The sequence below is a fragment of the Oncorhynchus clarkii genome, chromosome 27 (assembly GCF_045791955.1).
Source record: "Oncorhynchus clarkii lewisi isolate Uvic-CL-2024 chromosome 27, UVic_Ocla_1.0, whole genome shotgun sequence".
Lineage (NCBI taxonomy): Eukaryota > Metazoa > Chordata > Actinopteri > Salmoniformes > Salmonidae > Oncorhynchus > Oncorhynchus clarkii.
The window spans coordinates 7,764,459-7,908,637 of NC_092173.1; the positions used below are offsets into that span (position 1 = coordinate 7,764,459).

Genomic DNA, 144,179 nt, shown 5'->3' on the forward strand with positions numbered 1-144,179 from the left:
TTACTGTAACACAAGAGACGTCATTGCATGGTGCTTAGCACCATCATCCACTAGTGTTTAGTCCAAATAACCGACAGACTGTGGACAGTTTGTCATGGAACCTGTGGCACTGGTAACATGTGTAGATATGATTCAATTCATAATTTTAACATATTGGAAATATACACTGACTGTATAAAACATGAGTAAAATTCCATGACAGAGTGACCAGGTGAATCCAGGTGAATGCTATTGTCCCTTATTGAGGTCACCTGCTAAATCCACTTCAATCATTGTATATGAAGTGGTGGAGACAGGTGGTGGAGGATTTTTAACCATTGAGACAATTGAGACATGGATTGTGTAAGTGTGCCATTCAGAGGTTGAATGGGAAAGACAACATATTTAAGTGCCTTTGAGTGGGGTATAGTAGATGCTAGGCGCACCGATTTGAGTGTGGGCTGTTGAGTGTAGGTTTTAAGCACAACAGTTTCCCGTGTGTATCAAAAATGGTCTACCTCCCAAAGGACATCCAGCCAACTTTACACAAATGTGGGAAGCACTGGAGTGAATAAGTGCGAGCATCCACGCACCAACGAATTGAGGCTGTTCTGACGGCAAAACAGGGTGCCTCTGAATATTAGGAAGGTGTTCCTAATGTTTTGTAGGCTCAGTGTATATAATTCATTTTGAAGTACAAATATGGATGTACCAAAGTCAGATTGCCTCCAAATATGTTGTTTGCACACTGCTTTCTGACCCTGGACATCAAAATAAGAGTATTTGCAGGAAAATGGAGAGATGGTACGGCCATTTGTGGTCTACAGCTTTCTTCAGAGAGACCCTCACAACCATGACAAATAATAATATGATATCCCTGGGTTTGACTCTGTTCACTATGGGGTAGGTGATTTTTACTACTCGGGAATGGTCTGTAAAACAATTGTTTAGTAAGAGAGACTGGGCAACGGACACCTGCAGTCCAAATTTGAGCACTGACCTCTTCATCCCAATCCACAGGTCCAAAACATTTGTACTGAATGCTTTCTCTGAGCCCCCGGACCAATAACATGATTATCCGTCTTATCTCCACCGTCACCAATGTCCCCATCTTAAACAGGGTACCAAGAGCGTCCGGCTTCCCTGTCGAGCCTTGACAGAAGAGGCGTTACTACGAAGACAAAGTGGGTCTGGTGGAAGTAGTTCCCGATGCCCTCATCAAGGTGTCTTCCAGCTGGCTCGCCTCCGAGTCGCCCAGCAAACGGCATGTTACGAATCCCCTTTGGCCCGGCAGTCTAGGGGGGGGGTGTGGTACCCGTAACATAACTCATGCAAATAATAACAGTGAAAAAGTAACAGTGAGAACAGAAACCACAGACAACTAAATTACCGTCAAACACTTATGGTTTAATTTTAAACACACGGTAAAGGGGGGCGGGAAAAGGGGCTGAGCTGGAACCAAGGAAAGAAACAAATATCCAAAAACACCCCTAAGCTAGACTAGCCTACTTCAATACAGCTAACTAACCAAAAATACAGCGGGTGGTCCGCCCAGTTCTAACTAGGGTATTTAGACAAAGTATTCCTACGGGTAGTGTATGCCCATGGGCAATTTGTCTTGGTACCCCCTTTTCCCACCATCAAACAAACAGTCAATCACCATAATAAAACAATACTCACAGGATTCCGGACAAATGTGACATGTATGAACAAAAAACAAAAGAGAGCTCAATCCAACAGAGCGAGAGAGACACAGAGAGATCGAACTCCAGGGAAAACAACTGATTGGGTTTTTAAACCAAGGGAAAGGATGTGATAGGGTAAGAGAAAAGGAGCAGGTGTCTTCTGATTGGGGAATGATGATTGCCACCTGTGAAGGGAGAAGGAGAGAAAATAAAAACACACAGGATACACACAGGATACCTGTATCCATAATACTGCACTAATATGGCCAGATTCCTGCACTCAACGACTGTGTACGGTAACATGCACCAGACCAAGTATCTCCTCCTTCATGACCCATGATCATCGTCCCTGTGGACAACAACACCTGAGGGGAGCTCCTGAGCACTCTGGAGGTGATATACGGAAACAAGGTCAACTTCTACTTTGATAACAATGTTTTCCCCATCCAGGAGACTGATGAAAGCAGCATGTACAACCTGTCAGTGGGCCACCATCCCCAACGTTAACTTTCTCCAGCATGTCCTGTAAGAGCCCATCCTCAAGTCCCACTACACAACAGGGAATCTAATCACCAACCCAATTACTTTTTGAGATCTCAGTGCATGGCGTGGAGAGGCAGAATGTCTGGACTTTAGAGGTGACCTCCCATCTCGGCAAGCTTCCATCCTCCGGTGGGAGAACGCCAAGCTGAAGATCAGTGACTTGGTCAAGGATGAGGGACTGTCTAAACTCTACATCTAATCATTGTTTCTCTTCAGTTGAGTTCTTCATTTAGGTGTTTTAAGCAGAATCGTTGTTTAAAACTGATTCATTGCATGATATTTTGAGTGATAAATAGTCCAAACCTCATTGTGGAACGTGACTGGTAGCAACTAGACATTTCTTATGATACGCCATTCACCACAGAAAAATGTACCGTCATAGGATGTGCTTCTTATCAGGAAAGAAGCATAATGCTATTGTGAATAGGAAAATGCTTTGATCTAGTCATGAAGCTGCACGAGGCAGTTGTACTGGTGTCACATTTGTCAGAGGCATGAGATGTTGAATGAAACATTTTCAGACGCCTGCTGTGACTTACCTTACTGAATATTTTTGATGTGATGTTTTGTCTATCTTGTTGGTAATAAAGAAGTTAGACAAAACTTGTACATTATGAGAAACTCCTTTCTGGTACTTACCTCAAATAATTTAGCACAATTGCCAACTACTTGGTACCAAATGGTACATAGTGACACTTGTGTCAATGAATCTCAAATAAAACCAACATGTAATTATTATGCAGTTCTTAGAAACAACTTGTTCAAATGGTGATCTAACTATGGTAAATACTGGGCTGTAAAATAAAGGGTTATCAAAGGTTATCACCTTTGTTTAACACAGCATTGAATGCAGTGGATCACGGCGTATATAACGTTTTGTCTCCAAAGCCCCATATACTACCCACCATTGCGACCTATACGCTCTCGTTGGCTGGCCCTCGCTTCATACTCGTCGCCAAACCCACTGGCTTCATGTCATCTATAAGACCCTGCTAGGTAAAGTCCCCCCTTATCTCAGCTCGCTGGTCACCATAGCATCACCCACCTGTAGCACGCGCTCCAGCAGGTATATCTCTCTGGTCACCCCCAAAACCAATTATTTCTTTGGCCGCCTCTCCTTCCAGTTTTCTGCTGCCAATGACTGGAACGAACTACAAAAATCTCTGAAACTGTAAACACTTATCTCCCTCACTAGCTTTAAGCACCAACTGTCAGAGCAGCTCACAGATTACTGCACCTGTACATAGCCCACCTATAATTTAGCTCAAACAACTACCTCTTTCCCTACTGTATTTATTTTTCTCCTTTGCACCCCATTATTTTTATTTCTACTTTGCACATTCTTCCACTGCAAATCTACCATTCCAGTGTTTTACTTGCTATATTGTATTTACTTTGCCACCATGGCCTTTTTTTGCCTTTATCTCCCTTATCTCACCTCATTTGCTCACATCGTATATAGACTTGTTTATACTGTATTATTGACTGTATGTTTGTTTTACTCCATGTGTAACTCTGTGTCGTTGTATGTGTCAAACTGCTTTGCTTTATCTTGGCCAGGTTGCAATTGTAAATGAGAACTTGTTCTCAACTTGCCTACCTGGTGAAATAAAGGTGAAATAAATGTAAAAAATAACTGAAAAACAAAATCTCTGTTGTTACAGACATGATTCAGCAGATTCACAGTTTCTTCATATAAATAATCACCATCTAATTATTTTCCCATGTGATGTTGTTCTAAATGATATATAACCATAATGAATCATTTAGACTGTATGAGTTTTTAGATCACATTTTCTCTTGTAAGAAACATTGCAGCGATGTTCTTTTGAGTTTGCATTCCATTATTAAGGAAACGGCTATACAAATATTATATGTACATGTAATATCATTCAGGGGCTTGGGAGAACATACTCTTAACTGTGAATCTGGAGATACATTGTCTTGCAATATTGGGCATCACTTGTCGTTTTAGAAACCTATCGATGACACTGAAAGAAAAAAACATGATGGATAAATTATCTTTGGTTGTCTACGGAGAGTTTCTGTAGACAGACATGTAGAGAATAATATTTTTCGGAGAAGTAAAACCACACTTTTCTTCCATAATGTCACTACCTAATCAGACTACCTACAGCCATCTTTATGAGGCATAACTGATCTCATTTTACACCTTGAAATGAGTGGTTGAATGGCAAAGTAAACATACTTCCAAATAATATTTTTGTATGGAGATCCCCTGACATATGTAGATGAGTCTTTCTCAGAACATGGTCAGAAACCCATTTAGTAGTAGTAGTAGATTTGATTATTTTCTCTCATTCATGGATTAAATTGTACACCAATTTGCAATCATGGATTATTATTAAGTATAACACAATGCAAAAAGATACAATATATACGAAACAATAATACTCCAACAACAATGTTTGGGTCGCAGCAGAAAAGCCCAGTGCCTGACAAGTATATGGCAAAGTATAATGTGTAGGCCTAATGTTCCACCTGTACCTTTAGATCAAGCCAGAATGAACGGCGGGCAGATGGCGAATAGTCCATTTCAGTTGCTATAGGCCTATCAGGTATGAAAATAATACATTGGTATTACAATGTAATCCTTTTCAATTGTATTATATTCTATCATATTATGTTCTGTGAATCTTTGAGCATTTTCCAGCTATCAATGAAGTGCAGAAGGCGCATAGTTTTCTGTAAACGTGAACGAGGCCACTGTCCAATGTAATCTAGGTTTCGATACAAAGGACTATTTAGGCTACTTAGATTGACATTTTTATTATTTTATGAAGCCATTTGCTTTACATGCGTGCTCCTTTTATTGATTGCCACTTTTATCCAAGCATTTTCATAATTTGACCACCCGTCTTGCGATAGGTTATCATATTCAGGTTACGTTAGCGATTTATGACTGATCCAATTATTTGGAGGAAACTCAACCATGTTTGTATTCACTTTTTTTTAATTTGGTGCTGTTTAGGTCCATGCTAAATGTGATTTACAATACAAGATTTCAATAATATAAAGACAACATCCATGGTAAAGAACAACCCTGTCCAGAACTGTTTGGATAATGCGTTGTGTCATTCTGAGATGCACTTTGTAGCCTACTCTGGAACTCAACTTGTTTTGGTTTTTACTGTGTGCATTAAGGCCTTACGTGGCATTTATACTTATACTGTGAAATAATTGTATTTTGTACATACATCCAGATATTTTTTTTTGTATGGCCGTGGACAGGTTGAGGTTATCGGGACTACAGCCTATTACGGCCAGTCTTACATCGTTGGATAACAAAAGTAGGCTGTAATGATCCGTTTAAAACTAAAACTGTGCGGTTTTCTGTCAATTTATACAGCTTGTGTCATAACGGAAGGTCCACGACAGGTTGAATGAATTTGCATTCAGGGATGGACCATGGCATCTGGGCACAATGCGGACGCAGTGGCAGATAAGATACACATTTTATTACCATGTGTAGACACAACACGTCTTGATCCGATAGCAATCCACGATGACAACCACATGTTAATGCAAAGTGTAAATCATGGCTTCTGTTATCTGATTGTGCCATGTGACAGAGTAGGACGCATCTGGTTTGGAATGCCGACTCTCAAGAGTTGGATCAAGATTGACAGGAACATCTGTCAAATACATCTGCTAATGTCAAGATAAACAGGATTTATCATATCATCCTAACTTGGGGCAGAGAGGGAAAAGGGCTAAGGTGTTAATCTTACATAGATACAACCTAACCATAGACCATGAAAGCTTATTTCCTGTTGGATCAACAGAAATCAAAGTTTGAGTGTGTGTTAGTGATATTGGACCTGAGACATATTCAGCTTCATAAGTAAAATTTTAAAAAGCCATAAAAAATGTGCACCCCAGTTTCAATTTATTTATCAGGCTGTAGAGAGCATAAGAGGATCCATGTTATCAAGTTTCTGTATATCAATTTAAAAAATGTGCATCCCAGTTTCAATTTATTTATCAGGCTGTAGAGAGCACAAGAGGATCCATGTTATTACGTTTCTGTATATCAATTATTCATAAAAGCAATTGAAGCATGGCAACGCAACACCATTTTAGCATGATATTTCTAGTAACAAGCCTACATTTCAAATGAAAGTTAGTAATTATAACATCTAAACCTCTGTATATTTTTTTCCTGTTCCCTTTTCCAGTTTGAACATGAATATCAATTACAGTGTCATATGCTCATGTTTTTTTTGTCAAGCTTATTTAAAAAAGCATCAGCTGTAATGTAAGATTTCTTAATGACTTTGTTACATGACAGAAAGCCTTTATTTTGGGCTTCAGTTTGTGTCACCAAGACGTCAGACATGTACAACATTTTTCTCCTTCCTATTTACAAACACATCCACAAATCTGTTTAAATACATCATCCTATGAATGAGGATAGAGTGCTTTTTTTGTGTTCACTGGACGGCACAGGCAAATTATGCTAAAGCCTTTCAGCCAACGTAAGTGTGTAACGCAAGAACGCAGTGAGTCAAAATGGCTTCCCTGCGTAGTTGTGACACCTTACAAATTTTAGGCTGCCAATTCTGCAATGCAATCCTGCAGGACAGCCAATTTGCGTAGCTAATTGCGTTGCATACTTGCATAGGCTATACATTTGCCTTAACTCTGCTTCCATCCTTGGCTCAGTCAAAGCTTTGGAGATTGAGGGCCCAAGCTAGATTTGCTAATATACAACCATATGTTCACAAATGCTTAGAAAACATAATTGACTAAATTACAGTATACAAAACATGACAAGCCAGTCAATAATTGTTTTTAGACAATTACATTAAAAAAACTATACAAAAAGACAAGTCAAACCCTACTGTTACAGTTGTGCTGTGAGACTTGGCAATGCTGATTCCACAAAGCCATGTGTGTGTTTTTATTTATCTGTGCAAGTGTCCCGCACCTCCGCAGCGAATGGTTGGGAGAGGTGATGTTCAGTGAACAGTCTCATCTTTCCATAGAGAGGTAGTGTCTTGTCAGATGAAACGCTCCTGGTCAGCTCGTGGTCTTACCCGACCAGGTGATAGGTCAACCAGTACATGAATATGGGCTGGGCGGCTGCGATGGACATGGTCAGGTACATCCTCAGCTGGTTCCTGGCCCCGTGGATCAACACGCCTTGGGCTGCTGCCTCAGACAGGAGCTTTAGTCTCAATGTGCGGATCTGAAGAGAGGACCAAGGGAGGGAGCAAAAATGTAGCTTGTAAACCTGAGTGCAGTAGTCAAGGCACTGGCAGGAGTAAATTAGATTCTAAAGTTAGCTCTTCCTGCTACTCACCATGAAGATGAAGATGGATATACAGCACCACAGCAGCGTTAGGTAATAACCCGTTCGACCAAATAGTAACCCTGCCACGACCCCTACAATCATCCTGCACACACAAGGGAATCCGTCACAATTCATTCGAGTAGTCTGTGTCATCATGTCTATACAACTTTTTGTTTTTGTTTTTAAATCAGACGACATCAAAGTTGAAAGACAGGAAAATCCAGAACCACAAAGTCATACTAATCATGTCAGAGAGCGAGAGACCATCCGTACCCCACATATTTGTATCCGGAGAAGGCCACAAGGTCGATGGTGGTGAGGTCTGTGTTGACTGTGACCAGGTAGAGACTGAGGAGGACAGCCAGCACCTCCATGATGAGCCACACCAGGGCCGAGCTGGCCTGCATGCCCAGGATCTCAGGGGTAAACCTAGAGACAGACGGGAGGTTGAGATAGATACAAGTTTCAGGATACTATTTATACAGAAAACTGGGTAGAAAGTTGCAAAAAAGTGAGTGGAAGTGGACCACCTTTACCTGTTCTGTGTTCCAAGTGCTAACCCAGACACCAGGATGTATGTGATGAAACCCATTGCTGCAAAACAACATAAAAAAAAAACAATAGGCTAGTTGTGAGTCTTATTAGTTTGGTTCAGTCAGGGTGGTAGACCTGACCAAATCTCCTTTACCTGGTATGTACAAGTCAGGAGCGTTGATATCAAAGCGTGGAGCCACTGGGGTGTCCTGTTGGTAGCTCACTTCCCAGTTCTAAAACAAAAAACAAACAAAAACATACATCTTCTTTAGTCACCCAATCAATGAGTGTCATCCTAGGGCGTAAGTTCAGTATCAGCTTGGTAGCTCGGAGTCTGGACATGGACACAAGCAATATGAACAGATGGCGACCAGATCTTACCTGGTGCATGTAAGGGAAGACGAGCAGTCCGAGTTTCTTGCCCACGTAAACAGTGTCCACAGCAAAGTAATACTTCAGTTTGGAGATGGGGAGGAAACGATCCAGCTGTAGATTAAATGGAGCAAAACCAAGATGATTTAGCCTTTCTTAATGTTGCTACTTACTAACTGGTACCACAACTATTTACCATCAGTACCATGAGTCTTACATTTTTGTCTACCAAGTCTTTGCCCTGGCTGGCCAGGCTGCTTCCGTACGCCATGGCCAAGTTGGACACGGGGTCTGAGAGGAGGGTCTGGCCGGGGTAGCCCATCGCCCCAACACCCTGGCCCGGGAACCCAGTGGGCTCCACCCCCGGCGCTGCGCTGGTGTCGTCAAACAGCTGGCTGGGATCTGTTCTGTCCTTTGACGTGTTCCTCATCCTCAATTTGGGATCTATTACACAAGAGGAGGACGAAACCACATTCTGGTCAGTGGAATACAGACTGCAAGTACTGCGCAACACATGCATGCATCGTTAATAGCTGTGATGTTATGTGAAGTTGTAAGGTGACAAACATGGCAATCTTCCATTTGAAGGACCAACATTTTTTTTGCTGCAAAAGAAGGAGCTATGCAGTGCACTTTGACACGTAGCAGCAAATAGCCTGGCCGAATCAGACAGTGCCAATAATGGGGTCTCTTCACTCCATGTGTAAGACAAACCCTGCTCTCAGTCATAAATTCTGGGTGTGTTTTATCCCCTGAGGGCAGAATGGTCCCATCATCACACACTAAGCAGAAGGACATCCTTACGTCACCCCAGCCTCTTCCTATCAATTTATGCTTTGTCCTTCTTTCACAGACATTCATTGGCCTGCACTGTAGACTAATCGTATTATTAATGCTTAACAACAGGATCCCTTGAGATTAGGAACCTCCATCTCAAGGAGAGATATCTGGCTAGAAGTCAGCCAGAACAAGTAGGCTCTATTTCAAAATGGACCAAAGAAACATTCAAACAAGGACACATTTATAGATCTTCGCTTGTGGTCTACTGTCGAGCTGGGTCGATAAACCCGAAAATTAGAGAAACTTAACCAAACCAAGAATTTATCGAGGACATTTTACTGATATCGATAATAATGATAATTAGCTTTGTGATGTTTAATGAAATAACTCTGCTAATATGGGCTATTGCTAACTGGGCAAATGGTACAATATTACAAGTAGTAGTAGTAGTTTTAAAGGGTCATATAAAAAAACTGGTGCACACTAATGTCAAAGTTATCATTCAATTCATCATTATCGTGACAATTGAGTCAATTTACAGTGATAATCACCCAGCTCTAGTCTACTGTGTCAAAAAAGCCTATAGGCCTAAATAATTAAATACAATGTTGGTTATGCAGCAGAAGCACATCTCTTAATATCTGTAATTCTATTTCTGACATTTTCATGGGTAAGCCAATTGTTTCCTATCCTTTACAAAATCAGTAAGTTTACCATGGTGCTCTTAGCCCTTCTCATGACTCCAATTACATTCCATTACAGTGGAGCCAATCCTCGTCCCATTTTGCCTTGTGAGTAAAATGGCCCGGCGCGCCGACGCTGGCCAAATTGCGCCGTCTAAACTCAAATACGGCTCACTTGCGATATGGTTTTGGAAACAGTTGGAACTTAACTTTCATATAAGCGAGAAAATAATTGTTCAAATACAAAAGATACACTTGCTGTACACAGTTTAGGAGAGGAAATGTGAAATGGAATTGTCCAGTGGAAATGTGAGAGGATGTGTCGTAGCCGAGGCGGTGTGTGAAAACACCTGGGTGCAACTTTGCTAAACTGTGCACAGTAAGTGTATATTATTTGAAAGATTCTTTCTCTCATATGAAAGTTAAGTTCCAAAGGTTTCCAAAACCGTATTGCTAGCAAGGATTAATAAAGTTTCAAAAAGTTTATGAAATGTGTATTTATTGCAGATTTCAAAAGTGCTATGTGTTCTTTTCTGCAAAATCCTCTAGAGGGCCGAATTTGAAAAAAACTATACCGGATACCAAACGATACCACGGCAAAAATAAATAAAAAGTGGGGAGGAGGATTGCGATTTCCCCTAGTATATTTATTTTTGGTCTCAAAATCACACTTTTTTTAAACAGAAAAACAACAAAACTGGATGTTCTAAGTCCACAACAATGCTTAAACACTTTAGAGGACAATTGTTTTGAAAATTATATATTTTTTGTGTAGTCACCCTTTAATTCAGGTGCGCGCCAGTCAGTTGTGTTTGGCTAGCCGTGTTTCTGTAGCGCACATGTGATGGGAGTTTTCAAAACAAATGACCTTTTATTTGCTTTTCCATCTACCCGAAAACAGTTAGCACACAGGCTCATCTCGTTGTGTATTCTACATCACGATAAAAAAAATTGGGCATACTACAAATTATATTTCATGCGAAGTTGTCCAATAAGACCTCATTGAGTTGTTTGGCGGTCATATTGGAAAAAGGCTTCTGTGGGTGTAATGCGTGAATTCTGTGATGGCCCTGTATCTACAAATATTTTTAAACCCCTGTTCTAGCTGTGTGTGTGCAATTTGGTGCCTTTATCACCAAAGTCACAATCAATAAACACAGCTGCCCCATTACATGGAATGTTATATCTATGCTTCCAACATTCTAATGCCAATGGCACAATATACAAAACTAGTTATAGCTGGTGCTTTTAAAAGGTTGGTTATATTGTATATCACTTGAAAAGGTAATTTCATGACCTTTCAGAACCACTTGTCAAACAAAGTTTAAAATGTATCAGGGTTTCCTTTTTAAAGCAATTTATACAGGCAATTCTAAAACGTACCCTTAGAGGTCAAAGTTACGTTGGCCTGAACATTCCCGAAAATGTCTGATGGATAGCTGTGAATCTATGCTTTCCAATGATGTATGATTAAAGGGTATAAGTGAACAACAACTTGCTGTATATTGACATTGTTTGTCATAGGGTAAAATCCCTATGGGAAAATTGAATGGGATGGGAGTGATGAAAGAGAGTGATAACACACAGAAGGCTACCATTGCTGCGCTGCTCTCACATTTTCCAACTCTAGGGACATAAGACCTTAAAAAAAAAAAATCACTAAGAGTGTCGGCCCAAGTGAGCCTAACCGACCCCCCTGGCTCATGGCTACCTTGGATTTTTGAGAGATTGGGGGCTCTATCATAGAGCATATACCCATTCATTTATATTGCATCAAACAACTTCCTATATATAGTATTATAGAGCAGAATGAATCACCAACTCAGTCAATAGTACTAACTAGGTTTGTTATGGAGCCGTCCAGGAAGTCAGCCACCAGGTCCTACAAATCCCAAGTTCAATTGCACAAGATGCTGCCAAATTGGGACACCCAGTAGTAGGCCATTGTTGGGCTTACCACAGCGGTGCCAGTTATTTTAGCAAGTACAATGCCTTCAGAAAGTATCCACATGGTGATTTTAAAACAGTTATAGAGCTTAATGGGTATGATATGAGAACTGAGGATGGACCAAAAACATTGTATTTAATCCACAATACTAATCTAAATGACAGTGTAAAAAGAAGGAAGCCTGTACAGAATAAAATATTTCAAAACATGCATCCTGTTGACAACAAGCCACTTAAGTAATACTACTAAAAAATGTTGCAAAGAAAAATTTACTTTTTGTCCTGAATACAAAGGTGTTATGATTGGTGCAAATCCAAAACAACATCAATTACTGAGTACCGCTTCATATTTTCAAGCATGGTGGTGGCTGCATCAGGTTATTGGTATTACGGCTTTACTTGGCTAATCGTGACCTAGCGACTCCTTGTGGTGGGCCGGGTGCCTGCAAGCTGACACTGGTCGCCAGTTGAACAGTGTTTCCTCCAACACATTGGTGCGACTGGCTTCCGGGTTAAGCTGGCAGGTGTTAAGGCGCGCGGTTAGGTGGGTAATATTTCAGAGGACGCATGACTCCACCTTTGCCTCTCCTGAGACCGTTGGGGAGTTGCAGCGAAGAGACAAGATGGAAATTGGGGAGAAAAAAGGGGGGTAAAAAAATTAAGAAATAAATATTAAAAAGTAACAGAATACAGCTATAAACAGTCAAAATCCCAGAGGAAAACCTGGTTGTGTCTGCTTTCCAACAAACACTTGGAGACAAATTCACAGGACAACAACCTAAAACACAAGGCCAAACCTACACTGGAGATGTTTACCAAGACACCATTGAATGTTCCGGAGTGGCCTAGTTACAGTTTTGACTTAAATCGGCTTGAAAATCTATGGCAAGACTTGAAAATGTCTGTCTAGCAATAATCAACAAGCAACTTGACAGAGCTTGAAGAATTTAAAAAAGAATAATGGGCAAATATTGTACAATCCAGATGTGAAAAGCTCAAAGATTTACCCCATAAGACTCACAGCTGTAATCACCACCAAATGTGCTTTTACAAAGTATTGACTCAGGGGTGTGAATACTTAATGTAAATTAAATATTTCTGTACTTAATTTCCAGAGTGGCGCAGCTTTCTAAGGCAATGCATCTCAGTGCCATATATATACAGTACCGGTCAAATGTTTTAGAACACCTACTCATTCAAGGGTTTGTCTTTGTTTTTACTATTTTCTACATTGTAGAATAATAGTGAAGACATCAAAACTATGAAATAACACATATGGAATCATGTAGTGACCAACAAAAAAGTGTTAAACAAATCCAAATATATTTTATATTTGAGTTTCTTCAAAATAGCCACCCTGTGCCTTCATGACAACTTTTGACAGAGATAGAGAGAGATAATTCAGGATGTAACACAAAATGTGGAACAAGTCAAGGGGTGCTAAATTACAAAAAAATGTAATGTATGAATACTTCCTGACGGTGGCTACTGTAGTTCTGTTTTGGGAACAAGTTCTGATTGGACACTGGGCGGAGACCAACAAGAACCTAACGTTAGCTAACATAACCAGAGGCACAGTTCCATGACCCGATTTAGAAGCAATGCAATGCGGGCAGTACGTAAAGGCTTGATAAAAGAAAGAGCGAATAGCGCGACCTTCTAACGTAAACCTGAATAATGTAGCCCGAAACTGATCAGACATGTTTCAGGTTCTCTGTCTACATAGAATATGAAAACCTATCTGGTGATATTATCTAATGTGGCTAACCACGAGCAAGCTAGCTAACTTAGTCTTGTGCAACATGGTGTCAGCTAGCTATATTAGCAAGACATTTGCTGTTATGATTGATAACACACAAGATATGACAAAAAAAATTGCCAGGTAGTTAGGTTAGTTTTGGTTTGAAGAGCAGACATGTAGTGGGTTCGCTTACTAGCTAGTTATTAGCATGCCGGTTAACTAGCTAGCATACGTTAGCTTGATTTCTCGGTCAAAAAGCAAGACATCTTACCAATCCTTTGACCAAGTAACTTACACTGTGTGAACCCACTTTGGGTTGCTGTGTAATCCATGTCCATCAATTATTACAGGTAATTTGGGATATCGTCTCTAAAAACGCTGATATGAAACCATTCAATACGCGTCTACAAAATTGGTACACAGCCACACCCATGTGTCAACTGGCCAATGATAGTATCATACAACAAAAAAAAAAAGACAAAGGCGTTCCTGGTAAAATGGGGACCAATCGAAATAATCCACTATAATTATTTACTTACGCAGGGAGGGCAACTCCATGAAATCTTTTTTCGGTGTTAGTTACAGTACATAACACTATGTTAACTTTAGTACTTTACACCACTGATTTTCACCTATATTTTTGGCACATTACTACATCTCCTGCACAGTAATGTGCAGCTGTATTGCATCCTTAGCAGGAATATTTAGATTCCAAACAGGTTCTGATATAGAGTGGGAAAGTGAATCTGTTTCTAATGAGCAATGGCGTTGTAATGTCTTGCGCGTTCAAATAAGGTTCAAATGAGGTATCCGGCACGTTTTCAATTTAAGTCAACATTTTCTATTACTGCTCAGTTGAATTTACTTCACATTTAGGTAGCCAATGTAATGGTTTGTTTGCCAGTGCACGTCTAGATAGCACAACCTGAATTATGCCTACAACAGTGAAGTTTCAGTCCGCTAGGTGCATCTCTACAGCATGGACATATCTCTGGACATCCCCATGCGAACATCCCCATGCATGCGCCTTATAAAAATATGACGTTCAATATTGCACCATCCCATTCTCTGGGCTCTGTCTGCAATCATAACCAGTAGTATCTACCAGGAATAATGAAACATAGAATAATAATAGATGTTTGGTGAGTATTTGAAACATGTATGACCACTGGAGTCTTTGCCACTCAAAATAGATTCATTTCCTCACTCAAAATCTGCCAACGCATATTCAGTATGTCATCCATTGTCATTTGTCTGAGTTACAACAGGAACTAAATCAAAGAGAATAGAACAGTCTTAACCATTTGTTTATGTAAATCTAAATTCTCCAAAGTTCTTTTAGCCTACCATTTTAATAATTCAATGTTTAATTTAGGCCAATCCAAATAACTAAAAATAGGCCTTCACCTTGTAGGAATTGCAAATTAGGTTTTCATTTTGGGTACTGGTGTCTTGCCGAATACTTTTACAACTCTATTTGTGTTTAATAACTGTTGTGAACGGATCTGCTTGTCCGAAGCACCCTAACACAGGCGGGAGGCATAAAATGAATAGACCAGAGGCAGTGGTTGTGGTTCCTTTTCTTTTGTATCGTTTACTACATGGGTCTTCTTTCACCCGACAAATTAACTCCAGTACAGGGAACATCCAACGCTGAAAACACCAGTGTAATGAAACAAATAAAAATGAACTAAGCTGTTGACCAAAATGCCAGTGGCCAAAAAGGGAACTCAACAAACGGCTACTCCTGTCTTAGACTGTCGTCTACACATAAGTTGCAGGGGGAACGCTTCTCTCTACCTAAAGCCTGCCTAGGTTAGCGGAGAGACAGGGTGGCCAGTCGCAGAAGCGTCCTCTGAGGTAGGCAAAATAACTAAATAAACGACATCCCCACCTATATAGAGAAAGACACAAAGCAATTAGTGGGCCCAGCTGTGTACTAATTGGCATTTCCAATAAATACCTATCCCCTGAGGAGGGTGCTGTCATTTCATCTTCCTCCGCCTGGTCACTGAACTCTCACACTGTTTTTACTATAGGGATCCCCTTAAAAAGAGACCCTAGCTTATAGGCCTCTAAATATAGCTTCGAAATACATTTGAAACAAAATAGTTGATGAAGCACGTGCAGTGGCTGATAGGGAAAACATATCTTGCAATAAGAATAGGCTATCTGGCAGAGTTACTCCACATCAAGAATTCCATTTGGCGAAAGGCTCGGCATGTGCATACTCAGCCTGACTGGCTCTCGTTCAGGCAAATTAGAAATAAGTGCACTCAGGCTATGCGGAAGGCTAAAGTGAGTTACTTTAAGACCTGGATAATAAACCCTCCTCCTCACAGCTGCCACATGTCCCTTAATGTTGATGATGTGGTTGTTACTGACAAGGAACGCATGGCTGAGCTCTTTAATCACCACTTAATTAATTCAGTCATATTTGAGTCAACCATGCCTCCTTGCCCATCCAACCTTTCCTCATCTCCCAGCCCTTCTAATGTGACTTGCCCCGATGCTCCTCTCTCTTTTCCCCCTGCCCCACTACAAAGTTTCTCCCTGCAGACGGTCACTGAGTTTGAGATGCTAAAGGAGCTCCTTAAACTTCACCCCAAAAAAACATCTGGTTCAGATGGTTTAGATCCTTTCTTCTTTAAGGTTGCAGCCCCTATCATCGCCGAGCTTATCTCTGACCTTTTTAACCTCTCTCTCTTCTCTGCGGAGGTTCCCATTGCTTGGAAGGCAGCCACGGTGCGTCCTTTATTTAAAGGAGGAGATCAAGCTGATCCTAAATGTTAGAAGCTAATTTTATATTTTGCCCTGATTACCAAAAGTGTTGGAAAAACTTGTCAATACTCAACTGATTGGCTTTCTTGATGTCTGTAGTATTCTCTCCGGTATGCAATCTGGTTTCCGCTCAGGTTATGGATGTGTCACTGAAACCTTAAAGGTCCTAAATGATGCCACCATTGCCCTTGATTCTAAGCAATGTTGTGCTGCTATTTTTATTGACTTGGCTGCCAGGTTGTGTTGCTACTGAGTTGTTGTCATGTGTTGCTACCATGCTGTATTGTCATGTCTTGCTGCCATGCTGTGTTATTGTCTTAGGTCTCTCTTTATGTAGTGTTGTGGGGTCTCTTGTCGTGATGTGTTTTGTCCTATATTTAAAAAATGTATCCCAGCCCCCGTCCCCGCAGGAGGCCTTTTGCCTTTTGCTAATCCGTCATTGTAAATAAGAATTTGTTATTAACTGACTTGCCTAGTTAAATAATGGTTTAAAAAATGTAAATAAAGTCTTCATCCTTCTCACACAAGTAATTTGCAGAAGGCCCAAGACTATACTCCGCCATCTATTGGTATATCATCGCTATTAAATGCAGTTCTAAAACAAGCTCTAGACTTTTATTTTGGAAATTAAACCGGAAGCTGCAGAGCAACTCTAACGTCTGGGCTAGAGTTGCTTGATTTACGAACTAACTTTGACTAGCTACGTTCGGTTCATGTCCTTTGCAGATTTTTTATTTATTTATTTATTTTATTTCACCTTTATTTAACCAGGTAGGCAAGTTGAGAACAAGTTCTCATTTACTATTGCGACCTGGCCAAGATAAAGCAAAGCAGTTCGAAACATACAACAACACAGAGTTACACATGGGGTAAAACAAACATACAGTCAATAATACAGGAGAAAAATAAGTCTATATACAATGTGAGCAAGTGAGGTGAGATAAGGGAGGTAAAGGCAAAAAAAGGCCATGGTGGCGAAGTAAATACAATATCGCAAGTAAAACACTGGAATGGTTGATTTGCAGTGGAAGAATGTGCAAAGATAGAAATAATGGGGTGCAAAGGAGCAAAATAAATAAATACAGGGAAAGAGGTAGTTGTTTGGGTTAAATTATAGATGGGCTATGTACAGGTGCAGTAATCTGTGAGCTGCTCTGACAGCTGGTGCTTAAAGCTAGTGAGGGAGATAAGTGTTTACAGTTTCAGAGATTTTTGTAGTTTGTTCCAGTCATTGGCAGCAGAGAACTGGAAGGAGAGGCGGCCAAAGGAAGAATTTGGTTTTGGGGGTGACCAGAGATATACCTGCTGGAGCGCGTGCTACAAGTGGGTGCTGCTATGGTGCCCAGCGAGCTGAGATAAGGGGGGACTTTACCTAGCAGGGTCTTGTAGATGACCTGGAGCCAGTGGGTTTGGCGACGAGTATGAAGCGAGGGTCAGCCAACGAGAGCGTACAGGTCGCAGTGGTGGGTAGTGTATGGGGCTTTGGTGACAAAACGGATGGCACTGTGATAGACTGCATCCAAATGATTGATTAGGGTATTGGAGGCTATTTTGTAAATGACATCGCCGAAGTCGAGGATTGGTAGGATGGTCAGTTTTACAAGGGTATGTTTGGCAGCATGAGTGAAAGATGCTTTTTTTGCGAAATAGGAAGCCAATTCTAGATTTAATTTAGGATTGGAGATGTTTGATGTGAGTGGAAGAAGAGTTTACAGTCTAACCAGACACCTAGGTATTTGAAGTTGTCCACATATTCTAAGTCAGAGCCGTCCAGAGTAGTGATGTTGGACAGGCGGGCAGGTGCAGGCAGTGATCAGTTGAAGAGCATGCATTTAGTTTTACTTGTATTTAAGAGCAATTGGAGGCCACGGAAGGAGAGTTGTATGGCATTGAAGCTCGCTGATGCCACATTACTGACGAAAGTTTGTACATATAAAAAAATATCTGTAACCGAGTAAAGGGAGACGTAAAATAATAATTTAAAGTGTAAATGTTAATTCATAGTCGTAACATATGTTTACAGATCTAATTTAAAGTTTACCTTTCATGTTTCAAGCATGGCTTTTCTTACCATCCTAACCATTTACGTATGGATTTTCTTACGATCCTAATGATACCTCAACCTTTTGGCAGCTATCTCCTTCCATACTCATAGTTCCCAGTGGGAAATTATACTTGAATGACCTTCCAAATAGGTATTACAAGCAGTGGTGGAAAAAGTACCCAATTGTCATACATGAGTACAAGAGCAGCTCCCTTAATAGAAAATGACTGAAGTAAAGGTAAAAGTCACCCAGTAAAACACTACTTGAGTAAAAGTCTGACAGTATTTGGTTTTAAACATACTTAAGTATCAAAAGTAAATATAATTGCTAAAAAAAAAAGGGAGTTATTCATAATAAAGGTTACGTGGAGAAAATCGGACCTCTCTGAAATGAAAAGGGGTGGCCCTCCCTTATTTACCTAAACCCTCTCTGAACGCTTTAAAAAATAACAAGTGACCCTCCCCTATACCCAAAATAATCATTAAAACATGTGAATAGGAGAGAACATGTCTACCATTTACCATAACTTCTTGGACATACCAGAGCCTTGGATATGCAGTTTTAGAAACTGTTCTTTGTCCTGTAAGCATTACATGGGAATTTTGATAGTGCACAGGACTCCGAGCCAAACGGTTGTGTATCTGCAGACCACTATGGACGAGAGTAGCGGTGGAAAGATCTCCTATATAGTCAAAGCAAAAATAGCCTTTTATAAACATTTCATGCAAATCTACGCAATTTGACATATTAACAGATGATTTTTTTAAATACCACACAAGTTACTGAATCTACAGGCTAAGAATGGACAGAGAGATAGGCATGTGTTCCTCTTATCATATGTCTCCAATGACATATCAATGTGTCTTGTTTGCAACGAACCTGTTTGCAAATAATAAAATCTGAGACATTATTAGGAATCTGAGCACGGTACTGTACTTTCAAATATAAGGCCTACCTTTCCCCCCCCAGACAGAGTAGGCCTACCTTTCCACCCCAGACAGAGTAGGCCTACCAACGCAGAAAAATGTAAGCTTTAAATGCTGGCTACTCTTCTTCCGTGGCTTAACCCAACGAGAGAAGGTCACAAGTGTTTCCCTAAAAGCTGTCTGGGTTTAAACATCTATTGTACGGAAAGTGAATAGCTTAATCAAGTGATATTGACAGAATTCGATTATTTCCCAAGCAGAGTACATTTCTTGTCTCCTCGGGTATAGAAGGTTGTAGCTCAGCCTCTGAATAACAACGATATTACAGCTTGTTCCTAGCATAAAGCATCGCTGACCAAAGCGCTGTTATAGATCACTTTATATAATCGGCCTCAGGATGGAATATCCATTGCAGCGTGTAATGCAGCCTAGTTTTATTTACACCATCTCAGCAGCCATCTTAGAAATATAACTTTGCTCTGTGCTTCTCCGAGCATGCACTTCGTAGCTTATACGCTATGGATAATTTGATTGAGACCACACTAAATAGCCTATAGGGACACTTGATATTGCGCGCCAAGCAGACAATCAGAGATGAGGGGCGGCATCGGGCACACACAAATCTATAGCCTTATAAGCAACTCATTCTAAAACAGTGAGAAATATAGACATTTAGTCAATTAAAAATGACATGACCCTCCCCTGGACTAGATTTTTAAAAACGAAATAAACCCCTTGACTGAAATTGATAAAGCATGACCCTCCACCATTTTCATTCAGCTACCCATTATGTAAATTCCGATCTATCCCTCAGTATCAAAAGTAAAAGTTTAAATCATTTCTAATTCCTTATTTTAAGCAAAACAGGCAGCACCATTTTCTTGTTATTTTTTATTTAAGGAAAGCCAGAAGCACAGTTCAACTCTCAGACATAATTAACAAATGTGTTTAGTGAGTCTGCAAGATCAGAGGCAGTAGGGATGACCATGGATGTTCTCTGTTTAGTGAGTCCTCCAGATCAGAGGCAGTAGGGATGACCATGGATGTTCTCTTAATAAGGGCTTGAATTAGATTATTTTCTGTCCTGCTAAGCACTATAAATATTAATGTCAAGTACAGATAGACAAAAAACAATAATAAACACCAGTCTCAACAGTCAACAGTGAAGAGGCGACTTCGGGATGCTGGCCTTCTAGGCAGAGTTGCAAAGAAAAAGCCATATCTCAGACTGGCCAATAAAAATAAAAGATTAATATGGGAAAAAGAACACAGATACCGGACAGAGCAACTCTGCCTAGAAGGCCAGCATCCTGGAGTCGCCTCTTCACTGTTGACATTGAGACTGGTGTTTTGCGGGTACTATTTAATGAAGCTGCCAGTTGAGAACTTGTGAAGCATCTGTTTCTCAAACTATACATTCTAATGTACTTGTCCTCTTGCTCAGTTGTGAACCGGGGCCTCCCACTCCTCTTTCTATTCGGGTTAGAGCCAGTTTGCGTTGTTCTTTGAAGAGAGTAGTACACAGCGCTGTACGAGATCTTCAGTTTCTCGCATGGGATAGCCTTCATTTCTCAGAACAAGACAAGACTGACGAGTTTCAGAAGAAAGTTCTTTGTTTTCAGCTGTGCTAACATAATTGCAAAAGGGTTTTCTAATGATCAATTAGCCTTTTAAAATTATAAACTTGGATTAGCTAACACAACGTGCCATTGGAACACAGGAGTGATGTTTGCTGATAATGGGCCTCTGAACGCCTATGTAGATATTCCATAAAAGATTTGCCGTTTCCAGCTTCAATAGTAATTTACAACATTAACAATGTCTACACTGTATTTCTGATCAATTTGATGTTATTTTAAAGGACAAAAAAAAATAGCTTTTCTTTCAAAAACAAGGACATTTCTAAGTGACCCCAAACTTTTGAACAGTAGTATAGCTAGTTTGACCATGTGTCAATGTTAAGCAAGCTAGCTAACTTTATTATTAGCAATGTTAGCTAGATTATCAAGCTAGCTAACATCTCATTGGTTGAATAATTGTTCAGACTTCAAAGACACATTAACACATTCATGTTGTATTTATGACTTCCCAATTTCCCATGAGCCCATGAAACCACCCTCTCCTTTAGGGTCCTTCACGCGCTAGTTGGAACTAGGAAACTCGGAAATGCCCAACTTGCTAAATGGTTGAACGCAGCTTGGCTCGTGTATAACTACAACCTATTGGCAAGTCGGACATTTCTGAGTTTCCTAGTTCTGACTAGCACGTGAACCCAGCATTAGTCCTCTGGATAACAGTGTAGTTTTATCTGGTTCTCCATGGGTGATGCTTGAGTAGAAATGAGGAGCAGGAATGAAATTTAAATCTCAGTTTATTAATCTCAAAGGCACCCTGTACCTTGAAAACAGTTTACAAATATAATCTGTCAAATTATACAATAATAAAGCACACAATGTCCAGCATTTTCCTCACTTATATCATCATTATTATTTTGACTGATATCACTTTTTTTGTATTAAAAAGAAAAAGAAAACATATATATAGATGTGATTATCAATTTATACAATGTAAAAAATAACAAGGTTTTCAACAACATGTATGCCTTTTTTTCCCCAGCAGAGGGCAATATTGTAAAGTGATATACATTTTTCTGGCAGGGAGGCAAGTGAAGGGAAGGAAAGGGTTGCTGCCTCTGAAGTGAAGTATCAGAAAGTCTAGTCTACAATCAACAATTGTTGTTAATCATCATGAATTCGTGTGTGTGTTTACATGAGTATGTGTGGGGGAGTAGAGGGGGGAGATGTGTCTGACCACAGTTGAAGCACAGTACATAGAGGACGTTTCTGTTCAAGCACAGGAGAGTAGTAATGATCCTTTGAGGACATCCTTTGGCTCATTATTTATCCTCGTCGTGGTGGTAGCCACACACCACCCCCACATCCTCATCGTGTGCACAATTGTGCTTGCCCACCTTTGCCCGTTTGCAGTCCAGTAACGTCCTCTCTGTGCCCTCACACTCCACATCATCTAGCAGGATATTGCCACTGCCACCCCCCAGCTCTGCCCGTTTAGCCACACGCAGGGCTACAGGGAAGCCTAGTTGCTGGCAGACCACCGTAGCTGCTTTACTATTAAACAAGTCATCACATACTGTGCCCCACTCCCCCCGTATGTAAATCTCCACCCGCCCACGGTCCGACAGCTGCTCTGCACTGATCAGCCGCACCGACCCAGCCCGATGCTTCCGGCGCCGCTGCTTCCCGGGTTTGGAACCCCGGTTCTTCTTGTTGACCCGGTTCCCTGTGGAATGTTCTATCTTGTCACTCTGGCCTTTCAGGAACTTGTCCTGGGCCTTTGAGAGAGTGAAGTTAGGCCTCTGGGTGGTGTGCTTTGTTGCAGCTGTCCAGTACGTAGGCCTTGGTGTTGTCTGGGGCCGATTGGTCGTAACTCCTAGTGGAAAGGGTCTGACTGTGGCGTGTGGTTGCGGTCGGGTCAAGGGTCGTGCTGTTGGTGGAGAGGGCCTTCTGGCTCCAGTTGTCAACAGTGGTCGGGGCTTCGGGGTAACAGTGGGCCTGGTGTAGGACAACGACGGTCTCTGCCGGGAAGGAGTGGTGGCATGACCTGGCCTGGCCGTCATTACCTGCCTCCATGAGATGGTCAGTGCAGGTGTAGCGGTACCAGTAGTCCTCTGCTGCATTGAGGTGGGATTGGAAGGTGTTGTTACAGGTTTAACAGTAGCTCGTGTTGTTAGAGGTTCAACTGTAGCCCTTATCGTTGCAGGTTTAGCAGTAGCCTTCAGGGTTGCAGTTGGAGGTGTGTAGGTAGGTCTCGTCGTCATGGAGCGCATGGTGGTCGGAGGAGTACGGAGCGTGGTGGTAGCTGTTGTTCTCGCAGTAATAGTGGGCGCAGCGGTGGTCGTCGGCTTCTTGTCAATGACAAACTCTGTAGAGAGGAAGTCAAGCGAAAGAAACAGCCCTTTAGAGCACTCCAACTGACTGAGATGTGTTGCGCTGTGACTCATGATGGCCTGCAAAGGAACTCGTGTTTGTTTGTGGTGTCACTTACCCTCTTTCGGGTGGAAGTGAATCAGCTTGCCTTTAATCTTGACAAGAGTTGGCTTGAAGCTGCACTTGCCTGGAGGTGCTCTCCTAGATGGTGAGAGAAATCCATCAAACAATCCATTGATTTTAATGCTGCCCATGACAGCTCTATCTCCTACTAATACAGTATAGAGTAATTTGAATCATACATTATAATAACCACATGGAGAACAGTTCTATCATTGATAAGCACATTATATTCAGTAAATTGCCGTTAGGGTAAAAGATTTAGCAGATATTCCCTTAGCGTGACACAGAGCGATTACATTAGCTGATTACATAGTTAAAGTAAGAGATATACTAAACAAACACAGGGGGATTGAAGACCACATCAATAATTGGATGGACAATAAACATTAGTATATCTGGAAAAGGTATGTCTGTTTTGGGAATCTGCCATTAATCCGAGATAGGGATGAATTCCCAGAGCCCCCTGGCTGTTGGGACACTGTGACCCTTGTTTAATACCTGGATGGATCCACTATCTTATAGATCACCCCCGCTCTGGCAGACGCACTGGGAGCTCCCGTTGCCAGGATGTACAGCTCCCCTAGAAACAAGAGGAAAAAAGGATCTAAGACCCAGCACAAAGATATGCAACACTTTCAAAGTGAAATCAAGACAGCCCGTTTCTTTTGAACCCCTTCCCACTCTACTCAAATCAGCTTTGAAGTCAAGTATTCTGAAAAAGTTTGCTTGTTGAGACTTATTTGAAGCTAAAGAGCATGCACTAAGTGGCACACCACTGGGTTTGAACTGGGTGTGTTATTTCTTTATTTCTGTTCGAAAGCAGCAGAGGCTCATCATGAAATAACTCAGAGAAGCAGACAATTTTCCATGGTTGTCTTGGGTGACTGAATTCACAAGCAGCATGCATCCCCTAATGGCCTTTTCATGTACGGATCAGTACGAACAAAACACAAAAAAGACAGAAAAACATGCAAAGCTAGTTGTCAAAGTTACCTGCCTCATCTTCAGCAAAGGAAATTATGTATTTGTAATAGCTGTTGATAAGTTTGGGGAATCGGCACGTCTGGTCTTTTCCCATACAGATCTCCTTGTACTCCCACTTCCCAGTGCTTTGGTTCTCCTTCAGTGACATCAGGCGCCTAGGCACACAAGGAGTCACTCAGATTGTGCATGTGTCAAGTGAGTTTTAGGGCATTTGAAACATTTGTCAATGATCTTTCAATATTAAGAACATTTGTGTATCAACTTTTTTTCAAGGCATGACAATCTATGAAACATTTTGTGCATTTTAATCAGTATAACGTTGTATTAACACACACCCACTCATGAAATCCCCGAATATGTAGAGGCCATTGAGATTAGGCATCTGGCAGCCGCGGTATATGTAGCCTCCAGTGACCGACTTCCCCAGTTTGTGGGGGTAAGCAAAAATAGGCAGGATGTCATCTGAGGAGAAAATATTTTTACACTGCTTAAGGGATTTAATACATATCTGAATCTCTTCACCAAAAAATGAATTGATTCTTCATAGAGAATCAGCCTGCCACCTCTACCAAGTTCTGTTGGAGGAATAGCCTACTCACCAAGAGAGGAGTTGTGACACAGCCTGTTGTCATAGCAAGAGAAGCCCTCCTTGGCTCTCCAGCCATAGTTGCCACCCTTGACGATGAGGTCCACCTCTTCAAACTTATTCTGTCCCACGTCCCCGCAGAACAGTCGGCCACGGCCCTGCCCGGTGATGAGGTCGCCCCGGTCGATGGAGCAGCGCCACATGTTACGCACCCCGTAGGCGTAGATTTCAGGCAGCGAGCCCTTCTCCCCCAGGAAAGGATTGTCCGATGGGATGCTGTAGGGTTCCACGTCATCGTTGTTGTCCACATCGAGACGCAGCACCTTGCCCAACAGAGTGGACCTACACACACATGGGTTTATCTGAGTTGTACTCATAGGAAAATGTCTGAGTATTTAGTGTGGGCTTCTGTCATTGTTTTTCATTTGTGTATGTGTATCCAACCTGGTCTCAGAACGTTTTGTATTATTCTGTACGTAAATCTGAGACACTCCTTTTAGTATGATATGTTCCAAATTACAATTGGTATTATATGTTACGACTTTGCAAAATGTACAATATGTTAGGAATTTGCTAAATATACGACATACAAATTCTAGCTAGGTGGCAAGGTGGCTAACGTTATATAGGCTAGGGGTTAGGGTTAAGTTTAGGAGTTAGGTTAACGGGTTAACGTTAGGGTTAGCTAACGTGCTAAGTAGTTGCAAAACAGTGAAGTAGTAAGTAGTTGAAAAGTTTCTAATTAGCCAAAATGCTAAAGTTATCCGTGATGAGATTCGAACTTGCAACGTATGGGTTGCTAAACATTGGTCATAACAACTGTAACGTGTCATGCTAATTTGAGTGTCCTTGATTTACTTTTACTATGATACGAGACCAGGCTGGTGTGTCACAACAGTCATCAAAGACATTTATGATTAATGAAAGTTATAGATGCACAAAGATCATGCCCCCAAAAGCATTTTTTAGGAGGAATGATATTTATGCCTCTGTGACTTTCTCTCACTCATCATTATTCACGATTCATTCATGATTATCTGTAATCATGGTAACATCCACATTAATGTAGAACTGTTCAGAAGCATATTTTATTCCTATTTACAATAAAACGGACTCTAATGACATAATACATTATTTACCATTAATTTCTACTAGGCACAGCATAATCCGAAACACAACCAATGCAAACTGCAAATGCCTCCAACAAGTTTGTAGGGTCACAAGCTTGATACAGTCATTGCGTGCTAAGAATATGGGACCAAATACTAAATATTTGACTACATTTAATACACTATAAGTGAATTTGTCCAAATACTTATGACACCTTCAAATGGGGGGATTAGATACACAAAATGCTTTCACTTCTAAACGATAAAACAGATATGTATGAAAATACCCTCAAATAAAAAAGTTGACATTCTGTACTGTCACCTGATATAAAACATTTGATCTCAAATCCAAAATGCTGAAGTATAGAGCCAAATTAATTGTTTTAGCTTCACTGTCCAAATAAATACATAGGGGATTCTCTCTCTCTCTCTCTCTCTCTCTCTCTCTCTCTCTCTCTCTCTCTCTCTCTCTCTCTCTCTCTCTCTCTCTCTCTCTCTCTCTCTCTCTCTCTCTCTCTCTCTCTCTCTCTCTCTCTCTCTCTCTCTCTCTCTCTCTCTCTCTCTCTCTCTCTCTCTCTCTCTCTCTCTCTCTCTCTCTCTCTCTCTCTCTCTCTCTCTCTCTCTCTCTCTCTCTCTCTCTCTCTCTCTCTCTCTCTCTCATACTATTATACGGCCCACAGCATCTTGTGTAAATATTAGCCTTGGCAGGTCCCAAAACCCTCATATCCCTGGCCTTCCACTCATTGGCTGTCAAGAAACCCTCTGCTCATCTTTCTTCTCCTGGGATGAGCTGAAAGGGATGTTTTCACCAAATGCAACTCAGTACAATGCCTTTACCGTAAGTACCGCCCCCGAGATAAAGCTGTGATGTATAGAACCCCCTATTTCGGCATGCATAAATTCTGCTATCCACTAGAGCTACCCAACTATGAACTAGACATAATCCTCTTCTGAGAATAACGCATAACAAGGTTGATTTAGAGCACCTGCTCTTACTCATGCCACTGTTGAAATTAGGAGGATGCGCTCATTGTTGTGGCTGGAATAGAATGAATGGAACGGAGTCAGTCACGTGTTTTCCATATTTTTGGGAGTCGTTTGATACCGTTCCATTTATTTCATTCCAGCCATTACAATGAGCCTGTCTTCCTATAGCTCCTCCCACCAGCCTCCTTTTACATCTACATCGTAATATTCTGAACAGAATAGCAGATATTCTACCTCCGTTCGGGTCTTTAAAAGGAGTGTCAAACGTCCATTCAAGCTCAACTATGCGAGATTGTAGTGATTATCACATGGTAAGAAAATGCCGGACATCGCCCGACAACATTCTCCATAAATATTTAGCCTGACACAGCAGGTCCAGACTCTGGCCACTGACCAAAGCGCTGTGGGGGTGGCACTCACAACCTGACTGGTACTGCTATGCCCTGTCCTTGCCCATGGTTCAAAATAAAGTGCATTCTAAGACACAGACTGTCCAGAGCTCAGTGATGTTTTTCCTCAAAGAAGGATTTAGAGTTTCTCATAACATCACTGTGTGTACAATTCTGTCACGGTGTTATAACTATAGAGGCAGGTCACTTTCAGCAAAATGTTTTGGGCTGCCTTTGAGTCCTTTCTGAATGGCCCTGTGACACTATGTAGATTCTGGGCACTGCCAACCCCTGCCCTGGCCCCTGCCAGGAGAAAGCTAAACATACCCTGCCAAAGCTAATATTGTGAACAACTGTACTGTCTGTCTACATGAATGTACACATAGCCTTGAACTGAGTGTTTGTCATGTCAAATGCTCAGGGGTTGAGGTCATAGATGGCGATTTCTCTCCCAATGTTACCAAAGCATTGGCGCCATTGACAAGTAAGGTCATAAAATCGCACTTTCATGAATAGCTGCTGAGTGGCATTGCTGAAGGTCCTGTGTAAAGTTAATTGCGCTTCAATCCATACATTTGTCACTCTCTCAATGTTGAGAGCTTGTCAATTTCTAGTCAAAGTTTTTAGTAAAAGATTATTCTACCCTCCGGTGTCAATTCATCTTCTGGAATATTAAACTTGTTTATGACAAGTTGACAACAACTCAGACACAAATTTAATCTAAACGTGTATTAGTCAACCATGAATATAATAATTACTAGACATTTACCAGGGCAACAGGATTTTCCATTCTTTAAAAATAGAATCATGTATCACTATGTTACCATATGAGAACATCACATAATTTGGCAATTGAGTAATACAGTTTACAAACACACTAATAGACTAATTGTGCCCTGTGGTCCCCTTTACTGTAGCTTATATTTACATCAACAAAGATGTCACGCTATAGGTTAAACTTTTTGAACTCCTATTTTCCAGATTAAAAAAAAAAGTTAAATGACTGTAAATAAGTATACCATGAAGAGCCAGATGTATCACATTAAGCGTTTCACTCCCTCACTACTCCCTCTCCGGCGCTCGAGGTCGGCAGTCTGCTGATTATTACGCACACCTGTCACCATCGTCAAGCGCACCAGCGCCTCATCAGACTCACCTGGACTCCATCACCTTCCTGATTACCTTCCCAATATCTGTCACTCCCTTTGGTTCTTTCCCTAGGTGCTATTGTTTCTGTTCCAGTGTTCATTTTGTACGCCACCTGTGTTTCTTGGTTTTGTTCTATGTTCATTTAGTTATTAAATACACTCCCCTGAAATTGCTTCCTGAATCCCAGCGTACACATTGCAATAATACTCCGACACCACAGTTTAGGTGTCATTTGTTGAACTATATCTTCAACTTTAAGAATGTAGGTCTCTGAAGCAAACATATCATTCTGACCTTCAAAAAACATCAGCATGGGGTGAAGGCTAGATATACACTGAATAACTAAATGTCACCCCTTAATTTGTTTCCCCTGAATGAGTTTTGAAATGTACAGAGCACGGGGACTCACTTATTCTGGGAGTTCCCAAACTCGCCAAAGGGATCCCCTGCTCTTCCCCCATCGCCGATGAAGACGTAGAGGTAGCCATCGTGCCCGAAGAGAAGCTGGCCCCCGTTGTGGTTCGAGGCAGGTTCCACCACTTCCAAAATAGTTCTACAAAAGAAAACCACGCATGACCAAACATCACTAAATTCTAAATCTGAAAGGATGATTGTAGTTGCAGATCTTTATTTCAAATCTGCTGATTTGTATTGTTTCAAAATGTCAAATACATGCATGTGAATGGAGCCCATGTCACCACAGGTTCTGATTCAGTCCATGTCATTTGGTGATACTTCTCTTACCTCTCTGAGGAGTGATCTAGTTGGTTCATATCGTCAGCGGACAGTGTGAACTCACTAATGCGGATCCTCTCCTCCTTCTTCACAGACACAGAGTAGTAGACATAGGCCTTCTGCACCAGCGTGAAGCGCGGGTGGAGGGCCATGCAGAGGAAGCCTCTCTCATCCCCTGCCCAGGGAGAGGTGAGCACTGCCTTAGTTAGGTTGAGGAAGGGCCGGTCAATACGGGAGCCGTTGGGCAGGTACGTCCACACGTAGCCCAGCTGCTCTGCCACAAAGAAGCGGTGGGTCCCGTCGTCGGCGTGGACCATGGCCACCGGGTTCCTCAGACTGTTGGCCACCTCCTGCAGGCACAGTTGGAGACAGCCCTCGGGGTCCGCCCGAACATCTCCCAGGTTGGCGTTGAGCTTGTCGTCGGAGAGCACGTTAGGGTAACAGTACTCCCTGTCTTTGAGCTCCAGGAAGTTACAGAACTTATTGCGGTCCTCCTCTATACCCACCGTGGCGTTGTTGTCGGTGAGCAGGCTAATGGTGTAGCGGCACTGGTGCCAGAACTCAGAGCAGTAGTCTCCGCACAGGCCTGGCAGCTCCCTCATGGGTGTGTTGGCGTCCTCAGCATCGTACAGGTGGGCAGAGTAGGGAGAGCACTCCTGCGAGGATGAGGAAAGCTTGTTTGAAAAGTTGCAGAAGTATTGGTGCTCGGACTACACACGCTTATGAGCAAAACTCAGTAGATCTACCTTGTCGGCTGATAACTTTCATAATGAGCTACCACTTAAACTGTAGGCTATAGCAGCTTTGTGTAATCTCAAATTGAAACTTCAAAAGCATAGTCTACATGTTAATGCTATGTCATGTCTGTTCATGATACTGCGCAGCTATTTTCATGATGAACTCTCCCTAGGCTTGTAAACGTTTGAAATTCAGCATGTCCTCTTTTCCTCCCAGTACTCACCAGACCAGCTGGTAATGACTATTCTGGCTATAAATAAGGCCTGTTTAAATGCATCTTGGAACATCCAATCCCCTATTAAGTCAAAGCCACACAATTACACCCATTTTGACACTGGTAATCCGTTGGGACAATGATGCAAAACATATAAACCACTGTAACAGCTGGTACTGAAAGAAACAATTCTGTTACAAAAACGGATTGAATAATATAATGATTCCAAGTCTTAAGCAAAAGTGGCATGATGTGTTCTGGAGTTCTGCTGAGTATTTTTTCATTTCTTTCCATTTAAATCTGGGATATGCTCTCCCAAAAGGTGCCATCAAATAAACGGAGGCATCAAAAACTCTACATCAAAGTGTTTAACATCAACAACACTTGGCCAACTCAGGGTTTAAATCTGTTGCTGGCCGTAGATTGCAGGGTGGATTATGCAAATCACATGATTCCCAGGCAGTGACGTAAAAAGTGGACAATCTGGAGGTGCTATGTGTTACACACAGCCACATGTCTGAATAGGGGGTACAGTATAAAACTAGTAGGTAAGAACTGGCAAATGTGGGCATATAGCTGCTAAAAGGAACATAAATAAAAGCATGTATGAAATGCCTTAATTTTAAACAAAATGTAAGATATGTCAGGTCATGGCACATTGTGAGACCCATTTCTTAAGGTACTGTATCTGTATCTGTACCAACAGATGCATATCTGTAGTCCAAGTCATGTGAAATGCAGAGATTAGGCCTCCCGGGTGGCGCAGTGGTTGTCACGTTCTTTCAAAATCGAACCCAGAAGCAGACCAGAACAAGGAGAGTAGGGAGAAGATGAGTATTTATTTACAAGTGAATGTGAATGGGTAGATATATCCAGGTGGCGTAGCGGGCAGCGGTGGCGAGTTGATGGGAGTAAATAGGTGGATCCAATGGGGTAGCGGAATCCTTCGACGACCAGGCGGGAATGGGGTAAATGATCCGGGTGAGTAACTGAAGACAGAACAAACGGAGGTAAGTTTAAGGCAAGCAATACGTAAAAAACAACAAAACAAATTCTATCCAACTTGAGGCTGATACTATGGCACAACATACTGTTCATGGCTAACGATCCGGCAGGGAATGGATGTCAGGTCCGGGCTTATGAAGAGGAGAGATGATGATCAGGACCAGGTGTGCAGATAGCTGATGGGATACAGGTGCGGGTAATCAGAACTCCCAACTGGCTACATTGCCCGGCAACCAGACAAGGTGCGTTCCAGGACGCCGGAAAAAACACTCCAGGACAGAACACAGGCAAAAACCAGACTCAGGAAATGGGATTCGTGACAATACGAACGCCACCGGGCGGACTACCCGGAGCGCCAGGGTGGAGGCGGTAAAAATCACGAAGCAGGTCATCGTCAAGGATCTGACATCTGGGATGTACTCTTGTACTCTTACTCTTAGTGTAGCAGGCAACTTGAGTCGGACCACAACAGGATTAATGATCTTCTCCACTACAAACGGACCAATGAACTTCGGTGACAGTTTCCTCGACTCAGTCCGTAGAGGAAGATCCCGTGTAGCCAACCAAACCCTATCTCCGATGGTATAAGCGGGGGCAGGAATACGGCGACGATTTGCCTGGATCTGATACCGGTCAGAAACCTTAAGGAGGGCCTTCCTGGCCCGATGCCAGGTGCGGTGGCAACGACGAATGTGGGTCTGGACAGAAGGAACCGAGAGATCCCGCTCCTGAGAAGGAAACAAGGGAGGTTGGTAACCGTACAGGCACTGGAAGGGAGACATCCCAGTGGCAGATGAAGGGAGAGTATTATGAGCATACTCGACCCAGGGTAATTGAGAGGACCAAGAGGTGGGATCAGAGGAAACAAGACAGCGCAGCGTGGACTCCATCTTCTGGTTGGAACTCTCCGCCTGACCATTAGATTGGGGGTGAAATCCAGATGTGAGACTGACTGTAGCTCCACGGTCAGAAACAATGTCACAGGGCAACCCGTGGACCCTGAACACCTCCCTAACCAGGATCTCGGACGTCTCAGTGGCAGAAGGCAGCTTGGAGAGGGGAACAAAGTGGGCAAACTTGCTGAATCTATCCACAATGGTCAGAATAACCGTGTTACCAACAGAAGAGGGCAACCCTGTGACAAAATCCAGGGCCAGATGCGACCAAGGTCGCCGGGGAATAGGTAGGGGGTGAAGAAGCCCAGAGCTGGCCCGATTGGTACTCTTATTCTGCGCACAAACAGGACAAGCGGCAACAAACCTCCGGGTATCTTCTCCCATGGCAGGCCACCAAAATCGTCTGCGCAGTAGCGCCATAGTCCGAGCAACACTAGGGTGACAAGCTATCTTGCTGGCGTGGGACCACGAACGAACCGACTCAGGCACGATCAACCGACCGGGTGGACCGTTACCGGGCCCGGGCTGTGTCCGAAGAGCCGCCATCACCTCCTCCTCAATCCTCCATGTAACGGCTCCCACGACAACGTTCTGGGGAAGAATCGTCTCAGTCTTGGCCCCACTCTCCTCCGTCTTGGAGAACATCCGGGACAGGGCCTCCGCCTTCCTGTTCTTCGACCCAGGTCGGAACGTCAGGGAAAAATTGAAGCGTCCAAAAAACAGACGGGAGTTGAGACGTTTAGCCGATTGCACGTAGCCAGATTCTTGTGGTCAGTCCAGACCACAAACGGTTGCTCCGCTCCCTCCAACCAGTGACGCCACTCCTCCAAGGCAAGCTTCACAGCGAGAAGCTCCCGGTTACCCACATCGTAGTTTCTTTCAGCTGGAGAAAGACGACAAGAGTAGAAGGCGCAGGGATGGAGTTTACCGTCAGTGGAGCTACGCTGGGACAGGATGGCGCCCACCCCCACATCAGACGCATCCACCTCCACAACGAACTGACGGGAAGTGTCAGGTTGAGAGAGAATCGGGGCGTTGGTGAATCGGCTCTTCAAATCTAGAAATGCTCGGTCTGCCTCAGGAGACCAACAGAACTTTCTGGTGCAAGACGTCAGTACAGTTAAAGGGGCGGCCACCCGGCTGTAATCACGGATAAACCTCCGATAAAAATTTGCAAACCCCAGGAATCTCTGGAGCTGCAATCTCGTACCGGGCTGGACCCAATCCCAACCGCCCGAACCTTCTCTTGGTCCATCTTGATCTCTCCCCTGGAGATGATGTAACCGAGGAAGGACGTCGTGTGGGCGTGAAAATCACACTTCTCAGCCTTCACAAACAGACGGTTCTCCAATAACCGCTGCAGGACCTGCTTGACATGTTGAACGTGGCTAGAAAGCTCCTTCGAGAAGATGAGGATAGTGGTTAAGGGCGCTGTACTGCAGCGCTAGCTGTGCCACCAGAGAGCCTGGGTTCGCGCCAGGATTTCATGTAATGGACAATACAATTTTTTTTTTCAAAATTGGTGAAGTGAAATGAAAAAAAATTATATAAAGAAAAGAATGGAAAAGTGGTGCGTGCATATGTATTCATCTCCTTTGCTATGAAGACGCTAAATAAGATCTGGTGCAACCAATTACCTTCAGAAGTCACATAATTAGTTAAATAAAGTTCACCTGTGTGCAATCTAAGTGTCACATGATCTGTCAAATGATCTCAGTATATACAGTATACACCTGTTCTGAAAGGCCTGAGTCTGCAACACACTAAGCAAGCGGCACCACGAAGACCAAGGAGCGCTTCAAACAGGTCAGGGACAAAGTTGTGGAGAAGTATAGATCAGGTTTGGGTTACAAAAAAATATCTGAAACTTTGAACATCCCACGGAGCACCATTAAATCAATTATTAAAACATTTAAAGAATATGGCACCACAACAAACATGCCAAGAGAAGGCCGCCCACCAAAACTCAGGGACCAGGCAAGGAGGGCATTAATCAAAGAGGCAACAAAGAGACCAGAGAAAACACTGAAGGAGCTTCAAAGCTCCACAGTGGAAATTGGAGTATCTGTCCATAGGACCACTTTGAGACGTACACTCCACAGAGCTGGGCTTTACAGAAGAGTGTCCATAAAAAAAGCCATTGCTTAATTAAAGAAACCAAAAATATGGAAGAAGGTACTCAGATCAGATGAGAATAAAACAAGATTTTTGGCCATCAAGGAAAATGCTATGTCTGGCGCAAACCCAACACCTGAAGCATGGTGGTGGCAGCATCATGCTGTGGGTATGTCTTTCATCGGCAGGGACTGGGAAACTGGTCGGAATTGAAGGAATGATGGTTGGCGCTAAATATTGAGAAAATCTTGAGGGAAACCTGTTTCAGTCTTCCAGAGATTTGAGACTGGGACAGAAGTTCACCTTCCAGCAGGACAATGATCCTAAGCATACTGCTAAAGCAACACTTGAGTGGTTTAAGGGGAAACATTTAAATGTCTTGGAATGGCCTAGTCAAAGCCCAGAACTAAATCCAATTGAAAATCTGTGGCGTGACTTAAAGAATGCTGTACACCAGCGGAACCCATCCAACTTGGAGGAGCTAGAGCATTTTTACCTTGAAGAATGGGCATAAATCCCAGTGGCTAGATGTGTCAAGCTTATAGAGACATACCCCAAGATACTTGCAGCTGTAATTGCTGAAAAACGTGGCTCTACAAAGTATTGATTTTGGGTGGGGGGGGGGGGGGGGTGAATAGTCATGCTAGCTTTCTGTTTTATTTTGTTGTCTTATTTCTTGTTTGTTTCGCAATAAAAAATATTTTGCATTTTCAAAGTGGTAGGCATGTTGTGTAAATCAAATGACACAAAACCCCCAAAAATCAATTTTAATTCCAGGTTGTAAGGCAACAAAATAGGAAAAATGCCAAGGGGATGAATACTTTTGCAAGCCACTGTATGTTACAAATTGTACATTTTATCGTAGAAACAACCCTAGACTAGCACTACCACACGCACACCCACAAACACTGTGAGAGTAAAGAAGGACAGTAGTAAAACGGTTAAGTACATGATGCAGGGTGAGCTGGTAGGGTTAAAGCTGTGTGTGCTGGTTTCCTTTCCTCCATGAGTCACCAAAGTCAACATAAATACACTCAAAGAAACCTCTAAAACGGCCCTCCTTCCAAAAGGGGTGGGCAGTAATGAGAGAGTGCACATGTGCCACATCGTATAGGACAACCCTTCAACGTTCCACGTTGCCACGATCACTGTAAATGTGAGACTTCTCAGCTTCCAAAGTTGGGAAGGAGGTATCGGATAGGCTGTATTTATTTAAATGGTTGACGTCAATGTTACTAATTGTTTTGTAACCCAATAGTCAGCCTTAATCCTACCACAAGTAGACGGTATAGTTCCTTCAACTACTTCAGCTGGATTCAACTCCTCACCTCCCTCTCCCTCCTGCCCTCCCTCTCCCTCCTGCCCTCCCTCCCTATCCCAGTGGAAATATGATACTGTATATCCTGTTCAGTGACCAGAGAGGAAATCGATGTTTGGCTGGTGGTCAGTGGGCCTCTTGACAGATCACAAGCATCCCTCTGTATCTATGATAACTGTCTGGACAAAGAGCATGATTGAGCAGAGTTTACCCTGGCTAAGTGGCCTTGGGCATTGGGTCTCCAGCCACTGACCACACTGCCTGTACCTTAGCATGGTTGATATGAGAGCAGAGCACAATAGCTAATTTCCACTGGATCCAAAACCAAACAAAGCTGAGGACACGTTCACGTGGTCTGCAATTCTCTTCATTGGAGAGGAGAACAAATATATTCCATCCAGTAGTGATGTTGTGGTACTGTGGTTCAGGCCCCAAAATCCATCACTGGTAACAGTACTGTCGTATCTCATGGTTGAACAGACACGTCAACGCCTTACATAATCCCTCCAACTGTAATTTGTTCCAATCTACAGCGTGCACATTTGGAAAGGCCTGGGGTATGTAATTATCATGATGTTCACATACATTTCAATAATGAAGGGGGTGTCAATGTGTAAAAATTGGAATTAAATATAGTTTCATGAAATATGATAGATTAATCTGTATAAAATGTTTTATATCCTGTGATGAAATATAATTTTATTACAAGTGAAATTTAAAAAAAAAAACATGCGTGAAGATAATCCATTCTACAAATGCACTCTTAGAAAAAAAAGGTATTGTCTTTTTGTGGAAAGTTTTAGATAAGGAGGCATTAGCTAACATCCGGCAGACTTCAATTTACCTGACAGAGGATGGTGCGTATGTATTTCGCACAGGTCATGTAACCCGAGTAGTCAAAATAGTCCATGATCTTGTAGAAGTTTTGGGAGATCTTGTCATCTTTCTCCAGGTCACAGCAACCAAACTTGGCGTACTCCTTACAGAAGACCAGAGGCTCCCGTGGCTGGAAGGGGGGCTTGTAATCCAGGCACTGGGGATGGGTGTTCCCATGTTGGGGTGCGTGTAGGACCAGTAGGACCAACAGCCAACGGGACAGCAGCTCAACTCCCTTTACACTTACCCTGCTCATTGCAATAGTAGTTTACCCTGCCACCTGTAGAGCTAAGTAATGGAGAGACGCAAAATTCCAAAAGGTCTGTGTGTAGTGGTGATTCTGTCCCTTCCCCCGGTGCCTGACTGTTGGAGAGCCTTCCTATGTTTGCTCTGGACATGTGCTCTTTCGCGGGACAAAAACGAACGGTGGCGGAGAGCAACAGGCCCTTTCATTCAGCAGTCCGCCCTGGCCAGCCACGATGCTTCCACTCTCCACTCAGAACCTATTCCCTCCCTCCTTCTGCTCCCTCCTCCCCTTACTCTCCCTCTCTCCTCCTCTCCCTCGCTCTCTGTCTGTCCTCCACAGACACATGGCATTCTTTCCCATTGCGGCCTGTCTATATCACCCTGCTTTAGCTCTCCTCCCCCCTCTACATACTCAGCCTTTTCTCTACTTCACACACACCTCCCTACCCTGCCTCATACAGATTCACTGAATGACTCAGGACATGTGCTGAATGAAGAGAGCAATGGATCCTCCACACACCGCAAACAATGGTATAGCCTATAAGAAACTGTATGTATATGAAGGATTACATATGGATAATGCTCATGTGTTTAATACAGGCTACTGCTGTTATTCACCAAGCATTTGTAAACCACTTGGTGATATGAAATTGGTTTAAAACCAGTAGACATCAACTAAAAAATCTGTTCTAAAGTGAATTGAGTCTAACGATAAAAGGCGAGACAGCCTTTGAATTGGCTTGCTGCTGAATGTTGTGTCCTAGACCTACAGGGTATACAAATACCAAAGACATATGTCTTTCATTTGGACTCAGCCACCTCCCTCCCATGTACTTGGCTTCAGGTCTGACATATTTGCACAGCACATCTTAATTTCTCTGGTAACATCATAGGAACTGTTTCTATTTTCTCTTGCAATGACATTTTTTGAACGTGTGGATTTTAAACCATCTGTCTCCGACAAAATAAATACAGCCCGCTATTATTAGAGGAAAGGCTGGATAAAAAGCCCATTAATCAAATATTGGTTTTTCAAACCGGTATCTTTTTTCATTTCTTTTCCACTCAGACCTTTTCAGACCTTGCATGGCTGTTCGTGTGTTCAGTGCTTTATTGAGGTGAAACGGCTGTGAGTCAGAGTGAGTCATAGAGAGTTTATCTGCTTTCTGGGAATTGTACTGCCTCATATCAGTAAGCCAAGTCTCTTAAACACTTGAGATAGACAGAATTAAGACGTAGATTGGGTCATGACTTTTTGGAAAGGCTATCGATTTTTTTTTTTCTTCAGAAATATTACGATAGGTTAGTAGTCTGTAGGGTGTAGTTTGTCTTACTGTACCATTTGGAAATACTGCCATTGGCAAGTGGTGCAGTCTATTCCTGCATGTACAATGATAAAACTGAATTTCAAAGAAAGTGTTAAATAATACAGAATGCTATACTTTGGGGGAGGGAGAGAAAAAAAAGCAATGTCTCATCTGAATGAAAGAAGCCTGGTGTTTGAAGGTCAGTAAATCAAATCAAGAGTGTGCAAAGCCTGTCATCAAGACAAAGGGTGGCTACTTTGAAGAATCTCAAATATAAAAAAAAGGTTTTGATTTGTTTCAAACTTTTTGTGTTACTACATGATTCCTTATGTGTTATTTCATAGTTTTGATGTCTTCACTGTTATTCTACAATAAAGAAAAACCCTTGAATGAGTAGGTGTGTCCAAACTTTTGACTGGAAAAAGTATGTGAATCCTTTAGAATGACCTGGATTTCTGCATAAAATGGTCATCAAATTTGATCTGATCTTCATCTAATTCACAACAATAGACAAACACAGTCTATAAACATTCACAGTGTAGGGTGCAAAAGTATGTGAACCCTTGGATTTAATAACTGATTTGGCAGCAATAACCTCAACCAAACGTTTTTGGTAGTTGAGGATCAGACCTGCACAACGGTCAGGGGGAATTTTGGACCATTCCTCTTTCCATTCCTCACACCAGCAATATTCTGGTGTGAACCGCTCTCGAGGTCATGCCACAGCATCTCAATCGGGTTGAGGTCAGGACTCTGACTGGGCCACTCCAGAAGGCGTATTTTCTTCTGTTGAAGACATTCTGTTGTTGATTTACTACTGTGTTTTGGGTGTTTGTACTGTTGCATCACCCAACTTCTTTTGAGTTTCAATTGGCGGACAGATAGCTTTACATTCTCCTGCAAAAGGTCTTCACCAACATGGGAATTCATTTTTTCATCAATGATTAGAAATGCTGCAAATGGTGAAACAATTAAGTACAATGTATATTATTAAGTGGGATGTACAAATGTGCAATGAAGGCAAACGGCAAGTACAGATGGCAAGTGAAGGCAAATTGAAAGTGCAAGGAGGCATGCAACTGAAATACAGGGATAGCAGCAATGAGGTTACAGAGGTAGACATCTATGTGTACAACTGAATAATGTCTAATCAGACTTTGCAAAACAATATCAGAGTCCAGTAGTACCGTGAAGAGTGCAAAGTGAGTAATGCAACAAGAAGTCATTAGCCTTGGGGTTCACATACTTTTTCCAACCTACACTATGAATGTTTAAAGTATGTATTCAATATAGACAAGAAAAATACAATAATTTGTGTGTTATTAGTTTAAGCACACTGTGTCTATTGTAGTGATTTAGAGGAAGATCAGCCCACATTGTTTGACCAATTTATGCAGAAATCCAGATAATTCCAAAGGGTTCACATACTTTTTCTTGCAACTGTGTGTGTTTATTTTTACTATTGTCTACATTGTAGAATAATAGTGAAGACATCAAAACTATGAAATAACACATATGGAATCATGTAGTAACCAAAAAAGTGTTAAATCAAAATATATTTAATATTTGAGATTCTTCAAATAGCCAACCTTTGCCTCGATGACAGCTTTGCACACTCTTGGCATTCTCTCAATCAGCTTCACCTGGAATATTTTTCCAACAGTCTTGAAGGAGTTCCCACATATGCTGAGCACTTATTGGCTGCTTTTCCTTCACTCTGCGGTCCGACTCATCCTAAACCATTTGAATTTGGTTGAGGTCGGGGGATTGTGGAGGCCAGGTGATCTGATCACTCTCCTTCTTGGTAAAATAGCCCTTACACAGCCTGGAGGTGTGTTGGGTCATTGTCTTGTCCCACTAAGCCCAAAACAGATGGAATGGTGCATCGCTGCAGAATGTTGTGGTAGCCATGCTGGTTAAGTGTGCCTTGAATTCTAAATGAATCACAGACAGTGTCACCAGCAAAGCACCCCGACTCCATAACACTTCCTCCTCCATTCTTTACGGTGGGAAATATACATGCAGAGATCATCAGTTCACCCACAACGCGTCTCACAAAGACATGGCGGTTGGAACAAAAAATCTCCAATTAGGACTCCAGAACAAAGGATAAATTCAAATCAAATCGTTTATTTTTCACGTGCGCTGAATACAACAGGTGTAGACCTTACAGCGAAATGCTTTATTACAGGCTCTAACCAATTGTGGAAAAAAGGAATTAGGTGAACAATAGGTAAGTAAAGAAATAAAAACAACAGTAAAATACAGTGAAAAATACCAGTAGTGAGGCTATAAGTAGTGAGGCTATAAGTAGTGAGGCTACATACAGACACCGGTTAGTCAGGCTGATTGAGGTAGTATGTACATGTAGATATGGTTAAAGTGACTATGCATATATGATCCACAGAGAGTAGCAGAAGCATAAAAGAGGGGTTGGTGGGTGTTGGGTGGCAGGACACAATGCAGATAGCCCGGTTAGCCAATGTGCGGGAGCATTAGTTGGTCGGGTAAATTGAGGTAGTATGTACATGAATGTATAGTTAAAGTGACTATGCATGTGTGATAAACAGAGAGTAGCAGCAGTGTAAAAGAGGGGTTGGGGGCACACAATGCAGATAGTTTGGGTAGCCATTTGATTACCTGTTCAGGAGTCTTACAGCTTGGGGGTAAAAACTGTTGAGAAGCCTTTTTGTCCTAGACTTGGCACTCCGGTACCGCTTGCCATGCAGTAGTAGAGAGAACAGTCTATGACTGGGGTGGCTGGGGTCTTTGACAATTTTTAGGGCCTTCCTCTGACACCACCTGGTGTAGAGGTCCTGGATGGCAGGCAACTTAGCCCCAGTGATGTACTGGGCCGTACGCACTACCCTCTGTTGTGCCTTGCGGTCGGAGGCCAAGCAATTGCCGTACCAGGCAGTGATTACAACAAGTCAGGATGCTCTCGATGTTGCAGCTGTAGAACCTTTTGAGGATCTCAGGACCCATGCCAAATCTTTTTAGTTTCCTGAGAGGGATAGGCTTTGTCGGGCCCTCTTCACGACCGTCTTGGTGTGTTTGGACCATTCTAGTTTGTTGTTGATGTGGACACCAAGGAACTTGAAGCTCTCAACCTGCTCCACTACAGCCCCGTCGATGAGAATGGGGGCGTACTCGGTCCTCCTTTTCCTGTAGTCCACAATCATCTCCTTAGTCTTGGTCACGTTGAGGGATAGGTTGTTATTCTGGCACCAGTCATGACAGGTCTCTGACCTCCTCCCTATAGGCTGTCTTGTCGTTGTCGGTGATCAGGCCTACCACTGTTGTGTCATCTGCAAACTTAATGATGGTGTTGGAGTCATGCCTAGCCATGCAGTCGTGGGTAAACAGGGAGTACAGGAGGGGACTGAGCACGCACCCCTGGGGGGCTCCAGTGTTGAGGATCAGTGTGGCAGATGTGTTGCTACCTACCCTCACCACCTGGGTGCGGCCCATCAAGAAGTCCAGGATCCAGTTGTAGAGGGAAGTGTTTAGTCCTAGGATCCTTAGCTCAGTGATGAGCTTTGAGGGTAATATGGTGTTGAACGCTGAGCTGTAGTCAATGAATAGCATTCTCACATAAGTGTTCCTTTTGTCCAGGCGGGAAAGGGCAGTGTGGAGTGCAATAGAGATTGCATCATCTGTGGATCTGTTTGGACGGTATGCAAATTGGAGTGGGTCTAGGGTTTCTGGGATAATGGTGTTGATGTGAGCCAAGACCAGCCTGTCAAAGCACTTCATGACTACAGACGTGAGTGCTATGGGTCGGTAGTCATTTAGGCAGGTTGCCTTTGTGTTCTTGGGCACAGTGACTATGGTGGTCTGCTTGAAACATTTTGGTATTACAAATTCAATCAGGGACATGTTGAAAATGTCAGTGAAGACACCTGCCAGTTGGTCAGCACGTGCCCAGAGCACACGTCCTGGTAATCCGTCTGGCCCCACAGCCTTGTGTATGTTGACCTGTTTAAAGGTCTTACTCACGTCGGCTACGGAGAGTAGTCCGGAACAGCTGATGCTCTCATGCATGCCTCAGTGTTGCTTGCCTCGAAGCGAGCATAGAAGTGATTTAGCTCGTCTGGTAGGCTCGTGTCACTGGGCAGCTTTCGGCTGGGATTCCCTTTGTAGTCTGTAATAGTTAGCGAAGCCCTGATTTAATCTTAGCCCTGTATTGACGCTTTACCTGTTTAATGGTTCGTCGTTGGGCATAGCAGGATTTCTTGTAAGCTTCCGGGTTAAAGTCCCGCACCTTGAAAGTGGCAGCTCAGTGCAACTGTTGCCGGTAATCCATGGCTTCTGGTTGGGGTATGTACGTACAGTCACTGTGGGGACAATGTCCTCGATGCACTTATTGATAAAGCCAGTGACTGATGTGGTGTACTCCTCAATGCCATCGGAAGAATCCCGGAACATGTTCCAGTCTGTGATAGCAAAACAGTCCTGTAGTTTAGCATCTGCTTCATCTGACCACTTTTTTATAGACCGAGTAACTGATGCTTCCTGCTTAATTTTTTCCTTGAAAGCAGGAGTCAGGAGGATAGAGTTGTGGTCAGATTTACCAAATGGGAGAACTTTGTACGTGTCTCTGTGTGTGGAGTACAGGTGATCTAGAATTTTTTTCTCCCTCTGGTTGCACATTTAACATGTTGATAGAAATTGGGTAGAACTGATTTAAGTTTCCCTGCATTAAAGTCTCCGGCTACTAGTAGCGCTGCCTCTGGGTGAGTGGTTTCCTGTTTGCTTATTTCCTTATACAGCTGACTGAGTGCGGTCTTATACAGCTGAAAACTCTCTAGGCAAGTAGTGTGGCCTGTAATTTATCACAATATACTCTACTTCAGGCGAGCAAAATGTAGAGATTTCGTGCACCAGCTGCTGTTTACAAATATGCACAGACCCCCCCCCCCCCCCCCCCCCCCCCCCCCCTCGTCTTACCGGACGGAGTGTGCTGTTCTATCTTGCTGGTGCAGCCTATATCCTGCTAGCTGAATATCCATGTCGTCATTCAGCCACGATTCTGTGAGACATAGGATATTACAGTTTTTGATGTCCCGTTGGTAGGATATTCGAGATCGTCTAATTTATTGTCCAATGATTGCACGTTGACGAGTAATATTGACGGTAACAGCAGCTTTCCCATTTGCCTTCTGAAGGTCCTCACGAGGCATCCCGCTCTGTGTCCTCTATACCCGCGTCTCCCCCTCTTGCAAATAACGGGGATGTTGGCCCTTTCGGGTGTTTGGAAAATGTCCTGTGCTTCCTGCTTGTTGAAGAAAAACTCTTTGTCTAATCCGAGGTGAGTGATCGCTGTCCTGATATCCCGAAGCTCTTTTTGCCGTAAGATACGGTTGTAGAAACATTATGTACAAAATAAATGACAACGCCCACATAATAGCACAAAAAAAACACATAATAGCACAATTGGTTGGGCGCCCGTAAAACTGCTGCCATTTCTTCCGGTGCCATTTTAAGGTGTAGACCTTACAGTGAAATGTTTACTTACAGGCCCTAACCAACAGTGCACATTTTAAGTAAAATATAGGTATTAGGTGAACAATAGATAAGTAAAGAAAAAAAACAACTGTAAAAAGACAGTGAAAATAACAGTAGCGAGGCTATATACAGTAGCGAGGCTATAACAGTAGTGAGGCTATATACAGGCACCGGTTAGTCAGGCTAATTGAGGCAATATGTACATGTTGGTATAGTGACTTTGCATATATGATAAACAGAGAGGAGCAGCAGCATAAAAGAGGGGTTGGCGGGTGGGGGGTGGCGGGACACAATGCAGATAGTCCAGGTAGCCAATTTGCAGGGGCACCGGTTAGTCAGGATAATTGAGGTAATATGTACATTAATGTATAGTTAAAGTGACTACGCAAAGATAATAAACAGAGAGTAGCAGCAGTGTAAAAGAGGGGTTGGCCAGTCTGAGATATGGCTTTTTCTTCGCAACTCTGCCTAGAAGGCTAGCATCCAGTGGTCGCCTCTTCACTGTTGAAGTTGAGACTGGAGTTTTGCCGGTACTATTTAATGAAGCTGCCAGTTGTTTCTGGCCATTTTGAGCTTGTAATCGAACCCACAAATGCTGATGCTCCAGATACTCAACTAGTCTAAAGGTCAGTTATTTTGCTCCTTTAATCACACAACAGTTTTCAGCTGTGCTAACATAATTGCAAAAGGGTTTTCTAATGATCAATTAGCCTTTTAAAATGATCGACTTGGATTAGCAAAGACAACGTGCCATTGGAACACAGGAGTGATGGTTGTTGATAAAGGTCCTCTGTACGCCTATGTAGATATTCCATAAAAAGTCTGCTGTTTCAAGGTCTACACTGTATTTCTGATCAATGTGATGTTATTGTAATGGACAAAAAGTAGCTTTTCTTTAAAAAACAAGGACATTTCTAAGTGACCCCAAATTCTTGAACGGTAGTGTGTGAATATATATATATATATATATATATACAGGTTTTCATCAAGGATCTCTCTGTACTTTGCTCCGTTAATCTTTCCCTCGAAAGATGTCTCCCAGTCCCTGCTTCTGAAAAGCATCCCCACATCATGATGCTGCCACCACCATGCTTCACCATAGTGATGGTGCCAGGTTTCCTCCAACGTGACGCTTGGCTTTCAGGCCAAAGAGTTCAATCTTGGTTTCATGAGACCAGATAATCTTGTTCCTCATGGTCTGAGAGTCCTTTAGGTGCCTTTTGACAAACTCCAAGCAAGCTGTCATGTGCCTTTTACTGAGGAGTGGCTTCTGTCTGGCCACTCTACCATAAAGGCCTGTTTGGTGAAGTGCTGCAGAGATGGTTGTCCTTCTGGAAGGTTCTCCCATCTCCACAGAAAAACTCTGGCGCTCTGTCAGCGTCACCATCGGGTTCTTGGTCACCTCCCTGACCAAGGCCCTTCACCCCTGATTGCTCAGTTTGCAGCTCTGGAAAGAGTCTTGGTGGTTCCAAACTACTTTCATTTAAGTTTTATGGAGGCCACTGTGTTCTTCGGGAACTTCAATACTGCATAATTCTTTGGGTACCCTTCCACAGATCTGTGCCTCGACATATTCCTTTCTCGGAGCTCTACAGACAATGTGGCAAAGCAATTTACTTTTTGTCCTGAATACAAAAGCATTATGTTTGGGCCAAATCCAATACCACATATTATTGAGTACCACTCCATATTTTCAATCATAGTGGTGGCTGCATCATGTTATGGGTGTGCTTGTAATCGTTAAGGACTGGGGAGTTTTTCAGGATAGGCACAGGCACAGGCAAAATCCAATAGGAAAACCTGGTTCAGTTTGCTTTCCACCAGACACTGGGAGATTCATTCACCTTTTAGCAGGACAGTAACCTAAAACGCAAGACCAAATCTAGACTGGAGTTGCTTACCAAGTAGACAGTGAATGTTCCTGGGTGGCAGAGTTATAGTTTTGACTTAAATCTGCTTGAAAATATGGCAAGACCTGAAAATCGTTGTCTAGCAATTATCAACAAGCAATTTAACAGAGCTTGAATAATTTTTATACAAATAAGGGGCAAATATTTGTAATCAAATAAGGGGAAAATGTTGCACCATCTAGGTGTGGAAAGCTCTTAGAGACTTACCCAGAAAGACTCACAGCTGTAATCGCTGCCAATAAATTCACTAATATTTCTGAAAACATGTTTTCACTTTGTCATTATGAGGTATGTGCGTGTAGATGGATGAGGAAATCAATCTACGAAATCAATTTTGAATTTTCTGAAGGCAGCAGTCACTAAGGTGCAGGGTAGAAGAAACGGGTGATAGCCAGCTAATAGGTCCTTGATGATCTTCTTGGCCTGCCTGTGACACCGGGTGCTGTAGATGTCCTGGAGGGCAGATACAACTACAGCCAATGTATGTTATGTGATAGATAACCTGTGAGTCCAATCTAAGGTTGATAACTTATAAACACATCTTGGATCTAAGTTTACCCCGTAGTAATTCAACATAAACTTGCTATACTTCTTTCTCTGGAAACTGTGGTATATTGTAAGTGTTTTGTGTAGTGTAAGTGTTTTGTACTGAGTGTACAAAACATTAAAAACAGCTGCTCTTTCCATGACATAGACCAGGTGAATGCTATGATCCATTTTTGATGTCACTTGTTAAATCCATTTCAATCAGTGTAGATTGAAGGGGAGGAGACAGTTTAAAGAAGGATTTTTAAGCCTTGAGATAGTTGGGACATGGATTGTGTGTGTAACATTGAGGGTGAATGGGCAAGACAAAATATTTAAGTGCCTTTGAACGGGATATGGTAGTAGATGCCAGGCGACAGGTTTGTGTCAAGAACTGCAACACTGCTGGGTTTTTCACGCTCAACAGTTTCCTGTGTGTGTCAAGAATGGTCCACCAACCAAAGGACATCCAGACAACTTGACACAACTGTGGGAAGCATTGGAGTCAACATGAGCCAGCATCCCTGTGGGACGCTTTTGACACCTTGTAGAGTCCATGCCCTGATGAACTGAGGCTGTTCTGAGGGCAAAAGGCGGTACAACTCAATATTAGGAAGGTGCCCCTAATGTTTTGTACACTCAGTGTATATCTTGCTAACGCCAGTTCCCACTCGCCCTCTTTCTCTCCTTGCCTGCCTGCCTCAGATTACCATCTCAGGGTTGAGTATCCATTAACTTCGGAGACAACGCTGGAGCAGTGCATTTCATGCTCTGACGCTTCCCTCTATCTCCAACCTAAGAGCCAGACAGGGTGAGTCAAGGAGTGGGAGAGGGTGCATTCGGATCGCCCAGGAAAGTGATGAGCGTCTGGGGTCGTTCAGGGGTAACCAGTATACCATGCTGCTCTTTCAGAATGATACACAGCCAAATCCACCCTTTAGTTTAGCATCACTAAGCATAATTTCTTATGTGATATGTTGGTTTTATAAACAGTGACTGCTTGATTGTTATGCAATTCCATCATTTGAACAAAAGTGGTGAAAAAGGGTATGAGATGACTGTATTATGCTTTAGAGTCCCCACACTTCTCTATACCAATTCCCTCTCGTGAACACGCCTCTCCGATGGCCTCCCAGGCACCATCCCACTTCTGACATCAATGTAGCGAATTCAGGGGTACCTCCGACAGGGGTTCAAACCTGGCTCTAGCGATTGTACACTTTAGCCACATGTGGTTTTACTGTGTTTGTGTAGCATTCCAGATAATCTGACCTGAAAATCAAGGCATCTTTCAGTGTTAAAATCAATAAAGGATTGATATTTCATTGTGGACCAGTGGAGACTGTATTGAGGAAGTGGAGGATAGCACCCTATTCTCAGTAAATTGCTGTGACATCATTGGGATGGCAGCAAATTAACATGTTTTGTTAAGCTTTAGAATGCCCAGTGGGCTAACAGAGAGGGGTACTCCCAATGTGTGTGTATTCTCTCCCCAAAGACACATATGTGGCATGGCTACAGATGGCTTATCATGGATTGCCTGGAGCCCAAACATCCTGAACTGTACAAAACACACCCAGTGTGTCTTACGTATACACATCAACTGCCCACCGTACTATAAAACGATCCAAGCATGCATTTAAAATGTAATATACACTCTGTACTTTCTTACTACCTATCAAAACGTTAACAAATAATTGCAGCCTTTATCTTAAAGATTTTACTGGTTTTCCACAGCGGACTGACAGTCAGGCTGACACCAATACGTTTGGTATTAATATTCCTAATTCCTATGTAAGCCAATTTCCTGACATATTATGTAATACATCAGCCAAGTAAAGTTAGTTCCCACAATCCAAGGTTGTTCCAGCTCTAAAACGTCAGGTGGATTAGTGCTTTTACCTCGTGGTTCACCCCAGTTGCTCTCAGATAAAAACATTTTTTTTTAAATGCTTAAATGTCCCTCAAAAAGCCCAGGATATAAGCTTCAGTCAAATTGCTACTGACACTAATTGATTCTCATTTTAATTGTAAATATGAGAGATAGAAGAGCCACATACAGCTGAAGTCAGAAGTTTACATACACTTAGGTTGGAGTCATTAAAACTAGTTTTTCAACCACTCCACAAATTTCTTGTTAATAAACTACAGTTTTGGCAAGTTGGTTAGAACATCTTCTTTGTGCGTGACACAAGTAATTTTTCCAACAATTGTTTACAGACAGAGTGAATTATAAGTGAAATAATCTATCACAATTCCAGTGGGTCAGAAGTTTACATACACTAAGTTGACTTTCCTTTAAACAGCTTGGAAAATATGTCATGGCTTTAGAAGCTTCGGATAGGCTAATTGACATCATTTGAGTCAATTGGAGGTATACCTGTGGATGTATTTCAAGGCCTACCTTCAAACTCAGTGCCTCTTTGCTTGACATCATGGGAAAAGCAAAAGAAATCAGCCAAGACTGCAGGAAGAAAATGGTAGAACTCCACAAGTCTGGTTCATCCTTGGGAGCAATTTCCAAACGCCTAAAGGTACCACGTTCATCTGTACAAGCAATAGTACCCAAGTATAAACACCATGGGACCACGCAGCCGTCATACCGCTCAGGAAGGAGATGCCTTCTGTCTCCTAGAGATGAACGTACTTTGGTGGGAAAAGTGCAAATCCATCCCAGAACAACAGCAAAGGACCTTGTGAAGATGCTGGAGGAAACAGGTACAAAAGTATCTATATCCACAGTAAAACGAGTCCTATATCGACATAACCTGAAAGGCCGCTCAGCAAGGAAGAAGCCACTGCTCCAAAACCGCCATAAAAAAGGCCAGACTACGGTTTGCAAATGCACATGGGGACAAAGATCAGACTTTTTGGAGAAATGTCCTCTGGTCTGATGAAACAAAAATATAACTGTTTGGCCATAATGACCATCATTATGTTTGGAGGAAAAAGGGGGATGCTTGCAAGCTGAGCACCATCCCAACCGTGAAGCACGGGGGTGGCAGCATCATGTTGTGGGGGTGCATTGCTGCAGAAGGGACTGGTGCACTTAACAAAATAGATGGCATCACGAGGTAAGACATTTTTGTGGATATATTGAAGCAACATCTCAAGACATCAGTTAAAGCTTGGTCGCAAATGGGTCTTCCAAATGGACAATGGCCCCAAGCATACTTCCAAAGTTGTGGCAAAATGGCTTAAGGACAACAAAGTCAAGGTATTGGAGTAGTCATCAAAAAGCCCTGACCTCAATCCCATAGAAAATGTGTAGGCAGAACTGAAAAAGCATGTTCGAGCAAGGAGGCCTACAAACCTGACTCAGTTACACCAGCTCTGTCAGGAGGAATGGGCCAAAATTCACCCAACTTATTGTGGGAAGCTTGTGGAAGTCTACCGAAACTTTTGACCCAAGTTAAACAATTTAAAGGAAATGCTACCAAATACTAATTGAGTGTATGTAAACTTCTGACCCACTGGGAATGTGATAAAGCAAATAAAAGCTGAAATAAATAATTCTCTCTACTATTATTCTGACGTTTCACATTATTAAAATAAAGTGGTGATCTTAACTGACCTAAGTCAAGAAATTTTTACCAGGATTAAATGTCAGGAATTGTGAAAAACTGAGTTTAAATGTATTTGGCTAAGGTGTATGTAAACTTCCGACTTCAACTGTAAATGTTGTATTACAGTATAATAGTCCAATTTGAGTCTATCTTCTTGCAAGGGGCATTGTCTCTAGAAGGCCACATGAGTGTGGCTGTGCAGGGACATTTGTTCAAAGGATGAAATTAGTCCACTGCAGATTCAACCCCATATGAGCAGGACACTGACAGATTTGTGATAGCACAATATTATTCATTCACATGCAAATGAGGAATAACCTGACAGGACGACCCATCATTTTCACATTCTTATCACTTTAATTGAATTAAACAGGATGGTAAAACATGAGGTTAACAGACGACATAGATTTTATTATGTAGGTAAAAACATGTTTACTTCTAAGCTTTTCTGTTCACTTGCAAGAGTGTGTAAAAAAAATGCATCAAGACTTTGGCAGCGATGTTTCTGCACTGACAATTGCTAAAACATTGGAAATATGTACATGATCAATAAAAAGTTGACAAAAAAATATTCCACATTTAGTTCTACATATTTCTCCATGTACCAAGTAATGAATCCTCCAATCAATATTCCATAATGTCATGATTATTACATGATTTATTCCTTACTGGAACGCAGCTTGCAGAGTTGTCGACTAACAATATGTCGGGACGGAAGTAAACACAATACATGCAAGCAAGCTCAGTAAGCTCATACTAAATCAAAATATCACAACAGAAATTCGAAAAGACAAGAAAATTATCCTGGTTCGAACTGTCATCTAAGTGTCTAAGTGTTTTGCATATTAAGACGTCTTTGCAATGAGCATGCACACGCGGCCTGGATGTTGGGACTACTGGTAGTGAGGAGCAAATGAACAACAGAGCTGGTCTAATTTACTGACGCGTACACATCCATTATCCTTATACGGTATTGAATCCTGGCACCTGTAATGCAAGCCACGTTTCACAATGCGTGTGCGCGCAGGTTTTGGTTCATCTAGCATGGGAACAAAATAATAATGAGCCTCAAATATCATGTTAAAAATATAAATGGTGTCAATAACACCCCCCTCGTGTTTATACTGTACACTGCAACCATGCTTATACACATACTGAAATTAAAAGAAAACCCCCAAATGTTAGATTTCCTGTTTTTTTTAAAGATATCTTTTCAAAGTAGGTCATACATTTATGGAAAGTCAAGACAAGTCAAGACCCCCTCTAGAAATGTAATTTAAAACAGTTGCAGTGACATGACTCTGTGCAGTATTTTGTATGAAGTAATTGTTATAGAAAGCTTTTGTGAATTAGCATTGTGAATTAATTGAACTAATACAGCTCCTGTATTTAGCCAACAGCCTTTCTGTTAATCAGTATTTCATAGCAGTAACCCTGACACCCACAGGGAGGTATCAGAACGTACAACACTGCAACTGGATGCACAGAAATGTAGAATCCAAGTCTTCAGAGTCAAGGAAGTCGATAAATATCCATCCATTCATTGCAATGAGTATGTGAATCGCTGTCAGAAATCCATTTCAAAACAAAGACATACAGGGTTCCAGGAGGATGGACATAGTGTGGTTTCACTTTCTAGGTCCTTTGAGTGTCATGAGTCACAGCACATTCCAAATCAAGTTAACTACAAGTAACCTTGAATACGATATGGTATCATTTGTTGAAGTCATAAATATGATGTCTGTTACTGTCACCTCTCAAGTCCCACCTATACACAATATTCCCCCCAGCCTCCATGTAGTCTTTATGGGTTTCCTCTGGGTGCTTTAATAAAGTCACAGTCCCTAGCCAACCATACTGTCTCTGCTGTACTCAGGATATAGGAAGTCAGCTTTAATTAGCATATATATTCCTGGAGGCCGAGGAAGGATGGAAAATTCCTGGGAGTCTGCAGAGACAAACACAAAACGAGCCATCGGGTTAGGGGAGCCGCTGTGAATCAGCAGAGAAGGGACATGATGTCCGGCAGCATTAAAGTCAAGAAGCGTTCTCATATCTCCGACTTAACAAACATGCAGCAAAGCCTTGTTGGGTAATGCAACACTCTGCAGAGGAAGAGAGCTGGGAAGCTTAGTGTCTGATGAGGACCCAGAGCCAGAGAACACCACAAAAAGTGAGGTGATCTATGGATGGGTGTTCCCGTGGCAACAACATATAGAAACACCCACTGAAGTCTGACTATATTTTCATTACCCCGCTAGGTCATTGGTCAATTTATACATGGGTATATCGTGATATGTGAAATGTTGGATTCAAAAGCATTTAAAAATTTACAAATTGTTAGGATTCTTATGAATTATAGAGCTCCCAAGTTAGTTTGGGGGAGCATATTTACGCAAAAGTCTAGGGCTATACCTCAGCATGTTTGAGTGTGAGTGAATAACTACAGTATGACATTCAGCAATACAGTGCTTATTAATTCAAGCTAAATTATAACTAGTATAATTGGATCGAATATTAGCCTCAGGGCTCTATTCAATCTTTATTGCAGAAGTGCAGAGTTACATCGGGATTGACATGTAAAGGCAATGTTCCCACGTTAGTGGAGACTGCATTCTTGGTAAACTCTACATTATGTCAGCTCAATTACCTTTACATTTCTATCACACAATCTGTAATGTTTCACCGATACAGACTGAATAGATGAAGCGATAGACTGAACAGAATCCAAAACTGAAGCTTGCCTAATCTAGCGCAACATTAAATGGCCCCTATAAATGTTATAATTTGCTAACTATAACTATGATGAGAAAATGGTGTAAAACATTTACAATGTATTGAAAGATAAGAACAAAATACAAACCCTGAGAGCACATAATGACATCATAGCATTGGCATCACAACCATGTTATAGAAAGGTACATTTACATTGTGTGTGTGTGTGTGTGTGTGTGTGTTCGCTTATATACCCAGCTGCTCCTTGCTCTTACAGTTCTCCTCTCGTAGGAGTGACTTGTCCATTTCACCCAGCAACGACCGGACTATTTCTTGTTGCCTGGGAAGGAAGAGGCATGTGGGCATGAGGTGCCCTGCCTCGGGTCAGAGGCCAGTGCCAATGCAGAAAGCACGGTCTGGTGCTCTGCATGGATGGAAGGAGAGAGAACATAGGGGAAAGGAGAAGGAGGATGGAATGCTCTATGGGGTGTGATTAAGCAGACTTCAGTCCCCTCTGGGCCTAGGGAGGGAGGAAGTCAAACGTGGTGAAATGCATCTGTTGGTGGAGGGAGCACTCCATGGCCACGTCTCCCCCATTAAACAGCTGTAACTGGCAGGGTCTCCATGAGTATTGCCATAGTAGTACTTCTATATAAATGCGACATTTATCATGCCATACGGTAGAGGAGACATGATCGCAAGTCGACACACGCTCTCAGTTAACACAGTGAAGAGACTCGTCCATTAGAACAAATAAGGAAATGACATGCTTAAATGGAATGTTTCAACTCAATATGTAGTGTAGACTTAGTAAGACTGAAGTAATGTTGACTTATAGAAATAAAGAAACACGGTACATCAAACAAATATGATTATGAATGAAGCATCACTCCAAGTTACCCAATACTAAAAAATAACTATTCCCTTTAACAGGCAGATGCATAATGTATAGCGCAACAATTCCCTTTTTTACATGGAGGCGGTAATTAAAAACAAATCTTAAACAGTAAGGGGCAGTTTCTCGGACACAGATTAAGCCTAGTCCTGGAATAAAACAGTACGCTCAATAGAGAATCTCCATATAATTGATTTATTTTTGTCCAGGATTAGCCTTATTAATCTGTGTCGGGTGAAACGCGCGCCTAAGTGACATTGCAAACTGGTTCACACGGTACCTGAGCTTGAGGCTGTGATGACCTTTTGTGGTGTGTAGGAGGAACATCATCCATGGTGGTCAAGGGGCGTCCATGGTCAATAAGCAGTTGACGGGTAGGAGTTGTGTTAGTCAGTTCAGGCACATAATTCGAGCCGTAGACAGTGGGCAACTGAGCCTTAACCAGTCCCATGTCAAAGCACACAGCCGATACAAGAATATAAGAAATTCCTATTATAGCTAACTGGGATTCCTCACCTAGTCCATATGAATTTGGCTTCAGAATAGTTACAGTATTAAGGTAACTACATATAGTGGGGATGTATAATTCTAACTTGTTAGCGTCATCTTGAGTTATCGCCAGCAGTTACTTATGAAGACCCCATTCAGTGCGATTGTTGTTGTTTATTTTAACAGACAACAGATTAATGTCCCCACATGTTTCTGGCTAAGCTCTCTAAGGACCCTGAAAAGGAACGCTCAGAGATGCCATGATGAATCGGTCTCTTGTTTTCATTAACTCTACTGTACAGTGAGATCCGGGCAATTAGCTGTGTGAAGTGAAGGCTCAGCCAGACCTTTGATCCTAAATCTCTCCATTTTCAAACTTTTTATTCCACTTCGTTGGTTTCAATAAAAAAATAATGGAATTCTCCATTCAACTTCAAAAAAAGTTTTGTATTTCAAAGAGACGACATGGAAGTTGGCTGTTAAAAATCAATTCCCATGCAGCCACTCCTCTTCGCCGCTCCTCTCTCCTTCCCCTTTCTCTCTGTCAATGAGTGCTGATTAAATGAGGAAGTCACACTCGAAAAATGCACTTGAAGCACTATCTTTGTTCAGAGCAGCTGAGTGCAGCAGGGATCAGCTCTGTTCTGATCACCACAGCGCAACGGGAGGTCAGTGTTCGCTTTAGGAAAGAGAGAGAGAGAGAGAGAGAGAGGCATTACATCTCATTAAAGCCCTGCTGTTTGACAAGTCTGTGGCCCGACTCCACTGGGTGCATGGGAGACAGCACAGCACAGAACTACTGGGGCTGCTGCCACCTACACACACTAGTCTACTGAGAGACATTCTGAGGCGAATGTGAGATTCTGACTGCCTGGCACAGCAACTAAAAAATTAGCGTTAACAGCAATGGGGTTTCTTATGACGAGAGAACTCATTTGACTGCTAGCTCAACAGCGTGAGGCTGTTGTAGCAGTGGTCTGGTAATGGTGGGCGGCTCAATGATTTAGTGATTTCAGATAATGTCAGCAGGGGTGGTATAACATCTGATTTGTGCTGACAACTTCATTCACTCATTTGGCTTGTGGGCGATACTGTGTTTCTATACATTTGCCTCACTCATAAACATTAGCCACTGCTATCCCACTGACGGCAAATCAACATCTATTCCATGTTGGTTCAACGTCGTTTCATTGAAATGACATGGAAACAACATTGATTCAACCAGTGTGTGCCCAATAGGATGCCTTCACTGCATAGTTAAACTGGCACAGGTCTACAGCCACTGCAGAACAATGCAGTTAAAATGGAAGAAAACTCCCCACTTTATTGCGTTTTTATAAAGTGCTTGGGGAGATTTCTATCACTGACAGGCTGATGAGGACAGGACAGAGCAGTAATGGTAGTGCAGCGGTGTAGCAGTCACAGGAAAGAACAGCAGGTACTGGGGGCACTGCCAAGCCTGCCCTGGGCCCCTCCGCTGTCCCTTCTGCCCCACTACCAGCCACCATCTGTCACATATCTCTCCACTGGTCTCCGAGACGATGGCCAGCCACAACGAGAACTGCTGATTATTTATTTCACCCCTTATTTAACCAGGTTAGTCTCGTGGAGATAAAAAAAAAGTACATTTTTCAAGAGAGAACTGGACCAAGACAGCAGCATCAACACATCCATTCCAGACAAACAGTCACATGACATCAACAAGACAAAGATATATGGTGTGGTGCTCTGTTCAGGTTCACAGGCAGAGGGGATCTCACAGCTGTACACTTCCATAATCCTTTAGGCTGACCTCTGGTGGTAAGCAGAAGGGAGGCTCACTCAGCTGCTTTATGTATTGCCCACTTCCTTAACTAATTTACCATGTTCATTATAAAAAGGCACAGCCCACATCTGCTCACTTCACCGTTTCTCATGAATGTATTTTTTTACAGTGTGAGACATAGGCTTAAGGTAAGATACAGTATGGTAACTACGGAGGATTGTTTCTCTCATTCCTAGTCCTAGAGAACATCAGTTAAGCCAGTCCCTATATTTACACTATCATATTCAGTTGACCCTCAGAACGGGGCCTTGGCTTTAATATTATGGATGGACACTTACAAAAGTAAAATTAATACAGGGAATAGGTTAAAGTGGAGGAAAGACGGGTCAAGGGGGATGTTTCGGCTGTGTGCTTGCAACTAACGGGTCTTAGAAGGCACAGGCGCAAACCACTGCTACCACTACTATGTTGCCGATGGTTGCAATGACGGCCACCCAAAGCCAGATGGCGTCGCTGGAGTACTTGCCCTCCTCTTCCGCCTCGGTCGGCCGGGAGAAGTTGGCGTTGAGGTTGGAGGTGGAGGTCTGGAGGGACGTGTTGCCATTGTACGGGGAATCCATGAAGGCCCCACTCACAGCCGGAAAATGCTGAGGGACAAAAGAAAAGAGGAGAGATGAAAAGATGACTTGGATCAAGGCCAGCATAATAGCATATCAGAGAGAGCCCATTATTTACAGCAGCTCTGTAACCCTGTGTCCAAAAAAAGCATCTGGAGGGTAACAGGTATCATAAGGTTGATAAAATGGTCCAGTACTCAGTTATTGAAGTACTGAACACTAAATGTGTTTTAAAGGGTATAATAGCGAGACACATCAGTGTGACATGTAGACACTTGGGAACATCCCACGTATAATGTGAACTGTATGATGTGAACAGAAATACCCTCAGTGCTGTGAACAAGAACAATCAAGAGCATCTGGTTCGTCACTCTTGGGGTTTCTACCCTGTGTCCTATTCTAACGATCACAGCTGCATGACCTATATTATCCAACACAGTCAGTCATTGTCTCCCTCTCCCCTATGGGACTCACCAGTGTTTGTATATAAGCTTTACTCAAATAATTTACTGAGTCAAACTATACTACTCAAAATTAAAACCCATTAAAAGTTTAAAGGTGCAGTTTCATGGCCATAAATAATAAAATAAGAATATTTTTGCTGTGGCTTTGTTGATGTGATTCTTGCAAATGTGCAGCTTAGAACTAGCTAAATAACTTTCTGTTGTTACCCTACATGACCAAAAGTATATGGACACCTGCTCGTCAAACATCTCATTCCAAAATCATGGGCATTAATATGGAGTTGGTCTCCCCTTCGCTGCTATAACAGCCTCCACTGTTCTAGGAAGGCTTTCCACTAGCTGTTGGAACATTGCTGGACCTGCTTCCATTCAGCCACAAGAGCATTAGTGATGTCAGGTTGTTGGGCGATTCGGTGTTCCAATTCATCCCAAAGGTGTTTGATGGGGTTGAGGTCAGGGCTCTGTGCAGGCCAGTCAAATTCTTCCACACCGATCTCGACAAAACATGTCTTTATGGATCTCGCTTTGTGCACGGGGGAATTGCCACGCTGAAACAGGAAAGTGCCTTCCCCAAAATGTTACCGCAAAGTTGGAAGCACAGAATCATCTAGAATGTAATTGTATGCTGTAGCATTAAGATTTCCCTTCACTGGAACTAGCCTGAACCATGAACAACAGCCCCAGACCATTATTCCTCCTACACCAAACTTTACAGTTGGCACTATGCATTAGGGCATGTAGCATTTTCCTGGCATCCGCCAAACCCAGATACGTCCATCGGACTGCCAGATGGTGAAGCGTGGTTCAACACTCCAGAGAACGTATTTCCACTGCTCCAGAGCCAATGGCAGAGAACTTTAGACCACCCCAGCCGACGCTTGACATTGTGCATGGTGACCTTAGCCTTGTGTGTGGCTACTCGGCCATGGAAACCCATTTCATGATGCTCCTGACGGACAGTTCTTGTGCTGACGTTGCTTCCAGAGGCAGTTTGGAACTTGGTAGTGAGTGTTGCAACTGAGGACAGACGATGTTTGCGCGCTACACGCTTCAGCAATCGTTGGTCTCGTTCTGTGAGCTTGTGTGGCTCACCACTTTGCGTCTGAGCCATTCTTGCTCCTAGACATTTTCACTTCACAATAACAGCATTTACAGTTGACCGGGCCAGCTCTAGCAGGGCAGAAATTTGACGAACTGACTTGTTGGAAAGGTGGCATCCTATGACGATGCAAGTCGCTAAGCTCTTCAGTTTGGCCATTATTCTGCCAGTGTTAGGCTATGGAGATTGCATGGCTGTGTTCTCGAGTTTATGCACCTGACAGCAATGAGTGTGGCTGAAATAGCCAAATCCACTCATTTGAAGGGGTGTCCACATACTTTTGCATATATAGTGCATTTGGAGGATTGTTTGGAGGACACGGCCAGGTTTGTTTTCACTCCACGTACTTATTGGTGTTTTCTGTCTTCTTCACCCCTCTTCACCTTGCCTAGCTTAAAACGCACATCCATTTATCAGCTAAGTCTGAGTTGGCCCACCCTGCTCTAACATATGGCAGGACCAGCCAGACGGGACAACTGCACCCTGTGATGGCCCAATCATTTAGCTGTTCCCTGTCCCCGCGCCTCATTGCACCGCCGGTCTAGATGGAGACATACTCGATCCATCAGGAAGGGACAGGTTCATCATTCTCTTCCTCCCATCTGCTACTGATAAGAAGTGAGAGGAACCAGGAGGAACCACCGTCTAGCTCCACTACACCTCCTATCAGGAAGAGTGATCAGGGAGAACTTGGGTGTCAAACAAAGTTTCAATTGATCAGCAATTAAAGTTGTGTAGTGTTGTCAAACTGTCAGAAACCGTATCAGGGAAGCTCATCTGCGTGCTGGTCATCGTCACCAGGGTCTTGACCGGACTGCAGTTTGGTAACCAACTACAGTGGGCAAATGCTCACCTTGGATGGCCACTGGCACACTGCAGAAGTGTGATCTTCACAGATGAATGTCAGTTTCAACTGTACCGGGCAGATGGCAGAGAGGATGTGTGGCGTCGCGTCGTGTGGTTTGCTGATGTTAATGTTGTGAACAAAGTGGCCCATGGTGGCGGTGGGGTTATGGTACGGGCAGACATAAGTTACGGACAATGAACACAACTGCATTTTATCGATGGCAATTTGAATGCACAGAGATACCGTGACGAGATCCTGAGGCCCATTGTCGTGCCATTCATCCGCCGCCATCACCTCATCTTTCAGCATGATAACGCACAGCCCCGTGTCGCAAGGACCTGTACACAATTCCTGGAAGTTGAAAATGACCCCGATCTTCCATGGCCTGCATACTCACCAGACATGTCACCCATTGAGCAAGTTTGGGAAATTGTTGCCTTGTTACATTCATATTTTTGTTCAGTGTTATCATGTCGATTTATAACAGCTGGACATCGTGGTTCAAGTGTTTCCATGACCTATTTAGGCAAATTGCCCGTTAATACATTTGCGACTGCCAGTATGCCGTCCCACCTATCTGTTTAATGTCTCAGATATGCATGGATAGAATGCAATAACTGACACATATTCTAATCATTTGCATGTGCCAACGCATCACCACATCATATCGCCTAGGTTAGCCCGTACCATGGTGAAACTTTCACGCCGGTAGATCTGAAATAATTGGATGGTGAAACTTGCCAGCCAACCAGAAAATCAAGGCGAAGAAATTCAGGCATTCTTGAACAGACAGGACAATCCTTGTATTGCAAAGATTTTCTATTTTATAGTTAAACATTTTTGTTTTGCAAGCAGTAGGCATTTAGAATTAAATGTCAAGTGGAGCTTATACAGTAATTACTTGATGACCTGCCCCATGTTGTGCCTTCTAAAGTATTCGGCAAGCGTAATTCATTTCCATCATCATTTGTCGCAATAAAGACAGTTAGGCAAAACAAATACGCCCATGTCAAACAGATACAAATGTTGTCGATCTATAGAAAGGGTATCCTATATCCGACCGTTTCCAATACACGTAGCAATAAACCTGGGTTTTGTCGAACAAACATGGGTTAATGGAAAACTGCCCAATGTGTCTCAATATTGAGGATGTGTCTGAGGCCCTGAGCTACTATGAAATACCTCAGAGACACGGGCCCGGTGAGGGAATGAGACAAATTACTTTGATTGGCTCACAATGAGCTCCGCCTTTCCCTGGAGGCCAATGAGAAACCCATTGAAACAGACAGAAGGAAGCAGCAAATTAAGACTTGAGGTTCATCGATAGCGACCGCTGTTAGGAGTTGTAATTAATACTCTCTAACAAGGCAATGGGAAAAGAGCCAAGCATTCACTGGCAGGCAAGGGAGCCTAACTGACAGGCTTCTGTTTCCTGTCACCGCACGAGAGGAGAACCCAGCTAAATAACAACCATGTCTTTGATTATGTCATCACCGTTTTATTTCAGTGTGCTATTAAACCCCGGGAGGACCACGCCGGGTGTAAAAGCCACCAGAGAAGTGTGGTGTCATGACAGGGATGATAAATGTTGAAGTAAATAGCATACAGGCCCCGTGGCTGTGTTGTTTAGCATGACGATCACACACACATCAACTGGCCAGCTGCCTCCAGCTTTGAGTTATTGTTTTTTCCTTTCTCCAAATACTGTTCACCAGACAAATGATTACAGTTGGTGGTGTCAGGTGTTTAACTGTGCTGAAATGTGTGCCAAAAGCGTGTTCCACTGAGGTGATTTAAAAAAAATAATAAGAACTTTCCACTGAAACGTATATCACAGTCAACAAACATCTGGGTCCCAAATAAAGCTCTGGTTGTACTCCACAACATGCAGACCCCCTATATAGAATAGGACACTGGATATTCATAGCAACTAATTTCAGCAAAGTTAATAACCAGCTTCGGTACCAGGGAGAGTTCTGAAGGTGTCAATCCAACCATGCATGTGCTAGCCTAGTGGTTAGAGCATTGGACTTGTAACCGAAAGGTTGCAAGTTCAAATCCCCGAGCTGACAAGGTACAAAATCTGTCGTTCTGCCCCTGAACAGGCAGTTAACCCACTGTTCCTAGGCCGTCATTGAAAATAAGAATTTGTTCTTAACTGACTTGCCTAGTAAAATAAAGGTAAAATAAAAAAAATAAAAATAAAATATGTGGATTTACCAATCACCATGCATACCACGAAGATCCTAAAGACCTTACACTTCCGCCCACTCCTCAACTTAGTTTAAAAGCAACCAGAGGTGATGTGCCCTGCCGCGTTTGGATGGAAGAGTTGTCTGCGGACGTTGTCACTGAAGTGGGGTCAGGGTGCGAGTTCACCGGTCAATTAGCGAAAGTTCTAAACATGGGCTTTTCTTGCAGTGGAATATTATTTGTATTATGGAAGATAATATCCAAGACCATATCCACAATTCAATATCCAGATGGTTTAGATATCAATCTTCTGACAGAGAATTGAAAACATCAACTCACATGGTCACACAGAGGAGGCCTGCGTGAAGGATGACGGAACATATCTATAAAACATCACAAACGTCATAGGTATTCACGTATGCATAGCAAGCACTTAAGTGATCTCTTACCACAGAGGTTCATCATCTGTCTCCATTCAAGTGTTGTGCTCCAGATAGGGATGACAGGGAGGAAGAACTAAAAATGCAATGTATGAAGGAGAAAGGAGAAGTTTGCTTTTTTTACAACCAAATGTATGTTTTATCACGAGCGATACCTCTCCGTCCAGTCTACAGGTAACTGCCAAAATAAAAGGAAACAATTGAGTAAATGAGGTGTCCAGACACTTTTTGTTGTTGTTGTTGCTTTCACTTGTTTGTGAGGAACTAACAAGCGATGAATTTCCTAATGAACGAAAAAAATAAAATCTGGGATTTAAAACAAATATATATCTCCATAAACCTCCATAAAGAATGGCCTTTTAAGAGATCTTAGTGGTTGTAGTTCCCTTTTTGTTTTCGTAGTAAAGACTGAGCCCGAAATAACTATACGTGGTTGTAGTTGAACTATCGATCTATCCTCATTATTACGTATTGTATCGCAACATCAATGAGTAAGACAGCTAGCAGTTGTGACCTATTGGTCTTGTTTGTTTACATTTTGTATGCAAAGTCATGCTTCTAATTCCAAACATTTTAAGACATAACGATGTGTCAGAATAATTCAGAGAATAATATGTCAAGGTCAACACACAATCCCTGGTCTAATGATTCATTTACCACGTATTCACTCTCACTGGAGAGAAACGACTGACATAAATGGGAACGTTGTCAACCCAGCGAAAAATGAAAGTGATAGTTATATCAGCCTACATGTTAATACCACCATGTAAAGTCCGTCATGAGAGTCAGGTCATTAGTCTACAAGCTTAGAAGGCTAAAAGCCTAGGTCATTTAACCATGCACCATTAACTTGCCAAATGCATTTAACAATTCACAATTGACATGCATCAATCGTACTTTGTTTAGCATGTCCCAAACATGCTCTGCCCACGTGTTCTTTCTTCAATGTGCATTACAATCACTATTACAATCACTAGGCAGAGTGATTGGAAGCGCAAGAGCCGCTTCAAGTGAAACTACACTGTGAACCACGTACACCACACTGTCAGCAAAACAAGCAAAGTATAAAGTTGAGTTGTGTAGAGGATGCAGGGACAGCGAAAGACAAAGTCTAGGGTCGACCCAGGGGAACGGGTGATGGGGACGACACAATATTTGAGGAGGGGGGAGAGTGGGAAAAAGAAGAGAGCAGGAGTACCTACTGTAGGCTGTTTCAGCAGACTTCTCTACCACTTGCTGTATCACGGGAGGGCTGCGCTGCGAGTGCTGATTCACCACAGAGAGGAGGATTTAAAAAGAGAGCGCTGGACTCAGACAGCACTGAGCAGTGATTGGACCAGTGCAGAGAGACTCATGACTGTGTGTGTGTGTGTGTGTGCGTGCATATGAGGGAGGGGCAAAGGGAGCAGAGGAACAGAGGGGAGTCTATAATTTAGCAGTAGGATTTCAGTAAACAGATTAAGGTCAGTCTACAATGATGATTTACGTTTAGAGCTAACTCTTTGGGAATCTAAAGCCCAAAACAGACAAAAGTCCACCTGGTCCCTGTCCGAATCCTGGATCTGCCGATCTGACGTCACCATTTCCCCCAGCCGCCCCCCTTTGCAAATAATATCATTATTCCACTAATGTATAAAGCCTTGCAAAGACAGTTGACACGATAGACTCCTGACATGCACAATGGACATCCTGACATGCAAATTGCTGTGGGCTTTGGCTCTGATGGACAAATAAGGTGAAACTCTGTTCCATTCAGAGAAGGGTGATCTTATGCACTATTACTTAGTTGAGAGGAGATGGAGTCACATGAAAAGAGCCTGTGGTGATCTTTCATCAACCTGAGCCCTCGGAGCCAATACCAGAGAAATGACTGTGAACCGGGGATAAAGGGAGATCATCTTGGAGAAAGTGTGGGGTCATACTAATCAGAAATGGGCAGTATTTATGTTGTTGTATTTGAAGTACGTATTTAAATAACTTGAGTATTTTGTCAATTGTATTTCACTGGCGTGAACTACAGTCCAATGTATTTTGTAACAAGATACTCTAGAGAACTGTATTTTGTATTTTCAAAATACAAAATACTTTTCAACAGTCCTGATAGAAAATGATATAGGGCCTATTTCTAAAATAAGTTGATATTTAAAAAAAACATTGGTGTTCACACATGTATTTGTTCAATTTACAACTGCACGGGATATTTTACTTAAATAGTCCATTCTTTTTTTGGGACTACTTTAAAGTGTATTTTCTGTATTTTAAAAATGTATTTAGTCATTTATTTGCATACATTTTGATGTATCTTTTCCCATCTCCAGTCATTCAAACGTGGTCTTGTTTGGGGGTGGAGCTAATTAGAATAATAATACCATGTGGTCATTTTTAGATTTAGGTCATTTTGCATCCAGAGCAACTTAGTCAGTGCATTCAACTAGTAGATAAACAACCACATCACAGTCATAGCAAGTCACACATTTTTTGTTACCATTGCTGTTGTTCAGGTTAAGGGGGGAAATTGCTCATGTATTTTGAAAATACAAGATACCGTACTTATCTTTAATTTAAATACAATACTTTGCAAAAGTATTTTGTATTTTATTTTTGATACATTAGGCTGTGTTGTAATTGCATTTAGTAAATATCTGACACTCATATTTAGTCAGCGTCGTGTTTAAAAGAGGGAGAGAGAAGAAAAAAAACTATTAAAAGATGAGAGAAAGGAAAATAAGGAATTGGTATATGTAACCAGCAGGGTGTTGCGCCTGCATTAACATGAATTATGAATGCCGTCACAAAAGAAGCTAAAATATTCAAGGTACCAATTATGTAATGACATTCTCCGCTGGGAAACAACGGACCAACTCTCTCCCTACTGTCACATGTTAACAGCGTCATCACAGCTCCTTCTACCTCTGTCATACATGTATGAGAGGGGCAGGTGTTAAAAATACATTGACATCCACAAAAACAAGCCCACTTTGCCACAGTACAGAGAAAGCCCTTTTACACAGAGCCGACATTTTACAGTGCAATTAGCCATCTCTAAAGTGCTGTTGTGTAGATGAAATTGCACTCTCTGCTGGCTTGTCTCCACAGCCCCTTCTGAGAAGAGAGGGGGGGGGGGGGGGGAGGCTGCAGAGCAAGCAGATGTTTCTCCCCTCTGTAACATCTGTCTGAGCGATAGGTAATCAGTTGCAGAACTTTACTGTTTGTCCCATTTTAGTAGTACACCTCAAAACAAGGTGGTGGAATCATTTAAGAGGTAAGAGCATCGGTAAGAGAAAAGGCATCATGGTCTACAATGGAGTCTTGGGCATACTTATTGTTAAATAAGGAAATGAGGAATATAAATATTGTATGTTTCATGCAGCTTCAGCTAAAAAGAGATGAGCCCTGGGGGCGAATGTGTGGTGTTCCGTAGTCTTACCTGTCAACGTGACAGAAAGCATAGACAAAACAAACAACGAAAAGCGCTGACCCAGTTTCCCACAGATATATTACCCCAAATGAAAAGTGTAAAGTACTGACACTGATGAATTTCCGACACGGATCTAAACAGATTTTTTTGGGGGGATTATAACCGTGCATCTAAACGTCCTTGAGGGTGAAAGGTCGTCTTCATGAGGTGACAGACACAACAATGGACTTTTCTAAATCACACCAGTCTTTCCCTCCACTTAAAGTCCAATCTCACTGATTTCGCATGTCAATGTCTCTCTGTGTATCCTACTCTTGTACTGAGCCATATCATCCTCAATATGTTCTCAGAACATTGACAAAAAACGTACAGGAAATAAAATGGACGTGTGTCCTCTTTTATTGATGAGCCCCTAACCAGTTGAAGGGAAATGCACTCTGAACATGACAAGTGGCTGGATTTGGCCTGGAGCGAGGGTAGAAAGGATGGGGAACACAGTGCTTACGGTCTGACTTGTTTTACCCCTCTTCTAAAAACTCACTGTGCTCTAGAGTGGACTTCAACTGCACACCCATACACACACACGCGCACACGCACACGCACACATGCACACACACTCACAGTCAGTGGTGTAATGTACTTAAGTAAAAATACTTTAAAGTATTACTTAAATTATTTTTTAGGGTATTTGGGGTACAGACTTTTGCTCAAGTAGTAGTTAACTTGGTTACTTTCACTTATACTGGAGTCATTTTCTATTAAGATGTCTTTACTTTTACTCAAGTACGACAACTGGGTACTTATTCAACCACTGCTCAAAGTACTCTCTCTTACACACACAAACACCGGTCTTTCCACTCATTTGATCATGCTTGCCCTGAAAATAGTCTATTCGGCTCAATTTGCTCTGTTGAACTGACATGTTAGCACTGTTAAGCTTTTCTACACATGCATGTTCATCATGCTTGAGAAAACTACTGAGCTGAGAACATTGCATGAAACATATTTGTATACGTGTATACATTTAATTGGTGGGCGATAAGGCTGCTACAAAAGCATTGTTTTGAGTTTAAATGTTTTTTTTTTTACGGAACATTACAGCATTAAAACTAAGTCTCAAATGTTCTGAACATGTAGTCAGAGCAAGACACATATTTTACAGCATTTTTCTTTCACAGCTTTAGCAAAAGCCAAATAAGCCAAACTAATATTACAGACAATCCATCAAAGGGCCCATGTTTGTATTTCTGGTCAGGTGGCATTATGTGTTCAAAAGGAGGATGTGATGATGTCCAATGTTTGTTCCATGTGATGGTGGATAACCATGGTGATTATCCTGTATTAAATTAGCTCTCCTTGATTATTGCTGTGTATTTAAACCTATGGTCTGTATTAAGCACTGGTGTAGAACGTCCACAGGCATTCTGAGGGCATTAGATTCCCCTAATTCAACCTCATCTTTTCAAGGCCTGAATAGCTCCCAAATCTGATCTCTTCCCAGTGAACGGCACAAAGCGCTGTGTCCATTACGCCACCGTTGTCAGATTATGTGATGTATGTGTGGGTGGATGATCCCTTTCTTCCGTGAGAGAATTATTAACACAAGGGTTTGTCATCTCCTCAAACAGGACTCTGGGTTGTATAAGCAACATCATATGCTCCTCTGTGTTATCCCCTATTAATTGGACAGGTTTGTCATGCTATCAACCCTGATAACATGAGAGAGTGCATGCTCCAGTACCCGCAAAACACCAGTCTCAACATCAACAGCAAAGAGGCGACTCCGGAATGCTGGCCTTTTAGGAAGTGTTCCTCTGTCAGGTGTCTGTTTTCTTTTGCCAATCTCAATATTTTATTTTTATTGGCCAGTCTGAGATATGGCTTTTTCTTCACAACTCTGCCTAGAAGGCCAGCATCCCGGAGTCGCCTCTTCACTGTTGACCTTGAGACTGGTGTTTTGCGGGTACAATTTAATGAAGCTGCCAATTGAGGACTTGTGAGGCATCTGTTTCTCAAACTAGATACTAATGTACTTGTCCTCTTGCTCAGTTGTGCAATGGGGCCTCCCACTCCTCTTTCTATTCTGGTTAGAGCCAGTTTGCGCTGTTTTGTGAAGGGAGTAGTACACAGTATTGTACAAGATCTTCAGTTTCTTGTCAATTTCTCGCATGGAATAGCCTTCATTTCTCAGAACAAGAATAGACTGACAAATTTCAGAAGAAAATTCTTTGTTTCTGGCTATTTTGAGCCTGTAATCGAACCCACAAATGCTGATGCTCCAGACACTCAACTAGTCTAAAGAAAGCCAATTTTATTGCTTCTTTAATTAGAACAGTTTTCAGCTGTGCTAACATAATTGCAAAAGGGTTTTCTAATCATCAATTAGCCTTTTAAAATTATAAACTTGGATTAGCTAAAACAACATGCCATTGGAACACAGGAGTGGTGGATGCTGATAATGGTCCTCTGTACGCCTATGTAGATATTCCATAAAAAGTCTGCCGTTTCCAGCTACAATAGTCATTTACAACATGAACAATGTCTACACTGTATTTTTGATCAATTTTATGTTATTTTTAATGGATTAAAAAAATGACATTTCTAAGTGACCCCAAACTTTTGAACGGTAGAGTACATGAAAAAAAGTCAATTGTGTGCACTACGTCATTACGTACTGTTTTTAACCGCAACAAGTACATTGGGTGGGGAAAACAACACTGGTGGGGATATTTGCATATTCTCTTCATTCGATTTTTCGCATGAAAATCTGTTGCCAATTGGACGGGAATCTAGCTACTGACTCCTCAGATACAGCTGCAAATTGGTATTGGACTGAAAGAGCGGCATAAGTCGTCGTACTCCCCGGACACTTGAAAGGAACGGGACATCAAAAAGCGAATGCAGCGTTGACAGAGACAGGTTAGTTAATAAATGTAAACCAATCCATACATTTTAAATGAAGTACTGAATTTGGAAAAGTTGACACTTGTTCCACTAGCTTTTAGTTTGTGTGTTTCTTTCTTTTTTTGTATTACTTTTGAGATTCGACAATGTTCAAGACTGTTTGTTTATTGGGCAGAATAACTTATTGTCTCCTATAATTTAACAGGCTCTGGCCAGTCGGTCAATTGAACTCTCTTGCTGAAGAGAAGCACCGATTTGCGGGGGCTACTGAAGACATGATGTCTGATGTGGAGACAGACCCGGAAATACTTTGTCAGAACGAAAACCGTCCACATCCTCTGCAGCCCTACCCAGAACATCTGATTGTGCAATAGACCACAGACAATCACCAGCAAAGTTCCTCAGTGTCCACATCATTAAGGAATTAACATGGTCCTCACACACCCAAACAGTTATGAAGAGGGCACAACAGCACCTCCTCCTCAGGAGGCTGAAAATATTTGGCATGGGCCCACAGATCTTCAAAGTTCTACAGCTACGCCAGAGCTAGAGCCTCTTGACTGGCTGCATCACATCTTGGTACGGCAACTGCACCCGACCACAAGGTGCTACAGAGGGTGATAAGTATAGCCTAGTACATCACTGGGGCCGAGCTCCCTGCCATCCAGGACCTCTATACCAGACAGTGTCAGAGGAAGAACCCCCGAAAATGTTCAGACTCCAGCCACCCAAGCCATAGACTGTTCTCTCTGCTACTGCACAGCAAGCGGTACCAGTGCACCAAGTCTGGAGCTAACAGCACCCTGAACAGCTTCTACCCCCAAGCCATAAGACCACTTGACAAGACGGCTGGACACATTGGCAGTCAGGATCTCTAGTCTCCACCAAGTGTTGCTAACAACCCATGGTTCCCCTTATCGAACTGTCCTAAGATCTTCCGACTGGCATGGAAGTGGGCGGTTAGACTCTTCAGAGTTGTAGTCCAGTGTAGCTCAGTTGGTAGAGCAGTAATTGGTGGAGCGGTTCCCGAAAAGCGACCTGGGACCTGGCTTTGGTCCTGTACGCTCTATGTGAGCCTCTGTTTGAACCATTGGAGATTGTGGACCTGCATGTTCTTTCCAAGAAGACTGCTCTGCTCATGGCCTTGCCGTTGAACAAGCGTGTTGGGGATCGCCACATGCCATCAGTCCAGCCTTCCTGTTTGGAGTTCACACCTGGCAACTCCAAAGTGATGTTATATCCTAATGCTGCTTTTGCTCCCAAGGTTATGCCTATGTTTTAAGGCGTCAGCATGCTTCAGTTTGGCTGTGGCCCAACCAAACTAGGCTAGGTGAAACAAACGAGTGGGCTCGCATACTCCCTTAAAAAGACTGTTTAAAAAAAACTAGAAAAGCACCAATAGTACGGTTTGTTCATTTTGAGACGCCATAGCCAGTATACACTTATCCTCAACACAGTCAGAATTAATCTAAGATGATAAGAAATCTGTCATTCATTTTGAAGTTTTTGCCGAGGAGATCTAGGCAATTGTACATCTAAGATTTTTGCTGCAGTATTTCTTAATGAAAAAATGTGCTTATAAATGAGTTGTCTCTTGTTGAATGACAGACTTTATTGAAGAATCCCTACTGTTTACCAATCACCGACAAAAGGGCTTAGACTTTGGCTACCAACTTTAGCTTGTCTCAAGAAAACGTTGTGTGCCCGAATGGCCCAAAAAAACTTAACAAAGTCCAAAAGGAACAAAGACATCGCAAAATGTTGTCATAATATATGCATGAACTCTTCTGAACCGTATCGGCTGGGAAGCATGCGTGCTCTTTTACAGGTCCCTGGCTTGAGTTGTTCCCTTTCTCACACCCTTCGTTTGCTTCCAGTGAACAACAGAGGTTGCATGGCCTGTGTCCAGTGCGCCCTTTACACACGTATATGGATATCTGCGTTTGTGACCAGATTTTTGTCTCTTTAGTAATCCACCTCGGGATAGGGTGCTTTCTAAGCAGCATCTTTCTCATTGGATTGATCTCCCTGGAATATGACAGCAAAGGACACGGGTTGCTTAGTGGTGAGTGTGCTCACTCCACTAGAGGTGTTGCGACTTCTTGGCATTGTTCAGTGGCATGATCATTTGGTGATATCTGCGCTGCAGCGAGTTGGGGTTCCCCCCACATACTTTTATGAGGTTTTATCACTTGGATGTACCTGCTCCCAGTGTGGCTCAGTGTTCTTATGGCTGGGTCCGGGAGTGTGTTAGGCAGCGTTGCGATTGCATATTTATCTGGGTTACAACAGTTCCCTGTGGGTTTGTGCCTTGGGGTGTGCCAGGGCATAATGTGTGTATTATCAGGGCTACCACAGTTTCCTGTGGGTTTGAGCCTTGGGCTGCCGTGGCAGAGCGCGAGTACACAGTTTCCAGGTTACTGCAGGTTTCCTGTGGGTTTGAGCCTCGGGCTGCCGTGCACTTTACCAAGAGTTCTGTTATTTCAGGCTTGCAAGGTAAGTATTGTTCTTGGAACCATGGGTTCTATTGGCAGCATGTCAGTGCACATAGCCATGTTGCAGCAGGTTCTGGTTCCCTATATGGGGATCTGATAGTTCAGGCTTCTTGGGTAATTATTAGGGAAAAAGGTGGCTTCTGTAACCACTTTTTTGGAGCTGGTGGAACCTGTGTGTGCATGGGTTGCTGTGGGCCTCCTAGTTTGGTACTCTCTGAGCCGGCATGACGCGGGATTGTATATCCCCATAGTATGTTATACCGAGTGACCAACTGAAAGGGCACATACAGTTATGAATATAACTACTGTTCCCTGAAGGGGGGAACGAGGTTTAACATATTTTGGCCCAGCGCCGCCAAGGGGTTTGGCTAGAAAGACGGGACATCCGAGGACGGCCTTGGGGGGGTGAATATGATTGGTTGTTGTCTCATCATAGTATGTTATACCCCGTTCCCTACTTCATAACTGTAAATTTCCTTCAGATAGATTACCCAAGATTACAATGTAAAGCACAATACTTACTGACACTGATCTAAACTGATTTGGGGGGATTATAACTATCCACCTAATCGTCCCTGAGGGTGAAAGTTTGTCTTCATGAGGTGACAGAGAGACACCAATGGGCTTTTCTACATCACACCAGTCTCGCTATCCACTTAAAGTCCAATCTCACTGATTTGAAATGTCAATCTATTTCTCGTGTCGTGTGTAGCCTACTCTTGTAGTGTGCAATGTCCTCAATTTGTTTCTATTACATTCATTGACAAAAACTTACAGGAAATAAAATGGAGGGAAAAGGGAAATGCACTCCAAACTTGACTGGATTGAAGTCCACTGTGCTCTACAGTGAACTTCAACAGCACACCCATACATACACACACACTCCTCTCTAACACATGTCCTGAGTGGCACAGCGGTCTAAGGCACTGCATCTGGTGAGTCCGTGGATAATATACAAGTTTTAGACATTTTTCAATGTAATAAGTCATCTGACCATTTTATCCACTACAAATTCACTATTGACATTAAAATCTCAGATAACAAATATAAAAATGTTGTGTGATTTGTTAGATAAATACTTTTGGGAGGAATAATCTTTTGATTGCCGTAAGCGGTTTACTTTTCGTTATCATTCAAATTGGAAACGGCCTTGGTTCAGCTCCCAGAAAACAAAAGACATGAACGTAGTAATGCTCTCTCCCTAAATCTATTAGCATAGGAACATTTGAGTCATTTTGCATGAGATTAGCTTGAGGAAACAGTTAAAGTGCAACCAATTATGTCTTCTATGGAGACTGATGTCATTGTCAAAATCGACCATGAAGAATAACTTATTTTTTAAAAGTATGATATTACCACAAGTGGACATTTACACTGTTAATGTGGGCACTAAACATTTCTATGATCTTGTAAGCCACCCCCTGATGAATTTGTGATAAGTGTTATGACTAACTCAAGAGTGCAGGTTACATGTTCCATTAGCATAACACTAGTCTAGTTCAACCATTCTGTATCCCAATCCTTCTCAGCTGCAATGTGACTCATTTTGTTACATTATTAAAGCTTTGTCACCCTCTCCAACCCCAGTCCCCCACCCTCTCAATATGCCTCCCATCCAAAAGCCCATGGAGCATAGAGGAATTACAGTCTGGACAGCGGATGTCTATGGTAAAAAAAAAAACAGGGACGTCTGGTCCAATGCTTGTAAGCCACAATCCTTTACTCTCCATCTGCTGTGATGGCCAGAGGACTGAGAACTAAGGACAGAGACAGATGAAGCTGACTGGAAGTTCACATAAACCCGAGAGATAAGGCCACACTGAAACTACCTCATTCACATACATTGCATTTGGAAATTATTCAGACCCCTTGACTTTTTCCACATTTAGTTACTTTACAGCCTTATTCTAAAATGGTTTACATTGTTTTTTTCCCGCTCATCAAGCTACACATAATACCCCATAATGACAAAGAAAAAACAGATTTAGACATTTTTGCTACTTTATAAAAAATGGAAAACTGACATATGACATTTACATAAGTATTCAGACGCTTTACTTAGTAAAGCACCTTTGGCAGCGATTACAGCCTTGAGTCTTCTTGGGTAGATTCTACAAGCTTGGCACACCTGTATTTGGGTTTTTTCTCTGCAGATTCTCTCAAGCTCTGTCAGGTTGGATGGGGAGCGTCGCAGCAAAGCTATTTTCATGTCTCTCCAGAGATGTTTGATTGGGTTCAAGTCTGGGCTCTGGCTGGGCCAGTCATGGACACTCAGAGACTTGTCCCCAAGCCACTCCTGCGCTGCCTTGAATATGTGCTGAAGGTCATTTTCCTGTTGGAAGGTGAACCTTCGCCCCAGTCTGAAGTCCTGAGCGCTCTGGAGCAGGTTTCTCTCTGTACTTTGCTCCATTCATCTTTTCCTCAATCCAGACTAGTCTCCCAGTCCCTGACACTGAAAACCTCCCCACAGCATGATGCTGCCACCACCATGCTTCACCGTAGGGATGATGCCAGGTTTCCTCCTCAGGCCCAAGAAGTCAATCTTTGTTTCATCAAACCAGAGTCCTTTAGGTGCATTTTGGCAAACTGCAAGCGTGCTGTCATGTGCCTTACTGAGGAATGGCTTCCATCTGGCCACTCTACCATAAAGGCCTGATTGGTGGAGTGCTGCAGAGATGGTTGTCCTTCTGGAAGGTTCTCCACTCTCCACAGAGGAACTCTGTCAGAGTAATCATTGGGTTCTTGGTTACCTTGCTGACCTTGGTGGTTCCAAAGAAAGAGTCCAGGTGGTTCCAAACTTCTTCCATTTAAGAATGATGGAGGCCACTGTGTGGACCTTGTGGACCTTCAATGCTGCAGACATATTTTGGTACCCTTCCCAGATCTGTGCCTCGACACAATTGTGTCTCTGAGCTTTATGGACAATTCCTTTGACCTCATGGCTTGGATTTCTCTCTGACATGCACCGTCAACTGTGGGACCTTATATAGACAGGTGTGTGTGCATTTCCAAATCATGTCCAATCAATTTAATTTTCCACAGGTGGACGCCAATCAAGTTGTAGAAACATCTCAAGGATGTTCAATGGAAACATGTTGCACCTGAGGACAATTTTGAGTATCATTGTAAATATGGTATTGTCTCAAAACCTGTGTTTCGCTTTGTCATTATCGGGGTTCAGTTTTTTATTTGTAATACATTTCCAAACATTTCTAAAAACCTTCCCTTTGTCATTATGGGGTATTGTGTGTAGATTGATGAGTAAAATGTTTTATTTAATCCATTTTAGAATAAGGCTGTTATGTAATAAAATGTGTAAAAACGGAAGGAGCCTGAATACTTTCCGAATGCACTGTATGCTCTTCACTCTCACTCACATGCACTTACTTGGTCAAATACATGTACATACACACACAAATGCAAGCACATCTATGCATGCATGCACATTCTGAAGGGGATTGTTGGCCTGTGACAGTGAATCTCTTGAGAGAGGATGACCTAGTACATTTCAAGTGCACTTCAGATGACCATGATTACAAGCTCAGTGGAGTCACTGTCAGCTACCAACGTCCTCCACTTGTATCCGTTGTGTGCCTTGTGCCATAGACATTATGGTAAAACTATTTTGCTCAACTAACTCAAAAAACATGGAAAAAACTAAAAACGGGGAGAAATATTTCCTCACTTCCAGTTCAAGAATGAGAACTATATACTAAATAAGTTTGAAATTGTGTCTATAGACATTTAATAAGCATAGCACTCAATGGCTTTTACTGTCAAATGTGTGTTTCTATAATTATAGCAGCTAGGCAATGGAGCAGATGCGCAGTACATGCAAGCCTGTGCTCTACTTAAGGCATCTCATTAACATTTTGCCACTTGATTAAAAACTGCCCAAAGAAAGAAGTTGTTTAAACTATTACCAGCTGCTTATGCCCTTCCATGAAGTTTACTCTGGTGTAAAATAATCAAAACAATGGAGGAGATTGTTTTAGTTTGTATGCCTTAACTTTTGAAAATTCATTCTTGAAAGTTTAACATGACGATTATCAGAGAAATTATTTTAAGAAGACATTATTTTGAAAGAGGAAGAGAAGTACTTTAAGCATCTGTTCACGTTTCAGTCTCCTCCATTTCCACCAACTGAAGTTAACTGTAGGGATTTGTTTTTATAATAATAGTGTAAAATTAACAGCGGTACAGAAAGACTTGTGTGATGCAAAACTCCTAGCAAAATGCATAGCACATAGAATTTAAAAAGGTGTTGTCGGATATTATTCATCCTGATCAGACAGGTTTTTTTTTACATGGAAGATACATTGGAGATAATATCAGACAAGTTCTTGAAACAATAGAATACTATAAAAAAAATCTAGGAAACCAGGACTGGTATTCATAGCAGATTTTGAAAAGGCTTTTGATAAAGTACGACTAGAATTTATACATAACTGCCTGGACTATTTACATTTTGGAGAATCTCTTACACAATTGGTTAAAGTTATGTATAGTAACCGCAAGTGTAAAACACAAAATAATGTCTACTTCTCAGAAAGTATTAAACTGTCAAGAGGAGTAAAACAACGTTGTCCACTGTCAGCATATCTATTTATTATGGCCATCAAAATGTTAGCTATTAAAATCAGCTCCAACAACTATATACAGTAGAGGGGCTAGAAATCCAGGGATTAAAAACTATGGTGTAATTGTACACCGACGACTCAAATTTTGCCTTAAATCCGCAATCTGGATCATCGAACAGCCTCAGAGGGTCTAGAAAATTTTTCTAGCCTCTCTGGATTACAGCCAAACTATGATAAGGGTAAAAAAAACTTTTACATTACTGTGTAGTTTATCAATAAAATGGTCTGACGGGGATATAGTCTGTATTTGTATCCCTCAAGAAATAAAAGAACTTAAAACAAATCTTAACAGAACGTTAGCAAAAATAGATAAGATCTTGCTACCATGGCAAGGTAAATACCCCTGATGAATTGTTTACCTACTTACTTATGGCTCTGGCTATGCCGAACGACTTGTCTTTTTTTGCACAAAAAAAACCCACTTTATTTGGAATTGCAAGCCAGACAAAATAAAACGTGCTTATTTATATAATGAATCTGAGTTCCGGTGGCTAACATTATGAAATATTAAAGCATTAAACCTCTCACTAAACGCATCAGTCATACAAATGTTATAATTAATAATAATTATAACAATTAAATTAGTAAATTAGTAAGTATGGCTCATCCCTTGTTCAAAAATGGCCTTTTTCCCTTTATCCAGACTACACCCTCTCACTTCCAGTTAATTGAAAATGGAACCATTTTTAAAAACATTGGCCTTTCTAAAACAAGCCAAACAAAGCTGGTTGCAATTCCAGTTTCATCCTCCAGAAAATACAACAAATATTACAAGAAATAATATGATTCAAATATACTTATTGACAATATATATATATATATAAATACGATATTATGATTAGGAAAGGTGGAGTTGTAACGTGCTGTTAACAAACATATGGAAATGTTTTCTCTATCCAAAATGACAACCAACTGATTGCACCATTACAGCAACAAAAATGAGGGATGGGGAGAAGGTAGGGATCTTGATTGTTTGCCCTTTATTAAAGAACAAAATTGGCAAAAAAATAAATTATTATTTGTCATAAATTAAAATATAGCAGTTTTACTTGAGGACCAACATGTTGACCGCAGCGCCATACAGGTTGCAAAATAGTTGGGAAGAGAATTCTGATGTGCCGATTCCTTGGCAATTGGTTTATAAACTGATATAACAAAACAACACTTGATTCAAAGGGAAGGAGGGAAGGAGGTTCTCACCCAAGAATTGGCCCCGTCCATTGTCCCTTTGATGCGGTGAAGTTGTCCTGTCCCCTTAGCAGAAAAACACCCCCAAAGCATAACGTTTCCACCTCCATGTTTGACGGTGGAGATGGTGTTCTTGGGGTCATAGGCAGCATTCCTCCTCCTCCAAACACGGCGAGTTGAGTTGATGCCAAAGAGCTACATGTTGGTCTCATCTGATCACAACACTTTCACCCAGTTGTCCTCTGAATCATTCAGATGTTCATTGGCAAACTTCAGATGGGCTTGTATATGTGCTTTCTTGAGCAGGGAGACCTTGCGGGGACTGCAGGATTTCAGTCCTTCACGGCGTAGTATGTTACCAATTGTTTTCTTGGTGACTATGGTCCCAGCTGCCTTGAGATCATTGACAAGATCCTCCCATGTAGTTCTGGGCTGATTCCTCACCGTTCTCATGATCATTGCAACTCCACAAGGTGAGATCTTGCATGGAGCCCCAGGCCAAGGGAGATTGACAGTTCTTTTGTGTTTCTTCCATTTGCGAATAATCGCACCAACTGTTGTCACCTTCTCATTGATTGATTCTGTGGACAGGTGTCTTTTATACAGGTAACAAACTGAGATTAGGATCACTCCCTTTAAGAGTGTGCTCCTAATCTCAGCTCGTTACCTGTATAAAAGACGCCAGGGAGCCAGGATTCTTTCTGATTGAGAGGGGGTCAAATACTTATTTCCCTCATTTAAATGTGAATAAATTCATAACATTTTTGACGTGCGTTTTCTGGATTTTTTTTGTTGTTGTTCTGTCTCTCACTGTTCAATTAAACCTACCATTAAAATGATAGACTGATAATTTCTTTGTCAGTGGGCAAACGTACAAAATCAGCAGGGGATCAAATACTTTTTTCCTTCACTGTACACCTTAGCCAAATACATTTAAACTCAGTTTTTCACAATTCCTGACATTTAATCCTTGTAAAAAAATCCCTGTTTTAGGTCAGTTAGGATCACCACTTTATTTTAAGAATGTGAAATGTCAGAATATTAGAGAGAATTATTTCTTCCAGCTTGTATTTCTTTCATCACACCCAGTGGGTCAGAAGTTTACATACACTCAATTAGTATTTGGTAGCATTGCCTTTAAATAGTTTAACTTTGGTCAAACATTTCGGCTAGCCTTCCACAAGCTTCCCACAATAAATTGGATGAATTATGTCCCATTCCTCCTGACAGAGCTGGTGTAACTGAGTCAGGTTGTAGGCCTCCTTGCTCACACACACTTTTTTAGTTATGCCTACAAATTGTCAATAGGATTGAGGTCAGGGCTTTGTGATGACCACTCCAATACCTTGACTTGGTTGTCCTTAAGCCATTTTGCCACATTTTGCGACAGATTTGCAACCAAGCTTTAATTTCCCGACTGATGTCTTGAGATGTTGCTTCAATATATCCACATCATTTTCCTACCTCATGATGCCATCCATTATGTGAAGTGCACCAGTCCCTCCTGCAGCAAAGCAACCACACAACATGATGCTGCCACCCCCCTGCTTCAAGGTTGGGAGGGTGTTCTTCAGCTTGCAAGCATCCCCCTTTTTCCTCCTAACATAATGATGGTCATTATGGCCAAACAGTTATATTTTTGTTTCATCAGACCAGAGGACATTTCTCCAAAAAGTACGATATTTGTCCTCATGTGCAGTTGCAAACCGTAGTCTGGCTTTTTTATGGTGGTTTTGGAGCAGTGGCTTCTTCCTTGCTGAGCGGCCTTTCAGGTTATGTCGATATAGGACTCGTTTTACTGTGGATATAGATACTTTTGTACCTGTTTCCTCCAGCATCTTCACAAGGTCCTTTGCTGTTGTTCTGGGATGGATTTGCACTTCTCACACCATAGTACGCTCATCTCTAGGAGACAGAACTTCCTGAGCGGTATGACGGCTGCGTGGTCTCATGGTGTTTATACTTGCATTCATTTTTTGTACAGGTGAACGTGGTATCTTCAGGCGATTGGAAATTGCTGCCAAGGATGAACAAGATTTGTGGAGGTCTACCATTTATTTTCTGAGCTCTTGGCTGATTTCTTTTGTTTTCCCATGATGTCAAGTAAAGAGGCACTGAGTTTGAAGGTAGGCCTTGAAATACATCCACAGGTACACCTCCAATTGACTCAAAAGATGTCAATTAGCCTATCAGAAGATTCTAAAGCCATGACATCATTTTGGGGAATTTTCCAAGCTGTTTAACAGCACAGTCAACTTCGTGTATGTAAACTTCTGACCCACTGGAATTGTGATACAGTGAATTATAAGTGAAATAATCTGTCTGTAAACTATTGTTGGAAAAATGACTTGTGTCATGCACAAAGTAGATGTCCTAACCGACTAGCCAAAACCATAGTTTGTCAACAAGAAATTTGTGGAGTGGTTGAAAAACTATTTTTAACGACTCCAACCTAGGTGTTTGTAAACTTCCGACTTTAAATATATAAAAATGTATATGCCCACACAATCAGACTGAGCATTTCAATGACAAAAGGGGGCTCAGGAAAATAAGTGATAAAAAAAACATATCTTCAGAGTTATTTTCATGAAACATACAGTGATTATTTAAAAAACTAAATTTAAAAGACAGCATGGGGGCTTGAAGAGCTGGAATGTTTACCCTTAAAGGGATACTTTGTGATTTTGGCAATAAGGCCCTAAAGTGGAGTACTTTTTTCAGTTCTTAAGGAAAGTCATATTACAGATTCATATATTGAGAGACGAATAGCGAGGTATAAGAAAAATAGAAAATATATAACTCTCAACTTTGATTTGATGGTCCTAGAGCAATGCACGATTCACGATGCCCCATGGTTCTGCAGACGTGGAGAGATATGATAACAACTCGGACGGCTCCAATAACTACTCTCAAGTGTTGCTCTGAAAAACCTGTGCTGGATCATGCCTGGAGGTGCATCCTAAGCTTCAGTAGTGATGTGGATACTGAAATGTTCCATGGGGATACGGGCAAGACACATTCTGGGCAATATTTAGAGATACTCGAGGGTGAAACACTTGGGCAATTGCTTAAAATATTACTTGAACATGAGTTGACAAGAGGTATCGGAGCAAATTGCTCAAAAAGATGTGAGCAACTGCTTTCTCCTGAATTCAAGGAAATGACTCAGACAAACTATGTAGATCCTTTGATCATGTGTTTGGACAGTGTCTATGAGGAATATGATTTTAAGATAGTCATGTTTGTCGATGTACTTTATTTTTCCCTTCAAAGGCTCATTTTCAAACTGCTAAGTGTGTGTGTATAGATGTGCTACCTGGTCAGATGGAGTATATTATACTGAACAAAAATATAAAGGCAACATCTAAAGTGTTGGTCCCATGTTTCACGAGCTGAAATCAAATTAAATTAAATTTATACGAACAAAAAGCTTATTTCTATCAAACTTTGGGCACAAATTTGTCTACATCCCTGGTAGTAAGCATTTCTCCTTTGCCAAGATAATCCATCCACTTGACAGGTGTGGCATAACAAGAAGCTGATTAAACAGCATGATCATTACACAGGTGCACATTGAGCTGGGGACAATAAAAGGTCACACAACACAATGCCACGGATGTCTCAAGTTGAGGGAGTGTGCAATTGGCATGCTGACTGCAGGAATATCCACCAGAGCAGTTGCCGGAAAATATGATGTTAATTTGTCTACCAAAAGTCGCCTCAGTTATTTTACAGATTTTGGCAGTACGTCCAACCAGCCTCACAACCGCAGACCACGTGCAACCCCTCCAGCCCAGGACCACCACATCCGGCTTCTTCACCAGCGGGATTGTCTGAGACCTGCCACCTGGACTGCTGATAAACTGTGGGTTTGAACAACCGAAGAAATTCTGCACAGACTGACTGTCAGAACCCGTCTCAGGAAGCTTGTCGTCCTCACCAGGGTTTTGACCTGACTGCATCAGCATTGTAATAGACTTCAGTGGACAAATGCTCACCGATGGTTACTAGCACGCTGGAGAAGTGTGCTCTTCACGGATTAATCCCGGTCTCAACTGTACCAGGTAGATGGCAGACAGCGTGTATGGCATTGTTTGGGTAAGCGATTTGCTGATAATGTTGTGAACAGAGTGCCCCATTGTGACGGTGTGGTTATGGTATGGGCAAGCATAAGCTACAGACAACAAACAATTGCATTTTATCAATGGCAATTTGAATGCACAGAGATACTGTGACGAGATCCTAAGGCCCATTGTCGTGCCACTCGTTCGCCGCCATCACCACGTTCCAGCATGATGATGCACAGCCCCATGTCACAAGGATCTGTACACAAATCCTGAAAATGCCCCAGTTCTTCCATGGCTTTCATGCTCACCAGACATGTCACCCATTGAGCCTGTTTGTGATGCTCTGGATCAACGTCTATGACAGTGTGTTCCAGTTCCCACCAATATCCAGCAACTTCACAGAGCCATTGAAGAGCAGTGGAACAATCTTCCATATTCAACAGCCTGATCAACTCCATGCGAAGGAGATACGTCACACTGTAAGAGGCAAATGGTGGACACACCAGATACCGACTGGCTTTTCTAATCCACGCCCCTACCTTTTCATTTAAGGTATCTGTGACCAACAGATGCATGTCTGTATTCCCAGTCATGTGAAATCCATAGATCAGGGACAAATTCATTTATTTCAATTGACTGATTTCCTTATATGATCTGAAATTGTTGCATGTTGCATTTATATTTCTGTTCAGTGTATACACCTTTCAAAAAACTATCAAGTGGGTAATGTCAAATGTTGCAATAACCAGCAAGATTCCAGGAGACCTCTCAACTTCAAAAGGCATAATGCACAGTACAGTGCATTCGGTAAGTTTGGACCCCTTCCCATTTCCACATTTTGTTACGTTACAGCCTTGTTGGAAAATGTATTAATTCAAATTTTAAAAACTTCATTTACACACAATTCCCCATAATGACAAAGTGAAGAAGTTGAAAAATGTTTGCAAATTATGAAAAATGAAAAACAGAAAATGCCTTATGAACATACAACCTCCCTACACTTAGGTTGGAGTCATTAAAACTCGTTTTTCAACCACTCCACAAATTTCTTGTTAACAAACTATAGATTTGGCAAGTCGTTTAGGACATCTACTTTGTGCATGACACAAGTCATTTTTCCAACAATTGTTTACAGACAGATTATTTCACTTATAATTCACTGTATCACAATTCCAGTAGGTCAGAAGTTTACATACACTAAGTTGACTGTTCCTTTAAACAGCTTGGAGAATTTCCCAAAATTATATTATGTCTTTAGAATCTTCTGATAGGCTAATTGACCTCATTTGAGACAATTGGAGGTGTACCTGTGGATGTATTTCAAGGCCTACCTTCAAATTCATTGCCTCTTTGCTTGACATCATGGGAAAAGCAAAAGAAATCAGCCATGACCTCAGATTTTTTTTTTTACACCTCCACAAGTCTGGTTCATCCTTGGGAGCAATTTCCAAACGCCAAAAAGGTACCACGTTCATCTGTACAAACAATAGTACACAAGTATAAACACCATGGGTCCACGCAACAATAACACCGCTAAGGAAGGAGAAGCGTGCTGTCTCCTAGAGATGAACGTACTTTGGTGCAAAAAGTGCAAATCAATCCCAGAACAACAGCAAAGGACCTTGTGAAGATGCTGGAGGAAAGAGGTACAAAAGTATCTATATCCAAGGTAAAAACGAGTCCTATATCAACATGACCTGAAAGGCCGCTCAGCAAGGAAGAAGCCACTGCTCCAAAACCACCATAAAAAAGCCAGACTACGGTTTACAACTGCGCTTGGGGACAAAGATCGTACTTTTTGGAGAAATGTCCTCTGGTCTGATGAAACAAAATTAGAACTGTTTGGACTTAATGACCATCATTATGTTTGGAGGAAAACAGAGGAGGCTTGCAAGCCAAAGAACACCATCCCAACCGTGAAGCACGGGGGTGGCAGCAGCATGTTGGGGGAGGGCATTGCTGCAGGAGGGTCTGGTGCACTTCACAAAACAGATGGAGCAACATCTCAAGACATCAGTCAGGAAGTTAAAGCTTGGTCGCAAATGGGTCTTCCAAATGGACAATGACCACAAGAATACTTCCAAAGTTGTGGCAAAATGGCTTAAGGACCACAAAGTTTAGGTATCGGAGTGGCCATCACAAAGCCCTGACCTCAATCCTATAGAAAATTGGTGTGCAGAACTGAAAAAGCATGTTCGAGCAAACCTGAATCAGTTACACCAGCTCTGTCAGGAGGAATGGGCCAAAATTCACCCAACTTATTGTGGGAAGCTTGTGGAAGGCTACCCGAAATGTTTGACCAAAGTTAAACAAGTTAAAGGCAATGCTACCAAATACTAATTGAGTGTATGCAAACTTCTGACCCACTGGGAATGTGATGAAAGAAGTAAAAGCTGAAATCAATCATTCTCTCTGCTATTATTCTGACATTTCACATTCTTTAAATGAAGTGGTGATCCTAACTGACCTAAAACAGGGAATTTGTACTTGGATAAAATGTCAGGAATTGTGAAAAACTGAGTTTATATGTACTTGGCTAAGGTGTATGTAAACTTCCGACTTCAACTGTAAATATTCAGACCCTTTGCTATGAGACTCGAAATTGAGCTCAGGTACATCCTGTTTCCATTGATCATCCTTGAGATGTTTCTACAACTTGGAGTCTACCTGTGGTGAATTTTGTTGATTGGACATGATTTGGAAAGGTACACACCTGTCTATATAGGGTCTCACAGTTGACAGTGCATGTCAGAGCAAAGACCACCATGAGCTGGAAGGAATTGTCCGTGGAGCTCCGAGACACGATTGTGTCGAGGCACAGATCTGGGGAAGTGTACCAGCATTGAAGATCCCCAAGAACACAGTGGCCTCCATCATTCTTAAAGGGAAGAAGGTTGGAACCCCCAAGACTCTTCCTAGAGCTGGCCACCCGGCCAAACTGAGCAACCGGTGGAGAAGGGCCTTGGTCTGCGAGGTGACCAAGAACCCGATGGTCACTGACAGAGCTCCAGAGTTCCTCTATGGAGATGGGAGAACCTTCCAGAAGGACAACCATCTCCGCAGTATTCCACCAATCAGGCCTTTACGGTAGAGTGGCCAGACGGAAACCACTCCTCGATAAAAGGCGCATGATAGCCCACTTGGGGTTTGCCAAAAGGCACCTAAAGGATTCTCAGACCATGAGAAACAGGATTCTCTGGGATGATGAAACCAAGATTGATTCAGAATATGTGAATGCCCTCAGAGAGGCAATTCATCTTGCAGCAGTCATAAAACATATCACATAACATTTTTTTTAAATAAATAGCAAAGGATATTTACAAGAAAATAGGTAGGGTAAGTGCAGTTTCATAGTGCAAGCGCTAAGTGTAATTAGTCCAACATTTTGTTAAGTTGTAGAATTGCATTCGGAATAAAAGAGTACTTGGCCCTATTTATTTTTTTTAAACCTTAGGTAGTCTGTACCTGCAGCCAGAGGGAAGGAGCTGGAATTCAGGATGGAGTGGATGGGAAGAGTCAACCGCTATTTTACTCCCCTCAAGGAGGCCTCTGCCCAGGTAGAGAGATGACAGTTCTTGCTGTTGCTGCCCCATGATTTTTCTGCAAGTCCTGACTATCTTGCCCAACCTATTTTTCTGTGCAACTTGATATTCACAAACCATCAGGTCATGTAGTTGGACAGAATGCTCTCAATGAATGATTTATAAAAGAGAACCATGATGGTTAGATCAACATTTTTAAAAAGTGCAGTTTCCGTAGGAAATACAGTCTGTTGGCCTTTCTTAAAAAGAGCGTCAGTACACTGATTGTTGTCAAAGATTAACCCAAGGTTTTTGTACTCTTCCACTATTTCAATGGGCTCACCTTTAATCAGTGATGGCGTGTGCATGGTAACGTTGGTAGTGAACTCTTTGGCCTGGATGCCAAGCGTCATGTCTGGAGGAAACCTGACACCATCCCTACGGTGAAGCATGGTGGTGGCAGAATCATGCAGAGGGGATGTTTTTTCAGGGGCAGGGAGTGGGAGACTAGTCAGGATCGAGGGAAAGATGAAGGGAGAAAAGTACATAGAGATTCTTGAAGAAATCCTGCTCCAGAGCGCTCAGGACCTCAGACTGGGGCGAAGGTTCCCCATCCAACAGGACAACGACCCTAAGCACACCGCAGGAGCGGCTTCAGGACAAGTCTCTGAATATCCTTGAGTGGCCCAGCCAGAGCATGGACTTGAACCCGATCAAACATCTCTGGAGAGACCTAAAAATAGCTGTGCAGCGACGATCCCCATTCAACCTGACAGGGTTTGAGACGATCCGCAGAGAAAAACTCCCCAAATACAGGTGTGCCAAGCTTGTACCATCATACCCAAGAGGACTCGGAGCTGTAATCGCTGTCAAAGGTGCTTCAACAAAGTACTGATTAAAGAGTCTGAATACTTATGTAAATGTGATATTCCTATTTTTATATACATTTGGATAAATTTTAACAAAACTTATGTTGCTTTGTCATTATGGGCGACTGCATGTAGATTGTTGACGGGAAAAAAAATATTTAATCCATTTTAGAATAAGGCTGTAACACAATGTGGGAAATGTCAAGGGGTCTGAATACTTCCCGAATGCACTGTACACACACTGATGTCAGTGAAAGGTAAATGCGGTGACAAATGTGCATGATCATTAGGCTATAATTTCCATCTGATTATAAATGTATGGCAATGATTATTCTTATTATTAGGCTGCTATGAGTAGTAGCGGTGGTAGTTGAGGTTTGCTAGTATAAGTAGTAAGTTGCCAGGTTTCTAATCAATTTTAAAAAGCACAATATCCCAGATGGAACCATTTGCCAGAGGTGATCAATTTCCCGCAGTCATTCATTAACCGACAGCAAGAAATAGCCTAATCCCTTTTGAGCCCCTGCTGCACCTGATAGCCTACCTTACACAACACAACACTGCATATCATCTCAGTCACCTGTCTGCATCCAAATGCCATTCACCTGTCCCGAAGTAAGTGAGACACTGCAGACTACTGTTGCCCCACACGTGCTATGACGCAGGCTACCTTGAAAAACCGCCTATCCGAAATCTCAAGTGTTAACCTCATTACTTTGATGAGCGTAATTGTAGCCTTAACGCCGTGATGTCATTGAGCTCTAAAATATTACAGTTAGAACGGAAGGTTTCTTACCTGCGCGGAAATCAAGGATAACTCCATCATTAGGTTTGTGGGGTTCAGAAATCGGCAGACTGTTAGAAAATTAAACACACTAACGGTGTGTAAAATGTACGATTGAGTAAAAGGAAAGCTTCGTATTCAGCGAGGTCTCACCAGTGTTGAACACTACTACGCTTCCCTGGCACAGTGCGCTCTTGATTCGTCTTAACGCACTTAATGGAATAGCTTTTTTTTCCACTGCCGGAGTGGATTTGTGCTGCAGGCGCGCAAGGCAACCTTGCAGAATTATTGATGCAAGTTTGCCTTTTACAGTTAATAAACTATTTTGACACTTATACCCCCTACATCTCCTTCCTCTTTTCCTTCAGATGATTTTGAGGGGAGGACATTATACTGGAGATGGATTGACATTAAATAGGCAAGCTCTGTTATTCCCATTGTAACCAGGATTGGACTGGCCATTTGGCATTTCGTGCAAATGCCAGATGTGCTGGTCCATCTGTAGCCTAGTGGGCCTGTTTTCACTTGGGTTTTTTGTGCAAAATTATAATTATCTGGCTAATAATCGGGGCCTCAAGGAACAAAACATTTTGCCAGTGTGAGGGGCCTTGAGGGGGAAAAAATGCCATAGATTATTACTGGCTCCAGTCTGGCCCCGCTTCTAACTCAGACATAGAAAACATGTTGATGGGGTCATTTTAGGCATGAGTTTTAAGAGGGATATTACCCAGATTTACCCTCCTAGACCTGTAGTAGGCTAAGGTCATACGTGGATTAAGAAATTGTTGTTTCATGAAGACCTAGAAACAAGAGAATCCCAGTGGAGAGACGGAAGCCGGCCAGGCTCTAGTGCCTTGCCATTCACCTTCACACCCCTGGGCCAGACTACACTCAATCATAGGACCTACTGAAGAGATGAGTTTTCAGCAAAGACTTAAAGGTCAAGACCGAGTCTGCGTCTCTCCCACGGATAGGCAGACCATTCCTAAAAAATGGAGCTATATAGGAGAAAGCCCTGCCTCCAGCTGTTTGCTTCAAAATTCTAGGAGCAATAAGGTGGCCTGCATCTTGTGACCGTAGCAGCGTACGGCAGGACCAAATCGGAGAGTTAGGTACTGTAGGGGCAAGCCCATGTAATGCTTTGTAGGTTAGCAGTATAAACTTGAAAATCAGCCTTGACCTTAACAGGAAGCCAGTGTAGAGAGGCTAGCACTGGAGTAATATGATCAAATGTTTTGGATCTAGTCAACAATCTAGCAGCCGTATTTAGCACTAAATTAAGTTTATTTAGTGCTTTATCCAGGTAGCCGGAGAGTAGAGCATTGCAGTAGTCTAATCTAAAAGTGACAAATGCATGGATTACCTTTCTGCATAATTTTTGGACAAAAGGTTTCAGATCTTTGCAATGTTATGAAAAAAGCTGTCCGTGAAAGATTCTTGATGTTTGTCAAAAGAGAGATCAGGGTCCAGAGTAAATCCGAGGTCCTTCACAGTTTTATTTGGGACGACTGTACAACCATCAAGATTAATGGTCAGATGCAACATCAGATCTCTTTGTTTCTTGGAACCTAGAACTAACATCTCTGTTTTGTTTGAGTTTAAAAGTAAAACTTTTGCCTCCATCACCCTTCCTTATGTCTGAAACACAGGCTTCCAGGGTGGGCAATTTTGGGGCTTCACCATGTTTCATCGAAATGTATCTGTGTAGCTGTGTATCGTCCGCATAGCAGTGAAAGGTTGACATTGTGTTTCCGCATGACATCACCAAGAGGTAGAATACATAGTGAAAACAATGTGTCTGAAGGAAGGACTCTGCCTACCTGGCTCACTATCCCGACTCACCGTCCCTTTTCCCTCCCTCCCTCCGTTGAGAAAAGGGGACACAGTCTTCCAGCTGATGGCGAAACTTAAATCGCAATGCATTACTTTTGCTGTCATCAAGGCAAAGGATGGCTACTTTGAAGTATCACAAATATAAAACATATTTGGATTTGTTTAACTATTTTTTTGGTTGCTGCATGATTCCACATGTGTTATTTCATAGATTTGATGTCTTCATGTTTAGTCTACAATTTCGAAAATAGTAAAAAAAAATCAAAAACCTTATATAAAAAATATATATATATATATATATATATATATATATATATGTGAGATGAACTCAGCAAAAAAGAAATGTCCCCTCACTGTCAACTGCGTTTATTTTCAGCAAACTTAACATACGTAAATATTTGTATGAACATAACAAGATTCAACAACTGAAACATAAACTGAACAAGTTCCACAGACATGTGACTAACAGAAATGGAAGAATGTGTCCCTGAACAAAGGGGGGGCTCAAAATCAAAAGTACCAGTCAGTATCTGGTGTGGCCACCAGCTGCAATAAGTACTGCAGTGCATCTCCTCCTCATGGACTGTCACGTTCAATATAAGGCAATGCAGTGCTAACAGGCAACTAAACATAAACAATATCCCATAACCCACAGGTGGAAAAATGCAACTTAAGTATGATCCCCAATTAGAGACAATGATTACCAGCTGCCTCTAATTGGGAATCATATACAAACCCCAACATAGAAAATAAACCTAGAACCCCACATAGAAAATAATATACTAGACCTACTCTACCATAGAAAATGCAGGCTTTCTATGGTCAGGACGTGACATAGACTGCACCATATTTGCCTGTTCTTGCTGTGAGTTCTTGTCCCACTCTTCCACCAAGGCACCTGTAAGTTCCATTTCTGGGGGGAATGGCCCGAGCCCTCACCCTCCGATCCAACAGGTCCCAGACGTACTCAATTGGATTGAGATCCTGGCTCTTCGCTGGCCATGGCAGAACACTGACATTCCCGTCTTGCAGGAAATCACGCACAGAACGAGCAGTATGGCTGGTGGCATTGGCAAGCTGTAAGGTCATGTCAGGATGAGCCTGCAGGAAGGGTACCACATGAGGGAGGAGGATGTCTTTCCTGTAACGCACAGCGTTGAGATTGCCTACAATGACAACAAGCTCAGTCCAATGATGCTGTGACACACCGCCCCAGACCAAGACGGACCCATCACCTCCAGATCCCGCTCCAGAGTACAGGCCTCGGTGTAACGCTCAATCCTTTGATGATAAACACGAATCCAACCATCACCCCTGGTGAGAGAAAACTGCGACTCGTCAGTGAAGAGCACTTTTTGCCAGTCCTGTCTGGTCCAGCAACGGTAGGTTTGTGCTCATAGGCGATGTTGTTGCCGGTGATGTCTGGTGAGGACCTGCCTTACAACAGGCCTTACAAGCCCTCAGTCTCTTTCAGCCTATTGCGGACAATCTGAGCACTGATGTAGTGATTGTGCATTTCTGGTGTAACTTGGGCAGTTGTTGTTGCCATCCTGTACCTGTCCCGCAGGTGTGATGTTCAGTTGTACCGATCCTGTGCAGGTGTTGTTACACGTGGTCTGCCACTGCGAAGACGATCAGCTGTCCGTCCTGTCTCCCTATAGCGCTGTCTTAGACGTCTCACAGTACGGACATTGCAATTTATTGCCCTGGCCACATCTGCAGTCCTCATGCTTCCTTGCAGCATGCCTAAGGCACGTTCACACAGATGAGCAGGGACCCTGGGCATCTTTCTTTGGGTGTTTTTCAGAGTCAGTTGAAAGGCCTCTTTATTGTCCTAAGTTTTCATAACTGTGACCTTAATTGCCTACCGTCTGTAAGCTGTTAGTGTCTTAACGACCGTTCTACAGGTAAATTTTCATTAATTCTTTATGGGAATAGTGTTTAAACCCTTAACAATGAAGATCTGTGAAGTTATTTGGATTTTTACGAATTATCTTTGAAAGACAGGGTCCTGAAAAAGGGCTGTTTCCATGCACACACAGAGAGAACAAAAATGTAAACGCAACATGTAAAGTGTTGGTCCCATGTTTCATGAGCTGAAATAAAAGATCACAGAAATGTTCCATATGTACAAAAAGCTTATTTCTGTCTCACATTTTGTGAACAAATTTGTTTGCATACCTGTCAGTGAGCATTTATCGTTTATGAAGATAATCCGTCCACCTGACAGGTGTGGCATATCAAGAAGCTGATTTAAACAGCATGATCATTACACAGGTGCACCTTGTGCTGGGGACAATAAAATGCCAACCTAAAATGTGCAGTTTTGTCACACAACACATTGCCACAGATATCTCAAATTTTGAGGGAGCGTGCAATTGGCATGCTGACTGCCACATGTCGCAAGGATTTGTACACAAATCCTGGAAGCTGAAAATGTCCCAGTTCTTCCATGGCCTGCATACTCATCAGACATGTCACCAATTGAGCATGTTTTGTATGCTCTGGATCGACGTGTACCACAGAGTGTTCCAGTTCCTGACAACATTCAGCAACATCGCACAGCCAGAGTGGGACAATATTCCACAGGCTGACATCAATCCTTTGCGACGGAGATGTGTCACTCTGCATGAGGCAAATTGTGGTCACAACAGATTGGTTGCCTGATCCTCACCCCTACCTTTTTTTAAAGATATCTGTGACCAACAAATGCCTATCTGTATTTCCAGTCATGTGAAATCTATTTACTATGCCCTAATGAACTTCATTAGGGCCTAGTATATATATATATATCTTTGATATTGTTGGGTTTGTATTTGTTCAGTATATATATCTATATCTGCAATAGACATATTTTATTATTATTGTTATTGAAATCAAAGTACTACTCATATGACAAAGTAAGTGGTAAAGTGTCATTTGGCACCAATTTTAGATGAAACATGATGGCGTCTTAAAGAAGGCCTGGATAAGGCCAAAATGTAATACATATGCAAACTTTGATCATTTCTCAATTATGCTTTTAGATGCAATGTCAGATATATGTCAACAATCCTACTTCAAATGGACTATGCTATGCATTAAATTGTGAAAGTCCCCCAAATAATTATTTTGTTGTCTGGGTTTTATACGAAATCACACTCTATACTAAGATTAGAGAAATATATCCTTTTGAGTATAGAAAACATTCCTCTCTGGGTTACTTTGAAGGAAGGGATGGTAAAGCTCTCCCCTGTTGGTGAAACGATTACATACAGAGAAGATTCAAGAAACATGTCACCCTTTCAAAACAGATTTAACTTTAGGGTTTTCAGTGGTCTTATTCAACATTTCCATTTGGGAATGTAATTGTTTTAAAAGACAGAATCTCTTGAAGCCTTGAGTAACTCACGAAGCTTGGCGTGACATCTGTCCATTAACTTTCAGGAATTGAAATTATCACTGCATGAACCAACGCCTAATTATAGTAATTTTCTTTTCACCCTCTTGGACATTGCCTCCATGTTAGATAATAATGACAGCCACCTTCCCTGAAGCCCAGATGCCCAGTGTACAGCTTTCAGTGGCTATTATTTACCCATTCACCCCTCTTAGTTTTTAATTTCAATAGAGAATTGGTTATTAAAAGCCTCTCAGTTTTTGGACTAAAATTTGTATTGCATGAATCCTATTATTTTCCACAGGGAACCTGGCGACTGCTTCAGGCATTTTCAGAAACAGATCTGTCTATCTAGCGCACAACGACATATTAGCAGAGATTCTCTACACAAAGAGCTTACACATCTAGCCATGTATGTCTCCCCTCAATAAGTTGTACCTTTTGATTGATGTTTGGATTTGAATAAACATGGACTGATTTTCGATTATGAGAGGAGGATGCTGCAGAGGAGCCGGACTGAATCTATGAACAGAACATTGTTCAACTGCCAGGACACTGTTGTTTATTGGCAGATAGATTTTCTCCCAAATGAGATGCTTCTCCCACAAGACTACATGATAATCAACAACAAACATTAAGCTGGTTACTGACGTGTGATGTGTAAATCCCTCCCTTTGGCATTGGTAGAAAGTTCCGGAAGGTAATGTAGCATGTTCTCTGAACTACTGTAGCTTCAATGACCTGACTCCCGGTAGGCATAGTTTGGCTTGGTGACATGCCACTATCAATCTCCTCGTTCCAGGTAAGGGCCATGATGTAGCTCGACAGAATCTCCACACTAGATCACTAGATTCACGATGATGACTGAATGGATTTGTCCTAGTTAGTTTCGCAGGTTTAGAAGTCACCGCCATTTCTTTGTTCGTGTGGGCGATGCTCTACTGAGCAAATACCAGGAGCAACACACGTTGAAGTTACACTTCCCTACACATTTATTAGGACGGTGAAGCTAAAACGTTTCGTTTGTCTCTATACTCCAGCATTTCGAATTTGAGATCAAAATGTTTCATATGAGGCGACAGTAAAGAATGTCACTTTTGTCGTTATCTGAGGGTGTTTTCATGCGTATCCGTTTCACGCTTTAGAAATGAAAGCACTTCATGTATCTAGTCCCCCCATTTGAAGACGTCGTAAATATTTTGACAAATTCACTTTGATGTGCATTAAAGATGTCTGAAGTGTAGTATGTGTTCACACATTCCTGCGTATGGGAGCATAGGTCAAAGTTGATTCTGGCGTCAACACATCCAAGTTCCCATTCTTTGTTGTTGCAGTTGCAACGAGTGTGGCTGTATCAAATACTATGCCACAACTTTTTTTTTGTTCAAGCAATTGACTTGCTTTGTTCACTTTGTGGATGATCTTAAAACCCTTTTGAGTTGGATTTGCACTAGATTCTTCTGTACCAAACCTCATTCTATTCACATGTAACACACTCTGCTGCTGCTTCTAGTCTTGACGTCCAACTGAATTACAGTATTTTCTAATTGCTCTGCCAAACGTGTAGATGCTTGAGACAGAGTCTGTCTGAGAGTGTTTCAGCCACAGCTGTAGACCTTTTCTCTTGCGCTGTCTTCTGTATCTCCCTTTCTGTCTAAGATGAATGGGATGCGGGTCAAATTCATTCAAACCTGAATCGATATCTGTCCTAAAGCTCTGTGCCAAGGGCACTGTATCCCTAAAGTAGGAGTGAGCGTCACAAAGCAAATCAGGAGAGACTTCCCCTTTGGCAAACAGTAGTATTCCACATATACTATTTGTTTAGTTTTCAGTAGTACCTATTCCTCATTGAGTCAAACACATTGTTACAACCACCAATATGAATAAGCTACTATTATTAGTACTACTGTAGTGCTATAGATAATGTGTACCAGTGCTACTCCTTATGTGCTATTACTACACGTATTATCATAACAATAGTATATGACTTCAAATACCATCTCTCTTCTCTCTACTGTATGTTCGGAATTACTCGACTCCAAGGGGATTGACCCCACTGACCCCACTGCATTCATAATGGTACTGTGTGGGATGTGTGGCGGCTCAGCAGTCATACAATTAAAGGCATACATTGGCCGGCGAACCGTAATAGTTATGAACATGCCTCAACCCGCCCCACACTCCCTTAGCCTGACAGATGATTAACCTTTAACTGCAGTGGGCTAAATCAGGGTCACACAGAGTGTTTCTTGGTAGTCTTAAATCTACTTTAAAACAGAAGAATACACTTCACACAGATGGTAATGGTCTTTAAAAAAAGAAGACACCTGTGCCATATCAGATATAGAGTTAAAATGTATAATACTGTATGTTGATTTTGCATTCCAGTGTTACACTTTATACACACCACAGAAGACCGTTTGACATAGAAACACCCGATTTTTGGCTGCTTTTTTGGAAAGAATGTATATTCATTATGAAAAATATGAATAACGTTTCACCCATGAGGCCACTAGGTCATTTGGCTGCAGGAAAGGACTACGCCTTCTCACGCGTGTCTGGACTGGGACAAGTGCTTGCGGAGGTTCCCATGCTGACCGTGACCACCATCCTACTGTACCCAGCCCACTTGTGTCATCATAGCCAACATCCCCATGAGCTCCCCAACCAGAGCAGGATCCAAAGTGATTTGAGAAGGAGGAATATGAGGGGACACTTGGGAAAGCCTGATATCTTTATGTTGCATTGAGCAGTGTTTAGCTCCAGCTAGTGCCATATTGTTGCATGGCTGGAGATCAAAGATGAAAACAGTGTGTTTTACATTACCATTAAATTGCCTTTACTAGTTGCTCATGTGGAAACAATGGAGTTATTATGTACTGAAAAGGCATCAGTTGGAGCTTACAAACTCCTTAGGGTGTGATTTTGCTCAAGAAAATGTACAAGGAGCGACGCATATGGTTAAACGGAGTCTTTGTAGTTCAATAGAAAATTAACTGAAAGATTCTGTAAACAATTGTTGCTGTCTTGTAGGCAATTCTAACATTGCCAAGCTGATAATGCTATCGATTTCTCTGTCTAGAGATGCGCAGCTATTAACGATCTTCCTACGTCCTGCTGTATCCACCCACATCCCAATGTCCCATTCCTTGCTGCTGGGGGGTGGGGTCAGAGTGCAGCGTGGGTGTGCGCCTCTCGAGCAAGGGTTGTTTTCATTTTGGCTCGCAGGCCCGCTGAAGTCACAAAACCACCCGCGGCGGTGTACTTTTGTGTATCTTTCTGAGGAAAGCATGATGCTCGCTGTAATTCGCCAGTCAGCGTGCATCCTAGTGACATTGTTTTGTGTTTTGTCTGTGTTGCATTAGCAGCTCATGACAATACTTACAGTAATGTAGCTATGGCATGCGACCGGGAGAGTGCATGGAGTCTTGGTCAATGGAATGAGAACATAATGGGGGCTGATGCTGACTAGTGTATTGTGGATGTGCTGAGTAGCTTGTGACGTCCACTTGCACATCTGTAGGATTAGTTGCAAACATCACAACAAGTACACTCAGCAGAGCCAAACCTACTCATGTTGATTTAATAGCCTCTCCAAAATAGCTGGAGTCCGGTTAGTTTATGGGATATCCCAGCCATTGCACTTCACGAACTTCATGAACTTCACGTCACTCCTGACAACAACTCTGTGTGGATGGCTTTCTCTTCAAACCTCAATATGTCCATCAAGTTATGGGACTCTTCTTACTCCTCCAGTCATGCCTTCTCCTTCAGTCCTTGCAGTGAATGCACAATCTTTAACAATTTTAAACTGTGCTTCTCAGTAGCCCTCTCTTTGATTCTGCACCTTAACCCTCTACTTCAGTCGTCTACTTCAAGGCATTCCTAGTCGATCACCAAACATTTCTGTAGAAAAGCCAATGATAAGGGCATAAAGGCTTGTGCTCCTTTTCATTTTGTGTCGCACAGTTGACTGTATGTGCACTTGATTCAGAAGCCCTGCGCACCGGGTAAGCAAAGTGTTCCCATTTTGAACCATTTCATTCTTTAAAAAAAAAACATACTCCGCCTACATGGCGGACCTTAGAACCTACTGCTCTGACCAATCGGATAGCTCAAATCACGACCTTGGACACACCAAAGTTTGAAACTAGCCTATGTGAGGTTTACTTTTTTTTTTTTTTCTCATAACTTTTAAAACCATGACCAGAGAGAGACTGATAAAGAATACAGCAAAGAGATGCTGTTTCTATGAGTGAGTTCATGTCTAACTAAGTTTTTATTTAGCACTGTCACTGTTTTTATTCAACACTATGACAAAACGCACTTCTGCCTACATCCACTTGCGCTGCAGCTGCAATGAATGAGTAGCCAAGTGTATCGATAGCCTTTGCTTTAAAAAAATGATTATTATCAGCTCGTCGTGTCTACGTTAATATCGAGGAATATTTCACTTTCTGTGGTCAAAGAAACATGAATTTTCCCTAGTGCCCCGCTTTCTTGAAAGCAGCATGACCATCAGATGCAGATACCATCAGTCAAGGTGAAAGAGCTCAAGTGTAATGCTTACAGCAGCATAGGACTAGCTGCTCCTCTTATCACACAATAAGACACGATTTGGTTGTTCACAGATGATGCCTCGGGATGACAAGAAAAAGTAACCTCCCCATTTCTCTTTACACTTCCAAGACGATAACTGTGCTATGCAGAATGTGCAGTTTTGAAAGGCAGTTATGTCACAGCTCTCAATTAAAGTGCACCCACTGGCAAAGTGGCATTTATTGTCAAGAGAAATATAACAAAACACAATGTATGTTTTAGCTGGCATTATACATAGACATCAAACAGGATAAAACTTTTCAGTGCCCCTAACTTCTGGACTAGCACTTTTTGGAGCAGGGTTGAAGCAAGGTCAGGTTTCCAGTAGTAGTTGTGAAAGTAGCATCATGTTTTCTCTGAGCCAGAGTGGCAGTTTAGCTTAAAAAATAACTCCCCCTTTCTGGCACAGAGTGTGAATGTACCCTATTACGGATGATGTTGCTGGTTCTGTGAAAACGGTTGCTGTTCACGAAAACATTAGGAACACCTGCTCTTTCTATGACAGTCTGACAAAGTGAAAGCTATGATCCCTTATCGATGTCACTTGTTAAATCCACTGAAATCAGAGTAGATGAAGGGGAGTAGACAGGTTAAAGAAGGATTTTTAAGCCTTGATACAATTGAGACATGGGCTGCAGTCCAAACTCAAAGTAGACAGCCCTTGTCCCTAAAACGTCAGACCTTGAATGTCGTTTTAAATCGTCACATCCTAGTGTACCTTAAATGTCCCTTGCCCAAGCGAGGGAGAGTGATGATTGGAGAGGCAATGTCCTTGGTGGAAATCTTGAAGTTGAGCTTAAAAGCACCCAAACCTCAAAGCTATTAATATACTGAGCAACCTAACAGAGCTAGAAAGCACTCCTGTCAGGTGCTGTTACTCATAGCTTGGTCATTTATTCAAATACATTTCAGAATTCTCAAAAATATGTTTATGAAGCTAGCTATGTTTTATGGGCTCCTCACTACGAGACTAAGTGAATTTGCCAACGTTAAAATCAATGTAATCTTGATTGATGATTTGGGATGAGTTGGACCGCAGAGTGAAAGAAAAGCAGTCAACGTGTGTTCAGCATATGTGGGAACTCCTTCAAGACTGTTAGAAAAGCATTCCTCAAAGCAATCCTCATGAAGCTGGTTGAGAGAATGCCAAGAGTGTGCAAAGCTGTCATCAAGGCAAAGGGTGGCTACTTTGAAGAATCTGAAATATAAAATATATTTTGGTTTGTTTAACGCTTTTTTGGTTACTACATGAGTCCATGTGTGTTATTTCATAGCTCTGATGTCTTCACTATCATTCTACAATGTAGAAAATAGTCCAAATAATGAAAAACTGTGGAATGAGTAGGTGTCCAAACTTTTGACTGGTACTATATATTTTTTAGCAAGCTAGAGTCATAATTTTGTCTAACATGCTGAAAATGCAGAAGTGTTGATTAAATTTGACACTTCGCGGCCACCAGAGTTTGACACATGACTATAGTTTGCATTGATTTGTGGGTCATATTAACCCCACAAGTGATCAAAGTTCCTCACTCACTCCCTCAAGCTAAATCGAGGGCCGAGGGGTCAACGTTTGTGAATTGGACATACACTTAAGATGGGAATCAAACAAACTGCATCCGGTATCGACAGTGATTCCCCCGAGGGAAAGTGGCTAACGATAGGGCTAAGGTGGTAAAAATAACATTTTGGACTGTAGCCATGGATTGTGTATGTGTGCAATTCAGAGGTTGAATAGGCAAGACAAAATATTTAAGTGCCTTTGAATGGGGTATGGTAGTAGGTGCCAGGCGCATCAGTTTGTGTCAAGAACTGCAACGCTGCTTGGTTTTTCACGTTCAAGTTTCCTGTATGTATCAAGAATGGTACACCCCCCAAAGAACAGCCAGCCAACTTGACACAACTGTGGATAGCATTGGAGTCAACATGGGCAAGCATCCCTGAGGAATGCTTGACACCTTGTAGAGTCAATGGCCCAAATAATTTAGGCTGTTCTGAGGGCAAAAGGGTGTGTAACTCAATATTAGGAAGTTGTTCCTAATGTTTTATACTCTCAGTGTATGTTTTGAATCTTCTCTGTCACATCTTCATAACAGCAGAACATACAGTGCATTCGGGAAAGTATTCAGACCCCTTGACTTTTTTCACATTTTGTTACGTTACAGCCTGATTCTCCTCATCAATCTACACACAATACCCCATAATGACAAAAAAAAACTGAAATATCCCATTTACATAAGTATTCAGACCCTTTACTAAGTACTTTGTTGAAGCCCCTATGGCAGCAATTACAGCCTCAAGTCTTCTTGGGTATGACAATACAAGCATAGTACACCTGTATTTGCAGAGTTTCTCCCATTATTTTCTGCAGATCCTTTCAAGCTCTGTCAGGTTGGATGGGGAGCGTCGCTGCACAGCTATTTTCAGGTCTCTCCAGAAATGTTCGATCGGGTTCAAGTCCGGCCACTCTTGAACATTCAGAGACTTGTCCCAAAGCCACTCCTGTGTTGTCTTGGCTGTGTACATAGGTTCATTGTTCCTTTGGAAGGTGAACCTTTGCCACAGTCTGAGGTCCTGAGTGCTCTGGAGCAGGTTTTCATCAAGGATCTATATGTATTTTGCTCCGTTCATCTTTCCCTTGATCCTGATTAGTCTCCCAGTCCCTGCTGCTGAAAAACATCCCAACATCATGATTCTGCCACTACCATGCTTCACCGTAGGGATGGTGCCAGGTTTCCTCCAGACGTGATGCTTGGCATTCAGGCCAAAGAGTTCAATCTTGGTTTCGTCAGACCAGAGAATATTGTTTCTAATGGTCTGAGAGTCCTTTAGGTGCCTTTTGGCATACTTCAAGTGGGCTGTCATGTGCCTTTTACTGAGGAGTGGCTTCCGTCTGGCCTGATTGGTGGAGTGCTGCAGAGATGGTTGTCCTTCTGGAAGAATCTCCCATCTTCACAAAGGAACTCTGGAGCTCTGTCAGAGTGACCAGCGGGTTCTTGGTCACCTCCATTATGGTGTATTGTGTGCAGATTGATGAGGGAAAAAATATATTTAATCAATTTTAGAACAAGACTGTAATGTAACAAAATGTGGGAAAAGTCAAGGGGTCTGAATACTTTCTGAAAGTACTGTAGTCCTCCTGACTATATTGCCTGTATGTTGCTGTTGTGCCCACAGATCAAGTTAAACTCGTTGTGAGAAATGTATGTTTTTCAAAGCAGAACCATAGGGATCTTCTAAGACAATTGGGAATTGGGAATTGTATTAGTTTAAAGGTAATGCTTCCACATCACTGGGATAATCTGCACTCAAATGTCATTAAACTGGCATGACTGTTACAACTCGCCAGATATCCTGCAGCAAATCAATGTGAAATCCTCTCAAAGCCTGTTAGGATTTTTTTTTTTAAGACAAATTCACTATGCTTAAAGGCTCAACGCAGCCATTTTTATTTCAATTTCAAATCACTTCTAGGTATCATCCCCCTTTTTCTCCCCAATTTTCGTGGTACCCAATTGCTGGTAGTTACTGTCTTGTCTCATCGCTACAACTCCCGCATGGACTCGGGAGAGGCGAAGGTCAAGAGCCATGCGTCCTCCAAAACACAACCCAACCAAGCCGCACTGCTTCTTAACACAGCGCACATCCAACCCAGAAGCCAGCCGCACCAATGTGTCGGAGGAAACACCGTTCACCTAGCGACCTGGTCAGCATGCACTGTGCCCGGCCCGCCACATGAGTTGCTAGTGCGCGATGAGACAAGGATATCCCTGCCAGCCAAACCCTCCCTAACCCGGATGACGCTAGGCCACCCTCCCGGGTCACGGCCTGCTGCGATGGAGAATGGGCTCAAACCCAGAGTCTCTAGTGGCACAGCTAGCACTGCCTTAGACCACTGCGCCACCCGGGCCCCTTTGTTTCAAGTTTTAATGTCACATGCACAAGTACAGTGAAAAGCCTTTGTTGCAAACTCCAAACCCAACAATGCAATAATCAATAACAACGTATTGCTACTAAAAAAAGGTGAGCATACTATATACCCTCCTCCTTTGTTATTGGTCTATGAACTTATACTGCCTGGTGATGTCACCGGGTAAGCCAAAACCTCATCCATGCAAAACCTGCTGATTAGAAGGCCCTGTGTATATTGTATTTTCAACCAGAAAATAAGTGATCATATTTTTCCACACTTTTACAGTGTTAGTTTCATCAGCAATATGATACAAAACACTGGAAATACTGAATTTTGACTGCACAGTAATAATTTAAAAACACTGCACAGTGGGCGCTTTCCACTGACTTTTCTTTTCTTTCTGTTGTCTAAAACAAGTTACCTTGTCATCTTAGTCCAATTGACCAGAGGTTTGACTGCAGGGATGTTACTACCTGTCACGACTCCCGCCGAACTTGGCTCCCCTGCCTGTTCGGGCGGCGCTTGGCGCTCGTCGTCACCGGCCTACTAGCCGCCACCGATCCCTTTTCCCTTTTCTGTTAGTTTAGTCTTATGAGTTGCACCTGTTCCTATTTGTGTTTTCTTGATTTGCTTACCTATTTAAGCTTGTGAAGCCCGCCCTTGTTTGTGCGGGATTGTATTTTGTTCACGTCTTGTTTCGGAGGTGTTTTTGTGCTCCGGACCGCTGTTACCCCGTGTTTTGGGTTGGTCTGTGTTTTCCGACCTGTGTTTTGGGCATGACCATTCTGTGCCGGATTAAAGTGCATTTCTCCGTGAACCCTCTGCTCTCTGCGCCTGATTCCTACCTTCCCCTCCTAGTCATCCGTGACACTACCTTTAAAGTGCTCAGCAGGTAGTCCCTTATTTATGCTTTTATTCTTTAGAAATGCACCTAGTGCACCATAGAGACTGTAGAAAATGAATGGGTATACTATAAGTTCATGCAGGGCAGGAGCAGAGAGACCAAACTGGTACTTCTGACCTGAGTCAATGACCACTGGGTGTCTAGACCCATGACAGTCTAGTGAATTTTTTTTAACCTCTTGTGCATGTCACACCCTAATCTATTTCACCTGTCTTTCTGATTGTCTCTAGCCCCCTCCCTGTTTCGCCTATCTTCCCCAATATCCCCTGTGTATTTAAACCTGTGTTCTCTGTTTGTCTGTTGCCAGTTCGTCTTGTTTGTCAAGTCAACCAGCGTTTTTGTTCTCAGCTCCTGCTTTTCCCAGTCTCTCTATTTCTCACCCTTCTGGTTTTGACCCATGCCTATTCTGATCCTGCCTGCCAGAACACTCTGCCTGCCCCTGAGCCTGCCTGCCTGCCGACCTGTACCTTTGCCCCACCTCTGGATTATTGACCTCTGCCTACCCTGACCCTGAGCCTCCCTGCCTTCTGTCCAGTACCATTAACCAACCTCTGGTTTACTGACCCCTGTCTCCCTTGACCTGTCTATTGCCTGCCCCTGTTGGATTATTAAACCTTTGTTAATTTGACGTGTCTGTATCTGGATCTTACCTTCATACCTGATAGTGCATCCAATTTAGTGTGTCTTCAGACTTACTCATTTCCCACCGTGCTCATGCACCCTCAAGTAAGCTGACCTCCCAAATATGTCAGCAATGTGAGTAAGGATAGACATGACAGCTCCAGAAGACACTTGGCCAGGCTAACATGTTAAAATGCATCTCTGGTTGGACATCGAACCATCCAAAATGGCATGAATCATTAAGCAAGGCTGGCTGAATGCTTTCCTTAGACATCCATGCTACGGATCTGTGTGCTCGCTCAGTGGGCACCAGTACACAGGAAATCAGACATTCCATGGACAACCTATTGCAAACACACACACACACACACACACACACACACACACACACACACACACACACACACACACACACACACACTCACAAACAAACACACCAAAATGTAGAATGCTACCCATCTGCACGTTAAAACTGGTTCATACTCAGACTCATTTAGCCTTCCTGATGATGAGGAACTATCACGTTATGCTCTACACCAGGAGTCTCCAAGATGGGGGGGATATCCCTCTCTCTGCCCTGGGAAATGCTTTATTTATCCCAAACAACATACTGGAGAGAGGGACACATTTGCCCAAGGTGCAGTGATTTCACTGTAGTGCAAAAGGCCACACACACACACACACACACACAAACAGTGAGACATACACAAACAGAGTCACGCACTCATACAGTATACCCACACAAACAGATAAAAAGAGCCTCTAATGCTGAGCTGCACGCAATATCTTTCACAGATGAGCTGATTCTCCCTCCCCTCTCTCCTCTGTCTACACTGGCTACGGTACAGCTCCAAACTCTGTCACTAACATTCACGTCATACAAACATGCACAAAGCACTGATCCCAGGTCAGGTCCTATACAATGAAACAGTCCAAAGGTACCAGGGTGGTCAGACAATAGACACCCTATTACGTGACTGAGTGGTTGATGAAGATGAAGCAGGGTGGTTTAGGGTCAAACGTTTGACAAGCAGGGTCTATTATGGTTGAGGGGGAGTGTGAAACTATAACCTCACATGCATTGTTGGTTAGATTGCAAGGCAGAGAGAATGGAGGGGACAAAGAGGAGGAAATCAAGTCACATTGTGCTGTTTCATACCCGAGGAAGGAGTTTGTTCTTCTGCCATTTTGTCTTTTTAATAGTCTGTCTTGGATGAGTTAGAGGCTACAGTATATGCTTTCATGTGCTGTTACTGTGAATGGAGAATTGTCAAACGAGGCTATGCAGGTGGGAAATTAGGGTCAGTGTTCATAACGCTCACTCCAGTGTCACAGAACATAAGCATGGAAATAAATGAATCTGAGAATGAGACTGATTCATCCATATCCATTCATGTAACATTTACCAAAGCGAGGTAACACTGCTCACTTTAAAATGCAATATATCAAGCTAAATTCCATTGCATATCTCTTCACAAATCTACACAGGGAAATAAAACATGTTGTGGCTTCCCTCTATTCCTGCCAGTAGTCATTTAGTTGGTTGGTCTGTGAGCCAGAGTTCTAGTCTTCCTGTATAGTTAATGTACTTTGTTCCCAGCGAGGGGGGGAGAGGTGGAAAGGATGGGGATGGGGCAGCAGAAAGCGAAAACAGAAGATGGTAAGCTCTAGTAGCATCCAGGGTCAGCCCTGTGCCCCCGGTCGTGGCAGTCGGGCTACTGTACAGACCACCCCGGACGGACGGAGGGAAGGCCGGGCTGCCATGAGCCTGGGGGTCTCAGTGGAGCAGAGCATCATTATGTAGCTCCAGTCCCCTGAGCGGCTGCTTGGCTCCGTCTGTTACTGCTGGGGCCGCCCCACCCTGTACTCGTACATTGTTGTTCCCAATGGAGATCCAGCACCCTCCATCACCCTGATCTGTGCCCACTGAGCCCTGGCTGGGTGCCGGTAGAGATAGTGGCTTTGTGACAAGTACTAAGGCCGTGAAGGGACAGGAATTGACAAAGACCCTGGCACTCAAAAGGTTAAACTTCACCAAACAGTAATAAGATGACTCTCATGCAATGAGATGCATTCAGGACTTCTGATTTGTGCAATGCCACAGAGAGCCAAAATACTTGTTTTAACCACTGCTAGTGGTCGAGGGGTTTTGAAAACCGTATTCTCTCTCTCGGTGAGAATGACCTCCTACATAAATAAAGATGAGGCATGCATTTACAAGTGACCTCATTTGACCTGCCCAAAACGCCCCATCATCTCGTTGCATTACATAACTAATGGATGCAGGGGTTGACGTAATCTACAGCTGTAGGAGGTTTGCAGCGCATCACAAACGCTGCTACCAGAAACAGGTGAAAACAGAATAGGACCTTTCTAAGAATCAATAGAACTCCCTCTCTCACTTTTAGCATACTTCAGAATCCATCAGGATGAGCCCAAATGGTGGGATGAGGTCAACACATCTCATGGACCATCCACCACTTCACTGATAAGCAATGCGAGGAAGAGCCGTCCAACTGACTTTACCAGCTAAAATGATTAGTTGCCTACGCAAAGTCTACCAGATTCTCTCTTTCACACACACAAACACACACGCACGTACGTACACATACATTTTCCCGTGCAGTTCTTATAACATACCTTCAATTCAGGTTTTCTGACCAGCAGAGGGCAAGCACGCATTGTGTGTCTTCATCACAGAAACTTGGAATAACTTATACATGGTTGGTTAGATGAGAATTTTGGAATGGTGGATGTTGATTTCTTCAACGAATCACAACCCGCCATAGGATATCAACAGTGACAATGGTTAGATGCTATTTAAGTAATAGTTTGACTGTCAAATCCATGTGTTGGTGTGTGGCCAGCAACTTTTATAGAAGGGAATTATCCGTGCCAGATTTGAGTTCGAAAGTTAACTCTGTGTTCTAAGTTCTAACCCAGCTCGTGACAAAACCAACGGTACAAAACCAAAGATATTGATCCGTTTTAAACGATCCGTCTTATGTCAGTGATGAACGTAAACTTTTATACAAACATCACCAATCTGAGGTTTAAAAGGCTGTGTAATTCCCCTCAATTTGATGTGTTCAAAACGTGAGCTTGTGTAATGTAGAAACAGTCTCCACATCAAGGAAAGTAGCCTATATACAAATTAAATATGGAAAAAAATGATTACATATTTGAATTTAGTATGATAGTAAATAAAGCAAACTCGCAAACTTTTACAATAATCACATATTTCACTAGTTTAACCATTTAGAAAGTTAAAAAATGTTCTTATGCACAATTTAACCGGGTGCTCTAGAAAGAGTTGGGTAGCCTACATTACGGGAACATGTTGTTCTGCTGTTCTCAGTTGTTGCTCATATGATAAGCAGGTTTTTGTTACATGAGAAATATAAGGAAAGCTATTACTGCCACCAGTACAGGCATTGTGAAAAACACAAGGCTCGTCGTTAATGAATTGCGTGGCATCCGTTGGCAGTTTGATGTGCGTGAGTGATGTAGTGATGTCCCATTCCCTAGGCCTTATGAATCCCTCCCTACCACTAGTTGTGCCGTTTTCGGTGCCACTCCCCCACCAAGGAACACAAGTAAACACGGGGGAGGGTTGAGTCCAAGTGCTCAGCAGGTAGCCCCTTATGAATGCACCTAGCGGACCCATAGAGACTGTCGGAAGTAAAGGGTGTACTGTAAGTTAATGCAGGACAGGAGCAGAGAGACCAAACTGGTACTTCTGACCTGAGTCATTGACCGCTGGGTGTCTAGACCCATGACAGTCTTGTGAATTTGTTTCCAGCCTCTCCTGCACATCCAATTAAAAGTGTCCTTAGACTGACTTGTTCATTCCAAATGGTGCTCATGCACCCTCAAGTAACCTGACCTCACAAATATGTCAGCAATGTGGGTAAGGATGGACATGACCTGAACATACTTGGCCAGGTTAACATGTTAAAATGGAACTCTGGTTGGACATCGACAAATGGCATGACTCATTGCCTGCAAGGCTGGTTGAATGCTATCCTTAAACATGCAATCTGTGTGCTTGCTCAGTGTGCACCCGTACACAGAAAATCAGACCTTACGTGGACAACCTAACCCCCCCGCCCGCCCCAAACACACAACGCCCTCCGTCCACACATTAAAACTGATTCATTCTTAGTTCCTCATCATCAGTCGAGGAATCACTATGTGATTTCTACATGCCCACCAGGAAGCTCCTAGATGGGCGGATATCCCTCTCTTTGCCCTGGGATATGATTTATTTATCCATAACAACATACTGGAGAGAGGGACGCACATGCCCAAGGTGCAGCGATTCCTCAGTAGCGTACAAGAGGCCACACACACACACACACACACACACACACACACAAACACACACACACGTGAGAAATACACAAATACTGAAAATCACACACATAAAAAGGCACTCTGCTAATGGTGAGCTGCACGCAACATCTCTCACAGATGAGCTGCTGCACAGGTATAGCTGCCTCGCCTAAAGCCTACTCTCGTAGGAAGACGTTGTAGACCGCCAAGTGCTAAAAGTCAGTATTCAAATCCAAATCAAATCAACTGTTATGTGTCACATGCGCCGAATACAACAGGTGAAATGCTTACTTACTACAAGCCCTTAACCAACAATGCAGTTTTAAGAAAAATACCAACAAAAATAAATAAATAAAAGTAACAAATAATTAGAGAGAAGCAGTAAAATAACAATGGTTATATAGGCTATATACAGGGGGTACCGGTACAGAGTCAATGTGCGGGGGCACCGGTTAGTCGAGGTAATTGGGGTAATATGTACATGTAGGTAGAGTTATTAAAGTGACTATGCATAGATAATAACAGAGAGTAGCAGCAGTGTAAAAGAGAGGGGGGGGGGCAAATAGTCTGGGTAGCCATTTGATTAGATGTTCAGGAGCTAGACCTGGCGCTCCGGTACCGCTTACCATGCAGTAGCAGAGTGGCCTAGCAGTTGCTGTATTTGGACTACATGTGTGAAATGTTGTGTGTCGAGTGAAATATTGACTCGTTGTCATCGAGCTGTCCACTCAAAAATAAGCTCCAAGTTGTAACCAGTGCCTGCAATCTGGTTCAAGTTTTCAGTCAACCTACCAGGGTATTTACAAACTGAACAGGAACCAAATCAACACATCTTTACTTATGTTGTGTTGCAGAAATCTGCTCGAAAGCAGATATCCACACCCATCGGATGTAGTGATCATACAATAGCCAAAGTTCCAAAGACTGGACCTAAAATTGTTTATAAATGATCATACAAAAGGATTTGCAATGTCGATGTGTGTAATGAGGAACATCCGGACGCTGCCCTTCTGAAACTATTCAGACCCCTTGACTTTTTCCACATTTTGTTAAGTTACAGCCTTATTCTGAAATGAATAAAAAGATAAACATATTCATCTATCTACACACAACACCCCATAATGGAAAAGTGAAAACTGGTTTTTAGAAATGTTTGCAAATTTATAAAAATAACAACACAGAAATACCTTATTTACATAATAATTCAGACCCTTGCTATGAGACTCGAAATTGAGCTCAGGTGCATCCTGATTGGAGTCCACTTGTGGTAAATTCAATTGATTGGACATGATTGGAAAGGCACACACCTGTCTATATGAGGTCCCACAGTTGACAGTGCATGTCAGAGCAAAAACCAAGCCATGGGATCAAAGGAATTGTCTGTAGAGCTCCGAGACAGGATTGTGTCGAGGCTCAGATCTGGGGAAGGGTACCAAAATATCGCTGCAGCATTGAAGGTCCTCAAGAACACAGTTTAGTTTAGTTTAGTTTATTTTTTTATTTTTACAGGGACAGTGCACATTAATCAACGTTTCAGTAAAAGTGCCGGTTTTAGCCAGCCGGCTAATTTTCAACCGCAGTCCCTGGGCAGGTTATTAAAAACAATTACAATATAGACAATAGCAGCATAGAACAAGCAAGACATAGCAACATAGGACAAGCAAGACATAGCATACAGACAGAGCAACATAGGACAAGCAAGACAGAGCAACATAAAACAAAAAGCAGCAAGACAAAATTCATAAAAGCAACAAAGTGTTTCCACACCTCACAAGCTACAGACAACAGACATGGAAAGCGGCAACACACAGCTAGGGACCATGTTCACAAATCTGATTGACCTTTAGCCATGTCTTCAAGCATTTTGTGAAAGTGTGATATGTGGTGCAGTTATGTGTGTCTGATGGCAGTGTATTCCAGACATGGGAAGCTCTCACAGAGAATGCAGATTTACTAAAGGTGCTTTTCCTTAGGGGTCACCTCTCATGGCAGACCTTGTGGATCTGCTGCCATATGTCTGGGTTTTCTGTTTAACAAAAATATTGAGTGGAGGGGGAGCCAGGCCATTAAGGATCTTGAATACAAGACATGCGTCGGTGTATTGCGCAAGATTTTCCCAACTCAAGAGCTCATGCTTTCTAAGAATGTGACAATGATGATGGCTATTGGGCTTCCTATCAAGCACTTTGAGAGCCTGTTTGTAGACAGACTGAATAGGTTTTAATGTTGTACAGCAAGCTTGGGCCCAACTAGTCAAGCAGTATGTTAAGTGGGGGAGTATCATAGATTTGAAGTACAGTTTTGCTACCTCTGTAGTCAAACAATTTCGTATAAATCGGAAATTAGCTAGGTTGAATTTGGTTATATGAATTACCTTTTTCACATGCTTTTTAAAAGAGAGGTTGGAATCAAGTATGATGCCAAGGTACTTAAAATCGGATACCACCTGGAGCTTCTCCCCTGACACATAGACATCTGGCTCAGTAGCATCTGTTGCCCTCTTTGTGAAGAACATGCAAACAGTTTTTTTCACATTGAGATGCAAACACGAGTCACTGAGCCACTTTGTATCCTGGACCATTACAGTAGTGAGTTCTTGTGCAGCTTGTTGTTTGCTCTTTGCATGCACATATATCACTGTATCATCTGCATACATTTGAACTTCAGACCCAGTACAGACAGAAGGCAGATCATTAATGTACAGGCTGAACAGGAGGGGCCCCAGTATTGACCCTTGGGGCACGCCCACATCATAGCTACGAGTGGGCGACAGCTCATTGCTCACTCTGACACAGAGTTCTGCCTTCAAGGTATGATTTCATCCATCTCAAGGCATCAGGGGAAAAGTTGAACTTGGACAATTTTGTGATGAGAATCTCATGGTTAACAGTATCAAAAGCCTTCCTTAGGTCCAGAAACACAGCCCCAACAGCACCCCCTTTGTCCATCTTGGACTTCACATTTTCCAGAAGAAAGCAGTTGGCCGTTTCTGTGGAGTGTTTCGCTCTGAAGCCAAACTGCATGGAGTGTAATGTGAAGGGGCTGTTGTTGAGGTGGGCAATCAGTTGTTCTGCTACACACTTTTCAACAACCTTTGACACCACAGGTAGTATACTAATGGGCCTGTAGTTACTCACGTCAGCAGGGTCACCTGATTTAAAGATGGCCGTTATTATGGCCGAGTTCCATACCCTTGGAAACACACCGAGACCAATAGATGTGTTGGTGACCTTAGTAATGGGGCCAATGAGTGACTCTTTGTAGTTTTTAAGAAAGGTAGAGTCCATCTCAAACACATCTTTGGCTTTAGAGTTCTTTAGTGAGCTAATCACCTTGTTCACCTTTGACTCAGAAACCTCCCTTATGATGAAGACAGGTTGAGTGTCATTCACTAGCACTGAGCCCAAGAAACAAGTGGCGGGGTTCTGTGTCAGTGCCCTGACAGAGTCAATAAAGTAGGAATTGAAGGCTATTGCTATTTCGACTGCATCCTGTGTTAGATTGTTATTCACCATGATTTCTAGTCTTTTTGCAGTGTTACTATGGTCTTTCCCTGTTAACTTTTTTAGATTCTCCCATATCAATTTAGAATTTCCCTTTGCTTCACCAATTATGTTCATAAAAAATTTGCCTTGGCCTGTCTAATTTCTTTCATCACCTTATTTCTCAACATGGTAAACCTACGTCTGTCATGCTCTAATTTAGATTTTAGGGCTATTTTTAGAGCATAATCTCGTTCTTTCATCAATTTCAAGATTTCTCCATTTAGCCAAGGAAGAGTGCTCTTTTGGCCAGGTTTGGATTTGATTTTCTTTAGGAAGCCATTTATTGTAGTCTGGATTGTGGATAGAAAAACCTGACTATCAGCTTCCACGTCTGTATAGGACAAGAGATCATTCCAGTTTATTCTCTTAATTGCTTTTTCAAAATAGTTTAATTCACTCTTAGGTATTCTGAGTTGATCCGGCTTTCTAACAGTAGAGAGGTTAAACCTGCTCTCAGACAGCTTTCTGGCTATAAGTGTCAGATTATGATCAGACAGCCCAGTAACCATATTGAATGATTTAGTCACTCTCTCTGGTTTATTACTGAACACCAAATCAATCTGTGTTTTAGAGCAACAAGTCACCCTGGTTGGCCCTTTAACTAGCTGTGTAAGGTCAAAGGTATTAGTGATCCGTTTGAGGGTTTTCCTACAACACTTGTCTTCATAATTAATGTTAAAATCTCCCATTAAGATGACCTCTTTCCCAAAATCACATTCCCTAAGCATGGTATTAAACTGATCAAAAAACACACTTTTGGTGGAAGGTGGCCTATACATTCCAATGAGGGTAAAAGACATTTGGGGAGACAGTGTAACGTTCAGGCCGATACATTCTAGTTCATTATCACATGACCACTCAATTTGTTTACATCGGATATGTTCTTTAATGTAAATCATCACACCCCCTCCTCTTCCTTCAATCCTGTCTCTCCTGAAAACATTGTAGCCAGGCACAATCAAAGCAGCATATGGAGAGTGTTTATGGAGCCATGTCTCTGAGAGGCAGAGAAAGTCAAGGTTGGAGTCTGTGAGTAGATGTTGAATTTGATCACTTTTTGGAATGACACTACGAATGTTCAAGTGCCCCCCTAGTAGTCCCTTGGGCTTAGCTCGTGGGTCCCAGATGACTCGAGAGTGATTGATACATTGAAAAAAGTTACATTTTCTGTGTTTTCTGATGGCTGGGTTTAGGCCGTTTTGTTTCGTTTTGATTAGGGGCAGTTCGGTAGCGCAATTAACAATCCCTCCCGCCTGCACTGGATGCGGGGAACTAATTAAAATAGCTTGCGTACCAGAAACAGAGTCAGGGATCGCATATAGCGACTCTGGTATGTTTGAAGAGTCAAAATCTATCCTGGAGCCGGGTGAGTCGAGAGAAACCATAGGACCATAGCACTCACCCACCTCCACAGCGGCGACGACCAGTGGACGAGGCCATCCACCGCTCTCCACTCCGGTGCGTATCACTGGCTCGGTGATATTGGGCCCAGGATTGAGTTGTACATCCCCGGAGAGCAGGAGGGTAGTGAACAGGTAGTTTAACAGTTTCCGATAAATGTTGGACTTGTGTTTGTTACGCCTAAGCGGTTCAGTAGAATAAGGAGCGAGGTAGACTTGGCCATTATTCAGAACATTATGGTATGCTGTGTACTGTCCGCTCCCGTGGAATGGTGAACCAATGTGTTTGGTGTTGATATTCTCCGGTAGTAGACTGATTGTGTCATCCCAGCAAGGAAGCACTGAGATTATCAGTAGAGCAGCTACATAACTGACAATCATGGCAGAGTACTGGAGATAAAACACATAATTGCGCTTTAACTCTTTGCATGAGTTACTTAGCTGGGATCGGCGTACACCTGATGGTTTAGATAAAATTACAGCATTCGAATGAGAAGCGGCACCTGCCGCACCACCCTGTCTTCCGTCCGCCATTTTGTTTTTCCTGATTAGCAAGTGAGCTGGAGTTTGAGAAACAGACGCCACACTACAGACGCCTGTAGTGTGAGTGTGTATATCACAGTGGCCTCCATCATTCCTAAATGGAAGAAGTTTGGAAACACCAAGACTCTTCCTAGAGCTGGCCGCCTGGCCAAACCGTGCAATCGGGGGAGAAGGGCCTTGGTCAGGGAGGTGACCAAGAACCTGATGGTCACTCTGATAGAGCTCCAGAGTTCCTCTGTGGAGATGGGAGATCCTTGCAGAAGGACAACCATCTCTGCAGCACTCCACCAATCAGGCCGTAATGATAGAGTGGCCAGACGGAAGCCACTCCTCAGTAAAAGGCACATGACAGCCTGCTTGGAGTTTGCCAAAAGGCACCTAAAGGACAATCATATCATGAGAAACAAAATTCTTTGGTCTGACAAAACCAAGATTGAACTCTTTGTTTTGAATGCCAAGCGTGACGCTTGGAGGAAACCTGGAACCATCCCTATGGTGAAGCATGGTAGTGGCCGCTTCATGATGTGGGCATGTTTTTAAGCAGCAGGGACTGGGAGACTAATCAGGATCGAGGGAAACGGAGCAAAGTACATAGAGATCCTTGATGAAAACCTGCTCCAGAGCACTCAGGACCTCAGACTGCTGTGCAGTGACACTCCCCATCCAACCTGACAGGGCTTGAGAGGATATACAGAGAAGAATGGGACAAACTCCCCAAATCAGGTGTGTCAAGCTTGTAGAGTCATACCCAAGAAGACTCAAGGATGTAATTGCTACCAAAGGTGCTTCAACAAAGCACTTAGTAAAGGGTCTGATTTCTTTTTAATTTTTAAAACATTTGCAAAAATGTCTAAAAACATGTTTTTTGCATTGTCATTATAGGGTATTGTGTGTAGGTTGATGAGGGAAAAAACTACTGAATCAATTTTAGAATAAGGCTGTAACATAACAAAATGTGGAAAAAGTTAATGGGTCTCCATACTTTCCGAACGCACTGTATGAAACTGCTTCCTCCAGTTACTGATGGGTATGCGCCTTCAAACTGATTTATAGGACATAGCCTGCAGTATGCTGGGTATTCAATGCAGGTCGACATTGCATGAAACTTTTAAAAACGTTTTTACATTTTTAGTAATTTAGCAGACGCTATTACCCAGAGGGTTAAGTGCCTCGATCAAGGGCACAGACATATTTTTCACCTAGTCGGCTTGGGGATTCGTTCCAGTGACTTTTCTGTTACTGGCCCAAAGCTCTTAACCACTAGGCTGCCTGAAGGGCTTGACATAAATTCATGATATACCATAGGCCAAATAGGTGACTGTAAATAGCATTGTACGTTGCAAGAAACCACTTTGCAAAATACAATTCATTATTAGTACCATACAGTAATCAGACAATGTAGACTACCCCTCTGCCTATTGGCTTATTTGCATATTCAAGCCTGTTTCAAAATGCAACACTGTCAGTGAGTACTACCTGACTCGCTTTTCAAAGACTGCTTGAAATGTAGCCTACACATGTGCTCTTGTAGGAAGCAGTAACTCCCCAATGCTGGTCTATACTTATCTGTAACTGGGTAAATTACTTGCTAAATATCAAAGAATATCAACAAAATGTGCCCCCGCTCTGGCTCTACCTACAACAAAATCACAGACTCAATCTTGCAAAGTTGTTTTGGTTTCTTGCTATGAAAAAGGGCTGATATAAGGCTGATTCCATATGCAGCGAACTCAGTGAAGTTCAATCTTGCATATTTGCACGGTTTGGCATTATCGGCATTATCTGCGCTGCACGTGCGCATTTGTACAACACAAGACATGCAACCAGAGGTCTCTCCACAGTCCCCAGGTCCAGACAGAGGCTGGGAAACGCACAGTATTAAATAGAGCCATGATTACATGGAACTCTGCCACAGGGAATTCAAGCTAGCAATAAAGCCAGATTAAAAAATAAAAAAAACATAAAAAAAAACATGAATACACAGCCATATATATATGTTGTATTGTAATTTGCACTGTATTATGTATTAGACTTAGATATTGTGTGCATGTACTGATATGTAGGCTATGTGTGACGTTTTAAATGTATGTACTTCAGTCCTTGACAAACCATGTTCTGTACTATGTATTATGTCATGTTTCATGTGGACAGCAGGAAAAATAGCTGCTGCTTTTGCATCAGCTGATGGGGATCATAATAAATACCAATACCAAACTCTGTCACTACCATTCACATCATACCGACATGCACAAAGCACTGATCCCAGGTCAGGTCCTATACAATGGAACAGTCCATAAGTACCAGGGTGGTCAGACAATAGACACCCTATTACGTGACTGAGTGGTTGATGAAGATGAAGCAGGGTGGTTTAGGGTCAAACGTTTGACAAGCCGGGTCTATGATGGTTGAGGGGGAGTGTGAAACTATAACCTCACATGCATTGTTGGTTGGATTGCAAGGCAGAGAGAATGGAGGGGACAAAGAGGAGGAAATCAAGTCACTTTGTGCTGTTTCATACCCGAGGAAGGAGTTTGTTCTTCTGCCATTTTGTCTTTTTAATAGTCTGTCTTGGATGAGTTAGAGGCTACAGGATATGCTGAAACAGTGCTTTCATGTGCTGTTACTGTGAATGGAGAATTGTCAAACAAGGCTACGCAAAATCAAATCACATTGTATTTGTCACATGAGCCAAGTACAACCTTACCGTGAAATGCTTACTTACTTACAAACCCTTAACCAACAATTTAGTTTTTAGAAAAACATTTCCTAAATAAACTAAAGTAAAAAATAAAAGAGCAGCAGTAAAATAATAATAACGAGTCTATATACAGGGGGTACCGGTACCGTGTCAATGTGCGGGTGTACAGGTTAGTCGAGGTTATTGAGGTAATATGTACATTAGCAGTCAAATGTTTGGACACACCTACTCATTCAAGGGTTTATCTTTATTTTTTTACTATTTTCTACATTGTACAATAATAGTGAAGACATCAAAACTATGAAATAACACATATGGAATTATGTAGTAACCAAAAAAGTGTTAAACAAATCTACTTTTATTTTTTATTATTTGAGATTCTTCAAATAGCCACCCTTTGCCTTGATGACAGCTTTGCACACTCTTGGCATTCTTTCAACCAGCTTCATGAGGTAGTCACCTGGAATGCATTTTAATTTACAGGTGTGCCTTGTTAAAAATGTATTTGTGGAATTTCTTAATGCGTTTGAACCAATCAGTTGTGTTGTGACAAGGTAGGGTTGGTATACAGAAGATGAAGGAATAGCTCAAATAAGCAAAGAGAAATGACAGTCCATCATTACTTTAAGACATGAAGAGGTGTCAAGAACTTTGAAAGTCAAGCGCTGTGATGAAACTGTCTCTCATGACGACCGCCACAGGAAAGGAAGCCCCAGATTTACCTCTGTTGCAAGTTCATTAGAGTTAACTGCACCTCGGATTGCAGCCCAAATACATGCTTCACAGAGTTCAAGTAACATACACATCTCATTCTCAACATCAACTGTTCAGAAGAGACTGCATGAATCAGGTCTTCATGGTCGAATTGCTGCAAAGAAACCACTACTAAAGGACACCAATAAAAGAAGAAGAGACTTGCTTGGGCCAAGAAACACAAGCAATGGACATTAGACTGGTGGAAATCTGTAATTTGGTCTGATGAGTCCAAATTTGAGATCATTGGTTCCAACCGCCGTGTCTTTGTGAAACGCAGAGTAGGTGAACGGAAGATCTCAGCATGTGTGGTTCCCACCGTGAAGCATGTAGGAGGAGGTGTGATGGTGTGGGGGTGCTGGTGACCTTTGCTGGTGACATTGTCAGTGATTTATTTATAATTCAAGGCACACTTAACCAGCATGGCTACCACAGCATTCTGCAGCGACACGCCATCTCATCTGGTTTGCGCTTAGTGGGACAACCATTTGTTTTTCAACAGGAAAATTACCCAAAACACACCTCCAGGCTGTGTAAGGGCTATTTGACCAAGGAGAGTGATGGAGTGCTGCAACAGATGACCTGGCCTTCACAATCACCCAACCTCAAGCCAATTGAGATGGTTTGGGATGAGATGAACCGCAGAGTGAAGGAAAAGAAGCCAACAACTGCTCAGCATATGTGGGAACTCCTTCAAGACTGGTGAAAAAGCCTTCTTCATGAAGCTGGTTGAGAGAATGCCAAGCTGTCATCAAGGCAAAAGGTGGCTACTTTGAAGAATATAAAATATATTTTGATTTGTTTAACACGTTTTGGGTTACGACATGATTCCATATGTGTATTTCATAGTTTTGATGTCTTCACTATTATTATACAATGTAGAAAATAGTAAAAATAAAGAAAAATCCTTGAATGAGTAGGTGTGTCCAAACTTTTGACTGGTCCTGTACGTGTAGGTAGGGGTAAAGTGACTATGCATAGATAATACACAGCGAGTAGCAGCAGCGTAAAAAAGGGGCGGTCAGTGCAAATTGTCCTAGTAGCCATTTGATTAGCTGTTCAGCAGTCTTATGGCTCGGGTGTAGAAGCTGTTAAGAAGCTTTTTGGACCTAGACTCGGCGCTCCCGTACTGTTTGCCATGTGGTAACAGAGAGAACAGTCTATGACTAGGGTGACTGGAGTCTTTGGCAATTTTTAGGCCTTCTTCTGACACCACCTGGTATAGAGGTCCTGGATGGCAGGAAGCTTGGCCACAGTGATGTACTGGGGCCATACGCACTACCCTCTGAGGCCGAGCAGATGCCATATTCATTGCACTGTATTACGTATTACAGGTGGGAAATTAGGGTCAGTGTTCATAACGCTCACTCCAGTGTCACAGAACATAAGCATGGAAATAAATGAATCTGAGAATGAGACTGATTCATCCATATCCATTCATGTAACATTTACCAAAGCGAGGTAACACTGCTCACTTTAAAATGCAATATATCAAGCTAAATTCCATTGCATATCTCTTCACAAATCTACACAGGGAAATAAAACATGTTGTGGCTTCCCTCTATTCCTGCCAGTAGTAATTTCGTTGGTAGGTCTGTGAGGGGGATGGGTGCCGATGGGGACTGCAGCAATTTCGCTGACATCCATCTTTTGCAGAGATAGTGGCTGTGTGACATGACGGCATGATGGAGTCAAATAGGCATAAAGTACTGAGGCCGTGAAGGGACAGCGATTGACAAAGACCCTGGCTCTCAAAAGGTCAGACTTCAGCAACCGGTAATAAGATGACTCTCTCATGCAATTAGATGCAGTCTAATCTGATTGATTTTTGCAAGGCCACAGAGCCAAAAACCCATGACAACAACGTTTAAGACTTGTTTTAACCACTTCTATTCTTGAAAACTGTATTTTAAAGATTAGGCATGCGTGACCTCAGTTGACCTCCCCAAAACGCCCATCATATCTCATTGCAGGACATAACTAATTAATGTGGGGGTGGATGTAATCTACCGCTGTGGGAGTTTGCAGTGCATCACAAACGCTCTTATCAGACACAGAAGGTGATAACAGAACAGGACCTTCCTAAGAACCACTAGAACTCTCTCTCTACTCAGAATCCATTTTTCCATTGACCTCGTTCGCTTCTTTGTCAGTGTTCTCCTGTGGCTGCCTACTGCCTTCGCTATGATGTAACTACTTAAATGTTAGGATGCTCAAATCAGGATGAGCCCGATTGGTGGGATGAGGTGAACACATCTCAGGGACCAATCCTCCTCCTCACTGATAATGTGAGGACAAGCCATCCAACCGACTTACCTGTCAGCTAAAATGATTAGTAGCCAACCCGAAGTCTAGCAGATTCTTTCGCACACACTTTTCCATACAGTTCTCATCACAAACCTTCCCCAGCAGAGGGCAAGCATGCATCGTGTGTCTTTATCAAAGCCAATTTCACTCATTTCATGTAATGCATTCTTCATTACTAACACTAGAGGGAGGACTGGCCAAATTTAAATCCCAAGTATGTGTATTGACTAAAGTATAACCATGCATTACTGTAATAATACTCATACACACACATGCTTCAACGTACAAGGCACTTTACTCCTGAACGGATCCTGTTCTCCAACCTCTCTCTCTCTCTCTCTCTCTCTGCCTCTCTGTTTGTTGCTCTGACGCTCGTCGGATGTGGCAGGGCCTGCAAACCATTACAGACTACAAAGGGAAGCACAGCCGAGAGCTTCCCAGTGGCACGAGCCTACCGGAAGCGCTAAACTACTTCTATGCTCGCTTCGAGGCAAATAACACTGAAACATGCATGAGAGCACCAGCTGTACCGGAAGACTGTGTGATCACGCTCTCTGCAGCCAAAGTTAGTACGACTTTTAGACAGGTCAACATTCACAAGGCTGCAGGGCCAGACGGATTACCAGGACGTGTACTGTGAGAATGTGCTGAGTGTCTTCACTGACATTATGAAGCTCTCCCTGTCCGAGTCTGTAATACCAACATGTTTTAAGCAGACCACCATAGTGCCTGTGCCCAAGAACACTAAGGTAACCTGCCTAAATGACGACCGACCAGTAGCACTCATGTCTGTAGCCATGAAGTGCTTTGAAAGGCTGGTCATGACTCACATCAACACCATCATACCAGAAACCCTAGACGCACTCCAATTTCCAAACCGCCCCAACAGATCCACAGATGATGCAGTCTCTATTGCACTCCACACTGCCCTTTCCCACCTGGACAACAGGAACACCTATGTGAGAATGCTATTCATTGACTACAGCTCGCCGTTCAACACCATAGTGCCCTCAAAGCTCATCAATAAGCTAAGGAACCTGAGACTAAACTCCTCCCTCTGCCCCCAGGTGGTAAGGGTAGGTAACAACACATCCGCCACGCTGATCCTCAACACAGGGGCCCCTCAGGGGTGTGTGCTCAGCCCCCTCCTGTACTCCCTGTTCACTCATGACTGCATGGCCAGGCACGACTCCAACACCATCATTAAATTTGCCGATGACACATCAGTGGTAGGCCTGAACACCAACAACAACGAGACAGCCTATTGGTAGGAGGTCATAGACCTGCCCGTGGTCCAAGCACACCATGACAGTCGTGAAGGGGGCACGACAAAACCTATTCCCCCTCAGGAGACTGAAAATATTTGGCATCGGTCCTCAGATCCTCAAAAGGTTCTACAGCTGCACCATCGAGAACATCCTGACTGGTTGCATCACTGCCTGGTATGGCAACTGCTCGGCCTCCGACCGCAAGCCACTACAGAGGGTAGTGCGAATGGCCCAGTACATCACTGGGGCCAAGCTTCCTGCCATCCAGGACTTCTATACCAGGCGGTGTCAGAGGAAGGCCTAAAAATAGTCAAAGACTAGAAATTGCCACCCCCTTCCCCTGCCCTTTCCACACCACTGCCACTCTCTGTTGTCATCTATGCACTATGCGTAGTCACTTTAATTAACTCTACCTACATGTACATACTACCTCAAATACCCGGTGCCCCTGCACATTGACTCTGTACCGGCACCCACCTGTATATATTATTATTTTTTACTGCTGCTCTTTAGTTACTTGTTACTTTTATCTCTTATTCTTATCCATATTTTTTTAAACTGCACTGTTGGTTAAGGGCTCGTAAGTAAGCATTTCACTGTAAGGTCTACACCGATTGTATTCGGCGCATGTGACTAATAAAATTAGATTTGATTTGATTTGTGTGTGTCTCTCTCTCTGTGTCTCTCTCTCTCTCTCTCTGTGTGTGTGTGTGTGTGTGTCTCTGTCTCGCTCTCTCCCTGTGTGTCTCTCTCTCGCTGTGTGTGTGTCTCTCTCTGTGTGTGTGTGTCTCTCGGCAGGGTTGGAACAAAGGAAGACATTTCAAGTTTCCCCAAACTACTTCCAAAAATAGACTTTTGTGAGGTGAATGCTTCCATGTCTGCACACGTGCCTGCTTGAAAGCATGTGCATACATGCATGCGTCGCTCGGGTTGGGGTGATTGGGTTGTTATGCCTGCAGCTTACTAAAATGAAAACTTCCGTCCCATCTGTTTTGGTCCTGAGCTATAATTCACCCAGACAACTTTATGCTAATCAGTGCCATTGTAAACAGTCTGTCACATTAATTCATCCTCTGGGTCAGACAATCTATCCTCTCACACTGAAAATAGTTTTCAAATTGATGATCCCCAGACATTCATCATATAATAGTGAAAACTATTGCGGTTCTTAAGGATTGATTACATCTTCAATGCTTATTTAGATGGAGAGATCAGTGAGCTGGCCAAAATAAAGGAAGGAATGAAAGGAACGGTGTGATGACGCCATTGGGCAGCCCACTGAAGTGTTGCATACACAGTGACCTCATGTGACCAAAGATCATGACCTCCACAACTATTCCCTCCCCTGAGGTGTTAACCCTCCACAGCTCTTCCATAATAGTGCAGTTACCCCTCTTCATTATATAAACTGGCACAAGTCATATAAGCTTTTCGATGTGTGTCGTTCTTGGCATGCGGTGAACTACAGATCTAAAGGGTTAATGATCTCAACATTATGTTGCAGTATTGTTTCTGTAGCATCTTAAACATACTTTTTGCCTCTAGTCAAATGAAATCTCTCAAAGATTTTGGGTTCTGTGAAATGACAGGGAATCAACACATGATAAATCCTGCCCACCTGCTCCTCTCATAAGGTATCTGAGACATCCATCATGATGGGAATAGAACCTGACCTCCCTGTGTCTAGGGTTTGCTCTCACCATCATAGCCAGTCACATCTAAGCTGACAAGTGTATTCAGAAAGGCAATCAGGGTGGCTTTAGCCTCATGGTAAAGTGCACAAAGGGCCAGTAAGCTGTGACAGGTCCACATAGCAACTATGGACCACTAACAATTGGAAGAGAGAAGGGGCTCTCCCATTTACTTTTCCCAAATTCTCTGATTTTCAACAGGCTCCTTGGGGATTTATGGATGTGACAGACAGACCGAGATCTGTAACAGCTCTGTCATGCACTGACCAAAGGAGATAGAGTCTTTGTGTTGAAATCAATGACATGCAATTTTCTATGGTGAAAGAAACAATGCACAAGACACAGGGCAAATGCCTAAAAGCACACAGACCTCCGTCTCAAGGCCCGGAATGGAACCTTAGCTATTTCACTGAACACTTTTCAGTGGTACCAACTTTTTCTGCAAAACATTTTTTTTGTGGACTCCAGCTTTGAGAGAGAGAGAGTTAACTCACACACAAGAGTTAATTCTAGATAACAGTTAGGGACAACAAATCAATAGAAGCACAACAAGCGGAACTCGGAAAATAAAGGAAAAACAGTTCACACAAGATAAATCGGTTAGGTCCTGAGTGGAAGCATGATAGCTCTAGGGGTGGGGGCACAGGGTGCCTTCAATAATTGTTCAACTCAAACTAGCTAGCTAACATTAGCTAACTAGCCAACTAATTTCAACTCGCACAATGATATTGACAGCTAACTAACCCAGATTTGCAAGGTAGGTAGCTAGCTAGCCGGTTAGGTGAATTCCAGCGCAGAAAAGTGGTAGTGTGTTTGCTTTTGATCAGATGTGAACATCCTGATTATAGTGTACTCGAGAGTAATGGAGGACACATTGATCAGGTAGGTAACATCTGATCTGGTCAAAGGCAAAACATACTACCACGTTTCTGTCCTGGAACTCACCTTACCATCAGAGATAATGATATAATCAGTGCTGTGCGTGTTTGTATGCATGTGTCTATGTTGTAAGGAGGTGCCCCCTTCAACGGTCCCTTTTAAATTCGGTGTGAATCATAGGTACTGATGTGTTCCGACTGGTGGATTCTGCTGGGTGAGAATGTGATGTAGGGAAATGAAAATTGAAATGTAAGACAAGTCGCTGACGTGGAAACTATTAAGTTGAAACTGTAGCAGGAGGAAACTCCACACGATTCAAGGCATGACTGTTGTATCTTACCTAACGAAACCCACAGTGGGTGTTAATGTAACAAAAATGCCTGGAAGTTCAAGAGATTACAGGTTACCCAAGGAAACCCATTGCGGGTGGTAACTGTAGACAACAAGGTAGCTTTATTCACGTCAGGGGGAATTTAACGAACAAGATTGCTGCATTCACATCAGGGGAACATAGCAGGGGTGAACCTTGGGTGCATACAATATTATATATGGCTCTGTTCACGCCAGGGGAGCAGAGCAGGGGTTAACAACTTTGGTGAAACTCCACATGGTTTCATGTGTTGCACTTGCATTTAGTAGAGTCTATGAATCACATAATAAGCACAGTAATGGCGTCAAACAGAAGAATCAAGGACACGGACGGTTCCTGAGGTTGTGAGATTCTCTCTAAAACTATAAAGAATTTCCTAGTCACCAAACATTTCTGACATGCAGCAGATAGGAAGATAGAGGTGAAGCAAGAGCGTTTACTCCGCTCAAAAAAAAATGTTCATGAAAAATAAGTCCACAAAGTGAGGAATTTTTGTATTTGAGTGAATAGAAGTTCCCTAATGGTAAGGTTGATAAGAATGCACTGATATAAGTAGACTTGGGGCATTTCCATTTTTTTTTTTTTTTTTTTTACTGTAAACTGACAAAAAAATCTAAAAAATAAAACTCCCTCTTCAGTCCTTCACAATTCCATATCTCCCTTCTCAGGCTCCGAAGCCTGAGAGGGTGGTACGGCTTGTGCTCCACGTAGCGCCTCCGCCAAGAAGTCTTCCAATCCCGGAACCAGTCTTCCGCAGCCACAATTATGTCCATCTTTCTGGACTTCCTCTCCACCTTGGCAATGCCATTAATCACCATAGCTTATAAAGCGACACCATGGACTCTTCAGGAGGACCACTTGAACCCTCAACCCTTTTAACAGCTGCTGCATATGAAATGCTCTCGACAGCCCTGACTTTGATCGCCTCATTCTCTTTCACCCTCGTTGGGCATTCCAAAGATGTGACTTCACGGTTAAAAAGAAAACACGTTTATACAGAGGTGTGCCAGTTGTTCACATGCGTATCTGCCCTCTTATTGGCTAGAATGTTCCCACCTGATCTCATCTCCCTTCAATCTTTGAGGACGTGTATTTCCATTGTTAGACCGGTCACTCTAATATCTTGTCAATGTCATTATAACTGTCACCTGTCCTTTCAGAATCAGTGTGCTATATAAAAACAAGGAGTGGGAACCGTGTAGCGATAATGTTAATGTTTTAGTTATTCACCCAATGTTCGCTGGTCTGATGGACCCACAACATTATTAGGTTTTTAAAACAATTTACGTAGAAATACTTAATACATACATGCTTAATATTTGCCATTTACCTTAATATTTGCCATTTATCACATTTACCAGTAAAAGCACTGTTTGTTTTTTTCTCAAATGTGATTTTTGAAAACAAAAATCAATTATAATCAAGACATAGTTGGAATAAATCATTTTTATCTTGAAAAATAAATGAATAAATAAATAATAAATAAATAAATGAAACAAGGTTTTCATCACTATTGATGTTTATTGCTTTGAACTGAACAAACTGACACATTTTACATACAGTATTTTATTGGAAATGATAAATGAGCCCCATTGAACACAAACTACACACCGCATGAGGGACAGAGTTTTACTGTGTGTTGCAAATGTATTTATTGCACTTGATGCATGTGTACTGTGTCTTCCTGTTCTTCTTCGCAGCGTTGTTCTTGTTTTTCCGGCTGCAATCTAGAATGATGAAAACATTTAGTTCAGGAATTTTACTAGCGTCTCACTCACATATATACAGTGGGGCAAAAAAGTATTTAGTCAGCCACCAATTGTGCAAGTTCTCCCACTTAAAAAGATGAGAGAGGCCTGTAATTTTCATCATAGGTACACTTCAACTATGACAGACAAAATGAGAAAAAAAATCCCAAAAATCCCATTGCAGGATTTTTAATGAATTTATTTGCAAACTATGGTGGAAAATAAGTATTTGGTCACCTACAAACAAGCAAGATTTCTGTCTCTCACAGACCTGTAACTTCTTCTTTAAGAGGCTCCTCTGTCCTCCACTCGTTACCTGTATTAATGGCACCTGTTTGAACTTGTTATCAGTATAAAAGACACCTGTCCACAACCTCAAACAGTCACACTCCAAACTCCACTATGGCCAAGACCAAAGAGCTGTCAAAGGACATAAGAAACAAAACCTGCACCAGGCTGGGAAGACTGAATCTGCAATAGGTAAGCAGCTTGGTTTGAAGAAATCAACTGTGGCAGCAATTATTAGGAAATGGAAGACATACAAGACCACTGATAATCTCCCTCGATTTGGGGCTCCACACAAGATCTCACCCCGTGGGGTCAAAATGATCACAAGAACGGTGAGCAAAAATCCCAGAACCACACGGGGGGACCTAGTGAATGTCATATGGTCAGATGAAACCAAAATATAACTTTTTGGTAAAAACTCAACTCATCGTGTTTGGAGGACAAAGAATGCTGAGTTGCATCCAAAGAACACCATACCTACTGTGAAGCATGGGGGTGTAAACATCATGCTTTGGGGCTGTTTCTCTGCAAAGGGACCAGGACGACTGATCCGTGTAAAGGAAAGAATGAATGGGGCCATGTATCGTGAGATTTTGAGTGAAAACCTCCTTCCATCAGCAAGGGCATTGAAGATGAAACGTGGCTGGGTCTTTCAGCATGACAATGATCTCAAACACACCACCCGGGCAACAAAGGAGTGGCTTCGTAAGAAGCATTTCAAGGTCCTGGAGTGGCCTAGCCAGTCTCCAGATCTCAACCCCATAGAAAATCTTTGGAGGGAGTTGAAAGTCTGTGTTGCCCAGTAACAGCCCCAAAACATCACTGCTCTAGAGGAGATCTGCATGGAGGAATGGGTCAAAATACCAGCAACATTGTGTAAAAACCTTGTGAAGACTTACAGAAAACTTTTGACCTCTGTCATTGCCAACAAAAGGTATATAACAAAGTATTGAGATAAACTTTTGTTATTGACCAAATACTTATTTTCCACCATAATTTGCAAATAAATTCATAAAAAAATCCTACAATGCGATTTTCTGGATTTTGTTTCTCATTTTGTCTGTCATAGTTGGAGTGTACCTATGATGAAAATTACAGGCCTCTCTCATATTTTTAAGTGGGAGAACTTGCACAATTGGTGGCTGACTAAATACTTTTTTGCCCCACTGTAGTTACAGCAGGCCAAGGTGTCAGTCACGCACACCTACAACAAAGTCAAAAATTCAGTTCAAACAAAAATGGCCTTTAAATCCAAGCTTTTCAAAAATAATTAAATTCAGATCTTAGAGTTCGTTCCCAAAGAAAAGCAAGTCCACAACAACAACAAAAAAATACATTTTAATCCAATGGGAATACACGCCTAACCTTTCATTCGGTTCAATTTCCTATCACATTTAATGTGGAGACATTACGTAATAGAACATCTTCGGTGAGAGCAAATGGAGTTTGTGTTGAAATGTATAATGGGGAACATGGACACCTGCCTGCTGGGCTGTGTCAGCATCTTGTCAATATGATAGATCATCTTTGCATGCATTTAGAATGGCTTCCACCTACTGACCAACCCACTTCCTATTTCACTTCTTCTTATGTGAGGTTTTATGGCGAACTACACACAAAAAGGTGTATTGCCGCCACCAACTGGACACTTTATAGTGTTTGTAATAGATGTGTATGGTGTACTTGTCTAGTTGATTATGTTGGAAACATGGCCTTTGCTTTAGACATAATACAACGTTAGGAAGTGGTACCATTTTCCATTTGTATTTGAATACTACTGTAATATAAACACTACATGAAAATATAGCTGATTTCATGGCATTCGTTTTATTCTCAGGATATATACACTTTTGGTAGCAACATTGTAATATAGCACAATTTTGCAAACACAAATATATAGAGTTAGACAACTGCATGGAAATATAATGCTCTGTTATAATGCCCCACCCTCCCCTTTTAAACTTTAACATAACTTATAACCCTGGCAAAAGATGAGTTTCGATTCTTTGTACGGAACTATCCAATATTTCCGTATTTCAATATTTCATGACTTTAAAATAAGAAATAGGGGTGAAACATGTTCATCTTGTTCAGACACATCTGAATCCTTCACCAAATATTCCCTTTAGTTCCAAAATGCAGGTCACTCATACATCATGAATCAAGTTGAATTGTCCGAGTTAAAGTCTGGGAAGCAAAATCAAACCCACTGCATAGACAGAAGATAAAATTCAATGAAACGTACACGGTGGAAAAAATAACCGGTGCAGCATCACACCAATGTGAAATAAAACAAAAACACATTTTGATTTGAATAAAAGGAGTGGTTTTTCTACCCTAAATACTGTATGCAAACTGGTGAAATGAATGGTGCTGAGAAATTCTGAGCACACACAGGGCAGTGAGGACACACAGTAAAAACTCACATTCTGAGGTTCCATTTTTACCCACCAGTCCCTGAATTGAAGTACTTCTGTCAGTTCAGTTTAAGTAGTGGAATAATGAGATGGAGAAGGAAGCCATTCTGGCTCTGGCTCTGTTCTGGGTTGAGGAGGTGCCACTGTCCACAGGGACAGCAGATGGTCTTGAGTCTGCTCCGGGCTCTTCCCTCCCATTGGTCCCTGGTTACTTCTCGCCTGGTCCAAAGCAAAAGCTCTATAATGTCAGAAAGCCCTGCACTGCAGCTAGCTAACTATATACCGGACTATATCGTACACACCCATACACACACACACACACAAAGAAAGGATGGTCGACTCCATTTTCTAGTGATGCGTTGCACTGTAAAGACAAGCTTTGTTATTCAGTGGTTAGCTGTGTGTAGACAGTGTTTTGGGAATTTGAAGCATGCTTACAGTCAGTATCTTTGTGTTGTTATGATATAGGACACAGTAGAGCTGCATGATGTCGTATATCACTTAGTATACATCGCCATGCACTACAGCCTAGACCAGTGTCCGGTCCTCGAGTACCCCCCCGACAGTATATATTTTTGTTGTGTCCCCAGACAAGTACACCTGATTTTACTTGTCAAGCAATCATCCAGCCCCTGGCAAGTCGAATCAGGTGTTTTTGTACGGGGCTACAACAAAGACGTGTGCTGTTAGGGGTAGCCTACTCAAGGACCGGAGTTGGGAAACACTGGTCGAGACAACAATCAGCCCGAACATGCCACGGTATTGGGTGGTTTAAGTAAGTTTATCTGGCAATAGAGTCCATTCTGTCCATCCCCATTACTATTCACTCCGATTCACTTCAGTGTAGAAGCTCAGTGGGACGGCATAGTGAACTGGAATCATGTCCTTATACCAATATACAGTGATTGTGTTAAAAAAGCATCAGGAAGCCTCTTCCATTTCAGCTACCAAAGTGTCTCTTCGATGACATCAGTAAGGCAAGTGTTTTTTCAAGGTGAGGAGTGTGGGTCTGTGTTCTGTTCCAGTACTGAACTCTTCTGGAAGCACTGGCGATTGACTTGAGATGTAGTTTTGCAGCCAGGTTGGCAATTGGGGCAAAACAAATGTGCTATACTAGTGTATGAGTGAAACTCGCGGAGGTGACCATGTAATGCTAGGCTGCACAGCACAGCAGGATCTCAAAGCTTCATCTGATGCCCTGACGGTTAAATACTCTGACATCAATTGTAAATGGAAACCCAATAGATTGCTTTAATTGGTGCAGTGACAAACAATACTCAACTTTTCAATTGAAATTGGCATGTTGGCTACAATGGGAGTGAGGGATAGTTTCTGTGAAAGCACATTACATTCCAAAGATAAAATTGAATTAATTACAGCGTCATACATGAATGTGGGGAAATATAATGATCATAAATGTTTAATAACGATATAAATTAGCTTTGACTCTTATCCGTCTCATTTGTTATTGCAGCTAACATTTATAATCACAAGATGAAACGCGTGTATCAAACAGGTGCATGAAGCAAGAGTTCCATGGATATTCTCATGGTATCATGTCTTCTCAGGTTTGAGCTTGTTAGTAGAAAAGAGTATGTTGAGGATGAAGTGAATATTGAGGCCTGCTCCACGTACAGTGCGGTGATATTGGGGTCTCAGTGAACGGCCTCTCTTTTTCACTATGTCAGGGTGAATGTCATATCCTTCAGCGTTGGAATGTGGTCCAGGTGACAATGCCGTTTTGAACAGGATCAAATTCTCCATCCCTTCCACAATGGGGAGGGTCTTTGTGCTTGTTGACAAATGTTGACACTAGCCAACCCTAAAGTGTGAATTCAGAACCAAATGGCCAACAATAGAGTACAGTTAGGAAAATTTGTGGCCAATTAATAATCAAACAGGGTGAACTCTACAAAAAAAATACACGTGAGAGGGTCTGTACAAAACAATAGAATCGTCATCAAAGAAGCGGTGGAAGTTTCCTATGTTTTTGATATCAAAATGTCTGCACATGAATACGCCTGCTCTTCCTCACCCTTCTGAGCCTAAAGATGGAATGGACGGCGGTATGGTCAGGCACTGCTTAGATTTTGGGGGGCAAAGCTCAATGACACTGCTGGTCTTGACGGGCTTGGTCCTACTCCTTCTTGGTCCACCTCCATTTTCTTCCTGCCGCTGCGCTGCGTTCCCCTCTCCCTTGGTGATGTGTGTGTTAGCCTGGACCGTGGTCCAGTACTGGTTGGAAGGTTGCGGTGGTGGTTGTCAGATGGTGGTGTATATGTAGACGAAGATGACCACTAACAGGTTGAGCACGGTTCCGATGATCCCCAGCACGGCCAGGATGCGCTCCTCTTGGTCGTCCACAGGGTCTGTGGCGTGGGCGTGGCAGACATGCCGGCCGTGGGGGACCATGTTTACCATCAGTGAGCCCCACCCCCACAGGGTGCTATGCCTACAGAGGGGGGGAGAGAGATGAGTGGGATACTACCATTTACCATTGTATGTGTTTATGCTGTACTTTATGTAGAGGTCCAGGCAGGCAGGCAGGCAGGCAGGCAGGCAGGCAGGCAGGCAGGCAGACAGGCAGACAGGCAGACAGACAGACAGACAGACAGACAGACAGACAGACAGACAGACAGACAGAGTCATTGATTACGTTTCGTTTTAGACAAGCTGGCATTTCACATGATTCAAGGGATGAAAAGTTAATGAAGAACAAAATCCAGCTTTACTTTTTTCTTATGATTACCCATATTGGTTAACCCTTGCTATGGTTCCAGCATGACAGTGAGATGTTGGGCTGGGCAGCCCAGGGTCCCTGCTCCTGTCCCTTTCCATGCAACAGCCCCATGTGTTCATTCAAGATGATGCTCATGTGAAACTGAACGTTTTATCGTCCAATTCCAGCCTCATCATGGGCATGACAGTTCTGTGCTACTTTGTCAATGAGGGGCCATTCAAGTGGACTGAAGTAGAGAGGACAGATTGTAGTAGGTGTCGGTGGAATGCTCTTACTGATGCAGCTTACAAGAAGTGAGCCCAGGTCAATTTGTGACAAGACAGAAACAAACTTTCTCCTGTACTGCACTTGTTGGCGTCTCGCTGCACAACACAGGGCCAAACAGAATAAACAATATAGGAGCCAACCGAAGTTGTGGCAGCATAGGGGGCCCCTGTGAGGCCTGGGAGACACTGATGTCTCCCTCCCTCTGCTCTGATGTGACTTAGCCATTCAGCGGTGAAACGCGATTATTTCCAACCCAATTAGGGGGAAATACATGTGGCACCTCCTCGCTCCAGGCCCCAGCCAGAGAGTCACTCACTCACACATGGCCCCGGTGAGTCCTCTCCGCGCTGGCCTCTCAGAGGGGGAGGGGACTGTTCCCCTGCCAAATGACGAGAGAGAGAGAGAGAGAGAGAGAGAGAGAGAGAGAGAGAGAGAGAGAGAGAGAGAGAGAGAGAGAGAGATGAAGAAGAAAACTCAATAAAGAAAAATTAGAGGGGGAAAGGGTATAAAGAACATAGATAGTAAAACAGAAATAGAAGGAGAGATGTGGCGGTCTTCAGCAGTGTTCTCAATAGACACCACACTACCTCTTGATGCAACGGAAACAAACAGGCTACAATGGTTTTAAAGTGTCTCCACTGGAACATTAACATTGAAAGATGCTTTTCCTGTCTACATCCAGGTATTGGTTCTCAGTTCTGCACTCCACTTTGACTTATCCAGCTTTATTGGATCTCATCATAACTGAATTTACGTGCAACTGATAGCCTACTGGCGCTCTGTTGTTCACTCCATACCCAAAGCCCCATGTGTAACAGTGAGTCACTGGATGCTGACAGTGGACAGGGATCTGATGGGATGGGTGGGGATGAGTGGGGCTCCCTAGCCCAGCTTCAGTGTCACTGAGAAAACCCATAGCAACGTGATGCCTATTTTCCTATAACCAAGGCATTACCAACCCAACATACTGTATGTTATCTTTACAAGCATCAACCAGCATTGAAAATAATTGCGTGTAGATGGTATTAAAACACTTTCTTTAGATATATCCCTCCTCATACAAGTTGCAGGCATATATTGTAGGTTCCTCATTTACCCACCACAGCAAATGGATTACACTAACCTATTCTTTAAGATCCACATTGGACTGAGGTAGATGATAGGAAATTGATGCTCTATTGGAAAATCCCTCAATGGCCCAGACACTGTGATTGACATGGCAGCCAGCCCAATCGGAGGCATATTCACAACCATCATCAGTAAAAGAGAACGTGTAACCCGCTTAGTTCGAGTCCTTAGCAATGTTCTATCTTAGCCAGTCTGCACACAATACAGGCCTGTTCAGAAAGCATGTATTAGTGATGGTTCAGCGGCTCGCTGAGGTTACAAGACGTCGCCCTGCAACATTAATATCATAAGGGACCCGAGCGAGACGCCATCGATGATTAATGCACTTGAATTTGCTCGTTAAAGAGCGCGAGTATAGCGGAGTTAGAAACAGAGAGAACAGTACTGAGGCTACTTGCATAGCAGAGCCTGGGTGGACCTCCATCTGCAGTCACCATTAGAGTCAACTGAAAACTATTACAGTATCGTTAAACGGCGTTCAAATGAGACCAAAACAGCAGCTCAGTCCAGACGTTTTCTCTGCAAGAGTCTAATGGAAGCTTCTTGATGTTTCATTGTTCTGAAACCTCTTCAAAGGCAACCCCCAAAATCTCCAAGCTCAGACTCCTCCGTTTAAAACATTAAAAAAAAAAAAAATTCTGAAGACACAGAGGACATGGTCTACTAATGGACTGCACATCTGAGCACTTTACATCTCAAGTGTAATGGGGAAAGGTTTTGAGAAAATAGTCAAATGTAATTGTGTGTACATCTATGGTACTAAGTACCTTGCCCTGCTCCCTCTCCCATTTTAGCAGCAGTTCTATTGGATTGCCCTCTGTACACTGAGCTCGATAAGGAGCTATCTTTAAGTTCACAAACAACTGCTGCTGGCTTCCAGTCAAACCTTTGAAGCACTAAAGAGAGATCGGAGCTAGTTATTGATGAAGTGTTGGCGACACCGGACCGTTCACCTTGAGGAATCATGCGAGCACGCACACCTGCACGGCAGGTCCAGAGAACTCCGGGTCACCGCTGCTCAGAGAGGAGGTTGATGACAGAATGTTCCCAGTTTTACTCAACACTAATTGCCAGTTAAATCAATCATGCTAATTACTGTCAACGAGTAGAGATCCATTCTTATGTCGCTTGTTACTACTATTGTGGTGTTACTGGCAAACAGCAGGAAAGAAGTGGTACTGTACACATGATCGAGAAAATACAGTAAAACCTTCCATTACAAGGCTTTGTGCAGCTTCAGGTTTTTCCTGGCTGTGGGTTGGGCTGGGCTGTGCTGTCTCTCCTTGTGCCACAACATTATGTATTCAGCCAGAGGTGGAAATATGAAGGAATAATGAAAGTGAAACAGAGTAAGAGAAAGAGATACTCTACATGGTCAAAAGTAAGTGGACACCCCTTCAAATGAGTGGATTTGGCTATTCAGCCACACCCGTTGCTGACGTGTGTATTAAATTGAGTACACCCGCCGTGCAATCTCTATAGACAAACATTGTCCGTAGAATGGCCCGTACTGAAATTTCTGCCCTACTAGAGCTGCCCAGTCAACTGTGCTGTTACTGTGAAGTGGAACTGTCTAGGAGCAACAACAGCTCAGCCACGAAGTGGTAGGCAACACAAGCTCACAGAATTTGACCACCGAGTGCTGAAGCGCGTAGCTACAGTCACTACCGAGTTCCAAACTGCCCCTGGAAGCAACGTCAGCACAATAACTGTTTGTCTGAAGCTTCATGAAATGTGTTTCCATGGCGAAGCAGCTGCACGCACACAAGCCTAAGATCACCATGCACAATGCCAAGTGTCGGCTGGAGTGGTGTAAAGCTCGCCGCATTGTACTCTGGAACAGTGGAAATACATTTTCTGGAGTGATGAATCCCGCTTCATCATATGGCAGTCTGGCAGACAAATCTGGTTTTGGCGGATACCAGGGGAATGCTACCTGCCCGAATGCTGTAAAGTTTGGTGGAGGAGGACTAATGCTCTGGGGCTGTTGTTTATGGTTTGGGCTAGTCCCCTTAGTTCCAGTGAAGGGAAATCTTAACGCTGCAGCATGCAATGACATCATAGACGATTCTGTGCTTCCAACTTTGTGGCAACAGTTTGGGGTAGGCACTTTCCTGTTTCAGCATGACAATGCCCCCGTGCACAAAGCGAGGTCCATATAGAAATGGTTTGTCGAGATCGGTGTGGAATAATTTGACTGGCCTGTACAGAGCCCTGACCTCAACCCCATCAAACACCTTTGGGATGAATTGGAAGGCCGACTGCGAGCCAGGTCTAATCGCCCAACATCATTGCCTGACCTCACTAATACAGAAATGTTCCAACATCTAGTAGAAAGCCTTCCCAGAAGAGTGGAGGTTGTTACAGTAGCAAAGGGAGGACCAACTCCATATTAATACCCATGATTGTCACGATCGTCGTAAGAAGCGGACCAAAATGCAGCATGGTATGTGCTCATGATGATACTTTAATTAAAGAAAGCACTGAACACTGAATACAAAACAGTAAACAAATAACGACCGTGAAGCTATAATAAGAACTGTGCTGACACAAGCAACTAACATAGAGAATCACCCACCACAAAAGGACCAAGCGGCGTGGTAACGGGCAGCAGCAGCAGCAGCAGCGATGTCAGGATTTCTGGACATGGGAGCGAGATCTGGACTCTGTCCCTACTTGGGAGGAGATAGACAGGTGGGCGGTCGACCTAGGGAGAGTGCCGGAGCCCGCCTGGGATTCTCTGAAGCAGTGTGAGGAGGGATACCGGCGAATGTAGTCAGCACGGCGGCGCGGTAGGAAGCCCGAGAGGCAGCCCCAAAAATGTATTGGGGGGGCACACAGGGAGTGTGGCGAAGCCAGGTAGGAGACCTGCGCCAACTTCCTGTGCTTACCGGAAAGACCGGGCAGGCACCGTGTTATGCTGTGGAGCGCACGGTGCCCCTGGTGCGGGTGCATAGCCCGGTGCGGTACATTCCAGCTCCTCGTATTGGCCGGGCTAAAGTGGGCATCGAGCCAGGTGCCATGAAGCCGGCTCTACGCATCTGGTCTCCAGTGCGTCTCCTCGGGCCGGCATACATGGCACCAGCCTTACGCATGGTGTCCCCGGTTCGCCAGCACAGCCCAGTGCGGCCTATTCCACCTCACCGCACTGGTCGGGCTATGGGGAGCATTCAACCAGGTAAGGTTGGGTAAGCTCGGTGCTCAAGAGCTCCAGTGCGCCTGCACGGTCCGGTCTATCCAGTACCACCTCCACGCACCAGCCCTCCGGTGACAGCCCCCCGCACCAGGCTGTCTCTCCGTCTTCTGCCTACAGGGTCTCCCGTCTGTCCAGCGCTGCCAGAGCCTTCATTCTCTCCAGCGCTGCCAGAGTCTCCCGTCTGTCCAGAGCTGCTAGAGTCTCCCATCTGTCCAGAGCTGCTAGAGTCTCCCGTCTGTCCAGAGCTGCTAGAGTCTCCCGTCTGTCCTGAGCTGCTAGAGTCTCCCGTCTGTCCTGTGCTGCTAGAGTCTCCCGACTGTCCTGAGCTGCTAGAGTCTTCCGTCTGTCCTGAGCTGCTAGAGCCGCCAGTCTGTCCTGAGCCGTCAGAGCCGCCAGTCTGTCCTGAGCCGTCAGTCAGCCAGGAGCTGCCAGAGCCGCCAGCCACCTGGGAGCTGCCAGAGCCGCCAGCCAACCTGGAGCTGCCAGAGCCGCCAGCCAGCCAGCCAGGGGCTGCCAGAGCCGTCAGCCAGTCCTGAGCTACCCCTCAGTCCTGAGCTACCCCTCAGTCCTGAGCTACCCCTCAGTCCTGAGCTACCCCTCAGTCCTGAGCTGCCCCTCAGTCCGGAGCTGCCCCTCAGTCCGTAGCTGCCCCTCAGTCCAGTGGGGCCCTTTAGTAGGGTTGCCAGTCCTAGGTTGGCGGCGAGGGTCGCCGTTCCTAGGAGGCCACAGAAGCGGACTAAGACTATGGGGGAGTGGGGTCCACGTCCAGCGCCAGAACCGCCACCGCGGACAGACGCCCACCCAGACCCTCCCCTATAGGTTCAGGTTTTGCGGCCGGAGTCCGCACCTTGGGGGGGGGGGGGTACTGTCACGCCCTGACCATAGTTTGCTTTGCATGTTTATATGTTTTGTTTGGTCAGGGTGTGATCTGAGTGGGCATTCTATGTTGTATGTCTAGATTGTCTGTTTCTGTGTTTGGCCTGATATGGTTCTCAATCAGAGGCAGGTGTTAGTCATTGTCTCTGATTGGGAACCATATTTAGGTAGCCTGTTTTGTCATTGTGGGTTGTGGGTGATTGTCTATGTTAGTTGCTTGTGTCAGCACATTTCGTATATAGCTTCACGGTCGTTGTTCATGTATTGTTTTGTTCAGTTTACTTTGTGTTTTCGTCATCCATTAAAATGATGCATTCACACCACGCTGCGCTTTGGTCCGCTTCTTACGACGATCGTGACTATGATGCCCATGATTTTGGAATGAGATGTTTGATGAGCATGTGTCCACATACTCTTGGTCATGTAGTGTATATTTAGGAGATGTGGTTTATTTTGGTCCTGCATTTAAGTGGTCTATGCCTTCTAGCACCCATACAAAGCTCAGCCACTTGTGCGATGCCAAGTCTTCAGTTGTCAGAATTGGGGAGAAACAAACCAGAAGCACAACGTGCTCAGAGTTGTGTTGTGGCATGGAGGTATGGTTGGTAAGCATGAGCGTGAGTAATGAGAAACACCAATCGAAAGAACAACAGAAAGGTATCACTAATTGGCAGCTGTGTAAGGTGTCTCATTTGAAATGGATGAAACCGCCTCTTACCATCATATCTGCCATTACAGCCTGGATACCTGGCTAGTTCTGTATTCAATGTTGCTTTGCCAAAAGGCAAGTTGTTTCGACAACAACATTGTCTTGGTACTATACTGTAAGTGGTTGGTCAATGTTTCAGGCCAGAAGGATCTGTCTGAAAGCCCCAGAGCCCATTGTATGTTGACTGTAAACGCTTCTCTTGTGGGACGAAACACAAACATTTGTCAAAGGATAGCATATTAGTGCTGGATATGTGCACCAAAGAAATTACAATGGCATGGTTACAGCCTTGAACACGGAGATAAAAACCGCAGAGACATGCCGAACCTCAGATTTGCTCCCCGCTCTATCTTTCATCAGTCTGTCACACATTGTCTCTCATCTTTAAAAAATCATGAGATTTGCATGTTGCATAATGCATATTTTACAGAAGTACGACATATCATGGGCTCTGGGGCTTTCAGAGAGATCCTTCTGGCCTGAAACATTGACCAACCACTTACAGTATAAGACAGCACTTAACATAGAAACTCTCCATTTTAACTCAGAGCTGATACCTTTACTGAAGAATGCCGATGAGAATAGGTATTGTTTCAATAAATGCATATCAATAATTACTGCAGTGGAGGCTACTCAGAGGAGGAAGGGGAGGACCATACTCCTCAGTGAAATTTCATGAAAAATTTAAATAGTGAAACATTTTTTTAAAAGTTACCCTTTTTAGATAAAACTATATTATATACAGTTGAAGTCGGAAGTTTACATACTCCTTAGCCTAAAACATTTAAACTCAGTTTTTCACAATTCCAGACAGTTAATCCTAGTAAGTATTCCCTGTCTTAGGTCAGTTAGGATCACCACTTTCTTTTAAGAATGTGAAATGTCAGAATAACAGTAGAGAGAATTATTTATTTCAGCTTTAATTTCTTTCATCACATTCCCAGTGGCTCAGAAGTATACCTACACTCAATTAGTATTTGGAAGCATTGCCTTTAAATAGTTTAACTTCGTTCAAACGTTTAGGGTAGCCTTCCACAAGCTTCCCACAATAAGTTGGGTGAATTTTGACCCAATCCTCCTGACAGAGCTGGTGTAACTGAGCCAGGTTTGTAGGCCTCTTTGCTCACACACTCTTTTTCAGTTCTGCCCACAAATGTTCTATAGGATTGAGGTCAGGTCTTTGTGACGGCCACTCCAATACCTTGACTTTGTTGTCCTGAAGCCATTTTGCCACAACTTTGGAAGTATGCTTGGGGTTATTGTCCATTTGGAAGACCCATTTGCGACCAAGCTTTAACTTCCTGACTGATGTCTTGAGATGTTGCTTCAATATATCGACATAATTTTCCTACCTCATGGTGCCATCTATTTTGTAAAGTGCACCTGTCTCTCCTGCAGCATGATGCTGCCACCCCTGTGCTTCACAGTTGGGATGGTATTCTTCGGTTTGCAAGCCTCCCCCTTTTTCCTACAAACATAATGATGGCCATTATGGCCAAACAATTCTATTTTTGTTTCATCAGACCAGAGGACATTTCTCCAAAAAGTGCGATCTTTGTCCCCATGTGCAGTTGCAAACCGTAGCCTGGCTTTTTTATGGCGGTTTTGGAGCAGCGGCCTCTTCCTTGCTGAGCGCTGAGCGGTTCTGGGATTGATTTGCACTTTTCACACCAAAGTACGTTCATCTCTAGGAGACAGAAGGTGTCTCCTTCCTGAGCAGTATGATTGTTGCATGGACCCATGGTGTTTTTACGTGTGTACTATTGTTCATACAGATGAACGTGGTACCTCCAGGCGTTTGGAAATTGCTCCCAAGGATGAACCAGACTTGTGGAGGTCTACAAAAAAATTCTGAGGTCTTGGCTGATTTCTTTTGATTTTCTCATGATGTCAAGCAAAGAGGCACTGAGTTTGAAGGTAGGCCTTGAAATACATCCACGAGTACACCTCCAATTGACTCAAATTATGTCAATTAGCCTATCAGAAGCTTCTAAAGCCATGCCATCATTTTCTGGACTTTTCCAAGCTGTTTAAAGGCACAGTCAACTTAGTGTATGTAAACTTCTGACCCACTGGAATTGTGATACAGTGAATTATAAGTGAAATAATCTGTCTGTAAACAATTGTTGGAAAAATGAGTTGTGTCATGAACAAAGCAGATGTCGTAACCGACTTGCCAAAACTGTAGTTTGTTAACAAGAAATTTGTGGAGTGGTTGAAAAACGAGTTTTAATGACTCCAACCTAAGGGTATGTAAACTTTCGACTTCAACTGTATATATTAATATGTCACCAAATAATTGGTTAAAATACACTGTTTTGCAATGAAGGTCTACAGTACCTTCAACAGAACTGTCTGGGGTAGCACAATGCTGTAGCCAGAGGACAGCTAGCTTGTGAAAGTATTCACCCCCTTGGCATTTTTCCTATTTTGTTGCCTTTACAACCTGGAATTAAAATGGATTTTTCGGGGTATTGTTTGATTTACACAACATGCCCACCACTTTGAAAATGCAAAATATTTTTTATTGTGACAAACAAACAAGAAACAGAAAACTTAAGCGTGCTCAACGTGCATAACTATTCCCCCCCCCCAAAGTCAATACTTTGTAGAGACACCATGACAATGGTGGCAATTACAGCTGCAAGTATTTTGGGGTATGTCTCTATAAGCTTGGCACATCTAACCACCGGAATTTTGTCCATCCTTCAAGGCAAATCTGCTCCAGCTCCTTCAAGTTGGATGGGTTCCGCTGGTGTACATTCTCAATTGGATTGAGTTCTGGGCTTTGACTAGGCCATTCCAATACATTTAAATGTTTCCCTTTGAACCACTCGGTGTTGCTTTAGCTGTATGCTTAGGGTCATTGTCCTGCTGGAAGGTGAACCTCCATCCCAGTCTCAAATCTCTGGAAGACTGAAACAGGTTTGCCTCATGAATTTCCCTGTATTTAGCGCCTGCCATCATTCCTTCAATTTTGACCAGTTTCCCAGTCCCTGTCAAGGAAGATCATCCCCATAGCATGATTCTGCCACCACCATACTTCACTGTGGGGATGGTGTTCTCGGGGTGATGAAAGATGTTGGGTTTGCGCCAGACATAGCGTTTTCCTTGATGGCCAAAAAGCTCAATTTTAGTCTCATCTGACCAGCGTACCTTCTTCCATATTTTTGGGGAGTTGCCCACATACCTTTTGGCGAACACCAAACATTTGCTTATTTGTTTCTTTAAGCAATGGTTTTTTTTCTGGCCAATCTTCCATAAAGCCCAGCTCTGTGGAGTGTACATCTCAAAGTGGTCCTATGGACAGATACTCCAATCTCCACCGTGGAGCTTTGCAGCTTCTTCAGGGTTATCTTTTGTCTCTTTGTTGCCTCTCTGATTAATTCCCTCCTTGCCTGGTCCTTGAGTTTTGGTGGGTGGCCCTCTCTTGGCAGGTTTGTTGTGGTGCCATATTCTTGCCATTTTTTAATAATGGATTTAATGGTGCTCCGTGGGATGTTCAAAGTTTCTGATATTTTTTTATAACCCAACCCTGATCTGTACTTCTCCACAACTTTGTCCCTGACCTGTTTGGACAGCTCCTTGGGTCTTCATGGTGCCGCTTGCTTGGTGGTGCCCCTTGCTTAGTGGTGTTGCAGACTCGGGCCTTTTCGAACAGGTGTATATATACTGAGAAAATTTGACAGATAATGTGACACTTAGATTGCACACAGGTGGACTTTATTTAACTAATTATGTGACTTCTGAAGATAATTGGTTGCACCAGATATTATTTAGGGGCTTCATGCAAATGGGGGGGAAAGAATATAAATGCACGCACCACTTTTCAGTTTATTTTTTTCATACCTTTTGAAATCAAGTTATTTTTTTCATTTCATTCCATTTTGGAGAAAATAAATTGTATGTCCATTACAAGAAATCCAAATAAAAATCAATTTAAATGACAGGTTGTAATGCAACAAAATCGGGAAAACGCCAAGAGGGATGAATACTTTTGCAAGGCACTGTAGCTACCAGCGTGAGTGTGCAGTTTTCTCCACCAGAATGGTAGACTGGCCAATGTGGCCGAAAATGTTGTGGACTTTTCGTTGAAGAACCCCTTTCATTCATTGGGGCAAACGAAAAAGGTGTGAATTAAAAGCGAGGGCCGACCTCTGCCTGAGATCAGTTTCATGAAGAAGGATGAAAAGGTGAGGGTGTTCAATACCAACTGGTATCAAAAGTAAAGCTGGTTAACAGGGAGCCTTTCATTACAACGAGAAAGTAAGAAGAAACAGGGATGTTCTCAAGCAACTTGTCAAAACCACTGCGTTTTTGGGCAATAATTTGCTTTAAGAGGACACGACGAGATGAAATGTTCTGCCTACAAGGGCAACTACAAGGAGCTTGCAGAGGTAATTGCACGTTGCAAAGCTTTACTTTTTGAACTTTCGACTGTCAATTCTGAATGATTTGATAGCTTCTATCGCATCATCCATTAAAATATTAAAGAGAGGTTGATGCAGCGCATGTTTTCAAAATCCTCCGGTCTTTAGCAAAGATGATAAAACATCACTCCGGCCAGACACAAGAAAAAACTTGTGACATAAATGTTGCAGCAGCCTAGGCTACACCTAAACATTAGAAATCTGACATGCAGTACGGGATGAAAACTAGACTATTATTCAGTCTGATCAACTGTAGACTACTAATAAGAGCAGCTGCATATAGCCTATGTGCCCTGTCCATCTGGTCAGGGTAACTAATTGGTAACGTTATGTATTTAGAAAATGTGAATGTAATCAAATTGAGTTTATATTCAAAATTGGGGTGGCTAGGCTGCCTATATGTTTTTCATCCAGAATTATCAACTGGATATAATGAATCAACATAATAGTGCTGAAGGCCTACAGTTGCATAGGCCTGCATGATGCAAACATGCATAAAGCAAGCTCAGCCCTGTGAGTTCCATTGTCTATCAGTTGTTATCTATGTGTCTGGGTAGAGGATATCCCCCTCCTAATCTAACCTAAATATAATTTATGTCAACAAATGTAAGGTAGCTGCAGTTTGAAAGGGTTTTCATCCCCCCAGGGCCAGAAGTTTTTTTCAAGATTTAAAAAAAAAAAACATGTGACCAGATTAGGAAAAACTGGTCCCATCATAGCCCATATGAAAACATTTTACAACTGATTAAGCACTGTCATACCTTATGGGGTCCAGAGTTTTCCTAGTTAGGTTAACGTATAAGGACCAACTCCAGGTCCCGGGGGTAAAAACTGCCCCACCGCTCTGGAACCGATGGTGGCACCAATCTGCTTGCAGTGGTCAGTTATCATCAGGTACGTGGATGATCAGGGCTTTATTCAGGAACGTTTCTTGAGCTACTTTGATGTGTCAAGTGGGCGAGATGCACAGTCTGTGTTTAACTTTAGGAATTTTGAGATGTCTGAGTTTAAGTTCTTCGAGATTCGTTGTCCAAACCTACGATGGCACAGTTGTATTGGAATGTATCTGCTATTTGTATTTACAGCTAAGTCCCCTCCTGTTCTCTGATTTAAGAGGTGATGACTACTCCACTACCATTGTCAACTTTCTCCTGGCATGAACTGAAGCCACATCTCATGTGCCTGCTCATCCACTGGCACATTGAATGTTTCCCCTCCAAGAACAGAGTACCCCTATCAATTTTCTTTCATTGCTGTACAGTCGTGGCCAAAGGTTTTGAGAATGACACAAATATACATTTTAACAAAGTCTGTTGCCTCAGTTTGTATGATGGCAATTTGCATATACTCCAGTGATCAGATAAATTACAATGAATTACAAAGTCCCTCCTTGCCATGCAAATGAACTGAATCCCCAAAATACATTTCCACTGCATTTCAGCCCTGCCACAAAAGGACCAGCTGACATCATGTAAGTGATTCTCTCGTTAAAATAGGTGTGAGTGTTGACGAGGACAAGGCTGGAGATCAATCTGTCATGCTGATTAAGTTCGAATAACAGGCTGGAACCTTCAAAAGGAGGGTGGTGCTTGGAATCATTGTTCTTCCTCTGTCAGTCATGGTTACCTGCAAGGAAACACGTGCCGTAATCATTGCTTTGCACAAAAAGGGCTTCACAGGCAAGGATATTGCTGCTAGTAAGATTGCACCTAAATCAACCACTTATCGGCTCATCAAGAATTTCAAGGAGAGCGGTTCAATTGTTATGAAGAAGGCTTCAGGGCGCCCAAGAAAGTCCAGAAAGCGCCAGGACCGTCTCCTAAAGTTGATTCAGATGTGGGATCTGGACACCACAAGTACAGAGCTTGCTAAGGAATGGCAGCAGGCAGGTGTGAGTGCATCAGCACGCACAGTAAGGCAAAGACTTTTGTAGGATGGCCTGGTGTCAAGAAGGGCAGCAAAGAATCCACTTCTCTCCAGGAAAAACATCAGGGACAGACTGATATTCTGCAAAAAGGTACAGTGATTGGACTGCTGAGGTCTGGGGTAAAGTCATTTTCTCTGATTAATCCCCTTTCCGATTGTTTGGGGCATCCGGAAAAAAGCTTGAGAAGACAAGGTGAGTGCTACCATCAGTCCTGTGTCTTGCCAACAGTAAATCATCCTGAGACCATTCATGTGTGGGGTTGCTTCTCAGCCAAGCGAGTGGGATCACTCACAATTTTGCCTAAGAACACAGCCATGAATAAATAATGGTACCAACACATCCTCCGAGAGCAACTTCTCCCAACCATCCAGGAACAGTTTGGTGACGAACAATGCCTTTTCCAGCATGATGGAGCACCTTGCCATAAGGCAAAAGTGATAACTAAGTGGCTCGGGGAACAAAACATCGATATTTTGGATCCATGACCAGGAAACTCCCCAGCCTTTAATCCCATTGAGAAACCCACAAATTCTGACAAACTCCAAGCATTGATTATGCACGAATGGGCTGCCATCAGTCAGGATGTGGCCCAGAAGTTAATTGACATCATGTCAGGGCAGATTGCAGAGGTCTTGAAAAAGAAGGGTCAACCTTGCAAATATTGACTCTTTGCATCAACTTCATGTAATTGTCAATAAAAGCCTTTGACACTTATGTAATTATATTTCAGTATTCCATAGTAACATCTGACAAAAATATCTAAAGACACTGAAGTAGCAAACTTTGTGGAAATTAATATTTGTGTCATTCTCAAAACTTTTGGCCACGACTGTATGTAGAGTCAGTCACATACACAATCACATTATTACACATCAATGGTTTTACTCCTTGCTTGGACTAACTCATTCTTAGCTCTTTTGTCTAACTGTGTAGTGTGTTGTGTTATTGTTTTTTTGTCTTCCCAGCCAAATCCTGTCCTGCACTGGTCAAGCCTCTGAACACCTTAACTCATGCCTCATACCCTCATTTAATCACTGATCCCTTTCCAACACTGTAAGTAGCCCTCTCATTCCCCATAATATTGTACTATAATGAATTTTTTAAATCTTTAGATTAAAATAATTAGTCTTTGACGATTTTTGAAACACACTGTTCGTCTCCGTGTGTTCCGCCTATACCGTGCGTCTCCCATCCTCCGCCATTTTGAAGTCACCAGCCTCCACTGACGTACTGTATATCTCCAATGCTTAGGGGAAAGAGTTAGGACAATTCCAGTGGGGTGGAAAACAGGAAGCAAAATCCTATTTATACAATGCAAATACGATGGATGGATTGAAAGAGCTGCAATTCAATACATTGCCTTACTGAACGTATTGGATTCTCAATTTAGATAATACTGTTATTCCACCCCACGTGGATGACAGATTATCTGCATCATCTCTTCATCACACAGCGACACTGGATGCCTTGTGAATGCCTTGTAGGCCTCTGTCATTGTGAACAATGGTTGTTGATCGATACCTAAATGATCATGGACTGTCTTGCCTATAGAGTGATGTGAAAGCACTAACATAACACGTCCAAATAGACACCATGCTGTCGTCCTATCCGTTGCCCCTCTCTCTCCCTCAGTCCACACCACTACACGGTTGCCTCTGATGCAGAGGTTATTGCATAATGTGGCAAGAGTCTGGCTGTCTCATTTTAAAGATATGGTGTTGACATTTCCCAAAAACGATCACACTATAACACACTATATTAGAACCCTTACTAAAACAGCACGGACACACACACACTCATATACAGACACGCACAAACGGTACACACACGCGCGCACACACAGCGAGATGAGTCACAAAGAGTGATGGCAGAGGAACCAGAGCCTTATGACGGCCCAGACATCAACGGGCCTCATTATAAGCTCCGATGGACAGGCAGCGTGGGAGGGAAGAGTGGCGCCCAGGGCCAACGGATGACTGTCAGATCGCTTCCCATTCTTTCGTTCATCTTTCGCTTTTTCCCCGCTCGGATTAGTGACTACCCGTCCTTCCGACCAGAGCATCCGGGCTGGATTCAATTCCTCGCTTCGCCCTTTTCCGGTGTTATTCCCATTAGCTTCACCAGTGACCTCTTTTTGGGATCTGCTCCTTGATGTTCAAGAGGTGGCAGGTTAATCGTGCCCTTTCCAATTTCACTCCCTTTCTCTACAAATGAAATGAAAAATTTACTGGCAACACCATTTGGATGTGGTTGTCGGGGGGGGGGCAGCAGTTTTTCTATTTAGATCTGCAGCTCCTCTATCTCCACCTCTCCTCCAACCAATGAAACTGAGAGATGGTGGCTTTAACTGGCCCAATCTAATCAAATACAAGTTGATTGTTAGTGATTGAGTGGTATTTCAGAGAGTGTTTGGAGGATAAAATGTAAGAAGCAATGGGGATATGTAGAGGCTATTGAAGGAGAAAACAGACCAGAGACCACTCTGCTTCCCTGTGGCTTCCAGCTACATTCTGATTGATCAATCCCTCATCCCCTGGCTGCTCTGTGAATGAATCTGACCTGTGGAAATGCCCTGTGTAGCCACACATGTCTGGGATGAAAGCCCCTGTGTTGATAGTGATAGATGGACGTGCTTCTGAAGAACACTCTCAGACATAGGGACATACACCCAGGGGGCCAATTCACACTTGTCAGCCATGCAAAAATGTTCAAATCGATGAGGGAACGCAGTACTGACACCAAATGTTTACATGGGAATTTTCAAAGTGGGAAAGTTGCAGACCCCCGATTTTCTACACGAATATGTCAAACAAATCTGCTACGTCACATTATGATCATAATTCTTAATTGTATATTCTTCAAACGTGTCAAAAGTAAGCGTGTGGTTTATCAGAACCATCAAAAAATGAAGTCAAAAGGAGTCCAAAGGTGCAGCACAAGTGTAAGCATATGAACATTATCCTAAAGGATGCGTGTGCTTTCAAAACAGCTTCATGCTTTTCAGACCTCAGGGGCCTGATTGATGTCACACTTTTACCAGCTAATTACCTGACTCCAATAATCAACTAATCATGATCTTCTGTTTAGAATGCAATTAGTTTGAAATCAGCTGTGTTTGCTATGTATGTGGAAAAGGTTTGACACCCCTCCGCCCCCGTAGACTGGAGTTGCCCATCCCTGCTTTAGAGTCAACAACAGCCTGACCTCTGACCCAGCTCACATTCCACACAAACCCCTGTGGGAGCAACATAGATAGTACCCTTCAACAACATGTTCAGTGACACTTTCTCTGTTTGGCTTTTTGTCTATTCGATAAGCATTGAGAAGCTGTATTGGATAACATGTTTCTCTCTTTTTCCTCTCATAGAGCACCGCGACACAATGACACTCATCATGCACAGACAGACAGGCAGACAGCACACGAATGCACACACAACCTCTCCATATCTCTATGACTGTAATGTGCAGTATTGTCAACTAATGACTTGCATACTCACCACACATTGCACCAGGGGGGTAACCAATATGCTCCTTTTTTTTTGCTATTCCAGTACCCTCGCCATGTCTCCACCGTCCTGCCAAGCTCCTTCTCCACCCCCTCCCTTTCCCCCGGCACACTTCTTTCTTCCTGGTCCAGGTCTCTCGCTGCTGGGAAACAGTTCAAATGTCCTGCTGCAGCACAGATTTGTTTGCAGTTAGTCTCTGTTTCACTGAAGCGGTCCCTTTGAAACTCTGACGCTTTTAAGTGTGGCTTTGGCTTCTCAAGTAGAATAAATCCTTACCTTGACTTTGTATATGGTTCAACTGTTTTCAGCCCTCCAGAAGGAAGAGTCCCACCTGATCTTTTCCTCAGGTGTCAAAGAGCCTCTTTTGTTTGTTTTGTTTCCACTGTGCAGGTAATGGAACATTGATGCATGCTTTTCCAACATGCCTGTCGTCATCAATATTTGATAAGAACTCTTGCTGTTTGAGCTTGATTCCCACTGTCCTTGTCATGAGGCGGTGGACAATGCTTTTCCTTCGCTTCATAGAGTTGAAGTCCCATCTTCTGTCCCAGAGGTCTGTCTGCTCAGTGTCAGTTATGCATCAAAGTTTTAACATAATATAATCTGATCCTTTGTACTTGTTGTGGACCTGCAGACAGTCTTCCCGGCCCCAAAAGTATGTATTATTCAATTTTATCTTTCTATTTCTCCAAATAAGATCTGCTGCTGGTTGGAGCTGTATTCAAGTAGGAGGCGTCTTCCATAGCGACAAAAAGGGCTGGGAATGTAGCTATAACAGAAATCAAGCCAATGGGACTGGATGAGAGGATTGTGAGATATAAAAAATAAAAAGAGAGCCCCAAAGAAGCTGCTGAACTGACAGCAGAGGAGTTAGGGGAGGAGGAGAGGGAGGGAGGTTGGCAGAGAAACGTATGTGGGGCGTGCGATGGAGGG

General features: G+C 42.8%; 3 protein-coding genes across 4 annotated transcripts; all 3 read right to left on the reverse strand.

The window, feature by feature from the left end:
• Positions 1 to 6,095: 6,095 nt before the first annotated feature.
• Positions 6,096 to 14,033, reverse strand: LOC139385696 (protein YIF1B-like). Of its 2 annotated transcripts, none has more exons than XM_071130970.1 (8): positions 13,877 to 14,033; positions 8,648 to 8,874; positions 8,440 to 8,544; positions 8,213 to 8,291; positions 8,061 to 8,118; positions 7,798 to 7,953; positions 7,534 to 7,627; positions 6,096 to 7,419 (listed from the first exon to the last, which is right to left on the reverse strand). In XM_071130970.1, exons 1-8 carry the CDS (start codon positions 13,917 to 13,919, stop codon positions 7,264 to 7,266), a joined length of 918 nt encoding a protein of 305 aa, XP_070987071.1. In that variant the 5' UTR covers positions 13,920 to 14,033; the 3' UTR covers positions 6,096 to 7,263. The 2 variants fall into 2 exon arrangements, with proteins under 2 accessions (XP_070987071.1, XP_070987070.1); XM_071130969.1 differs by having other exon boundaries at positions 6,189 to 7,419; positions 13,853 to 14,001.
• Positions 14,034 to 21,691: 7,658 nt separating this feature from the next.
• On the reverse strand, positions 21,692 to 36,991 carry LOC139385955 (HHIP-like protein 1). Its single transcript, XM_071131270.1, has 9 exons — positions 36,473 to 36,991; positions 29,352 to 29,998; positions 29,017 to 29,160; positions 24,987 to 25,315; positions 24,723 to 24,849; positions 24,397 to 24,542; positions 23,902 to 23,983; positions 23,399 to 23,481; positions 21,692 to 23,275 (listed from the first exon to the last, which is right to left on the reverse strand). Exons 1-9 carry the CDS (start codon positions 36,758 to 36,760, stop codon positions 22,230 to 22,232), a joined length of 2,892 nt encoding a protein of 963 aa, XP_070987371.1. The 5' UTR covers positions 36,761 to 36,991; the 3' UTR covers positions 21,692 to 22,229.
• A 13,838-nt stretch (positions 36,992 to 50,829) lies between these two features.
• Positions 50,830 to 85,127, reverse strand: LOC139386297 (uncharacterized protein C14orf132). Its single transcript, XM_071131797.1, has 3 exons — positions 84,989 to 85,127; positions 53,457 to 56,077; positions 50,830 to 51,514 (listed from the first exon to the last, which is right to left on the reverse strand). The coding sequence occupies exons 1-2, from the start codon at positions 85,016 to 85,018 to the stop codon at positions 55,859 to 55,861; spliced, it is 249 nt and encodes an 82-aa protein (XP_070987898.1). The 5' UTR covers positions 85,019 to 85,127; the 3' UTR covers positions 50,830 to 51,514; positions 53,457 to 55,858.
• Between the last annotated feature and the right edge of the window lie 59,052 nt (positions 85,128 to 144,179).

What these genes read in the sequence shown, in the direction of transcription:
- LOC139385696 (XM_071130969.1), bottom strand. Translation starts at nt 13,919, where the DNA reads ATGGACATGGATTACACAGCAACCCAAAGTGGGTTCACACAGTGTAAG. An exon ending in TCCTGACTTGTACATACCAG is followed by an intron (nt 8,119 to 8,212) that starts GTAAAGGAGATT and finishes GTTGTTTTGCAG; the next exon opens with CAATGGGTTTCATCACATAC. An exon ending in TATCCATCTTCATCTTCATG is followed by an intron (nt 7,420 to 7,533) that starts GTGAGTAGCAGG and finishes TCCTCTCTTCAG; the next exon opens with ATCCGCACATTGAGACTAAA.
- LOC139385955 (XM_071131270.1), bottom strand. Translation starts at nt 36,760, where the DNA reads ATGAGCAGGGTAAGTGTAAAGGGAGTTGAGCTGCTGTCCCGTTGGCTG. An exon ending in TTCGGGGATTTCATGAGTGG is followed by an intron (nt 24,543 to 24,722) that starts GTGTGTGTTAAT and finishes TTGTGTGCCTAG; the next exon opens with GCGCCTGATGTCACTGAAGG. An exon ending in TCACTTCCACCCGAAAGAGG is followed by an intron (nt 23,276 to 23,398) that starts GTAAGTGACACC and finishes TCCTCTCTACAG; the next exon opens with AGTTTGTCATTGACAAGAAG.
- LOC139386297 (XM_071131797.1), bottom strand. Translation starts at nt 85,018, where the DNA reads ATGATGGAGTTATCCTTGATTTCCGCGCAG. An exon ending in TATCCTTGATTTCCGCGCAG is followed by an intron (nt 56,078 to 84,988) that starts GTAAGAAACCTT and finishes TTTGTCCCTCAG; the next exon opens with CATTTTCCGGCTGTGAGTGG.